The sequence below is a fragment of the Schistocerca americana genome, chromosome 6 (genome assembly GCF_021461395.2).
Source record: "Schistocerca americana isolate TAMUIC-IGC-003095 chromosome 6, iqSchAmer2.1, whole genome shotgun sequence".
Classification (NCBI taxonomy): Eukaryota; Metazoa; Arthropoda; class Insecta; order Orthoptera; family Acrididae; genus Schistocerca; species Schistocerca americana.
This window is the reverse complement of record NC_060124.1, coordinates 86,889,641-87,013,003: the sequence shown is the minus strand read 5'-3', so window position 1 is coordinate 87,013,003 and position 123,363 is coordinate 86,889,641. Positions and strand designations below refer to the sequence as shown.

At 42.1% G+C, this 123,363-nt stretch overlaps 1 protein-coding gene across 1 annotated transcript; it reads right to left on the bottom strand.

Moving 5' to 3' along the window:
• Positions 1-3,830: 3,830 nt before the first annotated feature.
• Positions 3,831-117,903, bottom strand: LOC124619977 (lipase 3-like). Its single transcript, XM_047146640.1, has 7 exons — positions 117,792-117,903; positions 104,311-104,494; positions 75,002-75,248; positions 63,557-63,712; positions 41,433-41,517; positions 26,058-26,200; positions 3,831-5,157 (listed from the first exon to the last, which is right to left on the bottom strand). Exons 1-7 carry the CDS (start codon positions 117,901-117,903, stop codon positions 4,987-4,989), a joined length of 1,098 nt encoding a protein of 365 aa, XP_047002596.1. The 3' UTR covers positions 3,831-4,986.
• Positions 117,904-123,363: the final 5,460 nt, after the last annotated feature.

Here is a 123,363-nt window from a genome sequence, read left to right as displayed (position 1 = left end):
GTACCACTCTGTGCCACACCATGTTTTTCCAAGTTTCATGGCATGTAAAGTTTTGTAAGTATTGATAATGTATCATGAAAACTGAAATGTAATGAATATTTTTTACACTGGCTCTACACAAATAAAAATATCACATGTATGTATAATTTGTAGTTATTTTATTCTCTGCAAAATCCTGTTTATGGCTAAAAAAATAAAATTACAAAATCAGTCAGTCAGCAGAAAAGGTATCTTGCGTTGGTTCATGGGACATGTGTGTCCCACTTCCTGTTGTGAAAAAATGGAAAACTTAAAATATATTTTGGTGGTGAAAATATAATAATGGGACTGAAAAGAAACTATCACCTTAATATTTTAAAAATCTGTAAAAAAGGAATTTTATCCATGAAAGGGTTAACGTGCGTTTGATGGTCACAGAGACTCCCATATGGGGGATGTAACAATAGGCATCATAGGCATAGAGAAACGACTGAAAGGTTCTTCAAGCCCAGATGGAACCGCAATTGGGTTTTACAGCGAGTACTCTGCGGCATTGACCCCTTACTTAGCTTGTATTTATCGTGAAGCTATCGCCCAGTGCAAATTCCCAACCGACTTGGAAAAATCGAAGGTGAGTCCTTTACATAAGAAAGGTAAAAGAATGGACCCGCATAATTACAGACCGTTATCGTTAACATCAGTTTCCTGCAGAATCCTTGAATATATTCTCAGTATGAATGTGATAAATGTTCTTGAGACATCTAGATTTCAAAAAAAAAAAAAAAATCACTCAGTGCCTCATCGCTGACTGTTAACGAAGATACGAAAATTTGCAATTGGTTCCCAAACATATGACAGGCTCGAAGACTTCTTAAATAACACAAGCATTACTGAAGTGCTTCGGGATCTCAAATGGGAATCCCTGAAGGTAAGATGACACTCTTTTCGTGAGAAACTATTTCAAGACAGCTGCAGAACGATTCAATTACCACAAACGAACATTTCTTGTATGGACCATGAAGATAAGATGTAAGAAATTAGGGCTTCTACTGAGGGCTTTAGGCCGTCACTTTTCCCTCCTGTTTGCGAGTGGAGGAGGAAAGAAGATTACTAGCAGTAGTACAGGGGATGACACTCCACCATGTAATGGTACTTGAATTATGTAACCATTACAGCACCTCACCTCAACCTCTCGATACCAGCAATATTCTACTTTGTTTCTGTAAAATAGTTAACATATTTCTGTGACAACATTCAGATTTGATTTCATTAATGTAGAGTTACTTCGATACATCGATATGTATATATTGCAATGATTTATTCTTATGTGTATTCTTTCTTTTGTCACTATGATCTTTGACATACTTGTAAATGGTTTTTGGGCGTGTAAGCGGTTATCAGAGAGTCAGGCTTTGGCCGTCATGTTAAAAAGACGCAAATTGTAGTCAGTTTATGAAATGTGAACTTTAACAGTGAGGAAGATATTTTTCAAGTATGTTTTATATCGTGAAGTGATATTTTGGAACGAGTTACGTGATATTGCAACAAAAGTAATAGAAAAGAAGTGTAACTTAAAGTCGGAGTGCTGATTACTTTTTATACATCACCATTGTCCTAACTTGGAAAAGTTTAATCTTCAAGAAATGGTTTATGAAACACATCTATAAAACTTTTGAATATCGTAGGATAACACCTAGGCCTCTTTGCATCCGAGCTTGGAATCATCACTACCTAGATTTTCGATGATTGAGCCATGAGTTCACAATGAGACCAGCATGGGAAACACGAAAAGATGAGTGCCTAGTTTATCCATTATTTCAAGAAATGACTATTAACTGTGCTCTGTTGACACCTGCCACATAATATAACTTTGTTGTTGCCCAAAAATGCAATATTTAGCTGCGTGAGCAACACTACAAACATAATTAATTTTTGACCTTTGTTGTGGTAGGGTTGTTAGAACCATGCACTCTGCCAGTAGCTTTCGGAGTATGTATGTTGATGTAGTTGTGGATGTTCACGTTTTATGTAATTTTTGGATAAGTACTTTTGAATATAGCGCAATTTAAAAATTTCGGAGCTTTCAAGCACTTCTGAGCACCACATAAAGTACTTCAAATACTACATGTTATACTCTATACATAAGTTTTACTTCGAATACTACATGTTACACTCTATATATAAGTTTCTGGGTGCCAAAAAACTTTCCTGCCATCTTCGTCCTGAATTTTTAAGCGCTGTCATTGGATTAAAAATATTTCTCAACTTGCTATTTCTAAATATAGCTTTACCGCCATCTTTAGTTTTTAAATTTCTCCCCATCCAACAACTTTAATTCATAAATCATCCACCACCGCTATTTTCAATCTTTGTGTTTCCCTCCATCAACTATATTTAATTTTTAAATTTCTCATCATATACCATGTTTAAAATTTGCTGCTGTATGTCATCTTCAATTTATAAAGTACCGTCCATACAGGATCTTGGATTTTTAAATTTCCTGCCATATTTAATTTTTAAAAATTCCTGCCATCCACCATCTTGGATATTTGAATTTTCCACTAGTGCGGTCTTGATGTCGTCACGCGTTCAGGATCGCTGATGATGTCTTGCCTACATGTGGTCAGTCGTTGATGATGTGTTTTAAAGATCAGTGACTGCATATGACGTCACCAGCGGACATTTCTGGTGACATCATAAATCTAAACAAATTAAAACTTTTTGCCTAAGTGCACCGAAGAGTCCTTTGTTGTACTTCTCATTACCCAATTACATTAAACTGCTTCCAATTTTCCAGTCACAATGGAGCAACAAGTATAAATATGTAAAAACATGAATATGTAAAGTTCTACAGGCCTCACTTGAAGATGAAGCTGAAAGACTCGACAGCTAGTTCATGGAAATAAAGAAATATTTCACAAGTTATTGGTGGTATCAATTTGTACCTACAGAGTTGAAGATACCAAAGATATTAAGATAGTTTTCCCACTCCCGTCCAATAGACACCTTTTTTGGTTGGACCTATGGGGAGAGCTGAAATCTAGCACTGTGCTTCCAGTCCTATGCGAATTCGTCTATAGCATCACTTCCAGCAGAAGAACCAGTCGACCTAGTAGAGTGCATTGAGCAAAGCAGTGGCACACTATGGAATATCTCGGAGTCGTCACGGCCGACTGATTCCCAGATAACCATTAAAGGGAATAGAACGAACATACAGCTCAGCAACGCGGTTTCAGAAGAAACTGTCCTGTATATCTACGTATTTCCTTTCTATGTTTGTCTTTCTTCTAATAAGTTCCCAAACTTACGTCATCACAGTTTGTTTATTGAATATGGGGCAAGTTGTGGCCGCAATGATTTCTGCATTATGTAACCAAGGAAAATTAGTTTAAGTCGTATACTTGTTTCGTAGACTATGGCAAGTTGTGCTATGGTACAGTTACACGACCTAGTACGTGATGTGTTTAATATAGCCTGCAAGTGCATCAAACTGTATAATGCATTTTAATGGTCAGTAAAGCGATAGTGTTACTTCGACGATTTGAAAATGAATTATCTCTGTGATACTTATTACGCTGAACTTCATGTTTATGAAGCTTTACTGTGTTGGTGATGGATGGCATATGGTTCTACATGGGATGCTTGGCAGGGAAATGATAGCATCCCACCTTTCAACGATGAATCAATATATAAACCACTCAAGGGATGCAACGGTAGTAATGTGTCGATGTGGTGCTTTTTCAGTGTATTTCGAAATAACATTTTCCCTAGAAGTATTTTGTAAAACATCATCTTAAAAACGAAGAGTGCAACATAATATCGTTCGATTGTGTCGTTTATTACTTGTTTCAACTGAGTATAATTACTTGCTTAAATACAATATTAACGGACATGGTATGATACAGAACAGCTAAGAACGAAGACAAAAGAAAAAAGAATTCTCAGACTTTAAGTATGTGGCATTGTTTTTTAAGAAATTGAGAAATATCAATTCACTCTATTAAACTAAAGTAGAAATACGGTTGCGAAAGTTTCCATATCTTATAAAAGTGCAGATTCATATTAAGGTTATAATACATTCACTGTGTAACTTACAGTCACAAGGCATTTGCCTACATATTACAAATAATGTTAAATATTATAACATTAGAACAAGGAATCTGCTCAGTCTTGTTGTAGAGAACCTGTGGCATAAACTTTAATGAATATACTAAATCAAGATACTCATTGAGAAAAAGTTAGAGCAAAATGAAAATGTCTGAATATGTATATCGCCAAATAGCTACTGAGATATAAAATAACAGAAATGGTTAGACATGGTAAAATGTTCACCCAAGTTAAAGAATTTCTCGCAATAATGATACTGACTTCAGAGTCTTGTTACGCGAAACGAATTTCTTTTACTTGTCTCTTGGTAAAGTTTTACTGTGTTAAGTGGTGGATGCTGGACAGCTTTAGACAGGGACGCTTAGCAGCTAATTAATTGGATAGGGCACCAGTACGTAAACAACTCATGGGATGCTTGGTTAACGTGTTGTGATCTGAAGTTTTTACGGGTATTTCGACGTAATTGACCTTGGCATGGGAACAGCGACGTTCCAGTTCCACACAGAAGACGCTAAAATATTCAGTGAAGCCGCATAAAACTTAAATGGCTTGGATTTTAACGTCAGGTTGACGAATGAATGGTAAACTAAGGTTTGCTTAGGCTGTGAGATTATTACTGCGTACGTTGGTGGAATATGACAGTTCATTGATACTCAATGTATCAATAACTTGTGATAACAAGGTACAAAGCAGAAGTTTCGTATCACCCCAGAACGAATGGCAAAAATTACAGAACGAGTTAAATCCTTTGGGACACACTTTGGAGATTACTCCAGAGTTCCAGAATTGTACATCAGAAACATTACGTGTCATTCGCGATGTTTCGAATTTGGGACTCTTCAATTACATTGTTGTTGAATGCGAGGTCGTAACTGGTAACGTAATGAAGATGACGTGAGGTCACTGTTGTTCTTCTGAGTCTTCATGTTCATTCATGAGAGCGATTATCTTCTCGTAGGCGTAGCGATGAACTTCCTTGTGGCCTAAGAAATCAAAGTGGTCAAACTCCTCTGGCGGCATCAGGAACATACCAATGTTCTTAGACGTCACACGGCTCAGCGTCAGTGCGTCCTGTGAACGAGTTGCCACGTTAAAATTGGACAAGAGCAACGTCAAAATTTTATAAACAAAATATGTTTGTTGAGTTACCACAGTAAAAACGGACAAGAGCAACGTAAAATTTTTATCAATAAATTTGCAAGTGCTTAACTCTGCTCTGAGATGCGAAGTAAGAGACACATCGTCCGTACTTACGTTGATCCAATGCAAACGAGTCATCCCTTGTGAGGTATTACCGTGAGCGTAGGGAAACTAGACAACGGGTGAATGAATGTGTAGTGGAGGACGTCAACTACAGTAACATTGCTTGTAATAGGTATCTGACTGTACAATATTCATACCAAACAGCTGTCCCTTCTTAGATGTTTCCTTCAGCAGTAGGAACGTCAACAACAAAAGAATATACACGAAGATGCAGATGCCAATTAGTGTCATGGCTTAACCGCTTTTAATAACTGAAAATATTGAATTTACCGACACTAAATGTTTTCTTTGATCCATGACGTCATCAAAATTGAGGACATAAAGCAGCCACCGAATTCCACTATGCTTAAAATACACTCCATAACAACAGTTGCAGTTATTCTCAAACACCACATTGGTTGGCTTCGTCAGCTCACAACTAACTGTCACCTTACAACCTAACCTAGCTCTTGGCTTACGCTATATGTCTGTCCTGTCACCAAAACTAACAATAAAACAAGCACAGACACACACACACACACACACACACACACACACACACACACACACACACACAAAAGTATTGACAGTTCTCTGGACAACAATAATGATCACATCTCCGTAGTTCACATTATATGTCTCAATGTTGAAGCTTTATCCCCCATATAGGAAGTGAAAGGAACATTTAAAAGGTGAAAAAAATGATAACTCTGGGAAACTTCAGAGTACTGCTGTACTGCTAAGTGGAATTGGAAAGTTATTATGTCGAGAATGCAATACGAGCGATGAGAGGGAGTTGGAGAGAATGATGGAGGAGGGAATGAAACCCTTAATCGAATGAAATTTGTTTGAATATGGTTTGATATTGCTTTTAATGATGTTTCGGGAGTCAAAAGAACAGCTCTGTAGCAATTAAAAGTATTTTTCCAACTCTGACTATGTTAAATTCAGCTTTCTGTGTTCTGCGCTCAAAGTTCAGTAAGTTGTAGATAGCAGATCAGAGGTAGACGACAGTTTCCTGACGTCGGATAGCTTCGATGGAGCGATGCAGTTCCACGGAATCATTCATCAAACAAATTATGTGTTTCTTGAATGTCTGATCAGGTGTGCGACTATGCGTATCATAGTAAAGTACAGGTGTAGATGCACTTTCCTCAGTCGTTGTAAAATCACTGAAACAGTGCATCAGGAAAGAAGCACTGTATGGAATGGTGTTTGGAATACGAAGGAAAGGGGAAATCTTCGGTATTCAAACTGTGAAGCTAAGGAAGATTTTATAATCCAACAGGAAAAATTTGAGGAATATGCTTATGAGAATGCGGAACTGGGTGCAGTTAGAACGCGGTAGTGACTGCGTTCCGGACTTCCAATTCATGATCAGGTTGTAACCACTCGGCTTTCTGCCTGAGTATGCCGCGGTAACGCAGCCTAACCCTCGTACAGTGTCGATAATTCGCTCTGACAGCAGACGGAATGAAGAATATTAAGTCTCAGAATTCGTGATAGGTGTAACAGAAATGCAGAAAGGATTTTCGGAGACATGGTTTAGCCACATCCTGGGGGTGTTTCCAGGAGTGCTAGTTGTGCAAGACATGCGGAGAATTTTTGTGAAGTTTGGAAGGTAGGACACAAGGTACTCACAGAATTAAGGCTGTGAGGGCACATTGTGAGTCATGCTGGGTAGCTCAGTCGGTAAAGTACTTGCAGGAAAAGGCGAAGGTCCCGAGTTCGAGTCTCCGTCTGGCCCACAGATTCAATCAGCCAGGATAGTTTCATATCAGCCCACACTACACTGAAGAGTGAAAAATTTCATTTTACTACACGAATGTTTTTTATCACAATAAATGTCATACATTTATTATATAATATATTCTTGTATGGTATTTTCAAGGTTACAATCTTTTTAAATTCTCAAATTCTTATTCTTCATTCTTATATCAATTCTTACATTAATTCTTATACAAACGTCAAAAAAAGTTTTGCGTCACCTCAGTTCCGAGAGTTCCGGAACCTGTGCAGAAAATTGGAATAGAGATCAACATAAACATCATTTCTGCCCTTTTTATTGCTCATGAAAACCACACATTGCGTGTTGTAACACCATACAGCGACACCTCCAGAGGTGGAGCTCCAGATTGCTGTACACACCGGTACCCCTGATACTTAGTAGCACGTACTCTTACATTGATGCATGCCTGTATTCGTCGTGGTATACTATCCACAAGTTCATCAAGGCACTGTTGGTCCAGACTATCCCACTCCTCAGCGTGGATTCGGCGTAAATCCTTCACATTGGTTGGTAGGTCACGTCGACCACAAATAGCCGTTTTCAGTCTATCCCATGCATTTTCGATAAGGTTCATGTCTGGAGAAAATGCTGGCCACTCCAGTCCAGCGATGTCGTTATCCTGAAGGAAGTCATTCACAAGATGTGCACGATGGGCGCACGAATTGTCGTCCATGAAGACGAATGCCTCGCGAATATGTTGCTGATTTGGTTGCATATCGGCCGGAGGAAGGCATTTACGTATCGTACAACCGTTTCGGAGCCTTCCATGACCACCAGCCGCGTACATCGGCCCTACATAATGCCACCGCAAAACATCAGGGAAGCTCCACCTTGCTTCACTCGCTGGACATTGTGTCTAAGGCGCTCAGCCTGACCGGGTTGCCTCCAAACACGTCTCCGACGAATGTCTGGTTGATGGCATATGCGACACTCATCAGTGAAGAGAACGTGGTGCCAATCCTGGACGGTCCATTCGGCATGTTGTTGGGCTCGTCTGTACTGCGCCGCATGGTGTCGTGGTTGCAAAGACGGACCTCGCCATGGACGTCGGAAGTGAATCTGCGCATCATGCAGCCTTTTGTGCACAGTTTGAGTCGTAACAAGACGTCCTGTGTCCACACGAAAAGCATCATTCAACATGGTGCCGTTGCTGTCACGGCTCCTCCGGTCCATAATCCGTAGGTAGCGGCCATCCACTGCAGGCGGCCTGAGCGAGGGATGTCAACGACAGTTCCTGTCTCTCTATATCTCCTCCACGCCCGAGCAACATCGCTTTGGTTCACTCCGCGACGCCTGGACACCTCCTTTGTTGAGAGCCCTTCTGGCGCAAAGTAACAATGCGGAAGCGATAGAACAGCGGTATTGACCGTCTACGCATGGTTGAACTACAGACAACACGAGCCGTGTACCTCGTTGCTGGTAGACTGACTGGAACTTTTCGGATATCGGACCCCGTCCATTTAATAGGCACTGCTCATGCATGGTTGTTTACATCTTTGTGCGGATTTAGTGACATCTCTGAGCAGTCAAAGGGACTGTGTCTGTGATACAACACCCACAGCCAACGTCTATGTCCAGGAGTTCTGGGAACCGGAGTGGTGCAAAACTGTTTTTGATGGTGTATTTTATTCTTGTCTTCACTCTACAGGAATATTTGGGCATTCCGTTGGATTATACCGTTCGTAGAAACGTTAGAAACATAGACGTTCCGAACACCATGAGCATCGCTTTGAGACAGGTTTGCCTCAGCGACATTTCTTCGTATAAATCTCACTCGGGAAATAAACGTCGTTAACATTGCTGAAGATTTCACGCGTTTCAATAATGTCGCGACAAACAGCGCATAACGGATCGCTTCAATGACAACTGGCGCTTGCAACTGATCATGGTACAAGATGCACTACAGGAAATTCGTCGAAAACAATTTCAAATAATTGTCTCATTCATTTATTATTTTTTTTATTTCTTAAAATTTATCTCCAGACGTGCTGTTAGTAGACGAATAAGTCAACTATTATTTCAGTATATATTGGAAAAGACTGGTGTAGTAATCTTCTACGGACATAGCTAGATAAATGAAAAACAAAAATAAAAATAATAATCGGGTTTCGAACACGAGGCATAAAAGTGTAAAGGTGCGCCGCTTGCCACAGTACCAGCACTTCAGTTGAACTATTTACTCGCTAAAAGGTATATAGAGTACGTCATAAACTTTGACCGTCATTTTCTCAGAAACGGTCGACAATCTAAGGATATGGTGAGACACGGGTTCGCTTATTTTGGCTCCTCAGCCACTGAACGAAGTTTCTGGGAAATCGGATTATGGCACTTGCCGTGTTCTCCTCCTAAGTAGCTAAAACGCTTGCCTGGTCACCTATAACCAGTTGCAAGTTGCCTGTCTAAGGACTTCTAGGGGAAGGAAGGAAGATTGGAGTTTAACGTCCCGTTGACAACGAGCTCATTAGAGAGGGAGCACAAGCCCAGATAACGAAAGGATGGGAAAGGAAAACGGTCGTGGCTTTTTCAAAGGAACTATTCCGGCATCTGTCTGGAGCGACTCAGGGAAACGACGAAAGATGTAAATCAGGATGGTCGGACGCGGATTTGAACCGTCGTCCTCGCAAATGTGATTCCAGTGTCCTGGGCACTGCACCATATCACTCGGTGGCTTCAAGGGACAACACAGATTTTATTTCTAGTATTTCATACAATTACTGAACGAATCTAACATTTAAAAAGCTGACATAACCTTAATCGTTAAAAAGTATAATATTCTGTTACAGATTTGACACAGTTAGTCAGTATTCAAGTACTACAATTAGAAACAGTGAAGGGGAGAGGAGGGCAAAGTGGCCATGGCAGTCAAAGTGAATTTGGGGTCGTTAAGGAGCTGTGAGGTGCGGGCATGGTGCGGGAAATGCTTTAGCTTTTTCTGCCTGGAAGGCCTGTAACAACAACAACGTTATACTATTGTACATATAATAATTTTTTCTTCTGATTTTCGATAAATTAGTGTAAGCAATGTTCTGATTTCATTTCTTTTCTCTTTTCATATCATTATGTTAAAGAAACTGTAAACAATTTTCGATGTGAATAATAATGTTTATGTCAAATTGCAAGCAATATTATAACAAAATGGAAATGTAAGAAATGTTGAAACTGTTGTAAGATGTTAAAGTTGTAATTATGCGCCTGGTCCATACGTAGGCAATGTATTAGGATATGTAGAATACAAAACCTCGGGTGAATACCCTGTCTGTAGGGGAGAGGTAAAAGGTGGATGGCAGGCGAGCGCGGGAAAATGCACACGGGCGCTGCACGGCATAACGGGCTCAGCAGTAGTAGTCGGAGTTGGGCATCGGTCTAAGTAACACGTTCTGGATCGAGGAGGCTCTCCTGGAAGACGTAGTTTCATTGAGCCTCGGATGTGCCAACTATGCAGCATGGCAAAATTACATAGGCACTAAATGGAAAAATATTGCGACGCTATGAAGAAGTAAAGTGCCGATACATCAAGAGCCATAGCTGTGATTGTATGTGTGCTCTGCGCCTCGCCATCTCGCCGCCCGCCAACCGCCGCATCGATACGAACAGGTTGAATCTTTTAGTACTGTATTCGTGTGGACCAGTGTTACTTTTGTTCCTTACTGTTCAATAACAACTTAACTTTTACCAGAACTGTCCTATCATTTAATTATCCTCATCACTCACCTAGACAGGATCCTTTCCAGATGTTGTGCAATCCGAGTGTCCCGAGATGAAGATTTGAAGTTTATGTTAATAATAATTACCTGCAGACCTATCTATGTTAGAATGATGTTTAAAGAACGTTGTTGTTATTGAATATATAGGTAAATAATATAGGTCTGACAAAGTTGGAAGATAATGTTGAAATTGGTTTAGTAATGAAGGCTAATTAATTCGAGACAAAAAATAATGGTAGTTAAATGAGCAAGAAATAAGACAAAAAGAGTAGTAACTCATATATTGGAAATCTTGAGTGCTTAACGATTTCGATAATCAAAAATTTCAGTACAGTGATCATAACAGTTTCAGGATCCTCCCCCCCCTCCCCCCTTTTCTTTTCAATTCATGTAAATTTTGAAATGTACTGAACTGATTTGACCAGCAAAGTTAAAGTCAAGATAAAACCAAAAGTTATTAGTGTTTTACGTTTTTCAAAATTGACATTGTATGTGTGTTTCGAAAGTGCTATTTCTAGGGTAACCTATGCTCGATTTTAATCAGATCAATAGACTGTACGAAGTTTGTAGTAAACATTATAGTGTATTGTTGTGTATTTATGGCTTGTTCATACTAGTACAGAAAGTGAAATTATTAGTTCAGTAGATTTTCTGGTTCTAAAATTTACCATATCATGCAGTGTTATTACGTGTTGTTTTGCATACTCGTACTTCATCTTGTACAGGGAAGAAACTCAATTAATGCCTAATTAGGCTGGCGACCGTTTTATTAACAAATTAGTAGCATCTGCTGTGTTGTTTCTTGTCCGTCCTAACGTGTAGTTGCACTTCAGACTTGCTTGACGTATCATTGTTGTTACTGAGTGGGTGAAAGTCCGATTTTGCCTCCATTCTGGTACACGCGGTCAACATATATACCAAAATCCTTTCTTATAAGGTGAAGCCCGTCAACTTACCATAGTACAGGCTTTAATAAGTATCGTGCGCAGTAGCGTAGTGTTACAGGCCCACTCGCCTTATGATATTTATCGTGTTTGCTATGCCCTCTTCAGAATTATAATAATGTGTATAGAGTTTAGCTATTCTGATGTAAGGAAAATGGTCATATATGTGTATTTATTGTGGAGAGGGATGTGATTTATGTCATTTTATGAAATTGTGTCGAAAGTATCTCATTTGACTCCATGATCCCCCTTTAGTTACTAAAAATTCGATAATACTATTACAGGGTGTACATATTTTGTGAATTTGTGCAAAGTGTCCGTCTCAGCGGTGGCTTCTGGTCTCTTTGTGTAGGGGGACAACGTAACAACAGCGGCCGAAGACAGGTCTCCACAGCTATATTTACAGCAAGCCCTTACAACAGCGACCGAGAAGCGCCAAATGAAGAAAATGAAAGTAAAAAGAAGGAAAAACGGAAAACAGCCTAAAAGGAAAAAGGTTGTAAAAAGAAGATTGCGAAGAGCTGGAAACCCAACCTTAGAAATGCTGTTGTTGACGAGAACAACGAAGAGGGAGAGTGAATTGACTGCGAAGAACAATTTTCAAATTCAGCAACAGGAGAGCAGTGGATTTATTGCTAGTTGTGCTCCCTCTGGGCCCACAATCTCTCTACAGGAGATGAGGAACACAGTTTGACTTTTATTTGTGAAAAGTTTAAATAATTAATTTGGATCTTGTTTTACTATAAAACATACGTGGTTCTTTCTTAAAACAGTTTTTTATCCCTTATTTTTATGTTTAAAATTAAGTGGACATTTTGTCACATTGTGAAGTTTGAATTGTTTAGACAACTCGTACATAAGAAATTTACTGGCAGATTGAAACTGTGTGTCAGGCCGATACTCAAACTCAGGACCTTTTCCTTTCACGGGCAAGTGCTCTGCCGATTTTTTTATATTTTAATTTTTTAATTTTTAAATAATGTAAAGGGGGCAGAGCGGGTAGAGATCTTGCTTGGAGGCCTGGCCACAATGTCCCTGTCTACTGATAGGATGAGGGAGTCAGAGGGATGGAAACATTGTACCTTTTTTTAAATTCTTTACTTAAAATTTTCTGTTTTAATTTTTGTATCCTAGGAAAAAAATCGCATCTGAAAAAGAAAAGAAAGAACTGTAGGGCCACAGTGACATCCTCATCACAACGCTGGAAGGAACATCCTAGCCCGTGAAACTGCACCTGACTGGGACACCCCACCATTCCGGGAGGTCACGAAAACATGCTGCCTAGGCAATTCGCAAAGTGCGTTTTGTATTTAGAGTGACGCGTGGTGATCTCATGTTGTTCTGGAATATAGAGCCAATAACCCATGCCTGTTATCAGGGTCTGCGAGAGCACATAGCGAAAGGCGCGCCTTGCAACTCAGTGCGTTGACGAATGTTTTCTGTGGGGAGAAAACGACCACGTCCCGGAAAATTTCCAAGATGCTGCAGCAGACGGGTGTAAAATGAATGTGCACAACGGACAATACTGAACGCAAAAATCAAGATTTGGCCCTGTGTGACTAACCCCTGCTGCAGATCTTAGGATCTCTTAATTGTGATATTATTTCCTCCTTCTTGCTCTTTAACGTATAAATTACAACCTAAACATAAGGGAACTAGTAACTACTGAATGATACATGTTGTTTCTGATTATACATTTGTTGTAGATTAAAAAACCCTTTATATTACAAATGTTTATATTTCCAACTAATATTAGTGATGAATTGCCCAAGTCGGCCCCTTTTTATGGCTACGTGATCTAATATAAATAACGCAAAATGACTGACATCTACGTATCAAACTCTAGAAGACACTACTTTCAAAGATGATCTACAGTCGTGTGAAACCTCAGTGGAAATAAAACTTACGTGATCACATCTGTTTAGCCTTATGGCCCTAATAAGCCGAAGCACTTAGCAATATTACCCTATGTATTGCGTCCGGTGCGTCGGAGTGATGGTTCTCGTACACGTCTGCGACGACGGAAGAACTCCAGCCACAAAATAAACTCTTTCAAACACTAGGGCGGCAGAAGGCGGTACTCTGACTAGCATACTCTAATACTGTCTTCTCCACTCTCTGTTCTACAGACAAGAAACGGCAACTCCCAGCCACAAGGTCAGAATTCAGATAACGTCTCTATGTGAGTATAGGCAGAAGAAGTGCTCTCAATCACTGAATGCTGCATTCTCAACGATGACTCCCTACCCGGAGGCAAAGTCCAGAATCGTATAAGTTCGCAACAGTACATTGCATAACCGCTATACCTATAAAATCTCCTGAGAGCAAAGACAGAAAGTCCGTCTGTACCAACAAAAGCTGATACTGAGCGACCGGCAAACACGGACTCTCTAAACGGAAGACCTCTTTCCCTCCACTGCTGACTTCCCAGCAAAGCTCGGCTCCCCTCCCTCGTAACTGCAGAAGGCGAATAATGATCTCGAAGCCACGGAATATTCTCCCTCTCAGCAGATTTTTCCTAACGCTATATTTTAGTCTTTTGTCGTCCAGCGCGGAAAGTTTGCGAGGAAATACCTATCCCCTTTAATCAGGAATACATACAATGGTACGCTTTTCAGAGTAAATATCCTCAGAAATAACTCAGCCTGCGTGATTTCTGAGGTAATGCTTCCTCGTTCCTCTCTGCTGCGTCCAAGATTTTCAGAGTTTCCGAAGTATTATCCGGTTATCCTTCTGGCCCCACTACAACACCGGCCGGCCGCCGCTGTATTGTGCCCCAGCGCTCAGATGCCCCGACCGTCCGTCTTGGCTACTTCTTGTGTCTAGCAGGACCAACACACCTGTGCGGGCTTCTCCATCCACAGCTTGAGTTACGGCTACCGTTTCATTTCCACTGGCGTTCCAACCTCTACTAGTATAGGGAATCATTCATTATGCCGTTTTGACAATATAGACACTCCGTCACCTTTCATGCAATAAGAGTTAACAGCTATTTACAAGGTGTACGTGACAATTGTCAGTCTTCTTTAAATATTCATATATATATATATATATATATATATATATATATATATATATATATATATATATGTGCGGCTGGTCATAATGCGCCAGGAACTAACAATCCCTGGTTCTAAACACCCAGTGGAAACACTGGACCAACTTGATTACAAGCAAGTATGACTCGTGCAATTAATAACAACATTACCCCAGGTGGTAACCAATCCACCCATCAACAGATGGCAACCAGGAATTCGGATTCTGGGGAACCTGGACTTACACGATTACATCAGAGAAAGTCGGAGCTCTCTGGCAAACTTCCACTTAAAACACCTACATACATTGGAACCTTTAACATAAATACATTAATCCAACCAGGAAAACTTCTAAACCTTACAACAGAACTTGAAAAGCAAAAGATAGTAATACTAGCTTTACAGGAGACACGTTTTACAGATGAAGAAACATCAGATTATGGCAACTATCGCATCTTTAAGAGCAAGACGGATAAACGAATCGGAAGAGGAGCCCCCCATCTCGGGATGGCGTTTATCATACACAAGAGCGTGCTCAGCTCCATCAAGGAAGTTACTCCCGTAAATAGTAGGATAATGACGATGCGCTTACAATGTGCCAACAAAACATACACAATGGTTAATGTTCATGCTCCCACAAACGGAGACAACAAGAAAAACCCCATAGAAACAGAAAAGTTCTGGGAAAATTTGGAGAATATAATGGCCAAGATTCCAAAAGATGATACAAAAGTTCTACTCGGCGATTTTAATGCCCAAATTGGTAGAGAGAAAATCCACCAAAAAACCGTAGGCAAATATCCTGCACATAAATTTACCAATAAGAATGGTACAAGGCTCGTCGAACTATGTAAGCAGAATAACCTGAAGATAATGTCAACATCTCTAAGAAAATGTCCAAGAAAACAAAAGACATGGAGATCTCCTATACAACAAATTGGCGAGTTTCAAATAGATCATGTGGCGATTTCATACCCAGTACAAAAAGAAATTTACGACGTCCAAGTACGCAGAGGAGCAAACATTGATTCAGACCATTACCTAACTAGAATTAAAATCAAGTTTACAGCACGAAGAAGTCATCAGAATAAAACAGAAATACAGAAATATGACACCAACAAGATTAAAGAATCTAAAGTAAAAGAAGAATGGGAGAAGAAAAAGGCAAACACATGGGAAGAATTTCATTCTAAAATCACGCGAATAGCTAAGGAAACTATTCCCTTGAAAAAGATATTCAAACACCCTTTGTGAGATTCAGACTGTGAAAATGCATTGGAAAGGAGAAAAAAGGCATTTCAAGAATATAACAGTAAAAAATCACAAGAAAGTCTACATTTATTTAACGAGGTTAGAAAACAGGTTTCAAAATCTATTAGGCAAGCAAAAAGGAAGTACACAAAGGCACAACTGGATGCCATAGAAGAAAATTTCCAAAACTATAATACAAGAGACTTCTACAGAACTTTCGCAGATAAAATACGAGGATATATCCCTCAAAATTTATGTTTCAGAAAACCAGATGGTAAATTAGCCCTAACAAACCAGGAAAACTGTCAAGTATTGGCTCAATATTTTTCTAACCTACTAAATTGCCCAGAACCTAGTTTATGGTTTCCCAAAGAAATCTGTGCCAACGCTCAACCGGATTCATTACCACCAACACAGGAAGAAATCAAATGTCACATTAAAAACTTAAAAAATAATAGAACATCTGGCGAAGATGGCATTGTTGCAGAGCTATTAAAAACCTAGGACCAAAGACGTTGCAAGAGCTCACAAAAATAATAACAAAAATATGGGAAACAGAAAAATTACCAGAGGATTGGAAATGTGCCCTTATTCACCCGTTACATAAAAAAGGAGACAGAACAAATGTCAATAACTACAGGGGAATCTCACTTTTACAAGTCACCTACAAAATTCTCTCAACATGCCTGCTGAAAAGAACACAAGAGCAGCTGGAACACCAAATTGGTGATTATCAAGCAGGCTTCCGCCCCGGTCACTCATGCATAGAACAAATATTTAATTTAAAGACGATATTAAAACACAAAGCAATTAGAAATGCCCCCATAATTTGTACATTTGTAGATTTTAAGAAAGCCTATGACTCAATTGACCGGCAATCTTTGTTTAACATTTTAGAGGAACTTGGACTTGACTCCAAAACACTAAGGCTTATCAAAGAATCACTGACAGACACTGTATCTAAAGTTAAATTCAGGGGAGAAATCTCTGAACCTTTTCTCATAAAAACTGGAGTACGTCAAGGTGACGGGCTATCTCCACTTCTGTTTAATATAGTCCTGGATAAAGTCATTAAGGAATGGGAAAAAGAATTAAAAAATCAATCCTACTGGAAACCAATCCATCTTGGTAGAACCAAAGACAACGTGGAGATATCTTGTTTAGCATTCGCGGACGACTTGGCCATACTTGCAGATGATGAAGAAATCGCCACCAAACAAATAGAGATCCTTAAGGAATGCGCAGATAAAGTAGGTTTACAAATTTCGTTTCAAAAGACAGAATTTTTCTGTACGAAATTCCATATACACAGTTTGAACACAAAATATGGAAAAATAAATAGAGTAAAACATTTTAAATACCTAGGTGAAATTTTGGAGCCAACCGGAGGAGAGAAAGTTGCACAGAAGATCAGACAACAGAAAATGAAGAGAGCATATGGTATGACACATGAAATATACAATAAAAAATGCATCTCCTCGAACACAAAAATCAGACACTACTGCGCAGTAATTAAGCCAGCAGCACTATATGCTAGTGAAACGCGCACACTCCACACAAAATGTGATTTAGAAAAAATACTAAAAGAAGAACGCAAAATTATGAGAAAGATTTTAGGTCCAAAATTAACAGAAGAAGGATACCGGATACAATCAAGAAGAACCACAGAAACTATATCAAACCTGGCAGCAGACATAAGAAGGCGAAGATTAAAATTTTATGGACATGTCACTAGACTTCCCCCCACACGACTCACCAACAGAATTCTCACTTACATAGAAAAAGTCAAATCAACAACACCATGGATTAGCCAAGTAAAATTAGATTTACAAAAAGCAAATATTGAACTTAAAGATGTCAAAGATAGAAAAACTTTTAGAAATAAGGTGGAAAAGTGGATTGTATTGTCGGAGAAGGAAGCACTAAAGAGACCAGGAACAAAATGGACAGAAGAAAGAAAAAGAAAACATGGAGAACGAATGAAAGAAGTATGGAAGAAACGACGTCAGAAAGCTTTGCGTGATCCTTCTGGGTCCATTCGCGATAAGTAAGTAAGTATATATATATATATATGATGTACAACGTATCAAATGATAGCTAATTCCGGTTGTGAATCAAGGCAAAGTATGTACATGAGTGCTTGTAAGGTGCGAAATTACAGCCGCCTTACAAAATAAAGCGTCCGTCGTGATAGTGGAGTCGTCGGAGCGTTGGAGGAGTGCCATGATGCGTTGCGTCAGCTGTCAAACATTCTTCGCCCCACCGCACTGCAGACAATGTTCGTTAGTGTCCTGCGTGCCACATATAAAGCACAGCGGTGAATCTACCAAGTGAATGTCGTACAATCGTGTGTGTGTGTGTGTGACTATCTTGTGGCTGATAAATGTATAGCAAGACGATCTCTCTGCCGTGACGTGGAGAGGCGCTTGGACAGCTAGCCAGATCTGTCGCCAATCCCTCATTGGGTTATTTAAGTTCGACAACATTGCTGCCATGATGATGCATCAAGTATACATGTATCTCACGCCTGGTGGGGATTCTCGTGGAAGGTATTTGTAATTGAACTTAACTAAAATCACTAAGAATATCGCGACATGGGAAAAAGTAGGCGATATTGTGCCTTCCGCCACCGGTGGTTCAAAGGATGGGGGAAGAAGAACGTCCAGGGTCACCGACGTGATGGTGTGTTGCTCTTGGTTCCACGTTCTTACCGTCGCTCGCAGGTATAGAGCGAGAGCCTTGCTCAGCACACTCATGGGATTAAGTCCTCCACAATGGTGTTGGAGAGTTAAAGTCTCGTATTTGACCTTAAACAGCATACCTTGGCTGACACGGTGTCCAAACCTGTCAGCAATATCATGCGGCATTGGCAGTATCTGTGCCAAGTGTTGTAGTCATGAGGCAAGAGTAACTTTAGTGTGTTCCACCCACTGGAGCAGGTCGCAGGTTTGGAGCGAATTGTTATATATATGCAGCCGGACATGGTGGAGCAGAGCTCCCAGCTACCATTCGATGTGCATAATCTTGGTTTTATTCATGTTGACCCTGTTACCCGCCGCCACGCCGTATGCAGTAAGAAGGGCAACCACTGCGCGAGTATCATCAAGTCGTTGGTATATGCACGACATGTGAAGGAACTCGCATGAAATTGGACGCCTGTAAGAGTCCGTCGAAGAGTCCGCATCAACGGTTTTGGGTGCCATTGCAAAGAGCACTATCGATAAAGGACATCACTGTCTAACTCAGCTGTAAACAGGAACCGTACCCACCTCTCTGCCATTGACTCTCACCGTCGAAGGAGCGCGGTGAAGGAGGCGCATGGGGGTAATGAAATCCTAGGGGAAACGCCATGCGTCAGATGGTCGAGTCAAGGAAATCATAGTTGATCCTGTCAAAGGTACGATCAAAATCGGCTGATACGAATGCCGTTCGCATGCAGCATACTTCCATGAGGGCAGTGAAGTCACGGTATCCACCTACGATAGAGTGAATGTTGCTTCAAACCTCTAGACAAGTCTGATCTGGTGGTAATGTCTTGGATATTACTGTTTTGAGCATTGCCGCCAACATTCACGCAGAGATTTTGTAGTGAGTATTGGACATCGTGATCGGTCGAAATTGATGAGCGCTGACAATCCCTCCGTTTTCGGTATTGGTATTAGCATTCCTGCCATGAATTGGGACGGGACCTCCGTGTCAGGGCGCAATAACTCATTATACATCAGCGCCCATTGTGAGATCATTAGATCCGCAAATTCTATACAAAATTCGAATGTTAACCTATCTGGCCCATGCGATTTATGTACCACATCCTTCTTGAGTGCCAACCTTATGCCATCTTCCGTTAGAGGTTGCAAGAACGCCGCTGCATCCGAACCATCGACTCCCGTGTGCAAATGTCGCAATATCTTGTCTCCCATCTGACTGTCGGTCGGCGTCTCGGCGAAAAGGAGGCCGTAATGTTTTAGAAATCCAGCAGCAATGTCCTGGAAGCCAGAATGAGATTTTCACTCTGCAGCGGAGTGTGCGCTGTTATGAAACTTCCTGGCAGATTAATACTGTGTGCGGGACCGAGACTCGAACTCGAGACCTTTGCCTTTCGCGGGCAAGTGCTCTACCAACTGAGCTACCCAAGGCCGACTCACGCCCCGTCCTCACAACTTCACTTCTGCCAGTACCTCGTCTCCTACCTTCCAAACTTTACAGAAGCTCTCCTGCGAACCTTGCTGAACTAGCACTCCTGAAAGATAGGATATTGCGGAGACATGGCTTAGCCACAGCCTGGGGTATGTTTCCAGAATGAGATTCTCACTCTGCAGCGGAGTGTGCGCTGTTATGAAATTTCCTGGCAGATTAAAACTATGTGCCGGACCGAGACTCGAACCCGGGACCTTTGCCTGTTGTCAAGGGCCGATCATCCCCATCATGGAGCACTGTGAACAACTACTGCCGATTACATGCAAGCCCCTGGACACTTGATGCATGGAAATATGTTCTCCATCAACGTTGTCCAAGCACCAAGCACGGATCGAAAGTCCCTCCAATCGACGTTTCGCGAGCGATAAAATGCACGCCTGAATGACATGGACTTCCTTTGACGCTCGGGCGATGGCACCCTAAGGACAGCTCACGAAGCACCGTTTAGTAATATTTAAGTGTATCTCGGAGCCATCTTGTATTCTCCTTGCCGTAAGTTATGAGAACCCTCCCTACCGCCAGCGAGTGCCTATCTGCCAGGCTTCTTAGATCCACAGGCGACATTCATCATCCACGAATACCGATAAATTAAGTTTCCATGAAGTATGGTTCTGCCAGGCCTGTTGCCGTGGGAGAGTTAACGTGCACGGATATGCAAGGTGATTCGTAAAAGCTATGGGTCAATGTTCAGCAGCCAATATGTGATCTAGTTATCTATCAGAAACATAAATCCGATCCAGTCTGCTCGACGAGTGGCTAGTATAAAGCGCGTGGCCCTCAAGCTGCCCTTGGATCTTTTCCCGTGTGTCCATTAGTATCATGTCTCGGCAGATTGAGCGCAATGCATAACAGGAGTTGGGCGTTTGATTCTTTGGCCCCTCCTACCAAGATGTTATCATATTTGCAACGGAATAAGAGCACAACCCGAGTAAAACTGCGCACACGCCCGTCAAGTGTCAGACCCAGAGTGTGTATAGATGTCGACAATACGAATGCCATTCAGTGTCATTGACAAATCCTGGGCTGTAGAGAGATAATCGAGGCCACACACTGGAATCCCTCCCCGGACCAAGATCGCCATGCCACGTCCTACGTCTGGAGTCGGCGCTAGGTAAGTGTTGTAACCATACACGTCTGGAAGGGCAGCAGGGCAGGTTTCCTGCAGCAGGGTATCTACAGTACTGGCCATTAAAATTGCTACACCAAGGAGAAATGCGGATGATAAACGGGTATTCATTGGCCAAATATATTATACTAGAACTGACATGTGATTACATTTTCACGCAATTTGGATGCACAGATCCTGAGAAATCAGTACCCCGAACAACCACCTCTGGCCGTAATAACGGCCTTGATACGCCTGGGCATTGAGTCAAACAGAGCTTGGATGGCGTGTAAAGGTACGCCTGCCCATGCAGCTTCAACACGATAGCACAGTTCATTAAGAGTAGTGACTGGCGTACTGTGCAAGTTGCTCGGCCACCATTGACTAGACGTTTTCTTTTGTAATAGATCTGGAGAATGTGCTGGCCAGGGCAGCAGTCAAACATTTTCTGTATCCAGAAAGGCCCGTACAGGACCTGCAACGTGCGGTCGTGCATTATCCTGTTGAAACGTAGGGTTCCGCAGGGATCGAATGAACTGAAATGTAACGTCCACTGCTCAAAGTGCTGTCAATGCGAACAAGAGGTGACCGAGACGTGTAACCAATGGCAACCCATACCATCACGTCGGGTGATACGCCAGTATGGCGGCGACGAATACACGCTTCCAATGCGCATTCACCGCGATGTCGCCAAACACGGAGGCGACCATCATGATGCTGTAAACAGAACCCGGATTCATCCGAAAATATGACGTTTTGCCATTAGTGCACTCAGGTTCGACGTTGAGTGCACCATCGCAGGCGCTCCTGTCTGTGATGCAGCGTCAAGGGTAACCGCAGCCATGGTCTCCGAGCTGTAGTCCATGTTGCTGCAAACATCGTCGAACTGTTGGTACAGATGGTTGTTGTCTTGCAAACGTCCCCATCTGTTGACTCAGGAATCGAGACGTGGTTGCAAGATCCGTTAGAGCCATGCGGATAAGATGCCTGTCATCTCGACTGCTAGTGATACGAGGCCGTTGGGATCCAGCACAGCATTCCGTATTATCCTCCTGAAACCTCCGATTCCGTATTCTGCTAACAGTCATTGGATCTCGACCAACGCGAGCAGCAATGTCGCGATACGATAAACCGCAATCGGGATAGGCTACAATCCGACCTTTATGAAAGTCGGAAACGTGATGGTACGCATTTCTCCTCCTTACACGACGCATCACAACAACGTTTCACCAGGCAACGCCGGTCAACTGCTGTTTGTGTATGAGAAATCGGTTGGAAACTTTCCTCATGTCAGCACGTTGTAGGTGTCGCCACCGGCGCCAACCTTGTGTGAATGCTCTGAAATGCTAATCATTTGCATATCACAGCATCTTCTTCGTGTCGGTCAAATTTCGCGTCTGTAGCACGTCATCTTCGTGGTGTAGCAATTTTAATGGCCAGTAGTGTACATCCGTGGTGTAGGTTACGTCCCGGAAAAGTTGGAACTTTGCAAGCGACGTACGTTGTTAATAATCACTGTTCCCACCTTACATGCTTGGTTGGCTGTCGTCCTCATGGTCGTGTCATGTCATTATAAACTTCAAAGGCGACAGTCCACTACATATGCTCAGAGGGCTGCCCGCCACCGGACTTTCCTCTGTTGTTTTCGTCCTGTGGCGTGCTCCCAAACTATGGGGCGCTTTTTGCGACGTTTCGGCGATCGTTGTTTTGGCGCCCTGCCATCTGCCGATTTAGGCGAAGTTTTACGTTGTTCATCGGGCTGCCGCCACATCCTCGTTCTCCACTTCCACGCCGCGAGCTACTTGTGTGGCTGCGGAAGGTTCCTCCGACATCTGCGATGAGGAGGATGTAGGTGTACCCCCTGTCACCTCCCCGCTCCTCTGACTCGGTCTGCTCTTGCATCAACATGTCCGTGTCACGCTCCGGACTCGGCAACACCTCCCGGCGGGCCACCGACGTACGTCATCGGGAGTTGCGTGGAAACGTCTAGCTATTACGCTTCCACACGTGGCAGTTGCATGATGCGGATTTGTATGTATTCTGGGCGGATATGTCCTTCCCCACTGCAGCCAGAACATGTCCGCGGCTGGCTATCGAAAATCACAATAGCCTGACGTCCTCCAGTATCAAAGCATGTTGTTGTTATTGTGGTCTTCAGTCCTGAGACTGGTTTGATGCAGCTCTCCATGCTATTCTATCCTGTGTAAGCTTCTTCATCTCCCAGTACCTACTGCAACCTACATCCTTTTGAATCTGCTTAGTGTATTCATCTCTTGGTCTCCCTCCACGATTTTTACCTTCCATGCTGCCCTCCAATACTAAATTGGTGATCCCTCGATGCCTCAGAACATGTCCTACCAACCGATCCCTTCTTCTAGTCAAGTTATGCCACAAACTTCTCTTCTCCCCAATCCTATTCAATACCTCCTCATTAGTTATGTGATCTACCCATCTAATCTTCAGCATTCTTCTGTAGCACCACATCTCGAAAGCTTCTATTCTCTTCTTGTCCAAACTATTTATCGTCCATGTTTCACTTCCACACACGGCTACACTCCATACAAATACTTTCAGAAATGCCTTCCGGACACTTAAATCTATATTCGACGTTGACAAATTTCTCTTCTTCAGAAACGCCTTCCTTGCCATTGCCAGTCTACATTTTATATCCTCTCTACGTCGAGCATCATCAGTTATTTTGCTCCCCAAATAGCAAAACTCCTTTACTACTTTAAGTGTCTCTTTTCCCAATCTAATTCCCTTATCAAAGCATGAAGATTTATATTTGTTAAGGACGATTCGTACCTATCGGACGCCGTTTAGCACAGAACAGGAGCTAAAAGTCGGCCAGCGTTCTGGTGAATGACTAGGTACCGTGCCATATGATCGCAGTGATTCAGTAACCATCGATTCTGGTACCTCAAACGGCAATTCAAAGATCCGAATGACCCTTACTCCCAAGCGTGAAGGAGCCACTGTTACATTGCCGATATGGCCATCAGAGTGTCGAAATTTAAATGCCCTACGAGCAGTGGCGAGAGTTCTTTGACATGCAGCTTCATTGGTTGTCTGGACATAAATTGTGCTGCTTACAATGGATAGGTGTATCGCAACTAGATCCGAAGCAGATAAATGAACTTCGTCCCCCGAAAAACGCTCCATTTCAAACTGTTGGGTCTGGCATATTCGTTGTCAAACGTAAATTGGATCGTAGTCTTTCTGAAATTATGTGTGATGGCGATCTTTTCAGACAATAACACGCTCGAGCATCAGTGGTGTGAATACTTCCTCTTCCATGAGCGCCCGAGATCGGGACAAAACTTCCTGTCTAATGCAGACTACGTCTGAGCTACCCAAGCACGACGCACGACGCACGACTCCATCTGACAACACGACTCCTACCTCCAAACTTTTTCAGAGCTCTCCTACGAAACTTACAAGACTGGCACTGCTGGAAGAAATGATATTGCGGAAACATTGCTTAGCCACAGCCGGGAGTATGTTTCCAGATTGAATGCTTGGTTAGCTCAGTCGGTAGAGCACTTGCCCACGAAAATTAAAGGTCCTGAGTTCGAGTGTCGGTCCGGCACAGTTTCAATCTGCCAGTAAGTTTCATATTAGCGTAAACTCCCCTGAAGAGTTAAAATTTCATTCTGAAAACATCGCACAGGCTGTGGCCAATCCATGTATCCGCAATATCCTTTCTTCCACGAGTGCTGGACTTGAAATTTCGCAGGAGAGCTTCTGTGAAGTTTAGAAGGTAGGAGACGAGGTAACAGCGGATGTGAAGCTGTGAGGAGGGGTCGTGCGTCGTGCTTGGGCAGCTCAGTCGCCAGAGAACTTGTTCGCAAAAGGTAAACGTCCTGAGTTTGAGTCTCGGTCCGGCACACAGTTCTAATCTCCGAGTATGTTTCACATCAGCACACACTCCACTGCAGAGTGAAAATTTTATTCTACTCGTACTGTATTTGATTCCAAGGTGATGAAAATACATCTTATTATACTTTAGTTGTTGCAGATTATAATAATTTCTGACCAATATGCTCGGCTCTTCCCTATATGTCGTGAGGTAGCTTAGCTCACGACGCGCAAATAAACCAGACTATATTCACCCAGTATTGGAGAATAAGAGCACCTAGCAACTTCAAATAAACTCTACAGTAATTTCAAACCTCTCCAAATTTTTTTCTCGCTGATCCTGCCCCGTCCCTCTCCTATGAAATAACGGAAGGAAAAAAAATTTATCGGTTGTTACATTTTTTTGTTTATGCAGCAAAACTTCAGCATGAAGCCTGACGTTTTAATTTATTACTTTTTAAATACCAAATCTATTCGCAACACTTGCTGCAGACAGTACCCACATATACCACTGAATGCGCCGGCAAAGTTATATCACTGTACCACACATAGTTCAGGAGATGCGTCGTAATAAACATTGAGATATGGGGAGCAACTAGTGCAAATTACCCAAACTATATTCATTCACCGTTTGCTAATGAGAGCGCTTAGTGGTATCTGTGTATTAAATATAAAGTGAAACTGTTTTACACGAGGGAGTTCGACTCCTGAAATTATTAAGGGTTGGGGTTGCTGGTATGCTGGAGCTCCGAGCCCTGATGCATGCGGTGTGTCTAGTCGTCCTGTAAGGTCACACCTGAGTAGGTGGCGTAGCGCGCACTATGGAGAGAACCTGAAGCAGCGAACCTGGTAAGAGACGTATCTGTCGTTTTTGCCGACAAACACGGCTATGGGGGTGGAGACGTTCTGCAGGCGGTACTCCGGCGGCGCCTCGCGTCCGTAGCGCCGCAGATTTTCTTCGCGCCCCCAATCGTACGCTTGGAACTTCCCTGAAACGAAACGAACAGACAGCGGTCGCAATGAGGAGCGTCGTATTTCACCTGCACACTAAGCGTAAGGAACAATCACATCAATGTAAAGTCATTTTCGGTTCCCAAAAAACATGACTTAATTATTTTGGTAAGCAGTACACTACTGGACATTAAAATTGGAACACTAACGAAGGCGGCATGCACACAAACGCCCAACTGACATTATATACGTATACGACATTCTTAGATATAAAAATCATTAGCATTTCAGCCCCATCCCACATTATTTATCTATTTAGCGTAAGGAAATACAACCTGAACTAAAAACTTACATACATGAATCGCAAAATTTTGCAAAATAAGTAGAACTAAACTACTAAATATACGAATGAGTATCTAAATTTTCAGTCCATTCAAAAGCTGCATCTGTCACTTCATATAAATCTTCTAGATTTCCAGGGCAAGCTCGTCTGCTACACCTTGCAACAATGTGTTTGATGGTCTGATGCTCATTGCCACAACCACTTTGAGATGGTGAAGCGTTTCCCCATCGGTGGAGGCTTTCGTCACAGATACGATGGCTGGTACACATCCTATTAATTGTTTTCCAAGCACGTCGCGATAATTCCATACAGCTGGTCACGTGATACGTTTTATGAGGGTCTGATATTCCTCATGGGGAATATTGTTCCAGGTTTGCGACCACTTCCTACTCATGTTGAAATCCACTACATGTAGCGATTCTGACGATATTATAGGTGACTGCCTGGGCTTTAATGGGCTCATTTTAAGCGCAGTGCACTGGGAGCTGAGAAATTTTGATTAATTTTCCATATTCCTTGAGAAGTTGAAATTCAAGGTGAAAACCTTCAGCTGTCTTATTTTGCACAGTGCTACTTGTTCTGGTCATAGACCATTTCCAAGCTTAGCCCAAACGAGGAAATAAAAAAATAGAGCCTGTACAATTTGACAATAATGTTATTTATTTACTTAAACAGCGCCGTTACCGGTTTCGAACCGATAGGTTCATCTTCAGACGGCTAGTTCACATTTTACATTACATTTTGTATTTTGTTTCCGCACCTGACGAAATTTGGGTGATATAAACAAATTATTATTATTAAATGGAAGATGTTTCGGTTACTTACAATGAAGAATCCGCGCCATTACGTTCCAGTGCAGGTTGCTTATCATTTTGCAACACTGAAAACTGTATAATGCACTTCTTGTGTATATATATGCAGATAATGAAACGTACCAATCACACACTTACAAGTTTCATCAGATGGAGGTATGCATACAAAGATGGCGACATTACAATCATAACAATGCCAAAGACTTCCACTCCCAGACATATTTCCTTACGTACACATATGTGACAGTAGATATTTACAAGTTGCTAATGTTACGTTACTTACTATTTACACTGAAAGAGAACTGATGAAAATTAAGATAAACAAAAAAGCAGTCAGTTATAAAGCGTTACTGCAGTGATATTACGTAAATATTATGGTATACATTGAAACAAAAGTATATGATAAGGGTCAGACGTACATAAATAAATGTTACAACTATGCACATATTATGGCTTCAATTGAAAGCACAGTAAATGGGTTGGGATGGATGTGCATATATAAATATTACAAATATTACAAAAGTGAACGTTTTTATTTTTACTTTAAATTGGAAAGCAGGTGAATGAAATTTTGAAGAAAGGCTGCGTTGGCTAACTTCGTTTGTTCATTGAGGAGATTTTGTGGTGATTTGCTTTTATATACATATATTTCAACGAAATATCATCGATATGTGCTTTCTGAGCTGAAGGCCCACTCGTGTACCCTTGATGACTGCACAACAAAACGCTTTACACCTCACGTGGGCTCGTCAACACCGACATTGGACTGTCGATGACTGGAAACCTGTCTGACGAGTCTCACTTCCAATTGTATCGAGCGGATGGATGTGTACGGGTATGGAGACAATCTCATGTATCCATGGATCCTGCATGTCGGCAGGGGACTGTTTAAGCTTGTGTAAGCTCTGTACTGGTGTGGAGTGCTGAATTAATTTTTTTCTATAAATTCCTTTTTCTCGAAGGAAAGCGTTTGCTGCTTCTGTTTTCATTCCACTGTTTTTTTTTTAGGTTAGAGTCAGGTTACAGACAGAGAGTATTGAAAGAGATTAAAACAGAACAGTGACATAATGTCTGTAGCACTATCCAAAGAAACAAAATATGTGTGTTTCATCAGAACATTAGAGGACTGAAAAATAAGATAGATGAGCTTCTTGTATGCCTAGAAAATGTAGTAAATTCTGAAGGTATAGATGTTTTGTGTCTCTCTGAACACCATGTAACCGCAGGGATGGAGAAATTAAATTTAAACGATTACAGATAGCATTCATGTAGAGTCAACATGGAAAAAGGAGGAGTTGCTACTTATATAAAAACTGGACACAAAGTTAAAAATATTGAAACAAACAGTTTTTGTGTGGATCAGATCCTTGAAGCAAGTGCTTGTGGGTTGCTACTGTAATATACTTCTATAGCAATTGTAAAATCTACAGATCACCTCAAGGTAACTTTCAGCTATTCATGAAAAATCTTGAGGCATTATTGAGCTACCTGTCAGACAAAGAGAAGCATTTAGTGGTTTGTGGTGATTTTAATGTAGATTTCTTAAAAGATATGGATAGGAAAAATGAGCTAGAATCTTTGTTTGGTTGTTACAATCTAGTATCTGTTGTAAATTTTCCAACTCGAGGGCAGCATACGCAGTGCTCAGGCAGAAACAATTAATGTGTACCCAGTTGTTAAGGGGTTATCTGATCATGATGCACAGTTAATGAAAATAACACATATAGCACCTTAAGGATTCAGGCACGTTCATACAAGGCAGGGAGGCTTATTAATGTGAACAGGATACAGACCTTGAAATGCAGCCTAGAAGAGGTAGAATGGGATGAAGTATACACATAAAATGATGCTGATGCCAAATTCAATTCATTCCACCGTAAATTTGTCTCAATATTTGAGAGTTGCTTTCCTGAAACGTTATCCAAAAAAGCCATTGCTGCTTCTGTTTTCATTCCATTACTAAGGGAATTAAGATATCGTGTAAGAGGAAGAGGGAAATATATGGAAAGGTCGGAATAAGTCAGGATCCGACATTACTTGCTCACTACAAAAGATTCTATAATGTCTTAAGGAAAGTCATTAAGAAGTCGAGAAGCTTGTGTGTTCTGATAGAAATTAATAAGATTAAATCTATGTGGAATATTGTCAAATGGTAGACGGGGTAGGCTGACAGTGCACAGCATACCATAGCAAGAAAGCTAAATGATGATGTTATGAGTGACAATTCACAAGTTGCAAGTATTTTTAACAATCACTTTCTGAATGTAGCAGCAGAAATAGGGTTAAAGGTTTCAGGTGAAGAAGCAAAAAAATATGTTAAAAATGTCATTCCCCAGGACTTTAGGCCTTTAGAAATAGCATCAACATACCCCACTGAAATTAAGGGAACTATTAATATACTGAAAAACAAGAGCTCATGTGGTGTAGATGGAGGCTCTAACAGAATTTTGAAGTGTTGTTCTAATTTAATAAGTGGAGTCCTTAGTGATATATGTAATGCTTCGCTGGCACAAGGAATTTTTCCAGACAGATTGAAATACGCAATTGTCAAACCTCTTCATAAGAAAGGGACAAGAGTGACTTAAATAATTATAGACCAATCTCATTGCTGACTTCATTTTCTAAAACATTCGAAAAAGTTATGTATTCAAGAGTAGTCTCACACTTAAGTGAAAATAATTTACTCATACTCAGCATGTCACAGTTCGGATTCAAGAAGGGTTACTCGACTGAGAATGGTACTTACACATTTACCCATCAAATAGTACAAGCCCTAAATAATAAATTATCGCCGTGATCTCTTCAAGGCATTTGATATTGTGGATCATGTCACACTCTTAGAAAAACTCAGGTTCTATAGAATTGAAGGCTATACACACAGCTGGTTTGAATCATACTTAATGAACAGAAAGCAAAAAGTTGTGATGAATAGCACAGATAATGTTGGGAGGGTGGTAAATTCTAGTGAATGGGGAGTTATAACAAAGGGAGTAACACAGGGTTCAATTTCAGGTCCTCTGCTGTTCCTTATTCCTGTGAATGACCTCCCACTTAACGTTCAGCAAGCGGAACTAGTACTTTTTGCAGATGACATGAGTGTTATAATAAATCCCATTCCAGAAAAAGCAGCTGAAGATACTGTTTAGGATGTCTTTCAAAGAATTATTAAGTGGTTCTCAGAAAATGGACTCTCTTCTAATTTTGAAAAAAAACTCACTATATCCAGTTCTGTACACCGAATAGAGTCATACCGACAATTGATGTAGCATATGAACAGGACTCAGTTAACATGGTAGATTTCTCCAAATTTTTGGGTGTTTACATTGATGACGGCTTGAACTGGAAGAAGCATGTTACTGAGCTTCTCAAACAACTAAGTTCAGCTTCTTTCGCTCTTTGTATAATCGCTAGCCTTGGTAATAAACAGATCAGCATCCTAACGTACTTTGCATATTTCCACTCAATAATGTCTTATGGAATAGTTTTCTGGGGTAACTCACCACTTAGACATAAAGTATTGATTGCACAAGAGAGCAGTGAGAATAATTAGTGGTGTTCACCCAAGGACGTCATGTAGGCACCTTTTCAAGGAGTTAGGTTTTTAACTGCAACATCAGAGTACATATATTCGCTAATGAAATTCGTTACAAATAATCCATCTCAAAAAAAAAGATTGTACTTCTAAATGTAGTTGCATGTGTAGAACTAAAAATTTTAGTAATATTAATATTAGCACTATTCATGTCTGTATATATATCTTGTAATCTGACCTGTTCCTCATCATATCGATAAAATAATCGGGAAAATGATCTACGGAACATGACATAACTAAAAAAAAAACTACTAACTAAACTGTTGGTTCTGCAGCCGAGTCTAGCGAATCTGAAAAATTTGGGTGTCGTTTGCCAAGGTTAGGCAGTTAACTGCCAAGTTCATGTTTCTATTGCTAAGCCTGACTCCATCTTCTGCGGGTTTGTCACTCGTTTCTTTTCGCTATTCGCGGATCACTTTCTCGAGCACACAAAAGCATTTAAATTAGAGGCAAGAGTTCATCTCCTCGCCCGACCCCCTTCCTGATTTCATAAACATCTGGAATCTTCAGCATAAATTTCACTTTGTAGGTGGTGTCAGTAAGAGAAAGTGCGATAATGGTCCCTGTTTTTCTTTTTGTATAAATCAAATTGTTTGAGGAGCTATTATAATATTCTTATGCACTATATCGTTCTGATTGTTGGGCCCAAGAGTGTGATGACGGATTCAAGTCAAATACACAGTCACAAAAACGCGGAAAACATCCAACGCTTGGCATCTAAAATTGCCAAATTCTTTGTTGAAATAGTCTCCTGCACCGGCTAAAAATAAGTACTTGTGGCACCCAGTGCGCACTAGACTTCTTCGTGTCTTATTTTTCGTGAAGAACGGAGTGTAATCGTACAACTACGGTTTCTGAAACATCAGCGATAATGCACACAATAATTCACAATCTTGTAACGCCATATCATCAAACTGGGCGATGATTTTTGGCGATAATTTCAACTGTACGTTCCGACCACGCATCTGCGAATACGTTCACAGTCATTTAACAACTACTACACCATCTTCGATACCAGTGCAGCGTCTGCACGAATTTAATCTAGTTTGGTTGTGATACGTATACCAACCGAACTCTTAAAATTAAAATGTTCAGTACAAGTACGAAACTCGTTTTTCTCCAGCTTATGCGTCGCACGTGAGGTTAACAACCTAAGACGACCAACAACTAACATCTCCACACGCTGTCAACACAGTATTACCGTGGTTTGAAAAATATACCGGTCTTTCTCAGAAATCTGGCATACTTATTAAGCTACATTGGTGCGAAGTAAACTCGAAATGAATCGATGTTAAGACCGAAGGTAGTGGCCAGGAGGCTGTGTACCAAGTGTCCTTGGAATGCGGTGTTCTGCTTGATATGAAACTCGATTGACAGCACGCAGTATTTCGTGCAGTATCTAACACCATGTTACGGAGTAAAATCAGCGCCGGCATAACACTCGGGGACGACTGAGAAGAGAAGACTGTGAGAAGACGTCAGTCAATCGCACGCTGACCGACCTCCCTCCAGGACAACAAAGCGTCAGCAGCGGCCCCTGGGTGAAGACGACATACGCGCTGCGCCCGACTGGTGGCACAACACTTCGATAGCAGCTTCAACGTTCGCCACTTCGTTAGCCGACGCATCGTAGCCTCTTCACTAGCAATTTCTATGTGGCACAGTTAAGAGACCAGCAGTCACTGCAGTTCAATTGACATATTTTTGTTAGTTGTGGTCGCTAGGACCAGAAGTGTTCTGAAGAAGACAGGTTATTTTGTGTGTCGCCCTTTGCTTGCGACACATCTGTGTAATTGCACTTGTGAATGATCTTGTATAAAGGACTACAAGAATTCTCAGATCAAAGTTAAGTACAGGGTGTGGTAGATAAGTAATGAGACTCAGTCTAGAAAAACAAATTTATTGATCCAATTTGTACAAAACGTTAATATTCTTCAAAGTACTCGCCTTGGGCGTCGACACAACGTTGCCAGCGCGTTTTCCAAGCTTCATAGGCCCCACTGTAGTCCGTTTGAGTTATCCCAGTTAGTGCCTTCGTGACAGCACGTTGGATGTTCGGAATATCGTCGAAACGATGACCCTTCAGGCATCTTTTGACCTTCAGAAATAGGAAGAAATCAGAAGGACTCAAGTCAGGGCTGTATGGTGGCTGCAGCAAAACTTCAACTCCAATTCGGGTCAAGTAGGAGGTCACGAGGAACGCTGTGTGCGCCGGAGCGTTGTCGTGGTGGAGACGCCAGCGTTGAGCAAGGTCCTGTCACTTCCATTTGACGGCTCTGTGCAATCGCTGAAGGACTTCTTTGTAGAATTCGGCATTGACAGTCTTCCCCTGAGGGACAAACTCTTTGTGAATTAACCCCCGCTTGTCGAAAAACACAATCAGCATTGTCTTGATGCGGGACTTCGACATTCTTGCTTTCTTCGGCCGCGGGGATGCCGGTGTGAGCCACTCCGAGCTCTGGGCTTTCGTCTCCGGGTCGTACTGGAATGTCCACGATTCGTCGCCTGTTACTACGTTGTTTAAAAAGTGTGGATTATTTTCCAAATCATTCAACATCTCACGGCAAACGTCCACTCGTTGTTGCTTTTGTTCGGCGGTGAGCACTCGGGGAACCAATTTTGCGCAAACTTTCCTCATCATCAAATCTTGTGTAACAATTTGGTCAACCGTAAATTTATTCACGGGGACCTCATCGGCGATCATTTTGAGACTTAAACGACGGTCGGAGTCCAGGAGTTCTTTCACTTTGGCCACCGTTTCATCCACACGACTCGTTGAAGGGCGTCCAGATCGTTCCATGTCTTCAACGGATTCCCTCCCGTTTTTAAATTCATTAAACCACCAGAACACTTGAGCTCTTGATAGGGAGTCTTCTTTGTGGGCCTCCGTAATCATAGCAAAAGTTTCCGAAGCACTTTTGCCCAAGCGAAAGCAAAATTTGATTGCATATCGCTGTTCTATCGAGCGATCCATCTTCAGCGTTTTCACAAGTGTCACGGGCACACAAACAACGTAATACGCGAAGCTCGACCCTCACTGCACCAGAGCTCCGACGCGACTGCGAACCGGTTCTATTGTTAGCTCAGATCCCCCACGACGTGACGTACAGGTGGAAACCGCCCTACGAGCGACTGGGGCGCCGCGCGGCGGCCAGTCTCATTACTTATCTACCACACCCTGTATTTGTACTTGTCTTTTTCTAATAAAACTAATTAATTCGGGTTGTTTGACTGCTTGCCTAGCGAACCGTGTATGCAGGATTCCTAGACACAACACACCATACAGCTTATACACAGAAAGACCGACTGAATTACGGGACTTATGTTTCGCTACAAATCACCGAAATTGCAGATACTGGCGTTTGTGATCGCAAGACCAAAAATTAACTAAAATCGCTCAAAACTGACATCTGGAACGGATTTGATACTTGTGAGACTCTATACCGGTTACGTAAAAGACCTTGCTCCTCCATAGCGGCCTATAATGATGATAAGAATCTGCTGAATAATGGAACAAAATTTTATGCTCACGAATTATAACGGTTTGGGAAAGAAAAACCTCCTTTATAAATATGAACATGAATTTCGCAGACAGAAATATTGCGAAACTCAACGCGCTCTGCTAATCCATTAGGACCAGAGTGCCATACACAACGGCGCTTGGATCTGTACTGAAGAGCCAAAGAAACTAGTACACCTGCGTAATATCGTGTAGGGCCCCCGCGAGCACGCAGAAATGCCGCAACACGACGTGGCATGGACTCGACTAATGTCTGAAGCAGGGCTGGAGGGAACTGGCACCATGAATCCTGCACGGCTGTCCATAAATCAGTAAGAATACGAGTGGGTGCAGATCTCTTCTGAACAGCACTGTGCAAGGCATCCCAGATATGCTCAATAATGTTCATGTCTGGGAAGTAACTCAGAAGAGAGTTCCTGAAGAAGTAACTATCTAGCAATTCTAAACGTGTAGGGTGTCGAATTGTCCTGCTGGAATTTCCCAAGTTCAAATGGTTCAAATGGCTCTGAGCACAATGAGACTTAACATCTGAGGTCATCACTCCCCTAGATCTTAGAACTACTTAAACCTAACTAACCTAAGGACATCACACATATCCATGCCCGAGGCAGGATTCGAACCTGTGACCGTAGCGATCGCGCGGTGTCCAAGTTCATCGGAATGGATGCAGGTGATCAGACAGGATGCTTACGTACGTGTCACCTTTCAGAGTCGTATCTGGACGCATCAGGGGTCCCATATCACTCTAACAGCACATGCCCTACACCATTACATAGCCTCCAGTAGCTTGAACAGTCCCCTGCTGACATGTAACGCCCATGAGTTCTTGAGGTTGTCTCTATACCCCTACACGTCCTTCCCGTCGACACGATTTGGAATGAGACTCTTCCGACCAGGCGACATCATCATCAACAGTACAATGTCGGTGTTGACGGGCCCAGGCGAGACGTAAAACTTCGAGTCGTGCAGCCATCAAAAGTACATGAGTGGATCTTCGGCTCCCAAAGCCAATATCGATGATGTTTCGCTGAATGGTTCGCATGCTGACACTTGTTGATGGCCCAGCACTGAAATCTGTAGCAGTTTGCGGAAGGGTTGCACTTGTGTCACGCTGAACGATTCTCTTCAGTCTTCGTTGGTCCAGTACTACCAGCATCTTTTTCCAGCAGCAGAGATGTCGGAGATTTGATGTTTTACCGGATTCCTGATATTCACGATACACTCGTGAAGTGGTCGTATGGTAAAATCCCCACTTCATCACTACCTCGGAGATGCTGTGTCCCATCGCTCGTGCGCCGACTGTAACATCGCGTTCAAATTCACTTAAATCTTGATAACATGCCATTGTAGCATCGATATTGGCTTTCGGAGCCGAAGGCCGACTCGTGTACCCTTGATGACTGCGTGACACAAAACGTTACCCCTCGCCTAGGCCCGTCAACATCGACAATGCACTGTTAATGATCGGAAAATTGTTGCCTGGTCGGATGAGTCTCGTTTGAAATTGTATCGAGTGGATGGACGTGTACGGGTATGGAGACAACTTCATGAATCCATGAACCTTGCATGTCAGTAGGGCATTGCTCAATCTGTTGGAAGCTCTGTAATGTTGTGGGGCATGTGCAGTTGGAGTAATATGGGATCCCTGATACGTCTAGATACGATTCTGACAGATAACATGTACGTAAGCACCCTGTATAATTCATTCACGTCCATTGTGCCTTCCGACGAACTTGGGTAATCCCAGCAAGACAATGCGACACCCTACTTGTCGAGAATTGCTACAGAGTGGCTCCAGGAACACTCTTCTGAGTCTGAGTAAACACTTCCGCTGGCCACCAAAATGCCCAGACATGAATATTATTGAGTGCTGATCAGACGAGATCTCGACCCCCTCGTTCTCTTACGGATTTAAGGACAGCCCAGCAGGATTCCTGGTGTCAATTCTCTCCAGCACTACTTCCGACATTAGTCGAGTCCATACCACTTCGTGTTTTTGCACTTATGCGTGCTCGGAGGGGTCCAACACGATATTGGGCAGGCGTAGCAGTTTCTTCGGCTGTGTAAAAAGTCTCATGAAATCAGCAAATGGAACCTCTCGTAAGTTTCAGAGTACTACTAGCAATGGAGCAGTACAATCACAGTGCGTAGGGAGTTGAAAAAGAATGGCGTATAATGGCTGAGCAGCTACTCATAAACCATACATTGTCAGATCTAGGAGACGCTAGAGATGGTGTAACGAGCGATGCAACGAGTGATTTGGAGCGATGAATGACGCTCTACGGCGTGGCAATCCAACGGGAGGGTTTGGGTTTCGCGAATCTGTGGAGAAGGTTATGTGCCACCAAGTGCAATGCCAACAGTAATGCCCGTCAGCAGCTGAAGGTATTAATAAATAATTCCAATTTGTGAGTGTTGTCATCATATTGTCACAAGCAGAGAGTTTATATGAGAACAGTGTCGGCATCTCCTGTCAATCAGTGGTACTAAAAAACAAAACTGATAGTGCACAGTCACATGGACACTTCCCAGTAATCTTTGTACCTCCCATCAGCCGGTTAATATCTTCTGAGTTTAAGTAAAAAAAAAAATTATTTGTGCGTAGAAAGGTGCATCCTTGAAGGTGAAAGCTAAAGGTGTCTTTCAGAACGAAAGGTAAGTGACATATTTATAACTTCATACATGTCTCCAAGTGAGGACATTGTGATTCAAAGGTTGTAATAGCATAGAAATTTAGGACGTTATTTCGCTGTCTTTTTAGTCATTTAACGGTAATTTCACAATACCCCGAGTCCGAGATGGACGAACGCCACTTACAGAAGAAGCAGTTACAGACCTCCTTCATTCATCTGAAATTGGTGGTCTATCCGGTGATGCTGGCGATAATTTTGAACAAGAGGACAATGCTGGAGGTAGTGTTAGACTTTTATATCATACGGTATTGTAAGCTGAGTAGCCTAGACGCAAAGCCCGTCATGTGCATGGTAAGTGAGCTAATCACGAAACACTCGTCCCATCCAATCGACAATGCATTGGTAGCGAGATTGTTATTGTTGCGTACGAATTTGTTACAGCGCAGCCAACCTAAAGCTGAATAAGAAACATATTCTTTCTAATCGTAACAGACTGAAAGGTAGCTTTGAATGTCCAGACTGGTATGTCTCTGATGTCTGTTCACCTGCTTTGCATCCGGACACGGCAGGGAGACAGCCACGTCTATTGGGCATTTAGTGGGCTTTGCACCCGAAGGCAACATGCAGTTAGCTGCTTTTGAAACCAAACACGATTTTAGACAGCCATTTTCGGCGGTTTAAAGCCCGTTTTTCAACCTGTAACCTACTTCATCATGTAGGCGATGAAAAAGTCAATATAGCCGTGTGCCCACCTCAAAGTCGACATAAAATAAATTTAGCGGAATTTTCATCTGGGCTACCCAGATGTACGTTTTTTTATGAGTTTTTCTTTTGCAATAGAATTTTTTATTATTGGTTCTGCAGATCCCCTTATCATCGAAGCGCAAAACAATGATGACAATGAACAAGACAATCCTGAAATAGATATTGTGGTTGTTTGTGGGATTAAAGGGACCAGACTGAAATAGATATTGTGCCTGAAACTGATGTGATAAGCGTTGTTGATCTAGAGTGGCATCATCATTTTGGACAATTAGCACCTAAAAAAGATATACGGTGGAGGAAAAGGGGACTCACTTATGTATCTCCTTTTATCGAATGGTACAAATGTTACTCTGAGCCGGTGGATAACTTTGAGAGCCCTTACCAATTTTTAAAAAAATATTTCACCGATGTTCTTGTGCAGAAATGTGTGAAACGCACAAATATTTATGCAGTTTGCAGAAGTGTAGGTAACTTTGCTCTTACGACAGAAAAAGAAATACTTTCAGTTTAAGAATTCACATTCTGATGGGAAATTTGAAACGCCCCAGGATTAGATGCTACTGCTGCAGCTACGTATTTCCCAAATAGCAGACACTATGTCAGTTAATCGGTTCCTAAAGCTGGGACAGAACTTCCACTGTGTTGACATAACAAATGATCCTGATAAAAATTATCGATTTTGGAAAGTCAGACCAATGCACAATTCCATAACGGAATGTTTGCTGAGTTTACCAATAGAACAACATCTTAGTGTCGATGAGCGCATCGTGCCTTTCAAGGGATCATTGAATGTAAAACACTATGTGAAGGGCAAACCGAAACCATGGGGAATAAAAATATTTGCACTCTGTGGAACAAGCGGTCAAATGTTTGTTTTTATAATATATCAAGGCTCGACGGCGTAACTTGATCCAATAATATTAAAATTTTTTGGTCTTAGTGCATCAGTAGTGGTAAAATTAGCAGAAAGAATCAATGAAACAAATGTGCTTCTCATTTTCGATAATTATTTCCCAAATTATAGTCTCCTGCAGTACTTGAGAAATAAGAATATGTACGCAATATGTACTGTGTGCCAAAATCTTTTCGAGAACCCACCTTTTTCTAATGAAAAAGGCATGAAGAAAGGTGATAGAGGGTCTGCTGCGGAACTAATAAATGAAGATGTAGACGTTATAGTAACAAAATGGTATGATGGTAAGCCATTGGCAATGGCATCCAATTTTGTGGGAACTGGAAACAGAGATATGTGTAAAAGATGAGATAAAACTGAAGGGAAATATGTTGCACTCGACTGGCCGGAAGTTATTCAAGTTTACAATCAACATGTGGGAGGGGACGACAAACTGGATTTTCTGATCACAATTTATCGCACATTCATCCGATCGCGAAAGTGGACGCTTCGCAAGTTTGCTCATGCAATTGATGTTTCATGTGTAAATCCTTGGACTGAGTACAAGAAAAACGCATCAGAACTAGGTGTTCCTAAAAATAAGAGCCTTGACTTGATTCACTTTAGGCAAGTGTGGCCAAAATTACTGACAAAAATTGATAAGCAAGCTGCCACGAAAAGGGGGCGTCCCACTAGTGAGAGCCCTATGCCATCTCCAAGTACTTCAAAACGAGCCAGTAGAGAATTTGTCCAGAAGCTGATGTTTTTTTTTTTTTGATAACGTTGGGCATCTTTCGGTGGTTAGTGACAAAAATCATTTGACAGGTGCAAGAAACCGGGTTGCAAAGGCAAAGCCAAATTTTATTGTGTAAAATATAACATTCACTTATTTCTGGATAGAAAAAAATGATTTTTTTGATTACCATTCTTCACAAGTGTAAACCATAGTTTATGTATATAATCATTAACTAAGTTTCGTGTAATTTATGTATTTTGGTGAAATAAAATCAGTACAATACTTTGACTTTTCGACTTGTACTGCACCCACTTGAACACAATGTCCTCATTTGGGGACGCGTTCTATCCCCCTTTGGGGGGGGGGGGGGGGGAGCACTTCGGAATCTTTTATACATCTGAAAAATTATAATTTGAGTCGAAGAACTGGATAGCAAAGCCATGATTTTGTTTTCAGGAAAAAAGTTATCATTGCCCGAATGGGTTAACGTAACAAAAACTAATGGATGTATCAAGGGAGTGTTGTAGGGCCGTTAATGTTTACATTATGTATTACTGATTTTATGGATACCGTTGGGATATCAGTGATCCTTTTGGCAGACGATGATGTTGTCTGTAGGGAGGTTGGGCAGCCAGAAAACGATGGCATAACGCAAGAAGACCTGAAGAGGCATGACGGTTGATGCGTGAACTCTCATTTGACCCAGAACGAAAACAAATATAACATACTGCGCGTAAAGAGGCGAAAAGTATATTACTGTTCGATTACGCTATTGGCTGAAAATCGTTGGAAACAGTAACATCCGTAAAATACTTAGAGAGCGCTGTGTCGTTCGAACAAGACACAGCCAGGGCAAAAGCATCGCAGGCGCAAAGATACGAGCTGGTGGCAATGCCATTGAGACTCGCCACTTGCGTGAGTTTCATCAGCGCGACGGGAGGCGCTGAGGATGAAGATATCGACTTCGCTTCGGCCAATTGCAAGCCGAGTGCAATCCTCCAATGACCGGACGACAATGGACAGAAGGATACTCGGTAGAAGAGCAGCTTTTGCCCACTTCATTATAGATCATCGTCCAGGACTGATTTTTTAGTGTTATATTACATACAGTGTTGCAGATTTCATTATTCAACTAGTCACAAAGAGAACTAAACCTTTTAACTCATTTGTGTGACTTTGTCATTAATTTGCTAGAGTGTTGTAGAACTTTGTTCTCCTATCCTGTTACCTGACCCTGGGACATAGGTGTGTAATAGTAGGAGGGTGAAATTGTCTTGGCAGTATACTGCACCAGATGCCGCTTCACGAACTCTGTAACTCGTCCTTAACAGTGGCAATTTGACCTCAGCAGCAGCGACGAGGCCTTTACAAAACGGCGACGAGGGTTTACAAAAGAGAGTAACCATCTAGAGCTACATAAAGCGGACTGATCAATTAAACCAAATTTTTGGAAAAGCGGAAGTCCAGCTGAGATATATCCGGAGGATTTTAAGTAAACATAATTCAGTCAAGAAATAGGGTAGCTTACGAAACACTTGTTCGACGAACATTTGAATCTTGTCCTTGAGTTTGGGACCCTTTCCAAGGAGAACTAACGGAAGTGACAGAGATCGTACTATGTTTCGTCACGTGATTATTTCGTAACAGCAAGAGCGTTACGGAGATGCTCAACTAAGCCCTGTGTTAGAAGGTACTAAGGTTACTTTGTGCGTATAAAGCTGAAATTCGGAGAGCGTACGATCCAAGAGCAACCGGCAGGCTGTTACTTCCTCGCGAAATCACTACGGCGTGAAAACTAGTTAAATTAGAGGTAATACCCACGACGATAGATCCCACGCATCATTCGCGAATGCAAGTAAAGGGGGAAGAGGAATGGACAAAATCAGAAATGCCTTGTGTCACGCCGAAAGGAGCTTGAGGAGTGTATGTGTAGATGTAGATTTAGATAGCAGTGTGCCGAGACTCGTGACAACTTACCAGTTTTTATATTCTGAGCGTAGTGGGCAAGAGATGTTGTTGAGGTTCCACAGAAGCTGTGAGCCACGAAGAACTCCAGCCGTGACTGCAACAGGAAAAGAAAACATGAAGGAGGGAATACTCTACAGAAGCAAATGAACACGACCGAAACTCACCATACAGGAAAAACAGCATGAGCGTTGCAACTTCCGTGCATAATCCCCCTCCCTCTCTCCACTCCCACCTCCCTCCTCCCCCCCTGCCTCCGTCCCACTCCTCTTCCAGGATATGTGTGTGTGTGTGTGTGTTTTACATATTTTTTTTCAATACAGAAATTAAAGGAGAGAAGGTCTGAGACGAAACTCTCACGTCCCAAAACTATACAGCAGGCTTAAAGAATGAAAAGCAATTGTGCAACAATTAAAAATACAAAATGAATTGATATTCCATTTTAATTTTCATTTTGTTAACATTATGCTGTTCTTTGTGTTTACTGCATCAGTTTCTTCATCCCAGACCATATCGCCGGCTGATGTAGCAGAGCGGTTCTAGGCGCTTCAGTCCGGAACCGCGCTGCTGCTACGGTCGCAGTTTCGAATCCTGCCTCGGGCATGCATGTGTGTGCTGTCCTTAGGTTAGTTTGGTTTAAGTAGTTCTAAGTCTAGGTGACTGATGACCACAGATGTTGAGTCCCACAGTGCTCAGAGCAATATGAACCATATCAATCAGTAAGCCTAGCCTATTTAAATGATTTGTATTTATCAACCACGGTCATTTTTTATGGAATTCTCCTTCATATTACAAACCATTGAACCATACGGTTAATTGACGATGAGGCTGAATTGACAGTATATTAGGTAATAATTAAGCTACAACTCCTGTCGTCATTAACACCTACTGCGCTCTTGAAATCGTCAATCGCTGGCGAATAACATCTGAGGCCACTAATTAAAAATGGGTCGATGGGGCAGCAGTGGCAGTTACAGCCAGAGAAACTGTATGTCACACGCATGTTACATGTGCATTAGTCAGTGAGTTCGTGAGACATATTTTTTTATGTTGGCAATACTATCTTTGGTTGAATTCAGTTTTCACCCAGTGAATGTGTTAGCACGTATTTTGCTCTGAAATGGTTTATAACTTACCTTACTTGCTGCCCTTAGTAACAAAAAATGCCTCAGTTATTGAAGAGCAGCCGATGACTATCATTCTAGAGTAAACGCAATCAAGGGCCGCCAGTGAAGTAATATGCAGTCATTACAAACATCAAGAATTTCGAGAACCTTCTAGAAATGATAAATACTAAGAAGCAAATATTTGCTCGTGATTGGATTTGAACTGGCTACTCGCAGTATGCCGGCCGGAGTGGCCGAGCAGTTCTAGGCGCTTCAGTCGGGAACCGCGCGACCGCTACGGTCGCAGGTTCGAACCCTGCCTCGGGCATGGATGCGTGTGTCGTCCTTAGGTTAGTTAGGTTTAAGTAGTTCTAAGTTCTAGGGGACTGATGAACACAGATGTTAAGTCCCATAGTGCTCAGAGCCATTTGAACCAACTCGCAGTATGCCAGCCAGCGTCGCTAACCGTTACTCCGTATTGCATGCAGCACAACTAGCAGCATTATTTAACACGTAGGGGTGACATCGACCAAGGCCGAAGCTTTGTCGTTCCCCGTGTTTACATTGATGGCGGCCTGTCCGACTCGGTATCTGAGCGGTTGATTACCAAGCAAAGAGACCTGGGCTCGATTCCCGACCGCGTCGGGGATTTTTCTCTGCTCTGTGACTGCGTGTTTTGTTTTCCTTACATTTGTATCGTCATCATTGACATTCCACTATAGAGATGCCTGAGTGGGCATGTCCCGAAAGCCAATAAATTTAAGAAAAAAATTCCTGGCAACCATAAAGAATGAAGATTATGCCTTTCAATAAGACAGCAGCCACAAGACATTTAAATAGGGGCATGGGCGGTCACGTCCTCTATTGCTATAATGTGGGTATAGCCACAGACCTGGCTGGCTCTCTGACCAGGGAGTGGGGCAACCATTATGTACGGAGTAGGGTTGCCAGGGACAAATGTTCAGTTGGGCAAAAGAAATGGGATTCCACTGCTTTACCCGGGACAAACGAAAAAATTATTCCTTTGTGATTATATTTTAATTAAGAACGCGTAAGTTTTAGCATGCATTTGTTTGATTTTATATATTTAAAAATCAGTGCAGTTATAATCATAGCTGAAATTGGTCATCAACTCACTTTTAATCAAATTCAGGGTGTATTTCTTTCGTAATTCAGTCCATTTTAAGGTCATCTGTGAAAAAACTCTTTCTACAAAGTAGCTGGAACTGGGGATACTAAAGACGAACAATAAGACGTGAAAAATGAAAGTGATTTCATTCTTGGAAAAGCCTTCCGTGAGTTTCTTCCATTTCTCAATCGCACCCTTGTTTTTGTCATGTCCAGGCTTCTTTTAATTGTTTGAAATTCCTCGTATAAGTAGTCCATGTTCTGTTGATCGATAATTAAAAGTTCCCACAAAGCGAGATGGTGCAGTGCTTCGGGAGGACGACGGTTCATACCCGCATCCGGTCATCATGAATTCGGTTTTCCGTGATTTCCGTAAATCGCTTCACGAAAATGCCGGCATGGTTCCTTTGAAAGTGCACGGCCGGTTTCCCTCCCCATCATCCGAACTTGTGCTCCGTCTCTAATAACCTCGTAGTTGACGCGGCGTTTAACACTAATCTCTTCCCCTCCTCTTAAGAACTCCGCAGCTTTCTGAAAATGGTCGTAATTTGTCGGTGACATTAATTTAGAAATAGCATCTTTGAAAGGATGTTGTTTTCTCAGAAATCATATCGTGATAACAAAATATCCCACAAAATTGGTGTAGAACTGTAGAAAATCGTTCCGAATAGCTTCTTTTCCGTTAGTGCTGAACCATACGCATTATTTCTCTTGTCTTCCTTCGGAAAAAAGTTGTGTTTTGTTCTTTGCTCAATCTTTTCGCCTATCCCGTGCATTTGAGCATGTATGTCAACAGCTGACAGAGATCTTATTCAATCGTCTTCATTGTTGCTTCTATCGAAAACATACAACATGCATATCAACAACTGACAGAGAATCTGATCCAATCTTCTTCAACGTTGTTTCTACCGAAAACATTACGTTATGCAGAAACGACAAATACGCCAAAAAAATTTTCTATTCTTCTCCACATGTTATTATGTTTTCTAATGGAAGATGACATTCATTGCGGAATTCCACAAAATTAGATTTTAGTGCAGGCTATATTTTTAATACTCTTCCGACAGCAAGACCAGGAGATAAAAATCTCGTGGCAGTGTGTTTTATTATTTCTTACAACTGGAATTGCAAGTCCGCTCTTCGTTTCTCAGATCTTCTGAAGTAACTGCATATTTTCAGCACCAAACTTTCTACATCCTCTTCGAGTTTATCAGTACTATATTTCGCAGCATTGTGAAGAATATGGCTGGGGCAAGTAGCTCTGACAATTTTGTCATTTTCAGCTAAAAGAAGTGTATAAATGGAATAATTTTTGCGGAAGTTTACATTTAGCTTTGTGAGCGGCGAACGCCGAAACTTTATTTAACGACACTCCATTCTTCGCCATTGTCTCTACTAACAACTTCGAAACTTGATATACAAATTCAGCGTGAGATTTTACAAATTCCTGTCGACAGCTTACAACCCTAGTAACATAATCAAGGAATACTAAGCAATTTCTAATTTTTCTTATTACTTGCGTCTGCCACTATAGAATAGATTTTTTTGGGTGGTCTTCAAGATATTTTAAACAGATTTTTTGGCCAATACTACCCGCACAATAGCTTCCGGTTTTGTTCCACCGCAGCTAAAACTTTGGGCGATTTTTGAATCACTGCAGATATAAGGTTGTAATTTGTGTGAACAATCGACACTGTTGCGGCGTAAAGTCAGCACCGGCACACCAGTCGGAAATGACGGAGACGAGAAGGCTGTGACAAGATGTCAGCCAATCGCAAGCTGGCCGACATCCTACCAGGGCGACAACGCGACAGCAGCGGCCCCTAGTTGAAGAGGGCATTAGCGCCGCGCCAGACTTCTGTCTCTATCCTGTTAATTTTTGGAACACAACCTATTACCAGCCTAAAGACAGAAGTGATGACACTTTTGCGGGACCTGACCATCATTTTGCAGGACGATGCTCATGCACGAACAGTGCAAGCTGATTTGTTTTACTGATGGGGCTACAAAGCGGTATATCACCTACTGCACTCCCCCTCAGCCTTCGTGAGTTCAACTCGATTTCTAAACTGAAGGAAACAGTTCACGGCATTCACTTCAGAACTGCTACAAATTCATCGGGCAATAGACCGCGCCGCTCGAACTGTCAACACAACTGGCACTGCTAGGAGTATCCTACGACTTCCACATCGCTGGCAACGGACTATACACAATGCTGGTGACTACTTGTGAAGGTCAGTAAAACTTTGAAACACGTATCTATTTTGTACCAGCTGTAAGTAAATAGTTGCCACTACTAAAGTTCCAATCCTCGTATCTCGGGCTAGAATCTTTTCGAACACCTCTCGTAATGAGGTACGAGCGGCGGCCGGTGGACTCAGCGATGGCGAGCGGCCCAGTAAATGCGGCGGCAGAGCATCGGGCGCCGAGGACTGCGCAATCAGGCAGCAGTCCTCGGATCGTGGAGCGGCAGCTGGCGTGGAGAAAATGATTCAAATGGCTCTGAGCATTATGGGACTTAACATCTGAGGTCATCAGTCCCCTAGAACTTCGAACTACTTAAATCTAACTAACCTAAGGACATCACACACATCGATGCCCAAGGCAGGATTCGAACCTGCGACCGTAGCGGTCGCGCGGTTCCAGACTGTAGCACCTAGAACCGCTCGGCCACCCCGGCCGGCGGTTAAGTAGTGTGTAAACTTAGGGACTGATGACCTTGGCAGTTAAGTCCCATAAGATTTCACACACATTTGAACATTTTTACATTCCCGTCCAGGCTGGAGATTTTCTCCGCTCTTGGACTGGGCATTGTGTTGTCCTCATCGTCAATTCACGCTCATCACTGGCACACAAGTCGTCCAAAGTGGCATCGACTGGATCAAGACTTGCACTTGGCTGCCGAACTTCCCCGAATGGGGCCTCCCGGCCAACAACGCCATACGCTCATTTTATTTCCATTATGTAAAATGGACTTTCAATTTTTAGTGGCATATCTGGAAGCGCAAGCACTGCAGTTACGTGGCCTACAACTAGGTAGTTACTCAATCAACTGTGATGCCACTACAACATGCCACGAGCAGTGACGTTGCCTCAGTAGCGTCTGTGAACGAGGCTTCAGGTTATTAATTGAGAAAATATGGCAGCAGGTTTTTGATTATGTAAGAATGCCAGTACGGTTTTCTTAAGAACTACTTATGAGGTCAGATCGTCCATATGAGGTCTGGGCACGAATTTCAAACATTGCATATCACCAGAAAGAAAAACCGTTAGTAACATTAAGGTGAGCAAACATGTTTTATTTTTCACCCGTTAGTTTCTGTATCGCCATGCAACATAAGACATAGCAATGCCTTTTAAAAATTGTCGCATGTAAAAAAAATGGTATCTACATATGAACTTCATGGACAATATTTCATAAATATGCGCGACTACTGTGCCCTCTCGATTCTTATGTATTCTATGTAAATGGAAGTCTCTTATTACACCAGTAAATCGTATCTGTGCAGCGTGTACTACACATGTCAGTTAACGAGTACTGCAGACTGCTCATTGAGAATCGTTTCAATAAAGACATGTTGCTGCTCAATAGTACATCGTCTGACGTGACAGTCTTTGGCATTCCACTTTCGCAACAACTTCGTTAGGAAGAAGCCTGCTGCCACATCTTTGCACTGGCGTTTATCCTCACCATGGCAACCACTAGTTCGCCTATCGACTTTACAACAACTTCAGTGGAAAGAAGCCTGCTGCCACATCTTTGGAACGGCGTCCAACTTCACTATGGCAACCAGTGGTTCCAAAAAGTTCACTAACAGGCCTTGAGAGGGCAACCCACATACTGTCAAAACGAAGTTCATTTATCCTTCATGTTTAAATATTTTTAATGCTTCTTAATTGACAACAGCTGTTGAACAACCTAATTTTAGTGTGTGTTTATTTTCCTTTCTTGGCAATGTTATTTTAACTAAGAAATTTTACATTGTTATTCGACCTATAACCCATTGGTTAGTAATGACATCATTCCGTCAGAAGTGGGCGGAGCCTCCAATATACATAGTATGACGTGCACTGGTTTCTCCAGTAGTGATTTACCACCAGAAGGTGGTTATTACTCATTGGTAATTCATAGTTTTATAGCTTTATAACTTTATGTATTTTCTTGAATGCATGTAGCCCTCTAATTAAAGCATTGTATACGACTTGTAGGTCTGAAGATGACCACAGTAGTGATTGAAACCGGTCACCGTAATAAACAAATTGTGATCAAGACTGTTTTTTATAGTAAATAAATGATTTTATGTTGGCGTTTTCAAAGCCTGCGCTCTGTTAATATCCATGTGCAAATGCTTAAGGTCAAAGATGCGAATTTGTCAGCAGTGTAACGTGTTCCTTTTACACGCTTACCCATATATAGAGTTAAAGGTTCTGCCGAGTGTTTCTATGTTTCAGAGTTGTTGGAATGTCTTTGTGATTCGCGCAAAAACCTTTGATTGTGCCAGCACCTTGGCGGGGAGTGAAATGTCATCCGAGGTATAGGCCTGGCAGTGTTTAAGAACCACGCTACTACCGGGAGTTGTTCACATACCGCCTCCCACAATTTAGTATTTACCTTTATTTTGCCAAGGCGGGTTAAGCTGGTAGATATATAAACATACATTGTACGTATCTTGTTCTTATACCAAACTGTTTCCTTAAATATTAGCGACTGGCAACTGGCTAAACTTTAAATTGCATAGCATCTGCTGAGTTCCTTGCGCAGCTCTTTCTAGTACTCTTTTATTAACACGTCTGAGCACGTGAATATTCATTTTTAAAGATCAATGTTTCTGCTGTAGTTTTTTATGTAAGTGGTTCTCATGTTATGTAATTGGATCTTAGCTTGGCACTAATGTTAAAGTGTCATTAAGTCACCTTTTATTGGTAACTGTTTTCATTATATGTATTTTGAGTGAAGACTGAATTTCTGAAGTGTGTTAGTACTTCCGTTTTCTAAACAAGGGCAAATAAAATGAGGGGCATTAGTGACCGGCAACGTTAAGTTTGTAATTGACCTTTCAACAAGTGCTTCTTTAACGGATTGAAATAGTAAGTTTATAAGGGTATTTTAGTGAAGAATGTTTAGTGTGGCCATCTTAATGTAACAACTGGTGTTAAGGAGTTTGATGAAGTGGCTATGTGATGTAATTGATAATTGCTATGCTTAAGGTTTCTATAAATGCCTGGCACATTAAGTTTCTGATAACTTTTTTTTAAGGGACTGTTTATTTGAGCACTGAATACGTTGGGTTTTTAACTGTATTTGCAAAGCTTTATATAGTGGCTCGTCCACAGTCTGCAATTGTCAAATTCCTTAAAAGGCGTAATGTCAATAAACTGTCTTAATTATAAATTGTGACTACCAACCATGATCCCATCCCGCTTCCTCTTTTATGGTATCTAAGATATGGTGGGTAAGTGTGGTACGATTAGGGACCTACGTACCAGTATGTAGTTATAAAACGGCGAAAAAATGTTAGTATTTCAATTTTTCAAGTTGACTGTTTTTGGAGTTATTTGCCCTCTGAGCGGTTTGATATCGCCCATCACAACTTTACCTTCCTTGGCAATCTCTTCATCTCAAAGTAGAAACTGCGTCCAACGTCCGTAATTATTTGATGGGTGTATTACAATCTCTGTTTTCCTCCCTGTAGTACAATGGAAGTTATTTACCCATGGATTAACAGATGGTCCGCATCTCGTGGTCGTGCGGTAGCGTTCTCGCTTCCCACACCCGGGTTCCCAGGTTCGATTCCCGGCGGGGTCAGGGATTTTCTCTGCCTCGTGATGACTGGGTGTTGTGTGCTGTCCTTAGGTTAGTTAGGTTTAAGTAGTTCTAAGTTCTAGGAGACTGATGACCATATATGTTAAGTCCCATAGTGCTCAGAGCCATTTGAACCATTTGATTAACAGATGTCCTTTCATCCTTTTCCTTCTCGTCAGTGTTTCTACACATATTTCTTTAGTCGGCAATTTTGTGGACAACCCCATTTCTCCTCATACCAACTAATTTTCAACAGCCTTCTATAGCTCCACAGCTTAAACGCTACGATACCATTTCGATTTCTCTACAGTCCATGATTTACGTCCATACAATGCTGTGCTCCAGACGTACCTTCTAGGACGTTCCTTCCTCAGGCTGAGGGCAATGTTTGATATTAGACAACTTTTGGCAAGGAATGGCCTTGCCTGTCCTAGTGCTCTTTTTATATCCTGCTTGCTTCGTCCATCAGCGGAAAATTTGCTTACGAGGTAGGAGAATTCGTTCATTTCGCCAGTTTGAGGTCCTCAGGTTTTATGACAAGTTTCTCACTAATCTCAGCTCTGTTAAACCTCACTATGTCACTGTCGCCACTGCCGCCGCCGGGCAGCGATCCGAGGACTGCTGTCAGACTGCCCAGGACTCTTCGCCCACACTCTGCCGCAGTCTCGCCTGGGCCGCTCGCCATCGCTGAAGTCCGCCAGTCGCTCGTCAGCCGCAGACCCTGGGCAGCACCGCAATGGCAGAAGACGCTGCTCCCTGTCGCACACCGCGCCACAGCAAACCCGCGTGTGGGGCTGGAGAGAACGCCTGACAGCGCAACAGAAGAGGTAGCACCCAGGAATTTCGCTGTTAAAAATACACTTTCTCTCGGGTGAAAATACATTTTTTCCGTGTTAAGTCACAGTATACTTTTCCACTGAACTGTAAAACTTATCAATCCTTTGAATTGTTATGGTTTTATACACCGGGGTAGAATTTCCCAGCACTTTATAAAACGAAACTCGTCCGGCTCGTGGTCTTGCGGTAGCGTTCTCGCTTCCCACGCACGGGGTCCCGGGTTCGATTCCCGGCGGGGTCAGGGATTTTCTCTGCCTCGAGATGACTGGAAGTTGTATGTCTTTCATCATCATTTCATCCTCATTCACTCGCAAGTCGCCGTAGTGGCGTTAAAGAACTTGTGGAGTGGCGGCCGAAACGCCTTGCGAGGGGTCTCCGGCTACCAATGCCATACGCTCATTATCATTATTATTAGGGGAAAACCACGTTTTGAAAAGATCTTTGATGTGGCAGCAACATGTATACTGCATATCTTCGTATTACGGAAGTATAAATTCCACCAAACACCGCATCTTACTTTCCGAAGCATTGAAATGGAGATTGCGATGCGCTTTTGTGAGCCAGTCATAGCTCATGTCACGTAATCTCATCAGCCGATGACAGCGGGTATTCACAGTATAAGACACGTGATGCAGTCAGCCAATAGCAACATCACTGTTAAGCAGCGCGAATACACAAATCGGAAAAGTTTATGGTTTGCATTGATATACACAGAGTTGCTACAAGAAAAGATATAATATTGGTCTCGAAGATAAATAAGCTTCAAGAGAAGCTAAGTTTTCACATATGATATTGATCTTTTCTGCGAGTGTTACACTTTTAAGATATATCACACAAATGTACCAGTAAAATTTTTAACAACGACATAAATGTCTGGTCTTCTGGGCTCGAAATTCTTCAAAACGGTCGTTCTCAAGGAGTTGATTTTCAAATGAGAGTTAAACGCTCTGTGATTTAAGAAATTCATCGTACATTCTCGCACATAGTTCATCTTGCGTAACAGGAAATTTACATTGAAAATAACACTTTTCAAACAACCATTCGCAACATTTTCTGTTAGAAATAGTTTCGTTTCAGCAGTTGTCAGACAGTGCCAGATAACGGCGTCACTGCGATTGTGGAGCTACTATGATGTAGCAAGCCCGTATGTTAGTACGTGTAAAACATTAAAAGATCTTACATTATGACAGAAAAGAAACAAGACATTAGAGGATACTCCTAGAGTATCGGAATTTCGTAATCATACTAAAATGAATAATTCGGCTTGAAGTCCACATTCGTACGTCCGGATTCGGACGTAAATTTTCTTGGAGTACCGCTACTGTATTATCTCGTTTGGTTCTTTATTATGGCGCAATGCCATACGTGCTAGAAGATGAAAATGTGCACTTGAAATGAAGCGAACAGTTGAAACTAGCTAATAGTGTGGAATAAAAAACTTCGTTTCAAATAGATTGACTTCCTCAGAGGAAAAGATTAATAAAAGCCAAATATCTTTAGCAAACCGACGATAACAACTTCATTGTTCTGCAAGATGATTAATGCTTTACGGTCAGAAAGATGGTAATAAAATCAAATCTGTAACTAATAACATATTTCAGCCTTCCGCAATTATATGAATTTAATTTAATTCACTTGATACCCTCCGGCCACAGAAATTCGTTTTGTTTTCATTTGGCTTGAGAGCAATAGACGAAGAGGAAACAGCAAAATCACTAACAGTAAACACGGGTCACGTGGAGACTACCCACCTCCGCACTTCAACTCAGACCAAAACTCCACACCGGGGCAATACTAGATAATGCCCCCACCGCCTCACTTTCGAGCGTTTGAGGTAGGACGCCAAAAACTAAACAAAATCGACTTTCCACATATATGTTCATTTTGTAGCGCACATCTTTCTGAAGAGTGATACGTAAAACATATGTGTTCGAGGAAATGTAAGACATGTTATTTGGTCTTAAGTGTGCCAAAGTGCAGTGCCACACCTCTTCACGCAGCATTCTTCTATGACGTCACTGTATTTCACTCTGTGGAATTCAGACGCGTAATATTTTGTAATGAATGACACCAAACTACATTCGGGACAGTGGAAATTAAAATGTCCTGTGGTGTCTCTCCTGCTCCCAGTCGGCCGGTTTGACATCCTGCCTTCTTCTTCTTATTTTTTTTTTTTTAAGAAGAAAATAAACTCGCTGTCAAAGCTGCATGGGATTATTTGTAACCGGGAGAACAATAAATCTGTATTGCCTATTAGCTAATAACTTGCTGTTTTGTGTGACATAAAATTAAATATAGGATACATAAAACAAGTAGACACAAGAGACAACAACACAGTACACATTTCTTCAGTCCTTAAGTCCTAGCATTTCTTCCTCTCTAATCTTGATACACCTTTACATGGCGTGCTTTCCTTTCTGGAAAAGAATCTATTACCTCATCAAAGTTCGCGAAACGTTTTGCTACATGAAAAAAAGAAATGTCGTTGTCTAACACTGAAAAAGCTATTAATACAAATAGTACCCAAGACTGGTGTGGTTTCTTGATCTGATAATGTGTATTTTGTCACTGTCTGCTAGATAAAACGAAATAGGCCTTCCTAATATAGCAGTAATTGTAACACACATCAAATAAACGAGACTGGTTTGGCACAAATGATCATTTTTATAACACGACACAATATAATTCCCGAAGCACTAATATCAAATGCCTATTAGGCCCACTACAAGCAGAAATCTTTATGTTAGGAAACAGTTTCACATTTCATTCATACGCTCCAGCTTCTCAAGCATGAGATCGAAAAGTAGAAGTACGAATTTTTTATATAAATTTGGAATCGTCATATTCTTCCATAATTTGTGTGATGCTCCCGTTTCTTATCCTTCCTTGTTCTAACAAACAATCTTGTCATTACTAATTCTGTAATTATTCCTGCCAGTGTCAAAATTTATCTCCAGTTAACTTCACTAACCCTGCCACAATCACCAGTTTAGTTACCCCGCGTTTATTCTCCGGTTAGGCTGGAATTGGGCTGTTTTGGGGGAGGAAACCAGACTCCGGTTAGGCGTTATTAAGTGTTCGTACAACGCGTTTTCCGCGCTGCTCCCAGAATAGAATTTAAAGTGGTTGATAGTCTGAGACTGAACAACTGGCCCTCACTAGTGTAGCGATGTGGCCGAAACCTTTGTGTCAAAATTTGATTTTCTTGGATACACTGAGAAGATAATACGTAATCTTTCTTACCTGTTATTTCTGTTTCTCGTTTATATCCACTCTGGCAGTCTGAATCTATGGTTTTTTCTAATAATTATAACAACGCTGATTATTCGCAAACCCAGTCAACCACATAAACAGCGATTGGCATTCAGCCGTTCGCCTTTATTCCGCTCAACTCGTATAGCCCCGTTTCCTTTTGTCTGCAGGAAAGTTTATTTCGAAATGCCATGGGGATTCCCCTGGCAGAGACATCGTGGACACTATGCATGCATTCAAAAATCAACTTATGATTCATTCAGAAATCAACTTAGAATGTGTTCAAAAATGTTCAAAAACCTGCGGGGACGTGTTTCAAAATCATATGAATAATTGATAGACCAACGTGCGCTTGATGCTAGGCGCTTTGTGAAACAAGGTTTTTTCCCTCAGGAATGTGAAATTGCCCCGGGCAGTTACCCCGATTTGCAGTCCGCGCACTAGATCCGGGCTTGTTGAGCATGCGTGAATCTGGCAGCTTGGGCGCGCCAGTAAAATTTTTCCGGCTAGCATGTGGCTGCTTATACAGGTAACAGCCACACTTCCGTAGCCAAAAGCGTGAGAAGATACTACTCATACGCGACTCAACTGTGCATGTGCATGAGCTCGCTCGCAACTGCTCAAACTAATCTAATGAAAGCAGTTGGGATGTCATGCTCATCGGCAGAAATTTGTTGTTGTGAAGCACTGCATAGTCTTCCTAAAGCCTTTGACACATTTTGCTCTTGGCAGAACTGGTATAAGCAAAGTGTTTGTTATTGTATATGGCGCATTTCCATTGCAACTTAAGTTTTATTTTCGTTTTTTTCTCTCGTTCATGTTTTATTGCTGCAATATTATTCTCCAGGAGCGAGATACAGCAATATTCTTTGTTAGAATTTTGGTTCCCACCAGTCAAAATTACAAAAATTTAACTGAAAAATAAAACAATGAAAAATTCCCGGAATTTTAAAAAATTCGCGGGTTTTTACCGCATCTCCGGGTTGTCGCGGGTCGTATACACCCTGTATAATCACTGCTGGTTTGTCTGACCTTCTCCACATGCCACACTCGTCTTACAAACCATCTACGAACCCCACAACACCACTGACTCCTGACTCGAGAACATCTTGACAAGTATCCGCCGAAACCAACCCCTAAACCATTTCTGTCACGTTTCCGCAGGGAGTAAGACACACTCATTGTCCCAAGCCCTCAGAAGGTCCCCATCACTTGAAAACTGCAATCCTTTCAGCTTAATTTTCACATGCGGGAACAATGCAAAGTCACAAAGAGTGAGGTCTGGACTGTAAGGAGGGTGCTCAAGAAGTTTCAGTCCTGTACCTCGCAAATTTTCGGTGCATGCTTTGGCAAGGCGAACAGGAGCGTCATCGTGGTGGAGGAGCCAAATGTCCATTCTTGACTTCGGTCGCAGGTTCTTCAAAGAGTGGATGACTTTGGGCAGGCACTGCTCAGTGTGCCACTTAGCTGCGACTCTCTTCTGTGTGTCCAAAAAATCACGCTCCACGATTTCACTCGATTTGAAAAAGGCAGCTGTTGGTTGGTTTGTTGGTTGGCTTGGGGAAGGAGACCAGACAGCGTGGTCATCGGTCTCATCGGATTAGGGAAGGATGGGGAAGGAAGTCGGCCATGCCCTTTCAGAGGAACCATCCCGGCAGTGGCCTGGAGTGATTTAGGGAAATCACGGAAAACCTAAATCAGTATGGCCGGACGCGGGATTGAACCGTCGTCCTCCCGAATGCGAGTCCAGAGTCTAACCACTGCGCCACCTCGCTCGGTAAAAAGGAAGCTGTCATTTTCTTCTTTACTGGTCGGGATTTTCTGACTGCTACAGGTGTCGTCATTTTCAAAGACCCAAAATTTGTTTTGAGTCTTAGCCGGCACGTCATAACAGTACTGCCAAGTCTCGTCATCTGTCACGATGTTATTCACATACTGAGATTGTCCGTAAGAAAATTTCTTTAACACCTCCCGGCACCAAGTCACACGTCGTGTCACCTGCTCTTCCGTCAGTCTATGTGCTGCACCCAGAGACAACAAAATTTCTTTACTTGCAAATGATCATGCAGAACCGAAAGAACTGCTGGTGCATTTAGCACTAAGGTATCCTTTAACTGACTATATGTCACTAGCCTGTGTTCATCTAGCATTTTCCTCACAGCATCAATGTTTTCCTCCGTAACTGATGATTGTGGCCTTCCCATCCTCTCAGCGTCCTCTAGAGTGAAATTTCCTGTTAGGAATTCTCTGTACCATCTGTATAGAGTTACACGATGTGGACACACATCACCCTAGTGCAAGATTCTTAACTTCAAAACACTGCTCTATGTCTAAACCACGCGTGAAGTTGTACCGCAGAACTAACCCGAATCTCACTTCGTGACCACGATGCCATAGCAACAGGGGCGGTGAAAAGGGGGCGGGGGGCTATGGGGGCTGTAGCCCTCGCCCCCAATGGAGTATCATATTACACTGGATAAAATGACTTCAGAAATCAGCGAATATATTACTCCAACAGATTCAATCATTTCTTTATAATTATGTAGCTATATGTACCTTTGGAGAAAAGAGAGCCACTTGTATGAATATCAAGCGCTCAGATGGAAACCCAGTTCTAAGCAAAGAAGGGAAAGCAGAAAGGTGGAAGGAGTATATAGAGGGTCTATACAAGGGTGATGATCTTGAGGACGATATTATGGAAATGGAAGAGGATGTAGATGAAGATGAAATGGGAGATATGATACTGCGTGAAGAGTTTGACAGAGCACTGAAAGACCTGAGTCGAAATAAGGCCCCGGGAGTAGACAACATTCCATTAGAACTACTGACAGCCTTGGGAGAGCCAGTCCTGACAAAACTCTACCATCTGGTGAGAAAGATGTATGAGACAGGCGAAATACCCTCAGACTTCAAGAAGAATATAATAATTCCAATCCAAACGAAAGCAAGAGTTGAAAGATGTTAAAATTACCGAACTATCAGTTTAATAAGTTACAGCTGCAAAATACTAACGCGAATTCTTTACAGACGAATGGAAAAACTAGTAGAAGCCGACCTCGGGGAAGATCAGTTTGGATTCCGTACAAAAGTTGGAACACGTGAGGCAATACTGACCTTACGACTTATCTTAGAAGAAAGATTAAGGACAGGCAAACCTACGTTTCTAGTATTTGTAGACATAGAGAAAGCTTTTGACAATGTTGACTGGAATACTCTCTTTCAAATTCTAAAGGTGGCAGGGGTAAATTACAGGGAGCGAAAGGCTATTTACAATTTGTGCAGAAACCAGATGGCAGTTATAAGAGTCGAGGGGCATGAAAGGGAAGCAATGGTTGGGAAGGGAGTGAGACACGGGGTGTAGCCTCTCTCCGATGTTATTCAATCTGTATATTGAGCAAGCAGTGAAGGAAACAAAAGAAAAATTCGGAGTAGGTATTAAAATCCATGGAGAAGAAATAAAAACTTTGAGGTTCGCCGATGGCATTTTAATTCTGTCAGAGACAGCAAAGGACTTGGAAGAGCAGTTGAACGGAATGGACAGTGTCTTGAAAGAAGGATATAAGATGAACATCAACAAAAGCAAATCGAGGATAATGGAATGTAGTCGAATTAAGTCGGGTGATGCTGAGGGAATTAGATTGGGAAATGAGACACTTAAAGTAGTAAAGGAGTTTTGCTATTTGGGGAGCAAAATAACTGATGATGGTCGAAGTAGAGATGATATAAAATGTAGACTGGCAATGGCATGGAAAGCGTTTCTGAAGAAGAGAAATTTGTTAACCTCGAGTATAGATTTAAGTGTCAGGAAGTCTTTTCTGAAAGTATTTGTATGGAGTGTAGCCATGTATGGAAGTGAAACGTGGACGATAAATAGTTTGGACAAGAAGAGAATAGAAGCTTTCGAAATGTGGTGTTACAGAAGAATGCTGAAGATTAGATGGGTAGATTACATAACTAATGAGGAGGTATTGAACAGAATTGGGGAGAAGAGGAGTTTGTGGCACAACTTTACAAGAAGAAGGGACCGGTTGGTAGGACATGTTCTGAGGCATCAGGGGATCACAAATTTAGTATTGGAGGGCAGCGTAGAGGGTACAAATCGTAGAGGGAGACCAAGAGATGAATACACTAAGCAGATTCAGAAGGATGTAGATTGCAGTAAGTACTGGGAGATGAAGCAGCTTGCACAGGATAGAGTAGCATGGAGAGCTGCATCAAACCAGTCTCACGAGTGAAGACCACAACAACAACAACAACAACATAGTTTGCAATGTATTTCAAACACATTTTAACAAAAGAATAAGAGCGGCAAATAGCTTACTATCTAAACCAATAAACAGCATTTAACTTAAAATGGGCGTCTTATCATCTATTAATATACATTTTTTACTCTGATTTCAAAACAGTTACCAAAAACTACTTTAAGCAACACTAAATTTTACCAGTTTGGTAGTGGAGGACTACAACTCTCCTTTTTTTAAGCGATATTCCATTCCCCCAAACGCCCTCCCCCCATTAGCCCCCCCCCCCCTCCGCCTTGACCGACATCTACAATCGCCCCTGCATAGCAAGCACTTCACACTAACCCTGTTAGTGAACGACTGCGCCCACAGACATGGTTCAAATGGCTCTGAGCACTATGGGACTTAACATCTTAGGTCATCAGTCCCCTAGAACGTAGGACTACTTAAACCTAAGTAACCTAAGGACATCACACATATCCATGCCCGAGGCAGGATTCGAAACTGCGACCCCCCACAGACATGGCGCAGTGACTACAATGCAGGTATGAAGTATTCTCAGAACACAGCAACAATCAGACTGATGCGACTTATTGTAGCGTCATATTGCAAAACTTCCTTAATACCCTTTGTGTGGCGTATCTGTAGGCGTGACTGGCTTCCAGACGCTCAACAGGTTCCGACCCTCTTGTGGGAAACAGGACTTCAGCGAGCAAGGAGATGAATCGTGGATGCTACTAGCGTGTGACTAGTTGGGAATTCGTGTCAGACGTGAAGCGTGTCCAGATATCCGAGGCAATTAAAGCAACCGCTTGCATTACGCTGGGGATCTGGGTTCGATTCCCGGTCTGGCAAAAATTTCAGTTTTTGCCATCGAATTATTTCCATGCCCGCCTGCAGCTGTCGTCGATCTTTCCTTTGAAATTTAAGAACTATTTATGTTTCACTATCGTTTCTCCTTAGCCACGTCGTCCTCCATTGTTACAGAGGCCTTAGATCGTGCCCGGACACGGCGTGCCAAACCGCATGCGAGCCAGACGTGTGGGGCAAGTGTGGGTCAAAGGTTGACGTGCCTCGTGGTGTGGAGGACGTACACAGATCTAGTACCCGTTTGCACAAAAAGAAGCAGTCCGGAGGTGTACCCTCACAAGCCTTTAAAAGTGTATGGGAATGACAAAAGAAAAAGATGACAATTCTCAGTATCTACTGGGCAATCGCGTAATCCGTGGGCACTACAAATTTGCTCTGCAATGATATTACAGTACCACGTAGAAAAAATTTAAAAGTTTACTTGACAATGAAAGAGCAAAAGATTACAATGATCGACAGATGGGATCCATGATTCTGTTCATCAAGAAGAAATTGGTGCTACGAATGGTAAAATTTACACTGTCATTACAACAGTTTTTGATGAAATTGGAAAAACTTTATACATTACTAGAAAAGTACGTTGGTTAGGTGGAGGGGAATACTTCGAACGATTTTTCGATTTAAAATCCGCTATTGTTCAATTTATGAAGGAAAAAGGAGTGTGGAACGAAAATTAGAACATCCGGAGTGGTTTGCAGAGCTAGTATTTTTAGTGAGCTTGAATGCACATTGCCCTCTATGAAGCATTGCAAGGTAAGAAACAATTTATTTCTGCTTTGTTGGGGATGCATTTAAAAAAGAAAATCGCATTGTAGACGGGACAAGTTATGACAAACACAGTCCAGTTCCCTAAGCTCAATGACGTTAAAGAAAACGTGGGGTATCAAAAATGCATTGTGCCCTTGAAAGTTTTCTAAACGTTTCGAGGACACTGCTAATCTTACATCTGCTTTCGCGACTGTTTGCCGCTGTAGCTGAAACAGCACCTGCGCGTGTGCAGATGTATCTGATTCATCTGCTGTGTAATTCCTATTTTAAAGACAAATGCCTTTACGTTAAAACTGCCCAGGATATCAGTGTTTTCCTCAAGTAGAGTTTCCACGTCTCCCTAACGAGGTTGCAAAAGTGCTGCAATTATGTGTGTGAAAGACCTGTTTTCGGTTATGAATTTAAATACACTACTGGCCATTAAAATTGTTACACGAAGAAGTAATGCAGATGATAAACGGGTTTTCATTGGACAAATATATTATACTAGAAATGACATGTGATTACATTTTCACGCAATTTGTGTGCATAGATCCTGAGAAATCAGTATCCAGTACAACCACCTCTGGCCGTAATAACGGCCGTGAGACGCCTGGGCATTGAGTCAAACAGAACTTGGATGACGTGAACAGGTACAGTTGCCCATGTAGCTTCAACACGATATCACAGTTCATCAAGAGTAGTGACTGGCGTACTGTGACGAGCCAGTTCCTCGGCCACCATTGACCAGACGTTTTCAGTTGGTGAGAGATCTGGAGAATGTGCTGGCCAGGGCAGTCGAACATTTTCTGTATCCAGAAAGGCCGGTACAGGACTTTCAACATGCGGTCGTGCATTATCCTGCTGAAATGTAGGGTTCTTCAGGGATCGAAAGAAGGGTAGAGCCACGGGTAATAACACATCTGAAATGTAACGTCCACTGTTCAAAGTGCCGTCAATTCGAACAAGAGGTGACCGAGACGTGTAACCAACGACACCCCATACCATCACGCCGGGTGATACGACAGTATGGCGATGACGAATACACGCTTCCAATGTGCGTTCACCGTGATGTTGCCAAACACGGATGCGACCATCATGATGCTGTAAACAGAACCTGGATTCATCCGAAAAAATGACATTTTTGCCATTCGTGCACCCACGTTCGTGATTGAGTACACCGTCGCAGGCGCTTCTGTTTGATGATGCAGCGTCAAGGGTAACCGCAGCCATGGTCTCCGAGCTGATAGTCCATGCTGCTGCAAACGTCGTCGAACTGTTCGTGCAGATGGTTGTTGTCTTGCAAACGTCCCCATATGTTGACTCAGGGATCGAGGCGTGGCTGCACGATCCGTTACAGCCATGCGGATAAGATGGCTGTCATCTCGACTGCTAGTGATACGAGGCCTTTGGGATCCAGCGCGGCGTTCCGTATTACCCTCCTGAACCCACCGATTCCGTATTCTGCTAACAGTCATTGGATCTCGACCAACGCGAGCAGCAAAGTCGTGATACGATAAACCGCAATCGCGATAGGCTACAAGCTGACCTTTATCAAAGTTGGAAACGTGATGGTGCGCACTTCTCCTTACACGAGGCATCACAACAACGTTTCATCAGGCAACGCCGGTCAAGTGCTGTTTGTGTATGAGAAATCGGTTGGAAACTTTCCTCATGTCAGCACGTTGTAGGTGTCGCCACCGGTGCCAACCTTGTGTGAATACTCTGAAAAGCTAATCATTTGCATATCACAGCATCTTCTTCCCGTCGGTTAAATTTCGCGTCTGTAGCACGTCATCTTCGTGGTGTAGCAATTTTAATGGCCAGTAGTGTAAATAACGATTACATGGGAATCTGAGAGCGAAATTCGGTGAAATTGTCTGTGTCTGTTCCATACGGCGACATTTTGTACCTGGTAAAAATTACATTATGCTTACAGCGCACCAAAAATAACTAAACAGTACTGAAAATTTGTTTCGTTTATGATCTGGCACGTATGAAATCTGAAACCAAGTCATATACTGTACGACTGCATTGCCATCTAAGTACGTTGAATTCGCAGTATCCCCCTCTTTCCCCTACCTCCCACTCACGCAGTATGGTGTGGTAGCGGGGGAAAATTGCAGCCAGACTGTAAAACACACACTGTAACACCATAGCTCTAATACTCTACTGATTTATTTTGCTTTTGTTTTATTTAATATTATATCGTTGAGCTTCTGTAAATGTGTTTGTTTGAATCGATAACATAAAATTGTACACTCCTTTCTTGTAAGAACTTTGATGTCATGATTTGATTCTATGCAAAGTAGTGTATCTGTCATTTAAATTCTTTGTCCCATTTGGAGGGAACAAAACTTACTATATATATAAATGTAATTTCTGTGTGAATAATTTTTTGTAGAAATGTCAATATGTGCAAATGTTCTGTTTTATTGAATGAATTTGGTTGCTGTTATGTAAACTGCTGATCCTCACTTAGGGTTCTTAGTTAGTTTGTATGTAAAAGGTGTAGTGGTTCCCCTCGGGAACGGAACTGTGTAGCGCGCGCAATTTGTGGTTGGCTTAGGTGGAAAAAGTCGGGGACGAGCTACCAAACTGTGCTCTGCCATGTAAATGTTGCATATTGTGCTGGTTCCGAGAAAGGCTTTTCCTGCCGCTTTCCAATGCCTCAGATGGATGGATAAATAGCTGGAACTATTCTGGAATTTGTATCTATCATCGCCACCAAGAAATGACAGAGTCCAGCAATTCTACCTGCAATTCCACCTACCAACATGCAATCGCCACGTCATTGCGCAATCACTGTAATGGAGCACTATAGTAATGTACAGTGAAGGACAGCATAATGGATGTGTTAGTGTGCTCAAATATAAGGTAATTTATAACTGAATTTATGTACCTACCTTGATTTTTTCCTCATCATAACACCTCTCAGGTTCCTCTCCGTTTGAACTAAAGTGATTACCGAGTGTCCCTACTGAAAAAACATTACAGACCAGTGTTTTTGCTAATTAATGCCTCTTGAACATAGTAAAAAGAAAGTTAAAGTTAATGTGGCAGGAGAGTGAGTTAAAGTTAATGGTGCTTGCTGAAAATAATTTTCCTAGTAAAACTGCTTATTAATGCGTTGTTGCCAACTTCAAATTAAAAGTTCTTAAGACTGAGGCTCATAAAGTTTTGCTTAGTAAATGATCACATTACTGCCTGTTGTAAATCGCAGAAGGTGAGTCAGTATCTTACATATATGTTAATTTTGTCTCTCAATGTAGTAAAAGTAGAAAACAGCAGTTGTGAAACGTTATATACTCATGTTTGCTAAGTGTCTCTCTTGTGTATTAGAAGTGCGTATTAATAGTATAGCAGGATCCACAGTTTGTCTATTGTGTTAATGCTCAGTAACAAGTAACAGAAAGATCACTAATTATGAAAACCATAATTTGTTTATTCAAATGATAGTGAGAAGCAACCTGTTAGTGGATTCCAATTAACCTTCATTTTAAATAGTAAAGTATTTAACTGAGAGAGACTTAACCTATGTCCAATTTATGATCCTGCAGTGAATGTTAATAGTAATGTTATAAAGACAGTTCAGTTTGAACAAGCCCTGAAAGTAATAGTGTGTTTCGGTGTCTGTTATATTTTTGCAAATAGTTTGTGCTGCTCCAGCTGTTAGCTTCGACCTTAAAACATATGTATGTGTCAGAGTTCATTGCACTCGCGTGAGGCCAAGTATAGGTTGTGTTTATCCATTAAAGTTACTAATAACTATTTTCTTGAACGAGAATGTTATTCATTATCTTGCCTAGTTAGGCTGGCGACCGTTTTCTTTATCCGTTGAACAGTGCAGATAGGCAAAATTTTGTTTGTTACTGTTTAAATATTTACGTAATTCTGACTTTCATTTCCGATAAGCCACCTCCGTTAGGTACAACACGGTCAACATAACAAAATTCCTCTCAGAGGGTAACACTGCTCTGTTGCTTTATACCATAATTGCTTTAACAAGATAGTTTTATTTCACGACCTGCCCACAACTTTAAGGTTATGGTACAGCAGTAGCAGACAGAAGTGTTATAACACACACACACACACTTACACGAAAGAGAAATAAAGCGAAGGAAAGACGGAGAGAGAGCCACACAAACTTACGAAGTCGCTCCTGGATGGGTTTAGTCCGGTGTAGATCTCGACCAGGGACTCGCACGTGCTCCTCCAGGGTGAGTCTGGGCGGCACATCTGCCAGGCTAGCCGCACAAACCCCGGCGGCCGGCCCAGCATCTCGTCAGCGTTCTTCCCGAAGTCGCTCTGCGAACACCACCGACTGTTGTCAACAAGCGAGCAGTTGATATGCAGTTTCTTCTGTCAATGCAGTGTCGCTTCACCAGACCGTGTTTTAACAAGCGAACTCAATTTTCAACAATGCAATATCAGATAGGACAGCGGGTAACATAACTCTACTTATTGTTAGTATAGAGCATAGTAGGAAGAATATACGATTAAATATGTAGGCGAAATTTGATACTGACAGCTGAAACCTGCGGCAGCAACAACAGCTCTAATCCGACTGGGCATCGAGTCAGACTAACAAGGGGAAGGCACGACGTTTGGAACGCGGATTTACTGCAAACTTCGTACACTCGTAGTACTCCACGAGGGCAACAAAATGTGTAAGCAGTAGCGCGTACTTCTCAAGCGTTACTGAGAAAATCGCAAGATAATTTCTATCGTCAAATATATACACCTGTGCGTGGTCGTTTTTACCAGAAAGCGCCGGCAGCTCAGCGTGTTCGGTCAGAGGGTTAGCAGTTGTCTCTAATAAAAAAAAAAAACTGAGTTAATAGATAAACGACGAACTGAAACGGGCGTCTTGCGACTTCCGCCCCGAGCAGGTGCAACGAACAAATTGAGATTAAAATAATGAAAAAAAGAGGTTAGCGTTCAAGCCTCGTAATCGCTGGGTCGCTGGATCGAATCCCACTCTTTGCTTTTTTTATTTCTAACAGTTTCAAGGCAGCACTTATTTTGCAACAAAACAGTATAAACAGGCGATGGTAAAGTAGGAAAATGTAAAGAATACATAACGTAAACAACTGTAACATGCATAGCGGTAGACAAAAATGTTCTTACGGATACACATTCTCTACGTCTGCGTGATTACTATGCTATTGACAATAAAGTGCCTGGCAGAGGGTTCAATGAACCACCTTAAAGCTGTCTCTCTACCGTTCCACTCCCGAGCGGCGGGCGGGAAAAACGAGCATTTAAATTTTTCTCATCGACCTCTGATTTCTCTTATTGTATCGTGATGATCATTTCTCCCTATGTAGGTGGGTGCCAACAGAATGTTTTCGCAATCGGAGGAGAAAACTTGTGATTGAAATTTCATGAGAAGATCCCGTCGCAACGAAAAACGCCTTTGTTTTAATCATGTCTGTGGCACTATCTCCCCTATTTCGTGATAATACAAAACGAGCTGCCCTTCTTTGAACTTTTTCGATGTCATCCGTCAGTACCACCTGGTGCGGCTCCCACACCGCACAGTAATACTCCAGAATGGGGCGGACAAGCGTGGTATAAGCAGTCTCTTTAGTAGACCTGTCGCACCTTCTAAGTGTTCTGCCAATGAATCGCAGTCTTTCGTTGGCTCTACCCACAAAATTATCTATGTGATCGTTCCAATTTAGGTTGTTTGTAATTGTAATCCCTAAGTATTTAGTTGAATTTACAGCCTTCAGATTTGTGTGACTTATCGCGTAATCGAAATTTAGCGGATTTCTTTTAGTATTCATGTGAAAAATTTCACACTTTTCTTTATTCAGGGTCAACTGTCACTTTTCGCACCATACAGATATCTTATCTAAATCATTTTGCAATTCGTTTTGGTCATCTGATGACTTTACAAGACGGTAAATGAGAGCATCATCTGCAAATAATCTAAGACGGCTACTGAGATTGTCCACCTGTACAGGCAGGGTGACGACTCCAGCCAGCGAACAATGGGTATAAAATTCTGTTTATTTATGTAACTTTGACGAATTGCTTGTAGATTCCGTACGTGATTACTTACTAATATTATAACTTTACAGTGTAAATTGCCCTGAACATGACCCTATCGCGGGTTGAAACCAGTTGGCGGCAAAATAAATAATGCGATTGTGACTGTCATTTTGAATAATTCATTATAAGTAAATTAATCGCTGTTATCTCCACAGAACTATGTTGTCTAAAAATCTATCAGAGTAATTTGTGTGAAAAAATGAATCCAGCACCTCAGCAGCATAATTGTTACGCAGCAAGAGTGTGACTGGTTTAAATACAATGCAATTTGTCTTAAAAATGATTTTCGCTCCTCCACGGCGTAACAGCTATGTAGCAAGAGTGTAATAGTTCCAAAAGAAATGTCTTACACACATACGAGGGCCATTCAATATGTAATGTAACGCATTTTTTTTCTCAGCCATTGTCGATTGAAAAAATGTGGGATTTGTGTGGGACATTGTGGAACATTCCCTCTTCAGTCTCTACAGTTCCATGAAATTCCGATAGACGGCGCTAAATGTAGCCTTCAAATTTGCATTCCAAGAAGAGAACTCTCATTGAGTGTCTTTTGGCGGAAAACCAGAGTATCGCAGATGTCTGTAGAGACCAGAGATTGAATAAAAGGGCAGTGAGTTGTTGGACGAGGCGTCTGTTATCGCTATAACAATGTCGCGCAAATCTGTCCAATTTGCGCGCCAGTATGGACCACACAGCTGCGACTCCTACAATGTTGGCACGTGCGAACGCTCTCTTTCGACGTGATCGATGGTTCACAATCAAGCACGTCGCTGCACAACTGGACGTCTCTGTTGCTGGTGCTGACACAAGAGGAGCTCACGTAACTCCGTTGGACTGTTTTTCCTCATCTATTCTACATCCCAGATCTTGAACCTCCTGACTGAGATCTGTTTGGCCCAGTGGAGAATGATCTCCACAGTAAGCAGTATGTGGATGACGGGAAAGTTTTCATGGAGTAAGATGTTGGCTCTGGCGTTGACCAGCAAAGTGGTACTACACCGGTGTAACGTTCTTTTAAAAAAATTTTAGTATGTTTTTCTTTGTTAATAAATATGCAATGCGTAATGTTTGTCTTACCCATATTTACTGTGCGATTTGTTGTTGAGCAGATGGTGCGGTTAATCAGTTTTACTGTCATCCAAAAAAATTAATATAATGAAATCAATCCCTCTGAAATTTTCCCAGACTCGTAGGCACCGAGTTCTACGGCCCTGTACAAAAAAAAAACTGACAAAATTCTCTGTGCAAATAAACAATGAAATAAGTTTTCCTTAGCTCAAGAGTCGAAATGGAAGTAACCTTGGTATTCTGTTCTCTCCACAGTTGTTGTTGTTGTTGTGGTCTTCAGTCCTGAGACTGGTTTGATGCAGCTCTCCATGCTACTCTATCTTGTGCAAGCTTCTTCATCTCCCAGTACCTACTGCAACCTACATCCTTCTGAATCTGCTTACTGTATTCATCTTTTGGTCTCCCACTACGATTTTTACCCTCCACGCTGCCCTCCAATACTAAATTGGTGATCCCTCGATGTCTCAGAACATGTCCTACCAACCGATCCCTTCTTCTTGTAAAGTTGTGCCACAAACTCCTCTTCTCCCCAATTCTATTCAATACCTCCTCATTAGTTATGTAATCTACCCATCTAATCTTCAGCATTCTTCTGTAGCACCACATTTCGAAAGCTTCTATTCTCTTCTTGTCCAAACTATTTATCGTCCACGTTTCACTTGCATAAATGGCTACACTCCATACAAATACTTTCAGAAACGACTTCCTGACATTTAAATCTATACTCGATGTTTACAAATTTTTCTTCTTCAAAAACGCTTTCCTTGCCATTGCCAGTCTACATTTTATATCCTCTCTACTTCGACCATCGTCAGTTATTTTGCTCCCCAAATAACAAAACTCCTTTACTACTTTGAATGTCTCATTTCCTAATCTAATTCCCTCAGCATCACCCGACTTAATTCGACTACATTCCATTATCCTCGTTTTGCTTTTGTTGATGTTCATCTTGTACCCTCCTTTCAAGACACTGTCCATTCAGTTTAGCTGCTCTTCCAAGTCCTTTGCTGTCTCTGACAGAATTAGAATGTCATCGGCGAACCTCAAAGTTTTTATTTCTTCTCCATGGATTTTAATACCTACTATAAATAATAATGGAATATTACATGGTATCACCAAAGACAAATAGCATCGGAAGTAAATGAATATCAGATATACAGGCTGAAAAGTATTTAAACCGACATACTCTGGGAGGTTGTAGGGGACATCAAAATAAATAATTTTCCCTAATGTCATTTTTTCCTAGGAGGATTATTTAAACCGGTGGAGGCCGTATTACGCTCTTCACTTGTTAGAGGCCGTATTACGATCTTCAGCTGTTAGAGGGCGTATTACGCTCTTCAGTTGTAGACAACTGCTGTTCACCAGTCTAGTAGTGCATTGTCTCTGTTTATCAATGGAGGGATACACCTGGAGTGAGTACACTGACATGTTTGGTGCGTACTACGTAGCGCACCACAACGGACGAGCTGCGCAGCGGGTCTATCAATAACAATATCCTAATCGCCGTATCCCGCATCATACGACCTTTGCTGCTGTGTACCAACGTCTGCGTGAGACCGGGTCATTTAGCAGATTACCTGGACAGGGACGCCGTCGCACGGTAATAACGCTGCAATTTGAGGGCGCTGTCTTGCAGTATGTGGAGCGGGATCCTTCAATCAGCACTCGTGCAAAGAACAGTCCTTCGAGAGCAAGTGTTACGTTCATTTCACTTACAGCTTGTCCACAACCTGGAACCAGTTGATTATCCACCCAGAGCACAGTTTTCGCAGTGGTACCTGGGACACTGTGAAATGCATCCTACATTTCCATCCTCTGGGTTGTTTACCGATGAAGCAACGTTTGGGCGTGATGGAGTCTTCAACATGCACAATTTGCATGTTTGGAGTGAGGATAACCCACATGCCACAGTTACTAGCGCTCATCAAGTGCGGTTCTTCGTTAATGTGTGGGTCGGTGTTGTTGGGGACTGTTTAATTGGGCCGTATCTGCTACCTAGGCCATTAAATGGCAGGCACTGTTATAATATTCTCGCCAGAGCATTGCCGGAATTGTTGGAAAACGTCCCGCTCCCTACAAAACAACGCATGTGGTTCCGACATGACGGGTCGCCGGCACATTTGAGTCATCGTGTGCGCCGATTCCTGGACCGACGGTTCCCAGAAATGTGGATTGGGAGAGGTGGTCCTGTACCATGGCCTGCTCGATCCCCAGATATGTCCCCTCTGGACTTTTTTGTTGGTTTCATTAATTTGTCGCCAGAGAAATCTTCCTCTACCGGTTTAAATACTCCTCATAGGAAAAAATGACATTAGGGGAAAATATTTGTTTTGACGTCCCCTGCAACCTCCCAGAGTTTGTCGGTTTAAATACTTTTCACCCTATATAGAGGCTGTATACAAAAGGATACATCTTCTTATTACGAAAAAATGTTTGAATTACCGTTTGCAGTGGTCAGACTGCCCGAAGGATGTGATCCGCTGGACACATGTCACAATAATTGTTGTCTCTTTCAGTTGTTGTTTTCGTGTATACTCGAATGAAAATAGAAAAATGTGCAACTCTTACGGTAAGAGTACCGACCTGCAAGATACTCCCTACCGGGCACATTGCCTCCTAATAAAATGCATAATAATCAAGAAATCGTGAAAACAAGGAACCAATAGAATTTGTATAAGCATAGGAAATGTGTCAAGTAAAAGTCTGGTGTGTTTTATAGGTATGTGGACTCGCATGTAGAACTAAAATAAGCATAAATTGTGATGTGCTGGTAATGCAAATAACAACTTCTGCAAGACAAATGTCAAGTATCATATTTTCTGAAAAGTAGCAAAAAAATTTATGCAATGCTGAAAGGCGGAAAATAAGTAGTTGTGATATGTGATCCTCAAAATCATATTTAGCTACATTAAAGGAACCAAAGGAAAAATCATTCTATAAAGTGTTTGACGTTGCTGATGTGATGATTGCCTCGCGATTTTCTCGTTCGTAAAGTCAATCTGAACCACATTGGGATGGAGAAGATAACGTATCCTAAAAGGTCCAGAATAAAAGTTCAAATTTACTGCAACGACGTTTTCCTCTGTTGGATAGTTACTGAGTCCATAACAACACTTTTTGTACTATGCGAAATTCCTGGAAGTTACTCTCCTGTTTTTGTTGATGGACGATAATACTCGACCTCATAGAGCACAGGTGGTAGAAGTTTTCTTCGAGACTGAAGATACTGCATGGATGGCGTGCCCTGCTCGCTCTTCCGATCTGAATCCCATAGAGCATGTTTGGGATGCTCTAGGGAGATGGGTTGCAACACGTCACCAACCACCAACCACTCTCCTAGATTTGCGAGCAACTCTGCGAGAAGAAGGGGCGTTATTGCCTGAGCATGAGATTGATGACATCATTCACAAGATGCAACGTCGTTGTCAGACCTGTATTGCTGCCATGGGCGGTAACACCCCGTACTGAGCACTATAGCCAGGAGTCTACCATCGATATGCTGGAAAAATTGTACATTTAAAGCCAGCGGCAGGCATAAAACGTCATCTGAAATTGTACTGAATGCTTTCTCAGAAAATTATTTTGAACATTTGGTTCATGAGCCCACTCGAAGCGTAAATGGTTGCGAAAGCGTGCTTGATCTCTTAGCAACAAATAATCCTGGACAAATAGGGAGTATCTTGACGAATACAGGAATTAGCAACCACAAGGTAGTTGCTGCTAGGCTGAATGCCGTAACACCTACAACCATCAAAAAGAAACTAAAAGCACATCTATTTAAAAAAAAAGCCGATAAAAATGCTCTTAACGCCTTTTTAAGAGAGTCTCCACTCCTTTCGTTCTGATCACGTAAGCATAGAAAAGATGTGGAAAGTTTCAAAGAGATAGTATCGACTTCAGTTGAGAGACATATGCCACATAAATTGATAAGTGATGGTCCTGATCCCCCATGGCAGACAAAACGAGTCAGATCGTTGTTGCAGAAGCAACGAAAAAAGCACGCCAAATTTAAAAGAACGCAAAATCCCCAAGACTGTCAAAGTTTTGCAGAAGTTCGAAATACAGCATGTACTTCAATGCGAGATGCTTTTAATAATTTCCACAACGAAACTCCGTCTCGGAATCTGGCAGATTGCTTATAGATTACGTACATGACTACTTACTAATATTATAACTTTACAGTGTAAATTGCCCTTAAGATGACCCCATCGCGGGTTGAAACTGGTTGGCGGCAAAATAAATAATGCGAGTGTGAGTGTCATTTTGAATAATTGATTACTCTGATAGCCTCCTGCTTCTATGTTTAATAATAACAGCCGATTCAAGACGTGTGTAACAGCGCATCAGAGTAGTAATTATTGCTGAAGCAGGAACTTTTTATTTAAATAAACACGCTGAGGAGTCGTACTCATGCACGCAAGGCATTGCTGGATGCCTGAGGCAAACTATGCCGCAGGGGTTGGCCAACCTCATTGTGAAGCTGGTCACTACAAATATCCCCACGCATCTACGGAATGAGGACAGAAGTCCCAACCTGCCACAGAAAGTGCATCTCCTTGGGTCTACGTTGTGGCCATCACCCCATGCCCAATACTCACGCCAGAGGCGAGGTTTTTGCTCACATTTTTGAACAGGACATCCCACTGGCTGAGGACCGCAAGCTTCTAGTTCACAGCCCACAGACAATGAATATTAGACATACTTCTCACCTGATAAATGCTATGGCAAATGAAAGAACCTCGGAAATCCTCTTTCCCGATTTGTATCAACAAGAGTATAATGCAAATCCGCAACCTATTACTAAGAAGTTGTCAAAATTACATGTAAGTTACATAGTTTGTCGTCCGCCCCCGGTAGCTGAGTCATCGGCGCGACAGAATGTCAGTCCTAAGCGCCCGGGTTCGATTCCCGGCTGGGTCGGAGATTTTCTTCGCTGAGGGACTGGGTGTTGTATTGTCCTAATCATCATTTCATCCCCATCGATGTACAAGTCGCCGAAGTGGCGTCAAATCGTAAGACTTGCACCTGGCGAACGATCTACACGGCTGGAGGCCCTAGTCACACGACATTTCACAGTAATGTCAAAATCTGACATAGTTTTGAGATACAATACAAACATTTTATAGATATGGAAATAACATTGTGATAGTTACATTGGCAACATATAACAGCAAACTGTATAATGTGGGCATCTGCAACTAAAGGTACGCATTTTTGTGAAATAACCCATAAACAGTTGATGCATAACCTTGAATAGTACTACCACTTTCACAACATTAGAGTAGCAATTTAGTGTGATAACCTTATTTGCACATGTACAAAATCTCCGTATTATATATCCAAATTATATAAAGATACTGACTCCACTTGTTCCTCGGTAAAATTTCAGCTGGATTCGTTTCTACTTTAAAAATAAAACATACAACCCCTGCGTTCTCTATTCTGCTGTTTACTTTTCATCCACACACAAACTCAGTATTCTGCTGGAATCAGCACGTGATGGGTATTACCAAGATGCATCAGATTCGTTCGAACAAGACCTGGTTTCACTCTTTGCATCTCTTTACCATTCGTTATTGGTTCTAATTTTATTCTGTGGCCCCTTTCTCGATGCTTTTGACTACGTCCTGCCTTTTGATCATGATTACTACTTAATGTCACTGTACATCTTAAAGTCCCCCTTTTCTTGGTTTTACAACTACACTGTTCTTTTTACAGCTCACCTGCTTCTTATGACCGTCTTCTTGATTCAGTCTGTTTTAAATTTTGACTGTCGTCACTATTTCGACGACTTTATTGTAACCTAACAGGGAATGAGGTAAAGTCAAACTTTTCATGTAAATGATTTGAAAATAAGTAAGTTGACTATTATATTCAAATTTGCTATTGTCAGCTACGTATCTTCCTAGATTCTTGCCAACCCTACAAAAAACATTTAATTCCACCGTGGATAAGTGGGAGAGAATGTCTCCACCAAACTGGCGAAGGACGTGATGTTACAATGATGTAGCTGACCATTTGTGTCAGACATGGTCAGGTGCAGTGTCGACCTTTGAGGAGCTTGTGAGAAGCCGTATTGGATTTCGTATTTGGTGAATTTAGTCTTACATCTTGCGTGTTATTAAAGTATGCTGTTTAAAGGCAATGACACATTGAAGAGTTATCAAAAACACATCATTCTCGGTATGATTGATTATAATTAAATGTCAGCTAATTGCATAACAGCAAATAATACCTTCAGAAGAACCTAAGATGATCATCTGTCAGGAAAGTTCTTTGTAGCAAAGTGAAGTGAGATATGGTGTCACAAATTTTGAATACCATCGTTTACATAATGCTCTTTACAATTCTCTTTTCCACCTTCCTGTACCTAAAGTATTTGAGACTTTCTTATTAATGTAATAGAAGTATGTTTACAGTATTTGATGTTAGGTACAGATAGGAGTGCTGTCTCTCTAGATTGTATACTTTCTCACAAATTGCCTTATTTCTGTTTCCACTGGAGCAGTTAGAAATGTTTTGTGATCTGTGTGCTCTGTTTCTGTGGTATGTCTACTACGTTTTGATAAATCTTCAATATGCCATTTCCTCAGAGTGAAACACTTTAATAAAACGGAAGTTATAATACCAAAACCACCAAATACAAAATGCAATATGCAGACTTCCAAGTTCTTTAAAGTAATAGCTGACAAAAATCTCAAACAGTTGATATAAGTGGTGGCTATGATATTTTGACATAACTTTCTTAGATAACTTGGGTACAAACAGTCTCTCCCTGGACAAATGGATTAGTACTGCCACCTTTGATTGCTCATGACCGTTTAATCTTGAAAGCGAGAGCAAACTCTGGTAATGCTGTAGGTGCTGAAGGAGGGGATAATAAATCATGTCAGTTCCCATGTCTGCAGAAGGAAAATAGAGGGGGAGTGAGATGGCAGAATGGCTGGGGAGGAGAGTAACCTTGAGCTTGACCTTGGGGGAGATCTGGCAACAATGCAGCTGGCACTGATACTTCTCTAGTCTCCCTACAATATAAATCCAGTAAGTTTTGAGACTGGTTTAACAAAAAATAGAGAAAAGTTCAGATGGTGGGTTTAATGTTTCAGGTGTTCTATGTAGTGTTCCCCCCACTTGAGTACAATGCACAGAGCAATCATAAAACCATGTAAAACAGTAGAAAAGTTCTTCTTTGAGGTGTTGTTTAGCTTGCACATCACATAAGCTTAAATATTGGTTACCTTGTCAAAGAGCTGACCCTTCAAGTGACTTTCTGGACTTTCTCACTTTGTGGTAAGTTTGTATTGGTAACACTAAATCACCTTTGGCGATTTTTTCTAGACTAGAATTTTCCATATTTTGCATTTTGATCAGATTGCCACAGTTGTAGTTCGACTGTCAAAGTGTATGGGACAAACTTTAGCCTGCCCAGTTGGCCGTGTGGTGTAATGCACAGCTTTCCGGGTGGGAAGGAGTGCTGTCCCCAGCACAAATCCGCCCAGTGGATTTGTGTTGAGGTCCGGTGAGCCGGCCAGTCTGTGGATGGTTTTTAGGCGGTTTTCCATCTGCCTTGGCATATACGGGCTGGTTCCCCTTATTCCGCCTCAGCTACACTATGTTGGCAATTGCTGCGCAAACAAGTTATCCATGTACGCATACACCACCATTACGCAAACATAGGGGTTACACTCATCTGGTGTGAGATGTTCCCTGGGGAGTCCACCGGGGGCTCAACCACATAATAACCCTGGGTTCAGTGTGGGGCAGTGGAGGGTGAATAGGGGTGAAGTGGACTGCGGTAGTCGTCGTGGAGTTGCGGACCACTGCGGCTGTGGTGGGGACGGAGCCTCTCCGTCGTTTATAGGTACCCGGTTAACATAATATAACATGGGACAAACTTTAAACACACTTTTCTCTTCTTCAGAACATTCTGGAGGATGTCTCGAATAACTAGAGATGTTGCTCCAATTTTAATTGTGACACAACAGTGTTGACACATTCTGGCTGCATGTAGACTACTTAAAACTGCCTGCTTACAACTGACTGGTGTAATGCACTACTGCAGTACAGAGTTGTTAATTCAACATGCTACTGTAGTTATTGCGCTGACAGCGCCTATACGACAAGAATAAAGCCAATATTGGAACTGTTCAGACCGTTGGTATATTGTGATTTCTCTCTACAGCTGGTTTTTTTAAAATGTTTTTATCTATCTGATGGCAGTATCGTTTAATAAACATAAAAGTAAATCTTTGTATAGCCCCACTTGCCAGGTCAATTTTTAACTGTTAATTTCTCCAGATGAGGAGAAAGTAAGCCATGTCGCAAATTGGCTGAATTGCAAGGGAGGCTTGACTGTTGGATACCTAACTACTCTCTTTCTGGAGCGGAGTCAACTGCATGCACTCTTCGCACCCATCTCTGGAATGGCTAAGGAAAACTTTTGCAAAACAGTTTGGGCGGACTTACGATGGCCTTATCGGGGAACAAGGCGATGGCCTTCAGGAGCAGGCTGTGTCGCTGCGTGAAGAGCACGGCGGGCGCCATGAGGAAGGCAGCCCTGACGACGGAACGCATGCGCGGCACCAGCTCTAGCCACGTGTAGAATGCGTTGCCGCCCGAGCTAATCCCCACGAAGAAGACGCGGGGGTTCCCCGTCAGGCGTCGCGTCAGCGACAGCAATGCCGGCATGTCGTACCGCCCCACATCGTCCAGCCTGAAAAGTGCGCGTGCAAAAAGGCGGAATAATTACCCGCAAATGACATGTAAAAACTGAGGTTTAAAATTAATATAAGTTACTCTAAATTAGACTAAATTCATGTAAAGTATGTCGTACCATACGTCAGAAAGCCTTGCACGATATTTACTTATGCAGAGTGGTCAGAGACAGTATAAAAAGCTAATAAGGATGTTGCAGGGTAGGCTGTGCCTAGAAGTAATTATTAAGGAAAAAGTTCGATATGTTTTGCCGTTTTCAGTATAATCAGCACTGAAGTTACCCGCCGATGGAGGTTTGAAAAGTTCTCGGAATCACCACAAGAGGACAGCGCTAGCGCAACGAGTTGTTTACATGATATTGGACTGTTGCCTACTGCGTGCCACGTCAGTGCTCTTGGAAGAGAGCTGTGGTGGTGATGTAGCTCTGTTGTTCCAGTGTAGTGATTTGCGAAGATGGAAAAAAATCGAGATTCGAGCGATGATTAAGTACTTTGTAAAGAAAGGTATGAAAGCAAAGGACATTAATGTCGATTGCCAGGGCACGCTGGGGGAATCTACTCCTTCATATTGAACTGCTGCCAAGTGGAAGATTGAATTTAAATTTGGTCGGGAAAGCTTAGATGATGACCCGTGCAGTGATCGGCCAAGATTTGTCACTACTCCAGAAATCATAGAAAGAGTGCACAAAATGGTCATGGAGGATCGCAGATTGAAAGTGCGTGAAATTGTTCACGCTTGCGAGATGTCATCTGAAAGGGTATATCACATTTTAACTGAAGAATTAGAAATGAAAAAATTATCTGCAAGATGGGTGCCGCGACTCTTAACACTGGATCAAAAACGAATGAAAATCGACGTATTGGAACAATGTTTGGCCCATTTTAGGAGAAACGAACAAGATTTTTTGCGCCGGTTTGTGATCACAGATGAAACTTGGGTGCACTGCTGTACCCCAGAGACAAAACAACAGTCAAAGCCGAGGAAACATGCTGATTCTCCGCCAACAAAGAAAGCAAAGACAATTCCTTCGGCGGGAAAGGTCTTGGCATCAGTGTTCTGGGATGCAAAGAGGATTCTGTTTGTAGATTGTCTCCCCACTGGGCAAACAATTACTGGAGAATACTATGCTACCTCCGTGGACAAATTGCAACAAAAGATACGATAAAAAAGGCCAGGTTTAGCAAGGAAGAAAGTCATCTTCCATCAAGACAATGTGCGCCCGCACACATGTGCCATCACAATGGCAAAATTACATGACCTAAGGTATGAACTGTTGGCACACCCGCCTTATTCACCTGATATGGCTCTGTCAGACTTCCATCTCTTCCCAAAACAAAATTTTTCTTGGTGGACGAATTATTTTGTGAGCCTGGAGGAATCTCATTTTCGAGATGGGGGTCAAGGCACTTGAACATCGTTGGACCAAGTGCATTAATCTACAAGACTACATTGAAAAATAAAAAAAAGTTTCAGTGTTGTAAGTACTTTTTTTTTATTCTGTTCCGAGAACTTTTCAAACCACCCTCGTAGTTACATATACTGTATACCCATACGATCACGGACCCTGAAGACCATGCTCCGACCTCACAATGTTCCTCCATAGATTACGATCGTGTGCACTTTGGATCCAGTTCTCATCGACACCTAACTGCTGAAGGTCTTTCTGCAGTTCATCGTCCCATCGCTTCCTTGGTCTTCCAATTGGACGAGTTCCATCAGGTTTTCGCTTAAACCCAGCATTTTTCTGGCCGTCTAGCAATGTTCCCTGCGAGGCTTATTCTCCACGCTTTCATTTTCTTCATGATGTGTGGTGCTTAATTGGTCATTGAGTTTCGGTTCTTTCTACTTCTCCAAGAGTTCTCTTCGCAGATTGGTGCAAATACATTTATCATGATTTTCCTTTCAAAGATCATCCTCTTTTTGTGGAGCTTAACGTATTTGTCCCATATGATAATACCAGTACTGTCACTGCATTATAGGCCTTAATCTCAACTGACGGGTTTTTGTTGATATTATCTGCTCCTGACTGGAATAAGTTTTAGACACATTGACAATACGTTGATTAATTTCTTGATTTACATTACATGCCTGGTGAACCAAGTGCTGAGTACTTAAAATTTTTCACTCTGATTATACTCCCTATTTCATCCTGCAATGCGGCGCTTTTAGGGGCTTCTCTGAATACTTCTATCATTTCATTCTTCTCCATATTAATCGTCAGACCAAACTTACTAGCTTCTTTGCTAAGTCTGTTACAGTTTGTGCCCTCTCTTCCTCTTAATCCACTATGGCTGCAATGTCGTCAGCACATTTCATAGCTGTGTTCTGCCATTTAGAATCACCCCATTACCTTATCTTTTCATTTCCCGAGTTGATTTCTCGAGCACCAAATTGAAAGATGTGGCAAAATGGCATCACGTTGTCTCACACCTGTTCTGATATTGAATTTCTTGGATAGCTCCCTCTGGTATTTCACCTTGGCTTTTGTCTCTGCTGTACACACCTTCACCAAGTTAATTAACGTTGTTGGTATGTCAAGCTCTCTGAGGTTGTAGGTAATCAGTGTATACTAATATACGCATTTGATGAATCCACAAATGTTACCAGGAACCGAAGGCTGACTTCCCAGCACTTCCCCCAGATTTGCATATTGGTAAAAATTTGATACATGGTTGATCTTCCTGCCCAAAAACCTGCCAGGTACTCTCTAACGTCATCTTCAGCAAAAGGCTTCAGATTTTCAAGAAGTATTAGTGATATCACTTTGTATGGTACACTTAGTAGAGTCATACTTCTATAATTACTACAGGTCCCTTTATTGTTCTTTTTGAGCAGTGGGATAAGAGTAGCTTGACTTCCACTCTTTTTGGATCTCCTCCTTCTCCATTCTTCAGTTACGAGACTCTATATCTCTTTCTGAAATGTTTCACCTCCTGCCATCCAATATGTAGTTGCACGTTTAAATTCAATCTGCCAGACAAAGTGCCGCCAAGCGTGCTCTTCGTTGGGTTTCCTCAAACCGAAAAGACTTATTTACTATCAAAAACAGTCTTTATCACAATTTATTTATTACGGTGACCGGTTTCGACCACTACTGTGATCATCTTCAGACCAATGAGTAAGAACCTCCTTCTGCTGGAGTGATTCTCCAGCAGAAGGAGTTTCTTGATCATTGGTCTGAAGGCGATCACAGTAGTGGTCGTAACCGGTCATCGTAATAAATAAATTGTGATAAAGACTGTTTTTGATATAAATATTTGTAACACATTGATCACTGATCACTGTCATAATTGTAAAAATTCTGTCACTAAATGTAATTGGGTTTTCTCTTTTGACGCTAGTCAGTTGTCAGAATGAGCATTCTAAAGAATTATGTCAGGGTGAAAATACTAGATAAATTAATTTTTCTCTCTTAACAACATGTGGGCAGGGTGGGTTCTTCCTTGGCTCGGGTATGAGGTAGAATGAAACAGCATTTTTACATAAGATAACTGTTGTTGCAAGTTTCGTACAATAGTTTTCTTACTGGATTGTACTGGCTCGGAGAGCGGCAGCTGTGCCGTTTGCGAAGCCTTCTGCTGCGGCAGCGGCGGCGGCGGCGGCGTCTGATTACGCGTAGCGGTGTGTATCTCGTGTTGCCGTCTCGCCCAGCTGACTGGAGACGCGTAGCGCGAGGTGGCCCGTTTAATTATTGCGAGTGAAGTCGTGCATCGGATGGTGATACCTTGGATGTGGCGTCCCAGTGTTTCACTTCTCTAAGCGGCCGCGTGTGTTGTGCGTCGGCCAGCAGAGCGGCGCAGCGGCGGAAGGCCAGTGTCCCGGACTCGAACAACGGACTCCCGCTTGCCAGTCTTCGGCTGTCAGATCTTCATCCCAGCTCACAGGTGACTGCTGATGTGAGGCCGTCTCCTTCCCGTCCTCACGAGTCACCTGGGTACGTAAAAATCCGTCTTGAAATACCTTTTAACTTCTGTCTTCTGGCGCCGAGGCTGCTACTTGCTATTCCATTACAGCGGCGGACTTCATGCGTCTGTGCATGATGTAGTCTCATCTTGCATGACGGTCTTCAGCACCGAAACTGACTGAAAGCTACTGGTACTCTTCTCTTCTTCCTTCGTCTTCTTCGTCTGTTGTCTTCGTCTCTCGGGCCCACTGTGACTCGCGTATTTATTCACTTCAGTTCACTGGAGGTGAACGACTTCACGGTCATTGCCTCGTCTGTCACGTTGAAAAGCTTCTCGAAGAATCTTCTTAACGTCGGTCATTGGCTCTTGGAATGTAGGCGAGGGCCTTTGATCACATGTGACGACTGAGAAACACGTGAGCCGGTCATTGCCTCTTCTGTCATGTTGAAAAGCTTCTCGAAGAATCTTCTTAACGACGGTCATTAGCTCTTGGAATGTAGGCGAGGGCCTTTGCTCACATGTGACAACAGAGAAACACGTCCGCTTATGTGGAACTTGCTGACTTCACGGTCATTGTCTCTTCTGTTCTGCTGTTCCGCCCGCTGTTTGCCAGTATGTAACTCTCTAAACTAAACCAAGTTTTTCATTTATATTCTAATTTCTACTTCACTTTTATTTCACTAATTTATTTACTTAAGTACCACTCAACATAATGTATTCGAAAAGACTTAGCTTTTGCTCACCCATCTTAAGTTTATCACTTCCGAGAAAGTCATCTTTTAATTAGTAATGAGCATTTGAATAAGTGGTAACTCGGGGACCAGTAGTCGTCTGCGCATTACCATATTTTAGCACCTGCAGATGCTTGAATCTGCATACACAACGACCTGATTGGCTAACATCAATGGTAATTAAACTGGAATTGGCGTGATCACTCGAATTTTTTATGAACAATTATTTCTCAGTAAAACCTACCCTGCAATAACGTTACAAGCTTTTCAGACTGTTTCCGACCAGCCTGCACTCGTATAAATAGCATCGCCGAGCGAAGAAGCCCTAAAGCGCATAGACGATTTTAGCTGCCACACGCAACACCTACGAATGTTCTTTATAGCAGGTTTTTGTATCCACAGCACGATAAACCGAAATGCCACAGCTATAAGATCGCACAATGCAGTACAACAACAGATTCTGTTTTTTTTTTAAAGTTTGGCAGCAAATGTGGCTTAATGTAAAGAATGTTAAAAATATTCCATATTTTAAGAGATGGTAGTAGGGATAAAAAAAAGATAGAAAAGGAATGTCCAGTAATCATGGGTTCTAAAACGCATACCTTAAGAGCCTTAAGCACTGTTCAGTAGAGGGAAAAGTGTTTCGCAGTAGCGAAGATGTACAGGTGCTCACGGCACTTAACGTATGCATTTTAGAGACCATGTTTATTGGAGTTTTTGCCTTGTCCATACTGCCACCTCTCAAAGTATGGAACACTTTTTTAAACATTCTGTGTTTCAGTTTGACAGTGTGCCTGGTAGTGTCATGCGTTTATCTTATGAATTTATCAAGTATCGGTAAGTTAAGGGAGATGAGTGAGGTTCTACAACTTTTTCATTAATTCAGGTGACTGTTTCTATTAGAGTGTGTGTGCAGTAAACAAAACCCTAGCTATTTAATTTCATTTAAGGGGGGTTGGACGTCAAACGGGCCGACTTGGAGCAGGAGAGGCACCACACGACATTTTATTTTCAACTGTCTACACTTTTACAAATAAACTCATAAAACTTTGTCAGCATGACCAGGAAGGATTCACACTCATAGCAGTGGAAGTGCAAAAACATAACAGAATAATGTTTTTTAGATATGAAATTTCATCATTTTTTCACTTACTGTTGGCTGCATTAGTTGCTATAGGTATATTTTTCTTCACAAGTAAGAGAGATTCTTTGATGAATATTGCACAGTCGTCGGTAACAGTACCATCGGCACTGCGCAGCGAAGGTATTGACTGCGTCTTGCCGCTTGTGTACTTTACATACGACCAGAATTTCTTCGGATTTTCTACCAAATTTATGGATGACAACGAGCGACCGCATCGAACTGCACAGGTGGAGAAACTCTTGGAACGAGAGGATATTCGGCAATTGGGCTGGCCTGCCCGTTTCTGCAATTTAAATCCCATCGCGTGGGATGCGTTGAGGAGACGTGCTGCGTCACGTGCACGTGCACGTGCACCAACCACCATCCAGCGACTGACGACCGTGCTGGTGGGCGAATGGAAGGCCCTGCCACAAGAACTGCTCACGAACCCTGTGACCAGTTTGGGGGCACGTTGCAGAGCATGTATTATCGTCCATGTTGATCAACACTCTATTAAGAACCACGTATCCAGGGAACCATCATAGACCGAGATGACTTCAGTGTAGTTATTGTCTTTGAATAAAAGAGTCATCTCTGTTCGTCTCATTGCTTGTTTATTTCAGTTACTTTCTGTACTATACTGTAGCAATTCTTTCCTTGTATGGTCCAAGTTTCATCGAGCTACATTACTTTGCAGTGACACGCTATGTGAAAGCTACTTTCACCTCTTTTTTTAAAAAATAAAATGATGTGAGTTCAGAGATTTTGCAGCGATTCCTACAGTGATATGTCAGGTCTTTCCAAGTCAATAACAAGTGCCCTTGATTTCATTCAAGAACTGCACTGGATCAGTGAAATTGATGCAATATGATTAAGATAAACAACTCTAATGGGAGACGTAACTACCATTACTACAGTGTACATTATTTGCTGCATAGCGTTTGGCGCACATGACCTGAAGCTCTCCCATGTAGCTGGTAGGGTAGGCCGCTTACGTGTATCGCCAGTACTGTGGGTCCCTGCGGGTCCATTTGCGGTGCCTTCTGGAGTAGGCGCAGCCGCGCTGGTTGCCTAGGACTACGTCATATCCGGCGTCCGCCAACATGTATGCTGTTGGCAGAAAACTGAAATCAGCGAGACGTGTCAATCGTTGCCGCGTCAAATGTTACTTACAATTTTAGACCTATCTCTATGCCATCAGTATTTCCTAAGTTACTGAAAAGGCTGTGTATGTAAGGGTAATTGATCATTTTATATCACATGATTTGCTATCAAATGTACAGTTTGGCTTTAGAAGTCGTTTAACAACTCAAAATGCTATATTGTCTTTTCTCTGTGAGGTAGTGGATGAGTTAAACAAAAGCTTTCGAACGCTTGGCATATTTTTTTATTTAACTAAGGTGTCTGATTGTGTTGATCACAAAATATTGCTCCTGAAGTTGGAGCAGTATGGAATACGGGGAGTAGCTCACAATTGGTCCACCTCTTACTTTAGCAACAGAGAGCAGAAGACCATTATTCACAGTGCTGAGAATATCTGTTCAAATGGTTCAAATGGCTCTGAGCACTATGGGACTCAACTGCTGAGGTCATTCCTTCGGCGGGAAAGGTCTTGGCATCAGTGTTCTGGGATGCAAAGAGGATTCTGTTTGTAGATTGTCTCCCCACTGGGCAAACAATTACTGGAGAATACTATGCTACCTCCGTGGACAAATTGCAACAAAAGATACGATAAAAAAGGCCAGGTTTAGCAAGGAAGAAAGTCATCTTCCATCAAGACAATGTGCGCCCGCACACATGTGCCATCACAATGGCTCCGACCTCACAATGTTCCTCCATAGATTACGATCGTGTGCACTTTGGATCCAGTTCTCATCGACACCTAACTGCTGAAGGTCTTTCTGCAGTTCATCGTCCCATCGCTTCCTTGGTCTTCCAATTGGACGAGTTCCATCAGGTTTTCGCTTAAACCCAGCATTTTTCTGGCCGTCTAGCAATGTTCCCTGCGAGGCTTATTCTCCACGCTTTCATTTTCTTCATGATGTGTGGTGCTTAATTGGTCATTGAGTTTCGGTTCTTTCTACTTCTCCAAGAGTTCTCTTCGCAGATTGGTGCAAATACATTTATCATGATTTTCCTTTCAAAGATCATCCTCTTTTTGTGGAGCTTAACGTATTTGTCCCATATGATAATACCAGTACTGTCACTGCATTATAGGCCTTAATCTCAACTGACGGGTTTTTGTTGATATTATCTGCTCCTGACTGGAATAAGTTTTAGACACATTGACAATACGTTGATTAATTTCTTGATTTACATTACATGCCTGGTGAACCAAGTGCTGAGTACTTAAAATTTTTCACTCTGATTATACTCCCTATTTCATCCTGCAATGCGGCGCTTTTAGGGGCTTCTCTGAATACTTCTATCATTTCATTCTTCTCCATATTAATCGTCAGACCAAACTTACTAGCTTCTTTGCTAAGTCTGTTACAGTTTGTGCCCTCTCTTCCTCTTAATCCACTATGGCTGCAATGTCGTCAGCACATTTCATAGCTGTGTTCTGCCATTTAGAATCACCCCATTACCTTATCTTTTCATTTCCCGAGTTGATTTCTCGAGCACCAAATTGAAAGATGTGGCAAAATGGCATCACGTTGTCTCACACCTGTTCTGATATTGAATTTCTTGGATAGCTCCCTCTGGTATTTCACCTTGGCTTTTGTCTCTGCTGTACACACCTTCACCAAGTTAATTAACGTTGTTGGTATGTCAAGCTCTCTGAGGTTGTAGGTAATCAGTGTATACTAATATACGCATTTGATGAATCCACAAATGTTACCAGGAACCGAAGGCTGACTTCCCAGCACTTCCCCCAGATTTGCATATTGGTAAAAATTTGATACATGGTTGATCTTCCTGCCCAAAAACCTGCCAGGTACTCTCTAACGTCATCTTCAGCAAAAGGCTTCAGATTTTCAAGAAGTATTAGTGATATCACTTTGTATGGTACACTTAGTAGAGTCATACTTCTATAATTACTACAGGTCCCTTTATTGTTCTTTTTGAGCAGTGGGATAAGAGTAGCTTGACTTCCACTCTTTTTGGATCTCCTCCTTCTCCATTCTTCAGTTACGAGACTCTATATCTCTTTCTGAAATGTTTCACCTCCTGCCATCCAATATGTAGTTGCACGTTTAAATTCAATCTGCCAGACAAAGTGCCGCCAAGCGTGCTCTTCGTTGGGTTTCCTCAAACCGAAAAGACTTATTTACTATCAAAAACAGTCTTTATCACAATTTATTTATTACGGTGACCGGTTTCGACCACTACTGTGATCATCTTCAGACCAATGAGTAAGAACCTCCTTCTGCTGGAGTGATTCTCCAGCAGAAGGAGTTTCTTGATCATTGGTCTGAAGGCGATCACAGTAGTGGTCGTAACCGGTCATCGTAATAAATAAATTGTGATAAAGACTGTTTTTGATATAAATATTTGTAACACATTGATCACTGATCACTGTCATAATTGTAAAAATTCTGTCACTAAATGTAATTGGGTTTTCTCTTTTGACGCTAGTCAGTTGTCAGAATGAGCATTCTAAAGAATTATGGCAGGGTGAAAATACTAGATAAATTAATTTTTCTCTCTTAACAACATGTGGGCAGGGTGGGTTCTTCCTTGGCTCGGGTATGAGGTAGAATGAAACAGCATTTTTACATAAGATAACTGTTGTTGCAAGTTTCGTACAATAGTTTTCTTACTGGATTGTACTGGCTCGGAGAGCGGCAGCTGTGCCGTTTGCGAAGCCTTCTGCTGCGGCAGCGGCGGCGGCGGCGGCGTCTGATTACGCGTAGCGGTGTGTATCTCGTGTTGCCGTCTCGCCCAGCTGACTGGAGACGCGTAGCGCGAGGTGGCCCGTTTAATTATTGCGAGTGAAGTCGTGCATCGGATGGTGATACCTTGGATGTGGCGTCCCAGTGTTTCACTTCTCTAAGCGGCCGCGTGTGTTGTGCGTCGGCCAGCAGAGCGGCGCAGCGGCGGAAGGCCAGTGTCCCGGACTCGAACAACGGACTCCCGCTTGCCAGTCTTCGGCTGTCAGATCTTCATCCCAGCTCACAGGTGACTGCTGATGTGAGGCCGTCTCCTTCCCGTCCTCACGAGTCACCTGGGTACGTAAAAATCCGTCTTGAAATACCTTTTAACTTCTGTCTTCTGGCGCCGAGGCTGCTACTTGCTATTCCATTACAGCGGCGGACTTCATGCGTCTGTGCATGATGTAGTCTCATCTTGCATGACGGTCTTCAGCACCGAAACTGACTGAAAGCTACTGGTACTCTTCTCTTCTTCCTTCGTCTTCTTCGTCTGTTGTCTTCGTCTCTCGGGCCCACTGTGACTCGCGTATTTATTCACTTCAGTTCACTGGAGGTGAACGACTTCACGGTCATTGCCTCGTCTGTCACGTTGAAAAGCTTCTCGAAGAATCTTCTTAACGTCGGTCATTGGCTCTTGGAATGTAGGCGAGGGCCTTTGATCACATGTGACGACTGAGAAACACGTGAGCCGGTCATTGCCTCTTCTGTCATGTTGAAAAGCTTCTCGAAGAATCTTCTTAACGACGGTCATTAGCTCTTGGAATGTAGGCGAGGGCCTTTGCTCACATGTGACAACAGAGAAACACGTCCGCTTATGTGGAACTTGCTGACTTCACGGTCATTGTCTCTTCTGTTCTGCTGTTCCGCCCGCTGTTTGCCAGTATATAACTCTCTAAACTAAACCAAGTTTTTCATTTATATTCTAATTTCTACTTCACTTTTATTTCACTAATTTATTTACTTAAGTACCACTCAACATAATGTATTCGAAAAGACTTAGCTTTTGCTCACCCATCTTAAGTTTATCACTTCCGAGAAAGTCATCTTTTAATTAGTAATGAGCATTTGAATAAGTGGTAACTCGGGGACCAGTAGTCGTCTGCGCATTACCATATTTTAGCACCTGCAGATGCTTGAATCTGCATACACAACGACCTGATTGGCTAACATCAATGGTAATTAAACTGGAATTGGCGTGATCACTCGAATTTTTTATGAACAATTATTTCTCAGTAAAACCTACCCTGCAATAACGTTACAAGCTTTTCAGACTGTTTCCGACCAGCCTGCACTCGTATAAATAGCATCGCCGAGCGAAGAAGCCCTAAAGCGCATAGACGATTTTAGCTGCCACACGCAACACCTACGAATGTTCTTTATAGCAGGTTTTTGTATCCACAGCACGATAAACCGAAATGCCACAGCTATAAGATCGCACAATGCAGTACAACAACAGATTCTGTTTTTTTTTTAAAGTTTGGCAGCAAATGTGGCTTAATGTAAAGAATGTTAAAAATATTCCATATTTTAAGAGATGGTAGTAGGGATAAAAAAAAGATAGAAAAGGAATGTCCAGTAATCATGGGTTCTAAAACGCATACCTTAAGAGCCTTAAGCACTGTTCAGTAGAGGGAAAAGTGTTTCGCAGTAGCGAAGATGTACAGGTGCTCACGGCACTTAACGTATGCATTTTAGAGACCATGTTTATTGGAGTTTTTGCCTTGTCCATACTGCCACCTCTCAAAGTATGGAACACTTTTTTAAACATTCTGTGTTTCAGTTTGACAGTGTGCCTGGTAGTGTCATGCGTTTATCTTATGAATTTATCAAGTATCGGTAAGTTAAGGGAGATGAGTGAGGTTCTACAACTTTTTCATTAATTCAGGTGACTGTTTCTATTAGAGTGTGTGTGCAGTAAACAAAACCCTAGCTATTTAATTTCATTTAAGGGGGGTTGGACGTCAAACGGGCCGACTTGGAGCAGGAGAGGCACCACACGACATTTTATTTTCAACTGTCTACACTTTTACAAATAAACTCATAAAACTTTGTCAGCATGACCAGGAAGGATTCACACTCATAGCAGTGGAAGTGCAAAAACATAACAGAATAATGTTTTTTAGATATGAAATTTCATCATTTTTTCACTTACTGTTGGCTGCATTAGTTGCTATAGGTATATTTTTCTTCACAAGTAAGAGAGATTCTTTGATGAATATTGCACAGTCGTCGGTAACAGTACCATCGGCACTGCGCAGCGAAGGTATTGACTGCGTCTTGCCGCTTGTGTACTTTACATACGACCAGAATTTCTTCGGATTTTCTACCAAATTTATGGATGACAACGAGCGACCGCATCGAACTGCACAGGTGGAGAAACTCTTGGAACGAGAGGATATTCGGCAATTGGGCTGGCCTGCCCGTTTCTGCAATTTAAATCCCATCGCGTGGGATGCGTTGAGGAGACGTGCTGCGTCACGTGCACGTGCACGTGCACCAACCACCATCCAGCGACTGACGACCGTGCTGGTGGGCGAATGGAAGGCCCTGCCACAAGAACTGCTCACGAACCCTGTGACCAGTTTGGGGGCACGTTGCAGAGCATGTATTATCGTCCATGTTGATCAACACTCTATTAAGAACCACGTATCCAGGGAACCATCATAGACCGAGATGACTTCAGTGTAGTTATTGTCTTTGAATAAAAGAGTCATCTCTGTTCGTCTCATTGCTTGTTTATTTCAGTTACTTTCTGTACTATACTGTAGCAATTCTTTCCTTGTATGGTCCAAGTTTCATCGAGCTACATTACTTTGCAGTGACACGCTATGTGAAAGCTACTTTCACCTCTTTTTTTAAAAAATAAAATGATGTGAGTTCAGAGATTTTGCAGCGATTCCTACAGTGATATGTCAGGTCTTTCCAAGTCAATAACAAGTGCCCTTGATTTCATTCAAGAACTGCACTGGATCAGTGAAATTGATGCAATATGATTAAGATAAACAACTCTAATGGGAGACGTAACTACCATTACTACAGTGTACATTATTTGCTGCATAGCGTTTGGCGCACATGACCTGAAGCTCTCCCATGTAGCTGGTAGGGTAGGCCGCTTACGTGTATCGCCAGTACTGTGGGTCCCTGCGGGTCCATTTGCGGTGCCTTCTGGAGTAGGCGCAGCCGCGCTGGTTGCCTAGGACTACGTCATATCCGGCGTCCGCCAACATGTATGCTGTTGGCAGAAAACTGAAATCAGCGAGACGTGTCAATCGTTGCCGCGTCAAATGTTACTTACAATTTTAGACCTATCTCTATGCCATCAGTATTTCCTAAGTTACTGAAAAGGCTGTGTATGTAAGGGTAATTGATCATTTTATATCACATGATTTGCTATCAAATGTACAGTTTGGCTTTAGAAGTCGTTTAACAACTCAAAATGCTATATTGTCTTTTCTCTGTGAGGTAGTGGATGAGTTAAACAAAAGCTTTCGAACGCTTGGCATATTTTTTTATTTAACTAAGGTGTCTGATTGTGTTGATCACAAAATATTGCTCCTGAAGTTGGAGCAGTATGGAATACGGGGAGTAGCTCACAATTGGTCCACCTCTTACTTTAGCAACAGAGAGCAGAAGACCATTATTCACAGTGCTGAGAATATCTGTTCAAATGGTTCAAATGGCTCTGAGCACTATGGGACTCAACTGCTGAGGTCATTCCTTCGGCGGGAAAGGTCTTGGCATCAGTGTTCTGGGATGCAAAGAGGATTCTGTTTGTAGATTGTCTCCCCACTGGGCAAACAATTACTGGAGAATACTATGCTACCTCCGTGGACAAATTGCAACAAAAGATACGATAAAAAAGGCCAGGTTTAGCAAGGAAGAAAGTCATCTTCCATCAAGACAATGTGCGCCCGCACACATGTGCCATCACAATGGCTCCGACCTCACAATGTTCCTCCATAGATTACGATCGTGTGCACTTTGGATCCAGTTCTCATCGACACCTAACTGCTGAAGGTCTTTCTGCAGTTCATCGTCCCATCGCTTCCTTGGTCTTCCAATTGGACGAGTTCCATCAGGTTTTCGCTTAAACCCAGCATTTTTCTGGCCGTCTAGCAATGTTCCCTGCGAGGCTTATTCTCCACGCTTTCATTTTCTTCATGATGTGTGGTGCTTAATTGGTCATTGAGTTTCGGTTCTTTCTACTTCTCCAAGAGTTCTCTTCGCAGATTGGTGCAAATACATTTATCATGATTTTCCTTTCAAAGATCATCCTCTTTTTGTGGAGCTTAACGTATTTGTCCCATATGATAATACCAGTACTGTCACTGCATTATAGGCCTTAATCTCAACTGACGGGTTTTTGTTGATATTATCTGCTCCTGACTGGAATAAGTTTTAGACACATTGACAATACGTTGATTAATTTCTTGATTTACATTACATGCCTGGTGAACCAAGTGCTGAGTACTTAAAATTTTTCACTCTGATTATACTCCCTATTTCATCCTGCAATGCGGCGCTTTTAGGGGCTTCTCTGAATACTTCTATCATTTCATTCTTCTCCATATTAATCGTCAGACCAAACTTACTAGCTTCTTTGCTAAGTCTGTTACAGTTTGTGCCCTCTCTTCCTCTTAATCCACTATGGCTGCAATGTCGTCAGCACATTTCATAGCTGTGTTCTGCCATTTAGAATCACCCCATTACCTTATCTTTTCATTTCCCGAGTTGATTTCTCGAGCACCAAATTGAAAGATGTGGCAAAATGGCATCACGTTGTCTCACACCTGTTCTGATATTGAATTTCTTGGATAGCTCCCTCTGGTATTTCACCTTGGCTTTTGTCTCTGCTGTACACACCTTCACCAAGTTAATTAACGTTGTTGGTATGTCAAGCTCTCTGAGGTTGTAGGTAATCAGTGTATACTAATATACGCATTTGATGAATCCACAAATGTTACCAGGAACCGAAGGCTGACTTCCCAGCACTTCCCCCAGATTTGCATATTGGTAAAAATTTGATACATGGTTGATCTTCCTGCCCAAAAACCTGCCAGGTACTCTCTAACGTCATCTTCAGCAAAAGGCTTCAGATTTTCAAGAAGTATTAGTGATATCACTTTGTATGGTACACTTAGTAGAGTCATACTTCTATAATTACTACAGGTCCCTTTATTGTTCTTTTTGAGCAGTGGGATAAGAGTAGCTTGACTTCCACTCTTTTTGGATCTCCTCCTTCTCCATTCTTCAGTTACGAGACTCTATATCTCTTTCTGAAATGTTTCACCTCCTGCCATCCAATATGTAGTTGCACGTTTAAATTCAATCTGCCAGACAAAGTGCCGCCAAGCGTGCTCTTCGTTGGGTTTCCTCAAACCGAAAAGACTTATTTACTATCAAAAACAGTCTTTATCACAATTTATTTATTACGGTGACCGGTTTCGACCACTACTGTGATCATCTTCAGACCAATGAGTAAGAACCTCCTTCTGCTGGAGTGATTCTCCAGCAGAAGGAGTTTCTTGATCATTGGTCTGAAGGCGATCACAGTAGTGGTCGTAACCGGTCATCGTAATAAATAAATTGTGATAAAGACTGTTTTTGATATAAATATTTGTAACACATTGATCACTGATCACTGTCATAATTGTAAAAATTCTGTCACTAAATGTAATTGGGTTTTCTCTTTTGACGCTAGTCAGTTGTCAGAATGAGCATTCTAAAGAATTATGGCAGGGTGAAAATACTAGATAAATTAATTTTTCTCTCTTAACAACATGTGGGCAGGGTGGGTTCTTCCTTGGCTCGGGTATGAGGTAGAATGAAACAGCATTTTTACATAAGATAACTGTTGTTGCAAGTTTCGTACAATAGTTTTCTTACTGGATTGTACTGGCTCGGAGAGCGGCAGCTGTGCCGTTTGCGAAGCCTTCTGCTGCGGCAGCGGCGGCGGCGGCGGCGTCTGATTACGCGTAGCGGTGTGTATCTCGTGTTGCCGTCTCGCCCAGCTGACTGGAGACGCGTAGCGCGAGGTGGCCCGTTTAATTATTGCGAGTGAAGTCGTGCATCGGATGGTGATACCTTGGATGTGGCGTCCCAGTGTTTCACTTCTCTAAGCGGCCGCGTGTGTTGTGCGTCGGCCAGCAGAGCGGCGCAGCGGCGGAAGGCCAGTGTCCCGGACTCGAACAACGGACTCCCGCTTGCCAGTCTTCGGCTGTCAGATCTTCATCCCAGCTCACAGGTGACTGCTGATGTGAGGCCGTCTCCTTCCCGTCCTCACGAGTCACCTGGGTACGTAAAAATCCGTCTTGAAATACCTTTTAACTTCTGTCTTCTGGCGCCGAGGCTGCTACTTGCTATTCCATTACAGCGGCGGACTTCATGCGTCTGTGCATGATGTAGTCTCATCTTGCATGACGGTCTTCAGCACCGAAACTGACTGAAAGCTACTGGTACTCTTCTCTTCTTCCTTCGTCTTCTTCGTCTGTTGTCTTCGTCTCTCGGGCCCACTGTGACTCGCGTATTTATTCACTTCAGTTCACTGGAGGTGAACGACTTCACGGTCGTTGCCTCGTCTGTCACGTTGAAAAGCTTCTCGAAGAATCTTCTTAACGTCGGTCATTGGCTCTTGGAATGTAGGCGAGGGCCTTTGATCACATGTGACGACTGAGAAACACGTGAGCCGGTCATTGCCTCTTCTGTCATGTTGAAAAGCTTCTCGAAGAATCTTCTTAACGACGGTCATTAGCTCTTGGAATGTAGGCGAGGGCCTTTGCTCACATGTGACAACAGAGAAACACGTCCGCTTATGTGGAACTTGCTGACTTCACGGTCATTGTCTCTTCTGTTCTGCTGTTCCGCCCGCTGTTTGCCAGTATATAACTCTCTAAACTAAACCAAGTTTTTCATTTATATTCTAATTTCTACTTCACTTTTATTTCACTAATTTATTTACTTAAGTACCACTCAACATAATGTATTCGAAAAGACTTAGCTTTTGCTCACCCATCTTAAGTTTATCACTTCCGAGAAAGTCATCTTTTAATTAGTAATGAGCATTTGAATAAGTGGTAACTCGGGGACCAGTAGTCGTCTGCGCATTACCATATTTTAGCACCTGCAGATGCTTGAATCTGCATACACAACGACCTGATTGGCTAACATCAATGGTAATTAAACTGGAATTGGCGTGATCACTCGAATTTTTTATGAACAATTATTTCTCAGTAAAACCTACCCTGCAATAACGTTACAAGCTTTTCAGACTGTTTCCGACCAGCCTGCACTCGTATAAATAGCATCGCCGAGCGAAGAAGCCCTAAAGCGCATAGACGATTTTAGCTGCCACACGCAACACCTACGAATGTTCTTTATAGCAGGTTTTTGTATCCACAGCACGATAAACCGAAATGCCACAGCTATAAGATCGCACAATGCAGTACAACAACAGATTCTGTTTTTTTTTTAAAGTTTGGCAGCAAATGTGGCTTAATGTAAAGAATGTTAAAAATATTCCATATTTTAAGAGATGGTAGTAGGGATAAAAAAAAGATAGAAAAGGAATGTCCAGTAATCATGGGTTCTAAAACGCATACCTTAAGAGCCTTAAGCACTGTTCAGTAGAGGGAAAAGTGTTTCGCAGTAGCGAAGATGTACAGGTGCTCACGGCACTTAACGTATGCATTTTAGAGACCATGTTTATTGGAGTTTTTGCCTTGTCCATACTGCCACCTCTCAAAGTATGGAACACTTTTTTAAACATTCTGTGTTTCAGTTTGACAGTGTGCCTGGTAGTGTCATGCGTTTATCTTATGAATTTATCAAGTATCGGTAAGTTAAGGGAGATGAGTGAGGTTCTACAACTTTTTCATTAATTCAGGTGACTGTTTCTATTAGAGTGTGTGTGCAGTAAACAAAACCCTAGCTATTTAATTTCATTTAAGGGGGGTTGGACGTCAAACGGGCCGACTTGGAGCAGGAGAGGCACCACACGACATTTTATTTTCAACTGTCTACACTTTTACAAATAAACTCATAAAACTTTGTCAGCATGACCAGGAAGGATTCACACTCATAGCAGTGGAAGTGCAAAAACATAACAGAATAATGTTTTTTAGATATGAAATTTCATCATTTTTTCACTTACTGTTGGCTGCATTAGTTGCTATAGGTATATTTTTCTTCACAAGTAAGAGAGATTCTTTGATGAATATTGCACAGTCGTCGGTAACAGTACCATCGGCACTGCGCAGCGAAGGTATTGACTGCGTCTTGCCGCTTGTGTACTTTACATACGACCAGAATTTCTTCGGATTTTCTACCAAATTTATGGATGACAACGAGCGACCGCATCGAACTGCACAGGTGGAGAAACTCTTGGAACGAGAGGATATTCGGCAATTGGGCTGGCCTGCCCGTTTCTGCAATTTAAATCCCATCGCGTGGGATGCGTTGAGGAGACGTGCTGCGTCACGTGCACGTGCACGTGCACCAACCACCATCCAGCGACTGACGACCGTGCTGGTGGGCGAATGGAAGGCCCTGCCACAAGAACTGCTCACGAACCCTGTGACCAGTTTGGGGGCACGTTGCAGAGCATGTATTATCGTCCATGTTGATCAACACTCTATTAAGAACCACGTATCCAGGGAACCATCATAGACCGAGATGACTTCAGTGTAGTTATTGTCTTTGAATAAAAGAGTCATCTCTGTTCGTCTCATTGCTTGTTTATTTCAGTTACTTTCTGTACTATACTGTAGCAATTCTTTCCTTGTATGGTCCAAGTTTCATCGAGCTACATTACTTTGCAGTGACACGCTATGTGAAAGCTACTTTCACCTCTTTTTTTAAAAAATAAAATGATGTGAGTTCAGAGATTTTGCAGCGATTCCTACAGTGATATGTCAGGTCTTTCCAAGTCAATAACAAGTGCCCTTGATTTCATTCAAGAACTGCACTGGATCAGTGAAATTGATGCAATATGATTAAGATAAACAACTCTAATGGGAGACGTAACTACCATTACTACAGTGTACATTATTTGCTGCATAGCGTTTGGCGCACATGACCTGAAGCTCTCCCATGTAGCTGGTAGGGTAGGCCGCTTACGTGTATCGCCAGTACTGTGGGTCCCTGCGGGTCCATTTGCGGTGCCTTCTGGAGTAGGCGCAGCCGCGCTGGTTGCCTAGGACTACGTCATATCCGGCGTCCGCCAACATGTATGCTGTTGGCAGAAAACTGAAATCAGCGAGACGTGTCAATCGTTGCCGCGTCAAATGTTACTTACAATTTTAGACCTATCTCTATGCCATCAGTATTTCCTAAGTTACTGAAAAGGCTGTGTATGTAAGGGTAATTGATCATTTTATATCACATGATTTGCTATCAAATGTACAGTTTGGCTTTAGAAGTCGTTTAACAACTCAAAATGCTATATTGTCTTTTCTCTGTGAGGTAGTGGATGAGTTAAACAAAAGCTTTCGAACGCTTGGCATATTTTTTTATTTAACTAAGGTGTCTGATTGTGTTGATCACAAAATATTGCTCCTGAAGTTGGAGCAGTATGGAATACGGGGAGTAGCTCACAATTGGTCCACCTCTTACTTTAGCAACAGAGAGCAGAAGACCATTATTCACAGTGCTGAGAATATCTGTTCAAATGGTTCAAATGGCTCTGAGCACTATGGGACTCAACTGCTGAGGTCATTAGTCCCCTAGAACTTAGAACTAGTTAAACCTAACTAACCTAAGGACATCACAAACATCCATGCCCGAGGCAGGATTCGAACCTGCGACCGTAGCGGTCTTGCGGTTCCAGACTGCAGCGCCTTTAACCGCACGGCCACTTCGGCCGGCTGAGAATATCTGCGATGTGGGGCCTGAGTGGGTTGCAGTCCAATGGGGGGTGCCCCAGGCATCAGTGTTGGGGCCACTCCTGTTCCTTATATGTATAAATGATATGCCTTCTAGTATTACGGGTAACTCTAAAATATTTCTGTTTGCTGTTGACACTAGCTTGGTAGTAAAGGATGTTGCGTGCAACATTGGCTCTGTTTAAAATAGTGCATTTCATGACCTAAGATCATGGCTTTTAGACAATAAACTAACGTTAACTCAGAGTATGACTCAATTTTTATAGTTTCACACGATTCAACAAAACCTGACGTTTTAATTTCACAGAATGGGCATATGAGTAGTGAAGCTTAACAGTTCAAATTTCTAGGTGTTCAGATAGATAGTAAACTGTCGTGTAAAGCGCACGTTTAGGATCTTGTTCAAAGACTTAATGCTGCCATTTTTACTATTCTAACGGTATCTGAAGTAAGTGATCGTTCGACATGAAAATTAATCTACTTTGCTTATTGTCATTCGCTTATGCCGTATGGCATTATATTTTGGGGTAACCATTCCCATTCTAAAAGGATATTTTTGCTGAGAAACGGGCGGTTCGGGCAATAAGTGATGTATGTTGGCGAACCTCTTGCCGACCCCTGTTCACGAGTTTGGGTATTTTGTCACTGGCCTCTCAATGTATATATATTCCTTACTGTCACTTCATGTTAACAATATTGGCTTATTACCAAGAATTAGCAGCTTTCACTCAGTTAATACAATGCAGAAATCCAATCTGCATTTGGATCGCACTTCGTTGACTCTTCTGCATGAAAGTGTGTAGTGTATTGCTGCATCCATTTACAATAAGCTACCACAAGAATTAAAAAATCTTAGCAGTAATCCATGTGTTTTCAAATCTAAACTGAAGAGTTTCCTCTTGGGTCACTCTTCTATTTTGTCGAGAAGTTCCTTGAAAAATAAGCTGATTCTTGTTGTATTGTTGATTGCGTTTTTTTAAACTTATGGCTTGACTTTTTTCGGGTTCATGAACATGTTATTTTTATCTGTTATTACTTTTATGTACTGACACGTTCCATGACCTTAGAGATTAGCTCTTCACTTTGGTCCTACGGAACTTGATATGTAAAAAAAAAGAAAAGATACAAGCTCTGGAAGTGAAACGCACGTACGAGGATATTCAGGTTACAGTACTTTGGCCCGTCTGTGTCCATACTTGTCAGAACGATCGTCGCTGGAAAGATTATGAGACACTGTAGTGCAAAACATGCACAGCAGCCAGCAAAGAATTAACCTGTCCTTTATTTTGTTAGTATATTCTCCGTCTTTATATCTGTCTTACCTACTTTGATTTGTCTTTTCACACACACAAACATGCGCGCACACACACACACACTAACCAGCACCATGGACGTGGGAAGAGACAGGAATGTACACCTAGATAGAGGGGTTGGAGAAAAATTTGGAAACACCGCGCCATATGCATGTTTAAATAGAAATGCAGATGTTAGTGAAGCATGCAGCTGGTGCTGTTGATGTATTTGGCCACAAACGCCACCTGTGCCGTGTCCCCAGTACGATACAAGTGTCAGTCGTGGTCAGAACAGTGTTCTGTGCGGTCGTGAGTGCATTGTGTTGGAGTTAAGCGAGTTCGAACATGAGCATATTGTTGGTGATTGTATGGTAGGTGCTTTTGTAGTGTTTGGTGTTTCACGAGGCACCGCATCGAAGATTTATATCACATACAGTAAAAGGGGAAAAAGTGTCCCAAAAAGAATGACCCGATTTTAACTTATAATAATATTGAGATAAATGTCACTAGGTAACTGAAACAGCGCTAGATGTAATTGGCATGGTCTAGAGTTTCAGAAAAAATTCGGTAGATGTCGCTACGAGCGCTGACCTGGAGAGTGCAGCCAGTCTCGCGCAGTATGGCGTCCGCACAACAGAAGGCGTATTGTGTTATTGAAATTAGTCGTATTCAATTATTGATCGCGGTTCAGTGGGCGTTTCATATTCGATTTCGTGCTAAACCACAATCACCAAAGAACATTCGAAAGTGGTTTAAACAGTTTGAAGAAACAGGGTGCCACTGTAAAGGCAAAAGTCCTGGCCGGCCACGCGTTCCTGAACAAACAGTGGAACAAATCCGACGAGCATTTGAGTGGAGCCCCTGGAAGTCTACCCGTCGTGTTAGCTGAGAACTTGCATTACCGCGCACGACAGTGTGGCGTGTGTTACAGCGTCATTTAGCCCTCAAACCATACTGATTACAACTGGTACAAACTCTTCCAGGCACTGACAAAGTGAAGCGAGTGAACTTTACCAATGGTATTCTAGAGGAAGTGGAAGATAACACTTTTATGTCACGGTTGATATTCAGCGATGAGGCAACTTTCCATATTAGCAGTAAAGTTCACTGTCATAATGTGCATATATGGGGGGCTCGAAAATCCTCATGAAACAACTGTACACGAACGTGATTCACCAAAAGTGAATGTTTTTTGTGCTGTTTCGCAAAGCAAGGTTTATGGACCCTACTTTTTTGAGGAAGAAACCATAACAGGTTAGTAATATCTTGAAATGCTGCAGAACTGGTTATTTCCACAACTTGACTCTGACAATTTCATCCATCAGCAAGATGGTACACAACCGCACTGGCACAACAATGAGCGCAGTTTCCTCAATGCCAACGTGCCTCAACATTGGATAGGGCGTACAGGACCGCGACACCAGGCCTTATACTCTTGGCCTCCTAGGTCTCCTGACTTTACACAATGTGATTTCTTCCTGGGGGATATGTTAGACAAAGCGTTTACGTTCCTCCCTTACCTCGTGACACTGATGAACTAAAAACCAGAATATCAGATGCTGTAGCTTTAGTGACAGAAGATACCTTACGCTCAGTTTGCGATGAATTCGGCTATCGGCAAGATGTCGTCCGTGCAGCCAATGGAGGACATATTGAACATTTATGATGGATTTTTTATAAACTTCTGTCTTTTATGAGTAATTTAGTATGCTATTTGTTGGTGTTCAGCCCTTCTTCCTAATAAGTAATTCTATTTAAAATCAGGTCATTCTTTTTGGGACACCCGGGTATTATCCGTTAAGTCACAGCGTGGACAAAAGTGTCTACTGAGTGATTGTGGTGGAAGAGGATTTTAATGGCAGATGAGAGGACGACAGCTGCAGAATTGAATGTCACACTCGCAAACCCTGTCACCAGCAAAACAACTCGAAGGCAGCTCCAGAAGCAGGGAATTGCAGGGCTCGAGCTGTGTCACAGGAATTCTCTCCCCCGTGGGCATTCCTGCAATATTCAGAATATGTTCCTAATGAAGCTCCAAATAGCCTACAACTCCGTGACTTTGCCCTTCGCGTTTTTGGCATGCAAGGAAGTGGATGGCATGTGGCCAGGGAATATTCTGTGTACTGATGAGGCACATTTTATTCTGCATGGTGCCATGAATGTACAGAAATGTCTCGTATGCGGTTCTACTCCACCAAATGTTGTGCAGAAACGCCCGCTGCACTCAGGTTATGTGACTGTGTGGTGTGGGTTTACAAGCTCCTTCATTCTCAGTAGGTTGTCCTCGAGGAGATGACACATCGTGGCTCTGTCAGGTGTACACTGACACCCGCACGTTATGTGGATGTACTTGTACAACACATGATTCCGGCGTTGCAAGAACGCAACTGTGTCCACACCATTATTTTCATGCAAGATGTTTTTGTTTCGCTTTAGGGCGCGAAAACAACTGTGGTCACACGACCCCAAGTCAAAACTATAGAACACGAAGACAGAGGAGTTAAAAAACGACTATAGTCAGTCCCAATTGACATAAGAGAAGACAGCTGAAAACAGGGACGTGGAGAAAGGGCTAAAAAAGACACCATACAGAAACGCAGGGCCAAAACTAAAAATTAAATGGCCTTCACCATATTGTTTCGGCGGATAAAAAGTAAAACGCGGTCGACAGCCCGCGCGTCAGTTGCTAAAGCGGCCTATAGCTGAGACGGCAGACCCAAGCGCGAACGTAAACGGTTAAGAAATGGGCATTCTGTCAGGGAGTGGCGGACAGTTAAAACTTGGGTGCAGTGTGTACAAAGTGGTGGGGTAGCGCCGCTTATCAAATGGCTAAAAAGGCAGTGCCCAATACGCAGCCGAGTTCAAATGACCTCCTCCCGGCGGGAGGGCACGGAGGAGGTCGTCCAAACCGCTGGGAGAGGCTTCATAAGCCGGAGCTTATTCCCGTGAAGGGAGGACCATGGGCGATGCCAAAGGGACACCACCTGCTGACAGACGGTAACACAGAGATCATCTTAGAGAATATAGGAACTAGCGGGCTGAGGTACGAGGACTGCAGCCTTGGCAGCAGCGTCAGCAGCCTCGTTTCCTGGCAGACCGGCATGACCAGGAACCCACACAAACTTCACTGTGGCTCCACATGTCGCTTGTCTGGTGAAAGATTTGCTTCCAGAAATCTTTGGTAACAACCGCTTCGTCTCTAGGCAATTTTAAGATGTGTGGTCTTCCAGATTCGCCAACCTTAATCCATGTGACTCCTGGTTGTGGGGCTAAGTGAAAGATCGTGTCTATTATGGATGTGTTCGGGCTCTTCCTGATCTGAAGGATTCCTGATCTGAAGGACAGCATACGGCGACATATTGCTCGCTGCGGGTACTGCCGATCATGCCCTGTTGCAGATGCACGTTGCTGGTGAATCGGAAGACCATACTGGACGCACATTGTCTGATGCATCGTTATCATGTGTCTGACCGTTCCTACCCTTTTCCTGGACCCACACCACGTTCAGACTGCTTACAGCGCCACATTTTCAGCTGGTGGTAGAAAGTGGCACTATTATTGTTTTGTGCATGCTCCACACATACGATATTCCAGTGTCTTGTGATGAATACAGTGCACACTGCAGCACTCGAAACACCGTCAGTCTGATAGTAACCACTTAGAATATGACTAAGCGACAACCTGGGCCCAGTTTCATGTTGACTATCTGACGGACATTAGCATCCAATTATTTGTTACTGCTATCTATCACTTGTATTTTGAAACATCCCCTTGAAAAATTGTGAATGACAGTGCTGAAAAAAAAAAAAACTCTTACGTTGATTGATACAGAGACAGCTGAATAAAAATGAGTGTACTCAGACAATTTTCTCTTTACGTATTCTGATCGTCACTAAACTGACACACAATATTTTTAGCGCAACGCAATCTGACTTTCAATAATCTCTACTAAAGAATGGCCCTGACTAACAATAACCTATACCTTTCACGAATCACTTACCTCACAAAAATCTTCGTTATTCGAGCTACTGCAATACAGCGAGCGCCAATACTGGCAGCTAACTAAAAGACTCTAACTACTGAAGGCACTAACTACTGATAGGCATAGTTAGCAAATGAAAGATTTTGATAGAGAACAAACAATGTATTTACCTTAATAATGTTCAAAAGTCATCACATATATCTATCAATTCATGACAACCATCTTTAAAAATTTCCTTTTTCTGGCGGACTCACGTCCAGATCGTCCACCTACAGTAACCTCTCAGAACTCTGGCATCTCTCTCTCGACATCCACCACTGCTGGCGGCTGACCTCCAACTGCTCAACGTGCTGTTCACTTCCAAATGCCCAACACTACAATAGCGAATATTCCAACTATGCCAACCAGCCACAGACTGCACACAGCTCAGTCAGTGATTTTCATACAGAGTGCTACGTGGCATTACCAACATAAAAACCTAAACAGCCTACTTACAATTTTTATTTCTCACCAGCTGGCAATCCTGGCAATGCCCAGATATTTATTTACGGCTGAGTCCAAGACTTCTTATGCATAGAATTTATTTTTGACTGATGAAGCTTCTTTGTATAAAAGTGTGAAAAAGTACGATTGAGGACATGGTTGAAGAGCTTGTTGTTTCACTAACATAGGAGATAGCTACGTACGGCTGGCTATGAAAACAGCAACTGACACCAAGGTCCACGACTTCTAGATACAGTTTCTGGCGCTGTGCTTTGTTTATAAGCATGAAACAACATAAGCTCACCGGGAACCGTACACGTTTAAAGCGAAATGGTGAACTATTAAGAATAAGCTGGATTTGGGGATGAAAACTCAAATGCGCTGTTTCCTTTCAAAATTGCCGCTTCTATGACATTACGTTGGAGAGAGGTAACTTTAAGCCTCTGCGAGTTAAGGGTTCCGAGGAGTGAGATAATGCATCACACTCTCGATCAGAGCTAAGTAATTTCAACATTAGTCTACGTTTGTAAAGATAAAATTGTGGTGCTTAAATCTGTCACTGCTGTAAACTTCCGCAAATAAGTTCATAATTAAAAAAAAACTTACCTAGGAAATAAGTCACAAGAAGTAAAACCTATCGAAAGAAGCAAAATAATGTCGTTAGGTTTTTAATGCATAAAGAAAAACCTGTAAATCCATATATTCTATCCAAGGAAATTCGTTGTTGTACTCATGATAAAGAATATCAGTTTGGATTCCGTAGAAATGTTGGAAGACGCGAGGCAATACTGACCCTACGACTTTTCTTAGAAGATAGATTAAGTAATGGCAAACCTACGTTTCTACAAATTGTAGACTTGGAGAAACCTTTTGACAATGTTGACTGGAATATTCTCTTTCAAATCCTGAAGGTGGCAGGCGTAAAATGTAGGGAGCAAAAGGCTATTTGCAATTTGTACAGAAACCAGATGGCAGTTATAAGAGTAGAGGGGCATGAAAGGGAAGCAGTGGTTGAGGAGGGAGTGAGACAGGGCTGTAGCCTGTCCCCGATGTTATTCAATCTGTATATTGAGCAAGCAGTAAAGGAATCAAAACAAAAAGGTGGAGTAGGAATTAAAATCCTTGGAGAAGAAATAAAAACTTTGAGGTTTGCCCACGACATTGTAATTCTGTCAGAGACAAGCAAGGACCTGAAAGAGCAGCTGAACGGAATGGACAGTGTCTTGAAAGGATATAAGATGAACATCAACAAAAACAAAACGAGGATAATGAAATGTAGTCGAATTAAATCAGGTGACGCTGAAGGAATTAGATTAGGAAATGAGACATTTAAAGTAGTAAATGAGTTTTTCTATTTGGGGAGCAAAAAAGCTGATGACTGTCGAAGTAGGGAGGTAAAAAATGTAGACGGATTATGGAAAGCAAAGCGTTTCTGAAGAAGAGAAATTTGTTTACATCGAGTATAGATTTAACCGTCAGGAAGTCTTTTCTGAAAGTAGTTGCATGGGGTGTAACCATGTATGGAAGTGAAACATTGTCGATAAACAGTTTAGACAAGAAGAGAATAGAAGCTTTCAAAATGTGGTGCTACAGAAGAATGCTGAAGATTAGATGGGTAGATCACGTAACTAATGAGGAGGTATTGAATAGAACTGGGGAGAAGAGGAACTTGTGACAAAATCTGACTGAAGGAAGGGACCAGTTGGTAGGACATGTTCTGAGGCATCAAGGGATCACCAGTTTTGTACTGGAGGGAATAGTCGAGGGTAAAAATAGTAGAGGGAGACTAAGAGATGAATATACTAAGCTGATATAGAAGGATGTGGGTTGCAGTAGGTACTCGTAGATGAAGAAGCTTGCACAGGACAGAGTAGCACGGAGAGCTGCATCAAACCAGTCTCTGGACTGAAGACCACAACAACAGTCATAAAAATAAGATTGTGCTGTTTAAATCTGTCACTGACCCAAAATTCCCAAAATACATCCCTACTGAGTAAAAGACTAAAGGTACCGGGTACTGGCTCTAAGTGTTGTGAAAAACTAACAGCGCCTTGTATTGGGTCTTTGGTGTACTATGCCATGATGATTAAACATTCAAATTACTAAGACGAATGGACGAGTTTAGATAAAATTTTAAATTACAGTATCTTTTCTCTCCATGTTCCAATTTTGATGAAATAAAGTCTATATATTGCCCCAACCTGCACTCTAGTTAACTGTGAAAACCCATAAATATTCATCGAGAGATTTTTGGAGATTAGCGTGCTCAAACAGACAAACAGGTGGACACAACATTTTTACAGTTTTATGATCAGTATAGAACATATAGATGTCTAGCGTTGTAGGCTAAAAACCGTTTGTATTTGTATTGGATGGGTTGTACTGATAAATGCGGTTAAAGAAACTGAAAGCATATAGAATTAAATTACCGAGCATGGCGTCTGGTAAATATGTAGAGATTTGATAAATTAGCACACTATAGGAAGAGATGGAGGTTGGTATGGTACACTATGTGATCAAAAGTATCCGGACACCCCCGCCCCGAAACATATGTTTTTCATATTAGGTGCATTGTGTAGCCACCTACTGCCACGTACTCCATATCAGCTACGTCAGTAGTCATTAGACATCATGAGAAAGCAGAATGGGTCGCTCTGCGGAACTCACGGACTTCGAACGTACTCAGGTGATTGGGTGTCACTTGCGTCATACGTCTGCACGCGAGATTTCCACACTCCTAAACATTCCTCGATCCACTGTTTGCGATGTGATAGTGAAGTGGAAACGTGGAGGGACACGTACATCACAAAATCGTACAGGTCGACCTCGCCTGTTAGCTGACAGAGACCGCCGACAGTTGAAGAGGGTCGTCATGTGTAACAGTCAGACGTCTGTCCAGACCATCACACACGAATTCCAAACTGCATCAGGATCCACTGCAAGTACAATGACAGTTAGGCGGGAGGTGAGAAAATTTGGATTTCATGGTCGAGCGGCTGCTCATAAGCCACACATCATGCCGGTAAATGCCAAACGACGCCTCGCTTGGTGTAACGAACGTAAACATTGGACGACTGAACAGTGGAAAAACGTTGTGTGGAGTGACGAATCACGGTACACAATGTGGCGATCCGATGGCAGGATGTAGGTATGGCGACTTCCCGGTGAACATAAAATGCCAACAGTAAAATTCGGAGGCGGTGGTGTTATGGTGTGGTCGTGTTTTTCATGGAGGGGGCTAGCACCCCTTGTTGTTTTTCGTGCCACTATCACAGCACATGCCTTCGTTGATGTTTTAAGCACCTTCTTGCTTCCCACTATTGAAGAGCAATTATGGTATGGCGATTGCATCTTTCAACACGATCGAGCCACGGCCTGTGGCGGAGTGATTACACGACAATAACATCCCTGTAATGGACTGGCCTGCACAGAGTCCTGACCTGAATCCTATAGAACACCTCTGGAATGTTTTGGAACTCCCACTTCGTGCCAGACTTCACCGACCGACATCGATATCTCTCCTCAGTGCAGCACTCCTTGTGGAATGGGCCGCCATTCCCCAAGAAACCTTTCAGCACGTGCTCGAACGTATGTATGCGAGAGTGGAAGCTGTCATCAAGGCTAAGGGTGGGCCATCACCATATTGAATACCAGCATTACCGACGGAGGGCGCCACGAACTTGTAAGTCATTTACAGTCAGGTGTCTGGATACTTGAACACATAGTGTACCAGCAGAGGGAGCGATGAGTTTGCAAAAGAAGTTATGTAAATGAGAGCGTTGGTGACTTACCCAAGGACTTGTTCCTGCCGCGCAGCACGAAGTTGTCGGAGCAGCCTATGAGCCCTGACATGACGAGCACAGCGCCCCTGTCGGCCGCCGCTGGCAGGATGCGGTGCGCCGTCAGCTGGTAGCCGTCCTCCGTCTCGGTGGAGTGCGTCTCGCACTGGAAGCCCTCTTCCCTGCACAGCTGCTCCTGCCAGCAACACAGCAGAAACGTACCGTCAGTAAAAGAGAAGTCTCCAAGTGTTTCAGTTGCAACTGCCTGTCTCCGATATGACAGGCGCGTCGAGTTAGCCAAAAATAATGAACCGACAGATCTTACTCACTACCCGATCGAAAGTACACTACTGGCCATTAAAATTGCTACACCAAGAAGAAATGCAGATGAAAAACGGGTATTCATTGGACAAATAATTATACTAGAACTGACATGTGATTACATTTTCACGAAATTTGGGTGTATAGATCCTGAGAAATCAGTACCCAGAACAACCGCCTCTGGTCGTAATAACGGCCTTGATACGCCTGGGCATTGAGTCAAACAGAGCTTGGATGGCGTGTACAGGTACAGCTGCCCGTGCAGCTTCAACACGATACCACACTTCATCAAGAGTAGTGACTGGCGTATTGTGACGAGCCAGTTGCTCGGCCACCATTGACCAGACGTTTTCAATTGGTGAGAGATCTTGAGAATGTACTGGCCAGGGCAGCAGTCGAACACTTTTTTTATCCAGAAAGGCCCGTACAAGACCTGCAACATGCAGTCGTGCATTATCCTGCTGAAATTTAGCGTTTCGCACGGATCGAATTAAGGTTAGAGCCACGGGTCGTAACACATCTGAAATTTAACGTCCACTGTTCAAAGTGCCGTCAATGCGAACAAGAGGTGACCGAGACGTGTAACCAATGGCACCCCATACCATCACTCCAGGTGACACGCCAGTATGGCGATGACGTATACACGCTTCCAATGTGCGTTCACCGCGATGTCGCCAAACATGGATGCGACCATCATGATGCTGTAAACAAAACCTGGATTCATGCGAAAAAATTACGTTTTGTCATTTGTGCATCCAGGTTCGTCGTTGAGTACACCATCGCAGGCGCTCCTGTCTGTGATGCAGAGTCGAGGGTAACGGCAGCCGTCGTCTCCGAGCTGATAGTCCATGCTGCTGCAAACGTCGTCGAACTGTTCGTGCAGATGTTTGTTGTCTTGCAAACGTCCCCATCTGTTGACTCAAGGATCGAGACGTGGCTGCACTTTCCGTTACTGCCATGCGGATAAGATGCCTATCATCTCGACTGCTAGTGATACGAGGCCGTTGGGATCCAGCACGGCATTCCGTATTGCCCTCCTGAACCCATCGATTCCATATTCTGCTAACAGTCATTGGCTATCGACCAACGCGAGCAGCAATGTCGCGATACGACAAACCGCAATCGCGATAGATTACAATCTGACCTTTATCAAAGTCGGAAACATGATGGTACGTATTTCCCCTCCTTACAGGAGGCATCACAACAACGTTTCACCAGGCAACGCCGGTCAAGTGCTGTTTGTGTATGAGAAATCGGTTGGAAACTTTCCTCATGTCAGCACGTTGTAGGTGTCGCCACGGGCGCCAACCTTGTGTGAATGCTCTGAATAGCTAATCATTTGCATATCACAGCATCTTCTTCCTGTCGGTTAAATTTCGCGTTTGTAGCACGTCATCTTCGTGGTGTAGCAATTTTAATTGCCAGTAGTGAATCTGGGTACCTATTACTAGAAATTACTTTGGGGTGTGTCCAACATTCGCTTTTATGATGGCTGAGACTCTGCTAGGGACACTTTCAATGAAGTGGATGAATCTCTGTGGAGGAATGACTGCTCTTTCTACCTCTACAGCTGAATTTGGAGAAGGTTGTGATGTTGGACGCTGGGGTCTGAAGCAGAGTGATCGTTCTAATTCGTCCCATAGATGTTCCATTGGGTTCAGATTGGGAAGTTGGGCAGGCAAATCCATTTCGGGAATGTTATTGTCCACAAACCATTGTCTCACAGATACTGCTTTATGACAAGACGCATTCTCATACTGATACAAACAGCCATCGCCCATGAACTGCTTTTCAACTGTATGAAGTACATAGTGCTGTAAATCGTGTTCTTGTCCTTCAGCATTTATTGTTTTGGTAAGTGTAGTAAGGGCACCACACCCTAACCACGGAAAATATTTAACATTATCTCCTCATTATTAATTTGTAGGCATTACACATGATGACTTGTTGTCCAGGCATTCACCAAACTCAAACTCTTCCAACCGATTGCCACTGGGTATAGCATGATTCATCCATCTACATCATTTACGTTCATTCACTGTCCTGTGGCGTCCCTCCTTGCACCACCTCAGGTATCGCCTAGCATTCACTACAGAAACTTGTGGCTTATGTAGAGCTGATAGGCCATTGTAACCCGTCCTTTTCTAACTCCGTACACACAGTCATTGTGCTAGATGGACTGCTGGTAGCACTTTGGAATTCATGAGTGATTCCTTCCCGTGACTGCACGCAATTGCTTGCAGTTACCATCCGCATGCTGGTTGGTACCTGTCTCTCAGTACATGAGGTCTCCCTGATTTGGTTAAGCTGTAGCTGTGCCTTCAGATTTCCTTATCACAATCATATTGCCAACAGTCCACTTGGGCAGCTTTAAATGGGTTGAAATGTCCACATTTGAAGTAAATGAACTCTCTTGATCGACCCATTCTTCTGTCACTGCTTCTTTACTGTCAACAGAATACTTCACACCTTTCTTTCACAATGGTGACTATTTTGTTTACATGGAGGCCCCAGACACATTACAGGAATGTTTACATAAGGGGCATGGCCAAGTGGCTGTTTTTTTTTTTTTTTTTTTTTTTTTTTTTTAACGTAAGGATAACAATGGACACATAGAGACTTCTTGCGGGCATCTCATGGTCAATTCCATATTGTATAAGGATGCCTGGATACTTCTGATTGGACAATGCATTCCATTGAGGAAAAATGAAAAGGAATATTAGGTATGAGGCGAGGGTCCACGTTGTTTTATACGAGTAGGTGCTTCAAACATCTACCTTTTTAAACCTTCGGAAATTTGTCGTATATGAGCATTAGGCTGTGAGTAGCGGAAGAATGTACAACATCTCTATGTGACCATTGTTATCCTTATGTAAATAAACCAGACACTTGGGCATGCCTCTTATGTAAACATTCCCATAATGCAGCTGTGGCCCTCATGTAAACAAAATAGCCACCAGATGCTTTTAGCCTTATGTAAGCAAGCCACACACTTGTGGTTTAAATTTATGTCTAGGTAAGTGTAATTTGTGACCTTAATGTAAACAAACAGGTCATGTATGCTTTTAGTTATATTTATGTGAGTATAATTTATTACCACACACTTTTAATCCAATCTTAATTATGATAATTTATGACCAAAAACTATCATCTTCTCTCCCTCTCTTGTCTAGTCCAGTTGGGTGGGCTGAATTACTACAAATTACGAGGCAAAACTTGACGTCAAGTACTTTGACATTGCAGTGGAAGTGTGAAAAATGATAAGGCGTTATTCTATTACCGGAATTATTGTAATTTAGTGACATCACATCTGCCCATGGCATTTTCTGGAAGCACTCCAATGTATGACCACCTTCCATTTCTATTTACAGTTTTGGAGGCTTTGTTACATTTTTGGAGTAGTTTGTTAAAATTTTTGTAGAAACGTTGCCAGTTTTTCCCAGTTGGAAACACTCACTTTCAGCCACTTTTCAACATTGTCAACCAGACACAGTAGATCATGGTAAGTATGGGACTAAAACCGTTTAACAAATACCACAGTTCATTATAACAAACTTTAAACCACGGGATATCACTGTAACAGCTGCCACAGCGTGTTATTTAAACAAATACACTAATATACCATGTTTTAACGTTTAACAGTTATCGCATGAATTATTTAAACAAGTAGGATGATCTTCCATCACTTAATGTATAAAAGTTACTACAGTGTATTATTTAAACAAATATGCTCGTGTTACAAATCATGTCTATTTATGTGCGAACGTCTCTCTGTAAGGAATCTATCTTTATATTATAAGTCTGTTAAAAACAATGGCTGACACACTATGACGTCACTATAGGCTGCCTGAGAGAAGTTTAACACAGCTGTAACGTCCCCCTTCCTAATCGGCCTATTAGATTGCGATATGAATGACCATGATCACGCATGCCTAATGAAAGTTTGCTATGAGTAAGATTATCGCTACAGAAGGAAAATAATAGAGGTTAGTAGAAGGGAAGTTTACAACAGACCCTTCTGAAGGAATAATCTACTCTAAACCTAAACTTAATACTGTTAATTTGAAATGGATAGAATTTAGTACAATCGCTCACGAACCACACATGGGGTGGAAAGGGTACCATGTAGTACTTAATACAAAAATTACTGGTGGGGAAGAAAAAGGGGTAACTAAATGGTCGCCAGCCCATTCGGGCATAAATATCCAAAATCGTAAGAAAGGTAATGGCAAACAAAATCAAGCAAGTAATCACAGGCATGCAACGGGAGGTTGTCACGCTGTTCCACAACACAACAGTTGACAAGAAAATGAATGAATCAGAAAGCACAGAGTTTGCAATTACTTATTGTGAAGTATTAAATTTTGAAAGCAGAGCTAAAAGAAGTTGCTGCTTAAATAAATGACTGACTGCAACAGAAGCTTTGTTACACAAAAAAATGACTTTCAATAACCTCAGTGTAATGTAATGCAAAATTTGGAAAAAGGCAAGCAATTTACTTTTAAATATTGAAAGATTGAATTGAATTTACTTTAACCAATGAGGAACTTATTTACTTTTAACATAAGAACAATAAAATACATACCAAGCCAGCGAAAGTCACTCGCTAAGCTAAATACAGAATAAATGAAACTGCACACCTTTAATTTGGGCTACATCTGTAGTTATTAGTTTCTCCAGCAAAATTTTGGGTTACTTTAAGTAAGAGAAGTTGATACTCAAAATTGCAAGTTAGTTAAGCCTCTGTTATGGAATACAAGAATGAACAGTTACTGAGGTAGCAAAATTTAGACTGAAACTGGTTATTAGCAAACAAACAAAATTGGCAATAAATAGTGAATCAGTTTTCATATTTTTATGACACACAATGCTTGAATGGAAAGAAGAGGAACCCTGTTTGGTAGTAATGTCCAAGGATAATGACGACACATTTGTCCTACAAGTTTTAACTATTGCAGTTTATTGTTCAAGAAAGTTAGTCATTAAAGTTTGTTAAAGAAATGTCGTTGGGTAATACTTGTGCAGTATTAGTTATATTCTGTTAGTTAACAGTCTTACGATGTTGAAGTTGTACGAATGATGAAGACTGTAACCGACGACAATCCTGAGCTGCTGCTTGTGGTTGAGAACTAAAAGTCATCTCCAGAGCCAAGGATAATTATTGGACAGGCAATAGTTGGAACTGCAGCTTCCTCCACTTGTCCACTCCAGGCATGCTCTCAATACTCACTAATAAATAAAGTAGATGTGCCTACATTAGCCCGGTCATAGCTGCACACTGCGTCTGTGGGAGCACCGAACAAACACTTCCGCACTCTTTCAAGACTGTATCTGCAGTGTCTTCTCTCTGTTTGCAGCGTGACAGAGACACTCCATAAGCAAATATAAATAACGGCACAGCTACTACCATTAAGTCTTTGCTATTGATACACTTAAACAAAATTTCCTTCACCTTTACCCAGTAATTTACAATATTTATATTATAATTACAATCAATTATACAGGGTGGTCCATTGCTCGTGACCGGACTAAATATCTCACGAAATAAGCGTCAAACGAAGAAACTACAAAGAAAGAAACTTGTCTAGCATGAAGGGGGAAACCAATAGCGCTATGGTTGGCCCGCTAGATGGCGATGCCATAGGTCAACCGGATATCAACTGCATTTTTAAAAAAAAAATAGGAACCCCCATTTTTATTGCACATTCGTTTAGTACGTAAAGAAATATGAATGTTTCATTTGGACCACTTTTTTCGCTTTGTGATAGATGGCGCTGTAATAGTCACAAACATATGGCACACAATTTTAGAATAACAGTTGGCAACAGGTAGTTTTCTTAAATTAAAATAAAGAACTTAGGTACGTTTGAAAATTTTACTTCGGTTGTTCCAATGTGATACATGTACCTTTGTGAACTTATCATCTCTGAGAACGCATGAAGTTACAGCGTGATTACCTGTAAATACCACATTAATGAAATAACTGCTCAAAATGATGTCCGTCAACCTCAATGCATTTGGCAATACGTGTAACGACATTCCTCTCAACAGCGAGTAGTTCGCCTTCCGTAACGTTCGCACATGCATTGACAATGCGCTGACGCATGTTGTCAGGCGTTGTCGGTAGATCAAGATAGCAAATATCCTTCAACTTTCCCCACAGAAAGAAATCCGGGGGCGTCAGATCCGGTGAACGTGCGGGCCATGGTATGGTGCTTCGACGACCAATCCACCTGTCATGAAATATGCTATTCAATACCGCTTCAACCGCACGCGAGCTATTTGCCGGACATCCATCATGTTGGAAGTACATCGCCATTGTGTCATGCGTGAAACATCTTGTAGTAACATCCGTAGAACATTACGTAGGAAATCAGCATACATTGCACCATTTAGATTGCCATTGATAAAATGGGGGCCAATTATCCTTCCTCCCATAATGCCGCACCATACATTTACCCGCCAAGGTCGCTAGTGTTCCACTTGCCGCAGCCATCGTGGATTTTCCGTTGCCCATTAGTGCATATTATGCCGGTTTACTTTACCGCTGTTGGTGAATGACGCTTCGTCACTAAATAGAACGCGTGCAAAAAATCTGTCATTGTCCCGTAATTTCTCTTGTGCCCAGTGGCAGAACTGCACACGACGTTAAAAGTCGTCACCATGCAATTCCTGGTGCATAGACATATGGTACGGGTGCAATCGATGTTGATGTAGCATTCTCAACACCGACGTTTTTGAGATTCCCGATTCTCGCGCAATTCGTCTGTTACTGATGTGCGGATTAGCCGCGACAGCAACTAAAACACCTACTTGGGCATCATCATTTGTTGCAGGTCGTGGTTGACGTTTCACATGTGGCTGAACACTTCCTGTTTCCTTAAATAACGTAACTATCCGGCGAACGGTCCGGACACTTGGATGATGTCGTCCAGGATACCGAGCAGCATACATATCACATCCCCATTGGGCATTTTGATCACAATAGCCATACATCAACACAATATCGACCTTTTCCGCAATTGGTAAACGGTTCATTTTAACACGGGTAATGTATCACGAAGTAAATACGGTCCGCACTGGCGGAATGTTACGTGATAGCACGTACTTATACGTTTGTGACTATTACAGCGCCATCTATCACAAAGCGAAAAAGTGGTCCAACTATAACATTAATATTTCTTTACGTACTACACGAATACGTAATAAAAATTGGGGTTCCTATTTTTAAAAAAACGCAGTTGATATCCATTTGACCTATGGCAGCGCCATCTAGCGGGCCAGCCATAGCGCCATCCGGTTTCCCCCTTCAAGCTAGACCAGTTTCGTTCTTTGTAATTTCTTCGTTTGACGCTTATTTCGTGAGATATTTGGCCCGGTCACGATCAATGGGCCACCCTGTATACATTCACAAATAAATACGCTCTTATTGCCATTACATATTAAATAAAGTCTCTGTAATGAAGCTTACAGATTGAGAAATATCAATATTGTTGTCAACTGATATTAAATGGTTAAAAGATTTGAATGGCGCAGAAGGGATTGTATCTGTATTTTCAGTGTTACACAGTGACATTATTGTGGATGTGTAAAAGCAGTAGGGAATTAAAAGCATCCAAGTAGGAGCATTTCTGTAGACATGTATGTACACACACGTAAATTAAAAACTCTGTCTGAACAGGGGGCGGAAGGCGCAACAATACTGACCGATAGCCGCATCATCCTCAGCCAATAGGCGTCACTGGAAATGGATTACGAGGGGCTTTTGGTCAGCAGACTGCTCTCCCAAGGGCTGAGTGCACGCCTCTTGCCAACAGCATTCAACAGATCCATATGAGTGTTAACCATGCGGGACACCACTTACTTTGGTGACCTGACAGGCACCAGTGTTACCACCTCAGCAAGGCCACTGGGGTACACCCGCAAGAGATCACTAAATTACAACCGCTTGGAGTGGCCGCGCGGTTTGAGGCGCCATGTCACGGATTGTGCAGTCCCTCCCGCCGGAGGTTTGAGTCCTCCCTCGGGCATGGGTGTGTGTGCTGTTTTTAGCGTAAGTTAGGTTAAATAGTGTGTAAGTCTAGGAACCGATGACCTCAGCAGTTTGGTGCCTTAGGAATTCACACATTTGAACATTTCTTAAAACTAAATTACACTGTAAACAATTTCTTGCACTTGCGCTGATGCCGCTATCACTGGGGTAGGATAGGAAAAATAACAACTGTCTTTACTAATAGAAGCAAAAATGTAGGAAGTTTTCTTTCATGATCAACTTTGTCTGCACCGAGCTAACAGGGCCCAGCTTCTGCACTGTTCCCAACCATTGCACGCCACTGACCAGCTATCGCTTTAGTAGAGAGAGGCAGTGCAGCTACTTGCATGAGTGTGTGCATGCAGACTAATGCTCCCTTACCTAGCACTCAAGGAATATACAGCCTTTGCTTGATTCAACACCTACCAGGGCCATCATCTGCAGTGGCCACCATGTGTGGAGGGAGCTTCTGAAAGTCTTAAACAGCCTCCAATAATTTCGTATGATCTATCTCTTATTTGAACCTTCCTGGCAGATTAAAACTGTGTGCCCGACCGAGACTCGAACTCGGGACCTTTGCCTTTCGCGGGCAAGTGCTCTACCATCTGAGCTACCGAAGCACGACTCACGCCCGGCACTCACAGCCTTACTTCTGCCAGTATCTCGTCTCCTACCTTCCAAACTTTACAGAAGCTCTCCTGCGAACCTAGCAGAACTAGCACTCCTGAAAGAAAGGATATAGCGGAGACATGGCTTAGCCACAGCCTGGGGGATGTTTCCAGAATGAGATTTTCACTCTGCAGCGGAGTGTGCGCTGATATGAAACTTCCTGGCAGATTAAAACTGTGTGCCCGACCGAGACTCGAACTCGGGACCTTTGCCTTTCGCGAGCAAGTGCTCTACCATCTGAGCTACCGAAGCACGACTCACGCCCGGCACTCACAGCCTTACTTCTGCCAGTATCTCGTCTCCTACCTTCCAAACTTTACAGAAGCTCTCCTGCGAACCTAGCAGAACTAGCACTCCTGAAAGAAAGGATATAGCGGAGACATGGCTTAGCCACAGCCTGGGGGATGTTTCCAGAATGAGATTTTCACTCTGCAGCGGAGTGTGCGCTGATATGAAACTTCCTGGCAGATTAAAACTGTGTGCCCGACCGAGACTCGAACTCGGGACCTTTGCCTTTCGCGGGCAAGTGCTCTACCATCTGAGCTACCGAAGCACGACTCACGCCCGGCACTCACAGCCTTACTTCTGCCAGTATCTCGTCTCCTACCTTCCAAACTTTACAGAAGCTCTCCTGCGAACCTAGCAGAACTAGCACTCCTGAAAGAAAGGATATAGCGGAGACATGGCTTAGCCACAGCCTGGGGGATGTTTCCAGAATGAGATTTTCACTCTGCAGTGGAGTGTGCGCTGATATGAAACTTCCTGGAGTGCTAGTTCTGCTAGGTTCGCAGGAGAGCTTCTGTAAAGTTTGGAAGGTAGGAGACGAGATACTGGCAGAAGTAAGGCTGTGAGTGCCGGGCGTGAGTCGTGCTTCGGTAGCTCAGATGGTAGAGCACTTGCCCGCGAAAGGCAAAGGTCCCGAGTTCGAGTCTCGGTCGGGCACACAGTTTTAATCTGCCAGGAAGTTTCATATCAGCGCACACTCCGCTGCAGAGTGAAAATCTCATTCTGGATATCTCTTATTTGTTCGAAATATTTCCAGAAATGAAGCGCTATCAACATTCCATCACCCTGACACATTTCCCCATAGCAAGATCTACACAGTACCGAGTTTTATGTCAGCTGACTATATACCAGAGCTCATCAGGAAATTATGAAATATCACCATGTAATCCCATAAGCTCAGTGCAGTGCATGTCCCTGCACAACATGTGGCGGAGTAGAACCACCAAACTCCATATGCGAGTCCTATGCGTCGCAACACCATGCCGAGTGAAATGTTCCTCGTCCATCCAAAGAATATTCGTCGGCGACATGTCATCCGTAAAATGAGCCTCAATGCCTTTTGAACTGTTGATCAGGGAAGAGACAAATCCCGTGAAACAGGTTGAGCACTGGCTGTGCTTATAGCTACAGGAACTTCAACAACTGCCACGGAAATGGGCCACCTCCATCTCCCTGCTGCAGCACCTAATTCACTTGTTTCTTCAAAATTCTTTGGCTCATTTATTTATATCAAGCCTCTTCACCGCTGTTTCTGTTGGCGATATTCCCACAACGCAGCGCTGCTATTCTGCCGTTCTGATAAAACAACTTTACCAGCAGTGGACGGTCTTCCTTGTCAATAGCCATAGCGTATCTTACGGAAAACTTCAATTTTCTTAACCATTTACACCAACGGTCGCTTCACAAAACAAATAATCATGCGTTGCCAAATGACAAACTGCATACTGACATCACAATAGCACACATTTTATATTATGACTGCTTACAGCGCCATACTTTCATCTGGTGGCAGAACGTGGTAGCATTATTTTATAGCATACTCCAGAAGCACACCGACTGACGAACGTAGCTACGACACTTCAGCATCTTGCATTGAACACAGTACATACTGCAGCAGTTAGAACACCGTCAGTTTAACTATAAGCACTAAACGTGTATCAGGGAAAATAATAAAACTGATAAATTGGTGATCGATACCTTAGTTCACTCCTGTATTCATGATTTAACATACAAATTTGTTATATATACTCATTCTACAATTGGAATTCATCCACATTAAATAACCTTATCGTTGTTTACAAATAACAATATTGTTTATCTGGTAGTCTTTTTCTTGCACACAGCAGTCATCGTTTGATGTTAGGTAGTCACATACGTCTATTTTGTTAAAAACCAAGCAAAATCCTACTTTATAATCTGATCCATAGGGAGGTACATGAAGCTATTGCAATAGTTCAGGCAGCTGGTTCATCAGAACATCCGTTTTGCTGTCGGCCTATTCTACCTTATACGCTATTTTTTAATATTTCTTCTAAATGGTTTGCAGTGCTTCTTTTCCGGTTTTTTCCAATACGCCTCTTGCTGCCACATTATTGTTCCCATGTAGGAAAAACTGTAATTTTGTCTTGACATCATGTCTCTAGAATGTATTGGCATTTCTCTATTAAAGTACAGATATGCGTTGTCATCCCCCCATTATGTCTAATGCTCACAGCTTGTGCCATAAATTCCGATTACTTACACTGTTTAATGCTTTTTTCTCTGCCCATTTAGTACCCATGTCAAGAATAGGTCTCGTTATGTTCCAAGGTAAACTTGTATGAGTATATTCACAGCGTATATATATATATATATATATATATATATATATATATATATATATATATATATATAGTACTAATAAAATAATATGACATGTAGCCGATTAATTGAAATTTGCCGAATTATATTTTGTACGTTACGGATGGTTTGTGCGTTTGCAGAATTAGATGTTTTCCGTTACAGTGCACCCTGATACAGCACCAATTAGCTACTAGCTTAGATGAGTGAACAAATTGCCTCTGGATTGCTTTTCACACATCGCAAAGCATTTGTTAACAGATATTACATAACACTATAGCTCAAGTCCAGATGTTTTAACAATAGTGCTTGCAGATAATAAAATAATTTTTTTAACCTTGCAGATGGTTGTTTACGTCAAAAAATGGTGGCGTTGTGCAGACTCATGTCTGACAAATCTACGTTTTGAAACTAAAATCATGGTTCGCTAATGCTGTTCAGTTGATTTGCAGGATTTAGCGATGTTGCTGCATTGCAGTTTGTTACAACAACGTTGTCACACTACTTTCACATATCTACTACTTAACATTATATGCTCACAATTGACTGGTCGAATTGATATCTACATCTACATCTACATACATACTCCGCAATCCACCATACGGTGCGTGGCGAAGGGTACCTCATACCACAACTAGCATCTTCTCTCCCTGCTCCACTCCCAAACAGAACGAGGGAAAAAGGACTGCCTATATGCCTCTGTACGAGCCCTAATCTTTCTTATCTTATCTTTGTGGACTTTCCGCGAAATGTAAGTTGGCGGCAGTAAAATTGCACTGCAGTAAGCCTAAAATGCTGGTTCTCTAAAGTTCCTCAGTAGTGATTCACGAAAAGAACGCCTCCTTTCCTCTAGAGACTCCCACCCGAGTTCCTGAAGCATTTCCGTAACACTCGCGTGATGATCAAACCTACCAGTAACAAATGTAGCAGCCCGCCTCTGAATTGCTTCTATGTCTTCCCTCAATCCGACATGATAAGGATCCCAAACGCTCGAGCAGTACTCAAGAATAGGTCGTATTAGTGTTTTATAGGCGGTCTCCCTTACAGATGAACCACATCTTTCCAAAATTCTACCAATGAACCGAAGACGACTATCCGCCTTCCCCACAACTGACATTACATGCTTGTCCCACTTCATATCGCTCTGCAATGTTACGCCAAAATATTTAATCGACGTGACTGTGCCAAGCGCTACGCTACTAATGGAGTATTCAGACATTCCAGGATTCTTTTTCCTATTCATCTGCATTAATTTACATTTATCTATATTTAGAGTTAGCTGCCATTCTTTACACGAATCACAAATCCTGTCCAAGTCATCTTGTATCCTCTTACAGTCACTCAACGACGACACCTTCCCATACACCACTGCATCATCAGCAAACAGCCGCACATCGCTAGCCACCCTATCCAAAAGATCATTTATGTAGATAGAAAACAACAGCGGACCTACCACACTTCCCTGGGGCACTCCAGATGATACCCCTCACCTCCGATGAACATTCACCATCGAGGACAACGTCTGATGTTTGCAGTTGTGAGTTCAAGCTCCCACAGTATTCACTGTGCTGATGTCACTTATACGCTAGGAATAAAACCAATCTCGAATCTTTATGGATGGATGGTACAAACGGCAGAACCACAGGGTTACTGAGACAGATCTATGGTGATCAACATGGACTGAAACTGATTACTATGAACTGCTTAGGGGTTCTCTCCATAAAACATATGTTACCATGGACGGCAATACAGGCAACTAACGAGGACGCCGCAACCGCCAAGCACAAGATGAGTGGGAAGAGGAAGCTTAATCCACCATAAGGAGGCGCCCAGCGCCCGGACGTACTTACGGTCGTCATCAGCAAGGCTGGGTCCACGGGCGGCTCGTTGGGCAGAGTCCAGTTGATCCCCGGGGCCAGCAGGGCAGCCGCTGCCGCCAGCATGCTCACCGCTTCCATGGCGACCCCTGAAAGTCGAACACCAGTTCTTTGTCACTAGTCGGCCTTCCGTGCTACCAGTATTTAACTGTTAACTGCACTCACGTAGTAACGGAAAGAGGGGGGGGGGGGGGCAGTAATTTTGCACACGTTCGCTGCCCAGCTGTTACGAAATACCAGCGATTTGTAACTCTCGATGTTTTTGTGTTATGCAGTAACTCAGCCACCATGGCCAGATACAACACGCAAAAACTACGAACATTCGAGGAATCTACATAAAATGACTACAGAATTTATACCAAGGGGCAGTAGTGTAACAGGTCTGACTCGGTGTCTCCCGTCTGTCGTCTTTTTCTGCGTCATCGTCGTGGTGTCCGTTGCTCGTTGTCACGATTCTCGTACTTTCTTGTTTAATTGTGTCTCACGGGCGCGACTGATACGCAGATATCTCAATAAAGGAGGCGTCACAGGCCTAGCCTAGTTAAAAATCTTCGTACGTGGTTCTCAGCGAAGCTTTCGTAAAGTTCTAGCCCGGTGTGTCAATCGTATATCTTGAGAGAAACCACAATGTTATTTTTCTGTAATTTTCTCGCTTTATCATAGTTGGCAGGAAACGTGTATGCTAATATTCTCTGTTTTTTGCTAAAATGTTCAGTCTCAACTATTATTTAAATACCGAGCGAGGTGGCGCAGTGGTTAGCTCACTGGACTCGCATTCGGGAGGACGACGGTTCAATCCCGCGTCCGGCCATCCTGATTTAGGTTTTCCGTGATTTCCCTAAATCGCTCCAGGCAAATGCCAGGGTGGTTCCTGTGAAAGGGCACGGCCGACTTCCTTCCCTAATCCGATGAGACCGATGACGTCGCTGTTTCGTCTCTTCCCCCCAAACAACCCAACCCATTATTTAAATATAGCTATCATTCGCGTCAGTCTTTTTCTTTTTTTCAAAAGTTTTGAACAGAACAATCCAACGCGGAGATCGTAGCCTGAGTGGAATGCAATCGATATTACTCAGACAATTGACTGTAGCGCTGCAGCGTATCATACGATAGAGTGTTAATTATTTATAAAAAATCTAGCCTATCTTAGTGCAAAAACACTTCTCTTGCTATTCTTTACAAAATCCATCCACATTACTTCAGTATTTGATTAGGTTTAGTCTCTCTAATATAAACAAATTAAGGCCACTAACTACACACTTTCTAAATGAAATACTGAAACTCCTTTTTTCAGTGTATTTTAGACAACACAGAAACATAGATCAGTGCTCACACGAGCCAACATGAACGCCTCGAAACAAAACTGACGACAATGATAGAATAAAGCAAAAGATTCCAGGTTATTTATAATATTAGAAAAACAAAAAACGAATGTGTTTTAGATTCTGTAGCTCATATTCTCTTAGTTATCTTAATTACTCTTTATTAAATAATATTTAATAAACCTATTTAAAATCATTAATTCTTCATACTGTTCTTTGAACTGAGCGGCTTGAGGCCGAGTAAGAGAGGCTTCATTGCCCTCTGGATTGGGAGCAGCGATTGTTTGCTTCGCTGGCCTCAGTCCCAAAGGAACCACTACGACAGTGAAATACTTCGCAAGCTCTCGGAAACGTCTTTATTTAATTATTTTATTCTTAAACCTTATGAGATTAACACATCGCTCAACAAGTATTGTCAAGTATACTAATTAGGATTATTGAGCCTAGGCAGTTTTGCTCACCAAGATTAAGTATTTCATTTCTAAGTTCTATTTGAACATTAACAGGTTGCTCAACTAAAAACGTTCAGTTACTTAATCTAATATTATATATTTCATTTTTTAAGTTATCAGAGCTTAAACATCAATTCTCATTTATTTATGTCATGAATTTACAATGTTTAATCGTTGTACTCTGGATACCAGACACCTTGGTACATGGAATTTGATTACCAGATGACTTGAGCTGCTATGTCTATAGCTGGTGGTTATGTGACCCGACCTTTCTAGAAGAAAAACAGCAATCTGCCACGTTGTGCCAGATAGCTGAGTCACTAGGTGCATAGCTGGCGGTTATGTGAAACGAGACACTAGTGGGGCCCTTTCTCGATGACTTCTGTCCAATTGAACTGCAAGCTGCCAGCATCTGTATGTCACAATCTGTGGTGCACAACTTACAGCACTCTAGCATTTGTACATGTAACAGTAGTATAACATAATTAAAACTGTTACAATTACTATCCAACATGAAATAAACTCAGATTTATAGTTTAGTGTCTGCTATTTCCGATGTGCACTTCACTTCAGTTTTACACTTCTTTAATACCGTGATGATATGAGCGAATATCAACGTAGCATTATAACTCTTTATAAACACAGTTGTGTAACACAATTTCTTCTAATGATTAACCTCGTATATTTCTGTAAACACTGTAAAAACAGTGTCTCAAACAAGTCTTTGCAGATATCACACTTTGAAATTTATCAATTACATTTGTGATCTTTATCTAGAACGTTACAAAATCTCTATTACTTCGGTTAAGTATACATGAGCAATCTCAGATTATTAGCCGTTTATCGAGAACTTACAGTGGATGTTGGTACTGACGGATGCTGTTCGTCATCAACTACCGCGAACAAAACCACTAAAAAATTACACGAGACCCTTAGAACAATTTTAACTGTTTTCTAATCACATGTAATTTTCTTAGGTCAGGTTTTATTTTGAAAGTTGTTATAACGTGCCCCAAGAATTTCACCTAACACCATACACTGCAACTTTCTTAAATACTCTTTCAAGTAATACTATATGCTCACTCCAGGTTTTAGTGGCTATCAGTAAACATCTACATATCAAGTAACCTTATATAGTAGTTCTGGTCCTAATACAATGTTCAGTGTTGCGATGAAGATAGCACCACTCGCGTTTAATGTGAGAGCCATAACTTGAAACTGGTAACTTCTTCCATACAAGACAAAGGCAATGAACTTCCTAGAGTTTCTACCTAGCTTTACTTGCCCATAGGACGATATTCAATCCAGCGAAGTTGGAAATTAGACCAAGTGAATGCTTCCATCAGGCTTAGCTATGGCTAACAAGGGACTGCTAAAGGTAGAACAGGATGGTACTATTATTTTACAGCGTAGAGTTTTATACATCGCTTTGGACACTCCTTCCTTTTTCGACCAGTGCACAGAATAATGTATTCTACAAAATGTTTTATGAGGATAAACTTCCATGTGATACTCCTAATCTTTTATCACACCAGGTTTTTTTTCAAACACTCGCATATACCTTGACAACCATAGGTGCTCAATCGAGAGATACTCAGATTTTGCTACTTTATGAACTAATGCTGTCACCTGATTCTGCTTCCTTTTTATGAGATGAGTCATTTAAACTAAATTCAGCAGCTATGTATAGTATCTTGGGTTCAACACATTTAAGTTCAATGAGTTGACAATATTTACGACAAAATTCCGAATTTTTAACTTCTTCTAGCTTTACAATGCCACCACTACCGTCTGTAATAAAACTCCTGTTTCGAGATCCATTATCGTCTTACTCTCACACAGAAAATACCAGACTCATATACAGGGCACCTTTAATTTACTTTTTACCAAGAAGGCATTCAAGTACTTTCTTCTGGACTAATATGTCAACCTCTATTTGAAACTTTACAGTCTGCGACTGTACCCCAAAAGCTGCAGTATATTACAACTCTGTACCAGGAAAACCGGAATCTTGTGACCTACACTGATTTGCTTGCGTAAACTCATATTCGTGATTGAAGCTGTAGCCCCAGTATCAATAATTATATCAACAGGTACATCGTGGATTGACACCTTAATCATAAATTGTACCAACTTATTACTTCATGTCTTATACTTCTTGATTCTGTACTGAGCTCATCTTGCAACTTTACCCCATCATTATACCGTAACATCAAATATGGGTTTCCACACTGCCTTCCACCTTCTCTGCGACCAGCCTCGGAAGGCTACGTGACTCGTCAGGAACTTCGATTAGGTTGTTGTGACCATGATTGAGCTACAACTTCTACAGGTTGTGACTCGTTAAAATTATTCCTTCTACTATTCTGATTCAGCATTTGTAATTGCTGTTCAGTCGCAGTCGCAACAGCAGATGGTTGCCAAGAACTTGAATTATTGTCTCTCCATTCTACGTTGAACTTCCTATCATTATTGTTATTCTATTAACGTTTTCTATTTGAATTATGCTACATTCCATTACTATAATTTTGATTGCCATACAGACGGAAATGCTGGTTACAGTTCCCATTACCGTTACCGGGCCCATTGCCGGAACCATTCCTGTTCTGGTTAAAATTCTGATTACCCATACTATTGCGGTACCCGTTATTATTATTTCCTCTCGAATTTCCATTAGAATAATTATGGTTATTACCAGTGCAATTATTTTGTTTTATGTCCTCTTGAATTGACATAAATTGTTCGAGATCCGTATCTGGTACGTATATGAGTTTCTTTTTTATACTGATTGGTGATTTGGTCTTTAAGATACGTTGAACCACTCTATGTGAAATAGGTTCTTCCCAGTATCTTGTTACATTAATACAGCTTTCGTAATGCTTTCTCGAACTATCCTTCTTTGGGTTATAGTACTCTGGACTGTAAACTTATATCTGTAACTTCTCTTGTCTACTTGCTGACCAAAATATTGATATAAACTTTAATTCAAATTCCTCTTATGTGTGACAATATTCAGCTGCATTGTTTGCCCATAACGCAGCATCTATGGTTATATGACATACGAAAAAATGTATCTTATTTTGCTCATTGCACGACCTGGGAAACACAGTCCAAAATTTTTTTTATTAGTGCTATCGGATGTGGAATGTCCTTTTCGGAAGCGAATGTCCGAAATTGTCTATTTTTTAATTATACTCTCTTTGAGTTTGAACAAGGATAGTTACGAAACACTATTTCGAATTTTATTACCACGCTCTGAATATGGATTAAACACGGACTGCTCGTTCCCATATCTTGCTGATTTAAATACATGAGAATCGGTTTCACTAGTCTTTAATTGACTCCGAAACGCCTTCGGTTCTTCACTGCTGGCTGCCAGACTTTCAGTTCCAATTACTTAGAACTTACGGTCAATTACATTTTCCCATTTGGGAATTTCCAAAATAACCTTGTCCTTATTTTCTCTGGAATCTGCATTGATTTCTTCTTTAGTTTCCTGAGCGCTTCTATCTTTTACTAGTATTTTGAACTTTCTCGATTGTTTTATTAATCAATCATCGATATGTTTCTTATTATCTACCTCTAGATTTTCTATTTCCTTGGTTATAGATCCTACTGCTGTCTCTACTATCCTTTGAGTCTCTTCAAAATCTGCAACTTTCATCTTTGACTGGTTTACAAGCCCTGGTAGGCCCCGGTATTTCTTATTTACTTTAGTCAAATTGTTATGTATCTATTATAAGTCGGTGAAGATTTTTCAATCTCTC

Excerpts from the sequence above, each read along its gene's own strand:
- LOC124619977 (XM_047146640.1), bottom strand. The coding sequence starts at position 117,903 with ATGGAAGCGGTGAGCATGCTGGCGGCAGCGGCTGCCCTGCTGGCCCCG. Across the intron at positions 75,249-104,310 it reads CGGCAGGAACAAGTCCTTGG|GCTGGACGATGTGGGGCGGT; the intron begins GTAAGTCACCAA and ends CGCACTTTTCAG. Across the intron at positions 63,713-75,001 it reads TGTTCCCCGATAAGGCCATC|AGCGACTTCGGGAAGAACGC; the intron begins GTAAGTCCGCCC and ends TGGTGTTCGCAG.